Here is a 109,616-nt window from a genome sequence, read left to right on the forward strand (position 1 = left end):
AATTTAATTAAGAGGAGGTTTAACGCTCGGTTTAGGGGAATGGCTCTAGTCGCTTCTTCTTCTTGTCTTGCTTGGTGGGTTCCAGAAGAGGACCGGAGGAACTCTAACATGCGGACCAACGGGACCAAGACATCCGGTGGCTTGGGCTAAGGAACCTGTCCTTGAAACTCTTCACTGCCGCGATGCGTCGAAAATTCTCGTGACCTGTGGGAAGCGAGAGATGATCCGGAAGCCGCGAACGCCAGGACTCGGGGCGCAGAAGAGACCGGAAGCGAAGCGGGCCGAGTGAGGTCGCTCGAGGAGATTGAGACGAGGAGGCCACAGGAGAGATCAGGGATCCTCCGACCCCACGACCACGATATTCTTTCTACACCCTTGTGTATCAGGAGGACGATAGGAAAGATCACAACCGTAGCGAGTAGCGACCCCTCGACACGATACCTAATCGCGATCACGCACCAGTTATCACCCCGCCGCGAGCGCGAGGCGCACCGACCACCGGGGACCTCTTCGAGTTCCCATTTCCTGGATGGTCCTCCTCGAAATGGAGCCACTCGACCAGAGCGCACTGGCGGGGACCGTTGCGAGTAGTTTGAAAGAAACCAGACTCGAATACGACGAACGGGGAGGGAGAAATTTGAAAAACTCGAGGCCCCGAGGAGCGGCCGCCTCGGGCTCGCCTTCCAGCCACTCGTCGCCATCCCCGCCGACTCTCGCGACCGCGAGGCGCTGCACCCTCCAGGACTCATCTCTCCTCGGGACTTTCAGAATGTTCCTCCTAGTTTCGAGCTCTCGAAATCAGAAATTAGTCCCAGTGGGTTATCACGAAATCTTCGGAGAGTCGTTTGGAATAATTCCAGTGAAGTGTTCGGGGCCCGAGGTACCCGGAATTTCGAAAATGGAACTCCAAAGTCGGGGCGAATCTTTTTGGAATATCTTCACCAGGGCGACCTTCGGGGATGGTCCGAGGAGCCTGAAATGGAAAACGTGATGAAAGGGCCCGGAGTAGTTGCTATGAATTTCGAAAAGGAGATTCTCGTTAGACGATGAGATCTTTGGAGGGCTCGGCGCCTCCATCTTGCATCCCTCATGCCGTCGGGACCAATCAGCAGCCTCTCCCTGAAAGAATGAGAGCAATGAAGGGACACTGATGAAAGAAGACATATCGCCACCCTCGTTGAAGGAAAAAAAAAAGAAGAAGAAAAAAAATAATACACCGACTCGCAGACACCCTCGCGCGAGCAGGGCGACACTGAACATTCGCGAACATAGAAACACACACCGTGCGTCGCTAAACGGAACGGCTCGACCTTTTTCTAGACGGATAACGCGTTACTCGTGCCCCGTCTCGCGGGTTTTCACATTTATTTCCCCCTTTGAAACTTTCGAGGAGTTTCCAGGTCGGGTTATCGAAAAAAGCCATGTCCCATGTCTCCATTGTCCGTAGAATTTCGACATTCCGCGAAATCGGCATATCAGGCGGCACTGCGCCCCGGGAATGATTACAGGGATTAAGGCGTATCTTTAGGATCTAGAAAATCAACAGAGGAGATTCTTCATTGTTAAACTCTCGCGATTTCGACCGTTGGGTATCGAGATTTGCAGATTTCGTCTCAATGAGGGGGAGGTTAAATACGATTTGGAGGTTAGGTTCCGTTCTTGGGAGGATCGCGCCTTCGGGTTGTACTACTTTTGATCTTTTCCTTCTCGAAAGTTCTTTGTTTGGGAGAGTTTGTACACGATTTGGAGGTTAGGTTCCTCGTATCTTCGGTTTATATGCCCCGGAGAATTGGGGAGAGATTTTTACATGTTTTATGGAAGATCGTTTATCGGTGAATCCCTGGCGGGAGGGCTTGCGGGGAAACGGTGAAAGTGTACAAAATGCCGGTCTATTCTCGTCGGCCAGTGAAAGAAGTTACATATCTTTCCGCAGATACGCGACCTTGGGGCGCACGCGCTGCCCGAGTATTTCGGTGCCGTGATTCCCCGTGTTAAATTCCGAAATTGAGCGCTCACTTCTTCGGAGCCCCCCCTCGTAAACGTCCGAAATACGCGATTTATTTGCCGAGAACTCGCGAAGGCGCGCCCTGGTCATAGAAAATGGCGATCTATTTTCGCCGGCCAATAGGAGGACGGCTACATATCCTTTCACACGCGTGATCTTGGCGCGCACGCTACCCTGGAATTACTCAGGAAGCGAGTTCTATTCTTCGGCGGTGCTCCGGAAAGAAAAATGGCGGCGCTCGGATATAATCGCTATACGGTCAATACGGTGGAATCGATAGAAGGCGGGAGTCACGCGTGACTCACGCGTGCATATGCGCCCCGAGATAAAGTCCTGCACCCCAGTGATAAACCTACCACGAAAGGGTTAACCACAGTTGAGTCACGAAACAGCGGCTCCGATAATCTGTTCCGACCGATCGACGCCGATTCCTTTCTTTTTTTTTCCCTTCCTCCTTCGCGTTTTTCCCATACATACTTTCCTCCTCGATAATAATTCCGTGCTGAGAATTTCTTCTTACCGACTAGTCCAGATTTCGCGGCTTCTAATTGGTTCGTGACTTGACTCCTAACGAACCAATGGATCGTCACTCTGTATGTGTTCTATGGCGGTACTAGACGTACGAACAGACCCGTTCCGTATTGGATACAGCGGAGAAGATAGATGAGGTCTCGTTAGGGCGGAAATGGCTCCGCAAGTGTTCTATCAGAGCGAGGTTCTATTCCCGATTTAGGTCCATTTCGAGACGAACGACTGCTGAACGATTGTTATAAATATTCTAAAGTGTCTATCACGAACTCGCCTAAGTCTTGTACACCTATTTTGCGCTCCTCGAATCCGTAGCGGTCCTAATTTCGGAGTAGAACCGCTGATTAACATATCACGTCCAGGAAGCGTTTCCACGGCCCTGAGTGCGCCCTCTCGTGTCTTCTCCTAATGTATGGAGTAGGTCCCATTAATGCGGTTCGATTTCCATTTCCGGTATACCGGTGGAACGGTTCCATACCTTGTTTCCTGCATTTTAATCGACACCAACCCCGCGGTACCGCGGAACTGTCCATTGTGAACCGGATCAATTAGGGCATTTCGTGTTATTCCGAAATTGCATTAGGCGAGCTTTCTGCGCGCGGAATTCGAAATGAACGAGATCGCCCTATATTACTAGTTGCAGCACTTATAGCACTGGAATCGGAAAAACGGAACAGTTGGAGTTCCGCTGGACTGGGAGTCCCTCCCGGGGTATTTCCCCTAGATCCAGACAATATCCCTAGCCCGCTCGACCAATCACGGCCTCCCCACATCCGGCAACAGTGGAGGCGCAGTCTAAACGCGCGAAACCATATCCGTGTCGCGAAAATCGCACAAACCGACGACCCGAACGACTCGCATGCACCGAAATGGAGCGCGGCCATTACCGTACGCGTTAACCGCGAAAGAGGTTAAGTGCGAGACGCAGTACACCAGTTTACACGAAAACAGACAAACCCCATTTACAAATACGCGCGAATCGACCACCATCCACTCCTTTTACAAGTCTTTAACCTTTTAACTCGGTAGATAGATGACTTTCTTACGGCGTGGGCCATTCGAAGGCTCTCATTGCTCGGCGCTCGGCCAATCGGCGAGCGCGCGGGCCAAAGTTATTTATTAATTAAAACTAATCGAACGCTCATCGGGACGTCATCCTCATCGTAGTTCGCTCTCATCTCGCCGTCATCTCGACGTCCTTGTTCGAACCGGCGCCATCTTGTCTAAGCTTTGCAGCGTTGCCGAGTGGGCAACTAGTTCCTTCGTGTCGCTGCGGTGCCACGCAATTGGCTCGTTCCGTTGGAACGGTCCAACGGGAACGAACTAATTGCAGGTGTGAGTTTCGAAACTGGAAATGTTGTCCAGGAGGTTTTTTAACGAAAGTGGTGAGCCGGGGAGGGGAGGACATTCGGGAGTAGGGGAAACGCGGAGACATGGGGATCTTTCGAGGGGCCAATGGCGTCACTCAATAGTACAAGGAGTCTAGGGAATTTCCGTTAGGGACACGTTGGCGCAGCGTTGCCAATTTAGGCGTATATGCATATATATACATACATATATTGTTTCTATACGGGAGGAAGTCTCGCGAGACTTTCGGCGGTTCTTCGACGAATTTAACGTATATTTTTGACATTTCGGAAACGCTAGTGAGACCAGTTCACTAGGGATTTTTAACGACTTAGACGAACTTCTTTTTCACTACCGTTACTGGTGGAAAAAGGCGGTCGATTCGACGGATACGCTCTCTCGGTTACGTGAGATGTGAATTAAACATTCTTTTGGCGTATATTCTCATTCTTCACTTTTTCTAAACGAAGATGGTATCGGCTCATCGAACCAATGGAATATTTTGAGAAGTAGAATGTAATATGCCGTATGATTACGTTCCTGGAGTCATTAGCAGACGTAATGCGAAGCTCGTTTACTTTCCAGTAAGGCTCGTTTTCCTATGAACTTGACACGGGAATATGAGCCTTATCGAGACGCGGCTACCTCGGAAAATCTCGCCAACGACATACGTTTCCTCAGCTCTTCTAATTAACCCAGACATTAATCAGCGAGTCCTGGAGAAGCATAAATGGCTAATAAGCTAAACGAACCCGGGTTGAATCCACCGCTTTTCCGTGGTAAAAAGGGAAGAAGAAAATTCACTACAATTAAGAGCCGATTTAGCCATTTCTGGGGCGGTTCATCCCCGAAATAAGCTTATTCTGCGCTAAGGCTCAGATTCCTTTGCCATAGCTCCACAAATATGAGCTTTAGTGGAGAATGGGCCAGGCAGCTTTGGGAATCCCCCTCGAAAGTATATGCGCTTTATAACGTTACTACGTGATATTAAAAACAAAGTTAACTCGCTCTGGGTGAACCTTCCCCGGAAATAGCCGAATCGGCTTCGGGGACGTGTTATAGCCTAGCGAAGAAAAAATCGTAGAAAGTCGTAGTCACGATACTAGGAAATAATGTATAGAAATATTTCGAGTATTAATTTTTTAATAAAGAACGGCGAGTCGCGTTTCTCGATCCTTTCTCCAATTCTCTCTCTCTGTCTCTCTCTGTCTCTCTCGAGTGTACAGTTGAACCTCGCTAAAGGCCACTCGATCGATCGTCGTGAGTAGGAGGAAAAGCTATACAAAGAGAGCAACAACAACGCGAATGAAATTCTATATAAATATATATATATAAATATATAAATAAAAATAAATATATATATATTGTACTGCGAGCTGCGCGATGCGTTCACGATGAACTAGCTGGTTTGTAAATAAACAATTTGACTCTTTGAGTCGGCGGCCTTTGGTGCTTTCTCGACATCCTACGTGATTTTCTTTACTTGAAATACATACGTCTGTATATACATATATATTTTAATATACATATATAATCCGGTTCTCCCTACTTGGCGGGTCATATTCTGCCGAATGTCATTAATCGATCGTTTTTCCAGAATCCTAGGCCATGCAGGGCTGCTGCTCGTACATCAGGCACATCCCGAGGTAGTCTTCCGGGGAACTCCCAGCTTCCTCTCCTGGACCAAAGGCTACTCTAATGCGGAAAGGAGTGGCCGAAGTTTCCACCCGACAGTTCCCGCTCTCCTCGAGCTCATTTCTCGGGCAAAGGGAAGTTCCGCAGTGCTCCATGTCGCAGATCCCAGCTCCGTTATTCCCCGGCTAAGGCCAATAAAACTTGCTCATTTTCCCCGGCCACTTTACGGAGTTTCGTAAAAGGTCTCCCGGGATTAAGGCGATGTGAAAGGCGCCGGGAAATTTAATCGACGCAGGGGAAAAAAGAATTCTACCCAACGCACAACCTGAAACAATCTCCGGCCTCCACCCTTTCCTGTGGAACGCCATTTTGGAAATGTTGGGTCTAAGAGTTTTTACATAGTACGCGTACTTTTTTTTTTTTTTTACAAATTGTTATACCCAGGTCTTGAAAGACTTCGATTTCGGATCTAAGCTCTTTCAAGAGGCGTATCATAAAGATACGTATTGACGACGGCATTTTGGTTCCAGTCTAGGATAAGCAGTGAACGTATTTTTTAACACGTAAAAGTTTCACGGCTGGCAGTCTCGACATTTACGTGGCGAAGTTTTAAATGATTCGGTGCGCCCTAGGAAAGTTGTATAAATTAGTTGACGCCCCTGGGGGAACTTTCACATAGCCTTAAGGGAAATATTTTCCGGATATTTGGGGGATGTACCGTGATGAACTCCTCAAAGTCGCAGGGTATCAGCACCCTGTCCCTGCACCGACTCCCAGAATTCTGTCCCGACTCCATTGGTCCAGTTCCTGATCCCTCGACCTCCATGGAATCGCTCCCTGAAGAGCCCATATTTCTGGAGGGCCCTATCCTGAAGGAATTGGGCGTACATGGGGCGTACGAGATGCTGCACATTCCCTGCTCCTGGCGGACGCAGATTAGGTGGTCCTGGCCTGCGAGATATCTGCCATTCGGTAGATAATTCAAGGTCCTGATGGTTCCTCGGGGCATCTCGAAATACTGCAGGCAACCTGCGGGGGCTCTTTGCTCAAACGGAAGCTGCACGATGCTCATCTCCCACATCCTCGACTGCAAAGTGCTCGGCAGCCGGAAGTCCAAGATGGTCTCCCCCTCCGCAATGTCCATGTAAACTGCAAAATAGCAACATTTATTCGGACCTTTTTTCTAACACTTTCACGCGGAAGGAAAAGAACCTGTCTAAAGGAAGTATCAGTAAAAGGGTACATTTTGCAGAGCCCTGCGGGAGATCCAATACCGACCATGCTGTCCGCTGTTCCATCCGCAGAGCTGGAAGCTGTTGTTTCCGTTTCTTATTTCCATAACATCCTCTGCACACACCCCCGTTCTTCGATCAGGTTGACCCTAAAGTAGAGGAGTAACGATACGTTAGAGCTTTTCTTCTACCCACTCTCCCCCGGCAACAATTAATCCGAATAATAATTTCATATTGTTTTGTGCAGTACTGACGATATTGAAGTGGACGAAGTCGAGCCTGAGTTGGCTGACTGGCTGCTCGATGCCTCTGATGATCACCGAACAGTTCATCGGCCTTTCGATCAGATCAGGAAATCCAGGACTGATGACGTAGGTCAGGTTGTTGATCACCTCGCCTCCGCAACTTGTCGTGACTTCGTGATTCACGTTTCGGAAAAGATAAACGAGATTCACCATCGAGGTGCATTTACGTCCAAGATGTACAGGATGAGTTTAGAATTTACTTTTAATTTCTTTTAACCAGGTTTTAATATTCCCAGTATTTAATTCAGATATCCAGTGGATTTCATATTCCATATAGATTGCGACACTCCGAGTTATCGCTTCCTCTTATAACATTTCCTCTGATTCCAGATGACTTCCTCAATCGGTAATACATCGAGCCGAAGACAGATAAGTTTTACGCCAAGAGACGTACGATTTTCTGACTTATCCATGAGCTTCCTTGGAGCCAACCACGGGAAAAGAGCCGCTAAAGCTCGGTCCCCTTTAAGGACTCGGTCGAAGGGTGGAAGCTGCGAGAGAGGGTGAGTTTCGAGAGGGTAGCTTCGGGGAGGAAAAGGAGAGAAAGAGAGAGAGAGAGAGCGGAAGAGAGAGGGAGAGGAGAGGCTTGTGAATTTTTCACGGAAGCGAGTTGTGTTTCGCGTGCGAGAAGCACGGGCAAACATTCCGCAAGCTCGCCGTTCTGGCTTGAATAGAAGCTGGAACCGAGAGGAGCCTGAATGCCTGAATGGGAACTCGTTATCAGGACTTGAATTCTGAACTGAACCGTGGAAAAGCTCCCCTCCCCTCTCCTGATCGCTTTCGGAGTCAATTACATCCCTGCTTCTGTTCCAGATGGACCCACGGGTCTCCTTCGGTCCCCGAAGAGCAAGAGCAACCCTTAGAACCCGGAAAATCTCGAGTTCGGGGCCGAACCCGAACTCGAGTTCTAGGTAAGACGAAAGAGACTGAGAAACTGCGCAGGAAAGCTCTTTGAGATAATTTCAGGCGACTCATAGTTTCCGAGATATTTGATGGCGAAGTTGACCAATTACGGAGCGGCTCTGGTGACAGGAGGAGGAAGCTACGCGTAAACCTCTCCTGATTGCTTTCGGAGTCAATTACTTCCCTGACTCTGTTCCAGATGGATTCACGTGTCTTCCCGGCCTCCTGGGAGTAGTTGCTGAATCGGAGAATCGAGCACATCGCGAGTTCGTCAGACATCAGCACAAGTTTCGTACGAAACGAAGGGGACCGGAGAATCGAGAGGAAAGCTCTTTGGAGCAAATTTGGGGAACTCATACTTTCCGGGTTATTTAATGGCGAAGTTGACCAATTACTGTGCGGCTCTGCCGGAAAGAAAGGACGGCTAAGCGTAACCCTCACCTGATTGCTTTCGGATTCAATTACATTCCGGCCTCTATTCTAGATGGAACCCGTGTCTTCACTTGTCCCTAGAGAGGCGTTTCGACCCTGAGATCCCAGAATGTCTTCAATTTACTGCCGGACGCGAGCAGAAATTGTATCAGAAATGTAAAACTAAATAAAACAGCCTTTCTGCAAAATTGTACCACTATTAGAAAAAGCACCAGAATATCTTGCGTTTAATATTTAATTATATTTTTCATAATTAAAATAATTTAGTTCTCTTTATTTGAACGCTATTGGATTAAAATTCCTTTTGGGATCGAATTTCATTTTTCTTAGGTGAAATCGAAGGTAAAACTTGTTTTGGAACATCAAGGGACCAATGATTTTCAGCGACGAAGGTGATCAATCTCATAGCGTCAACGGTTGTTAGGGTTCTAGCGTCCTTAGCAACCGTTGCTGCGGTATTGGCGTCCATAGCAACCGCAGTCATACCGTACTTGGAAATTTCTTCGGCCTTACGGGAAAGTTTAAGCCCTTGTAACTTTTTTCTAGGAGATGATACTTTGCCGGAAAGCGAATAAAACTCGGAAGCAACTCTTCCCGTGTAAGCACGATGAGAAAATAAAATTTGGTGCTGCATTGAGAGGGATGAAAAGCTTTTACAGATACGTGATTACACGGCAGAACGGCTGAAAGCTCTTAGCTGATCAAGGAGCCCTATCTACTTATTGCTTCTCGCTCTATTTGATATAATTTGAACATTCGGAAACGAGGGAGCAAGGCAGATTTGTTGGTACGGGGATATGTAGAGGCTCGGAAAGCATTTGCAAACTTGCTATGACTGGTTGTACTTATTACAGCTCTCCTCGGAGCCGAAAGTCAATTAAATAACTGTACTCGGTTGGGCGAGTTATTCCAGTCGGCATCGCAGCGACCTGCTTGTTTGTCGGCTCTCCAAGTCCACGTTAAAATCAATTTACTTAATGGAATTTTTCATCTCATTCCTTCACAAAGATTCGAAATCCTCTCCTCGCCTCGATTTGTTTGAACCTGATTACTGCAGTTCTTACATTTCGTTACCCTCGTACCTTTCGGTTCCTCGGCTCTATTCTCAACAGTATTATCAAATTTCATTATTTACAATTTGATCCATTACGAAATCCCTGGAAGGCATTTAAGTTGGGACAATGCTATCGTTAATTCTTTGTTAAACGAAGTTCCTTTATACTCACAGATGCAGCACACTCCAAATCCAAGCGCACATGACCCATGAGACTTCCCTTGTTGAATTCTGCACTCGTACGTGTTCATGCATAATCCCCTTCGCCTTTTGTCTTCAGAAAGGCATTCCTCTTCGACGGGCACGGGAAAAAAATTCAAAACTACGAACGTTCGTCGAGAGAATTAAGAAGGAAACACGGAGGGGCGTTCGCAAGGAGCATTTCTTCAAATCCATACCGCGAAAAGCGTTAGAAAATACTCGCAAATGAATTTTGATTTCAGTTAGATCATTTTCTCATAAACTTTAACCATCTCTAGTACAAAATCGCTGAAAGTAGATAAATGCGTCGCGGCCCCCGAAAGCGAGGTGACAATTCCTTTTAGCCGATTTTTCGTCACGCTGAGTGGTCGATAAATTGCCTACACTTCGTTTTCTATTTTTTATCGAAATACTAAATGGACCCACGTGGTCCACAGGAGGTAAATGTATCCAAGCATGTTCCCCAGAGTGAAGTGACCCGAGCCGGCATTTTCCGAGCAAGCTCTTCGGTAATTCGTTTAACGGGAAGTGCAATTAAATTTTTGCATCGAGCACCAGTTCTGCCCCCTCGTCCCATCTTGGGTCTCCTATAATTTGGATTTACGGCAGGGTCGATCCTGAATAATTCAAGGTGGCGTACTAGGCCACTGCAATCGCATCCATTAGGAATTAAAAGCTGCCGGAAGTCGGGGAAAGAGTCCGATGATATCAGCAGGTGGATTCGGAACCAACGCAATGAGAGCTACGAGACGGGAAACATACCCTGCGGAAATTCATTAACCGCATTTCCCCACAGGGGCGAAATTAATTCCAAATAAAATAACAACCAGGCGGAACACTCATCTATCGCAATTGACGTTATCTCCAGGAACAATAAAATCAATAAGCACCCAATCATAATTGCCGGACATTTTTCTATTCTTCTGGAGCTGTTCTCCAATTGTCCCATTCCTTTCCCATCAATTCACTTGGTGCCACACTTGGTCGGATTAGCAATCGATTAAGAATCAATTGGTCCATTTTTTCCCAGTTGGTCATCCACTGCCAATTGCGTGTCCGATTTTGAAATCGATTTTCGGAATTAGCGGAAAACGCATCCGATTGCTGATACTCCGCATCAAAAGGTAGATCAGGGATCGGGTTAGGCGACTGGTGCCGATGCCTGGATATTAATCCATTGATACCTGAGTAAAATTAACGCGAGCGGAGATTAGTTGGTGCAATTGGATCAGAGAGCTCACCTCTTCCATCTCGACTGGTATTCCCAAACTCGGAGTGGTCCAGGAGGTTCCCAGCAGGTCCTCGGGACCAGAAACTTAATCCTGGCCATCCTAAGGTAAAGACCACCGGTGTCAGCAGATATAACAGGTAACTCCTTGGAGTCATGGTCGAGGGGGTACTGCGCCGAGGTTGGACGATGGTTTCTTCTTTTCCAGGGACTACTCCATGGTTCAAGGTCCGAGGGGGACCAAGACTGGATCAGGCCCCTTCTCCTGGGCACCATTCTATCATAAAATCTCCCAGATGCCGGGATCCAGAATCAAAAGACTCTTTCTCTTCCTATTTTGATGGAGACTTCATTCTGCATTAAACCTGACATCATCGATTTATTCTGGATCATCCCTGGATCATGGATCAGGAGTTCCAGCCTCTCCTAATCTTTGAAAATAATAGATTCACTGTTACATCTGAATATTATTTTATTTATTTTTACTTCGATACGTCTCTTATTTAATAAATTAATATTGAAATATAGTTAAGGTCTTACGATATTCTTTGGTAAGATTTCTAGGGTCGGGTTTAAGTATGTAACCAGTGGTACTGGATATATGCACGTACGAATTGGATTTGTATGAATTGAAGGTTTGGAGCGGGAATTTCTTGTCGAAGAGCGACAAAAAGGTACCAGCTATTCCGGACCCGTTAGGTGCATCTGCTGAATGTCTGCTTCCGGGAACTTCAATGCGTCGATTCTAAATTGTGATTTGAAAATGGACTATTCTTGGATAAATCGTATTAGAAGTGTTTCTTTTTTTTTTTTCGAACTGTCCTTATAAAGGCAAGATCTTGGTCACGTCGACCTCTGGAGGAATGCGTAATGGCCGGATTATGGGTAACGGTACCTGCTGAGTCTCCACAAGTCGTAGGAGTTGCGTGAATTTCCGTGGATACGAGTCTGGTTTTGTTCTTTTTAGTGTATGTAAATATCCGTTCTGCTATTTGAACGATGGAAGAGATAAAAATTCGTCGAAACACGGCATTGGATCGTCCAAAGTAAAGCTATAAATAGTACTCGATTTTCGAGTGATCATTGTCACGAGTTTCTTCTCCAGAGTGCACAGAAGAATAAAATGATAAATATGAAATATCAGATTAGTAGATTAACGTGGTCTAATTTTTATTCTTTAATAAGCTGGATACTTTTTATGAATCGGTTTTGTAATTTCTTGTAATTTGAATATGGCGCGCATGTGGGCGATCGCGGCACTAGTGATTGGTAGGTATTGCCAGGATGCAAATGGTGATCACCTTCCATGTGCACTTGTATGTTCGTGGTGAAACATTGAATTATTATAATTTCCGATTCCGGCCAATCGCGGCTGCAATGGATCACTGACGGAGTGATTTTTCTGGGGAATCTTGAAAACATTTGAAGATTAATAGCGAAAACTGGGAGCCGGTGCTCGCGCCGTCGCCACGGATATAGAGAGCTTCCGTCCCGGTTGCTAGGTAAGTGGTCATCGTTCATAACCTCTTTTTCGCTTTAGTATTAGGAGGCAGCTTGTGAAAAAGAAGTCGGATTTAGGTACGAATCTTTGGTGAAAGTATGCGATGCGGTTCCAGGACGTTCATGCTTTCAGGGCGCAACATTCGATGCTGGGTTGAACTGTGAGAATATAACCTAATAGAGACTATCCAATGCCTGTCGGCGTGTTTCTGTACTCTGGAATTCTAAGTCTTACTTTCTCACTCTGTATACTATGTGACATTTTACAGTACTCTGCGATACACAACACTCGGACACTTTACGGTGTACTTTACGATGTATTACGTTATAATGCATACATTCATGTGATGTATTCTCGATAAACTACTGTTTACGAGTAACCAAAATTGTTACGCACACATTATAAATATTTACACGGCCAGGAACCAGTGGCATTTATCAGGGGTAATCTTACCTCGATTGTTTTGATTCCATCTATATACTTTAGATATCCTACCTTATTGTAGGTTATTCTAAATTCGTCGATACTGTTATAGATTTCACAAGACTAATCGTGCAACCGAGTATGTGCAAGATATAATTCTCTGCTTTCTTGGTTAGCCTCGAGTAATCCCGAGTAAAATTTCACTAGTGTTTCAAAGTTTCAAGTCACAACACATTCTGGAAGATCGTCGAGTTTCTAAGTTTTTGTGATTTTGGTGTGTGTCCTTTTATTTGGTTTGAATTTCATTTATCGTGGTAAGTAATTAACTGTGGATGCCGTTACTTTAGTAGCTACGAAGGCTAAATGCTCTGTAGCTCTTTTTTACAAGTTTGGGCGTAGATTGCTGTCAAGCTTTGCGACAATCTCAGATTCTCGTGCCTGCAAGGGATATTGTATGTTAACCTAAATTAAACCAGTTGTATATTGAAAATAATATTTGATCCTTGTCATGCTTCTGAGAGCACGGTTGGAACGATGCTCTGCAAGCTCATTAAAATGTTTATCGAAATGATTGCTCCTTTGGAAGTAAGTAAATAAGTGATATTATTTTTCCCGCACATGAATAATTCGAAGCACAAAATTTCACTTATGTTTAGTTAGAAGCAAGTCCAGTTTGCACGTCTAATCGATTTTACTTCCAAGAAGTCTGTACTCGACTACTATTGTTACGTATGAATACATGTAATTACATAATTCTATTACGTTCTTTAGAGATTATATTGTTCTGAACAGAAAGAAAATCTGGTAAGTAGATGGCAAATTGTGGTTTAATTGTACTGTGAGCTCATGCTCACTGAAGGTAGATACAAAAGGGGGATACAGCTATACGAAAGTAAGGGAGTTACAACCTGAGTTATTGTCTCGTCTGATAATATCTCGCTGCTTTCAGGCAGGGTATGGGAGAACGTTCTCTGAAGAATAGAGGGACGAAAACCATGCAGAACTTTGACGATCTCGACATCGAGGGACGCAATCCCTCTCGTATATCCGAAGAGGAACGGGAAAAGGTAACATTTGAATCAGGACTTGAAGGGCTTGAAATTCTGCATAGTTGCTTCGTTGCACACTAAGCTGTCTATTATAGGTCTTATGTTACTTTAAATTCATATCGATTGTATACAAGTACCAATATCAACAAAAAGAGAAGACCATGACTTTTTCGTTGTCTAATTTACAAATGTTCACTCGTTCCTATCTGGTAATTCTTATATTTTTCATCTCACCGTGCCAGTGAGAGATCCAAAAAATTTGACCCAACGTAATCAAAGTTAAAGTTCTGACCGCAGAATCTCGAAAGTGCTAAACGTAACGTTAACTTGAATTATTGTAAAGAAGAACATACTAAAATTTTCTCGATGTTATATTTCGTGGTGTTTAAATCGAACTAAGCATGAAAAAGACTAAGGTAAGATATTTGAAATTGAATTCTTTATTTCATACAAACTTATTCACTCATACTTCTACACTACATTTCACAACTCTGACGAATAGTTCCGTCAACTAAAAACCTAAAAATTCTAAATAACTCTTCCACTTTTCAAAATCTCTTCTCCAGGCTTCGCAGAGTATATCGATTTAAGGGAAATCTATGTGCACCGTATATTCCGAAGAGTGCAGCCATACTCTTAAACTAATACACCACAATCTCTGTAGAAATGTAAAATCTCTCCGAAAGCAGTTAAAACAAGATAAAAACATTTCATCACACTCTATATTTTCCAGGAAGAGCATGACCGGAAGCGCTTGATGCGAAGCAGTGTCACTGCGGAGGATGGAACTCTGAGACCAGTGTACTCCGAGACAGATGACGGAGACATATGGTGCCACATATGCAATGTAGCCCTCTTCGGAGCCCACAAGCTTATCAGTCACAATTCCTGCAACCGTCACAAGATAAAATTAGACGAGTGGCCCTACCCAGTGCTTCTGTGGTCAAAGAGAACCGACAATGTGAAAAAGTCCACTCCGAATACTCAGGGTGGAAGCTTGACCGAGCCCCTGGCTCCAGGGGAGCCTGTGCCCCCAGGTATGGAAGACACCCTGACGAGGACTACAGCGATCCAGGTGAGCCTGGATCGCCATCGAAGCTCGCCTTTGGTCGGCCTCGAGTACCTTCTGGAGCTCGTGGACAACGACTCCTGCGAGCCCAGTTACACTTGCGTGTTGTGCGACAAGAGGGGCGACCCGCGTACCGTGATGGCCCACATAACGAGCTACAACCACCGCATAACGTACCTTAACAGGCACTTTCCCACGATATCGCGCGCTATCACCGAGCTACCGCGCACCGCCAACTACAAGCGCGGGGCCAATGAAATTTCCGTTTTGGTGGCCAAGAAGATCGAAGAACACTTCGGCAGGCTGCAGCCTCAGCTCGTCGACAAGAATCAGTTTGAGAAGAGCAAGATGCAGTACATCAAGCGGGTCTATCAGGACTTCCACTTTAGGTAGGTCGACCTAGTCCAAGTTTAATGCATGCCCTTGGAGCCGCCTCGGCAAACACAGATCCGATGTATCGTCCGAGTATCGGCCAAGCAAAGTGGCGGGCTTTCGCGTAGTCGCGGCCATTACCGCCGAACTATCTCGGTCTGTGTTCGCGGGGTTGCTGGCCTTGGAGAACCAAGATCAAGGTCGCTCGTCGGCGACCTCGGATTTCTGGGGTATCGCAGCGGCCATCGCTTCGAGGCGATGCTGCTGGGACACGCTTTTCCGTTCGTTCGCTCTCTCCTCTCTTACTGTTGCTCTGACCGAGCGGTAATAAACGTGGCTGTTTCCTACGTACAGGGAAACGCCAGAGTTAACGTTTATGGAAGTTTACGATGTGCGATGGGTGACGAACTTTGAAGAGAAGATGGCGGAGTTGAGTGTTGGTGGGAGTGGTGGTGTTGGGATCGCGAAGAAAGGTGAGTATTAGGAGGTTCGGGAGAGGAGGCTGCTCGGTTTTCGAGGTGATCCTTTAAATTCATACGATTGTTCGTTTTGCATTAAGATCTACCCTCTACGGAACCCGAGAAGATCGAAGAGAAACCGAAGAAGGAGGAGAAGAAGGTTGAGAAGACCCCGTTGAAGAAGGTCGACCCCAAGACAGATAACACTAAGCAGTAAGTAATGGGTGATTTACTTGAAAGCCTTCACTTATCTCCCTAAACATCACTTTTAACGGTGAACTCCTTGGGAAAAACTGAAGAAGTTGCATGGCCACTTCCTAGGTGGTACATTTATCTTAGTTCATCCCAAGGATGTCACCCCAGGATCCTATGATTATTTTCGGATCGTACGTATAATCGACGTCTAACAAACGTTTCCTATAACGTTTCACCGAGGACAACTTTTAAGGGCCCAGCCAGGTCCGGTACTGTTTGCATACAAGTTGAATTTTTTCTAGGTTCAAAATCCGCATATTGACCAAGGACAAGCTGAACATCCGCGGTCCGAGTAAGCCGGAGGAGAAGCCGAAGAAGAAGTCCCCAGTCCGACCCTCGGACGACACCAAGTCGTTGTCTTCCCTGTCGAGTATTTCCAGCAGTCCGTCACCCTCGCGCTCTAGATCCCGTTCTCCAGGACGGACGAAAAAGAATAGTTTGGCCGATAAAGGTAGTACTAGCGGTAAATATAAGTACAGGCCTCGGTACTCCAGGGAACTGGAGCGCGACCGGGACCGGGAGCGTGATCGCGAGCGTTCGCGTTCCCTAGAGCCCCTGAAGGAGCGGGACAAGTGGGAGAAGTATCGGGAACAGATTCGCCGAGCTGAGGAGACCCTGGACAGGGCCCTGAAGTTCCACGAGAAGAACCCGGAGAAACATCCGGCGTACCCTGATGAGTGGAAGAAGTTCTGGAACCGGAGGTACAAGGAACTCCAAGCGGAAGGTAAGGACCCCAGCAAGCACGATTACAAGCCCGAGTGGATAGAATTCTGGAACAAGCGGATGCGCGAGATTCACAACGAGCAGCTGAAACAAAGAAAAGAGGAGATCAGGAAGCGGTTGGAGCTGCCCGAAGACAAGCCACCGGAGAAATGGGTGCCTCCTCCTAAGAGGGAAAGGTCCCCGAAGAGGAGGCACGCGGTGGACAGCGACGACGACGTGGAGTACGTCGGGACGAAGATGAAGGTCGAGTATCACGAAAGCAGAGATCGCCACGAAGCGAGGGAGCGGGAGTACCTGTACGCATATTCTCGGGGAAGAGGTGGCACTTATAGAGGGTATTACCCCAGGCCACCTGCGAGACCCCGGTACGCCTTACCGTATCCTACGAAAGAGGACTCTCCGGGTCCTTCGCTCCCGGAGGAGCCTTTTAACGAGGATTTGGAAATCGTGGGTCTCCTGCGACTTCTGACAGCACTGGAGGGCCAGCTAGGGTCTCTGGGTCCTAAAATAGTGTCCCTACTTTCTCGCGCTCTGGCGGCCGAGAAGGTGAAGCCCAATTCTGCCGAAGATCTGTTGTTCGACGAGGAGGTCAACGTTCTGTTCGAGACCGTGAAGGAGAAGCTGAAAGGTCAGCTCTTCGCCGGGATGATCGAGAAGATGGCTATTGTGCCGACGAAGACCGCCATTCAGAATATCGCCCAGCTACTGCACAAGGCGTCCGAGACCAAGAAGAAGCTGGAGGAGGAGAAGAGGAAGCTCAAGGAGATGCTGGAGAAGCCGAAGCCCGTGAGCTATCTGAGCAGGACTCTGTATTCCAGACCTGTAGAGGTACCTCCGGTGAAATCGGAACCCGTTAGCGTTCCTGGCGTGGGTGCCGTCGATAAGGTCGCCATTGCTCAGCAGATCGCCGCCGCGTTGATCGCTCAGGGTAGACCCAACGTCTCCCAGGACGAGCTGGAGACGTTGATCAACGCCGTGGTCGGCATGGCCGAAGCGTCCAAGAACTCGGACAAACCCATCACCACTGCCGATTTTGTCAAGGGCTTATCCCAAGGGAACATCTCGGCGACCCCGACCCCGTCCGCTCCTCCTCCAGCTCCTAAACCTCTCGACAGTGCCGAAGCCCACGCGGCCAGAATGGAGACCCTCTCCGATGTCGATCTGAAGCTTCTCCTGCAGAACTTCAAGGAATTGAGCACCGACGAGCAGCACGGTCTGATCAATTTCTTGAAGAAGCTGGAGGCAACGGATCCTGGCCGCGTGGAGAAGCTGAGGGCTTTCGTAAACCTAGGGACCGGTCCAACCATCTCCAAAAAGGAGAAGTCGCCGTCTCCCGACAAAGGGGACATCATCAGGACCGGCAGGAGCAACTCGCCGTTCTCCACCAGGAAGAGCAACCAGAACCCACCGGACGACGAGCTCAAGTGGAAACCCAAACTCGACATGTTCGCGGAGGACGACGACGAGGAGAAAAAGAAGAAGGAGGAGGAGAAGCCGAAGGCTAAGCTGGACCTCTCCGATGATGACGATGACTACACGTTCGAGGACATCTACAAGGCGGCCGATAAGAACGTTAACGAGAGCGAGAAGGCGAAGAAAAAGTACAAAGGAAGCGCCTCTCCGCAGAGATCCAGGTCTGTCAGGTCTCCAAAATCCTGGTCCAGGTCTAGGTCCAGGTCCAGGTCCATGTCGAGGTCGAGATCGCGGTCCAGGTCTCCTCTGGCTAAGTCTAAGGACCTCGCCAAGAGCACCGACCCCAACGCTATCCTGAACGAGACCAAGCGACTCATAGCGAACATCATGGGCGATCTGCCCAACAAGTACGTCCCCAAGTCGCACATCAATGTCGCGCATCAGGAGGACTCGGAGCCCACGGGACCTCCTGGTTCCACGCCCATCTCAGTCCCAGTTAATTATAGCCAGGGTTATGTTGGGAATCCCTCCGGTTCCCAACAACTGCAAGGTCCTGGACAAATGCCCTTCCCGGGGATGTCCGGCCAGTTCCAGAACTATCCAGGGCCCAACCAACAAGTCTATAATGGTAACCCTAACTATATCAACAACGGGTACAACTATGCTCAAGCTTACGGGAACATGGGGGGCCAACCACAGTACAACCAACCTTCCATGGCCCCGAATCAGTACCCTAACCAACAGATGTATGGAACTCCACAATATGGCGGAGCGCCTCAAGTCACCCCTGGATATCCCCAGCAACAACAGCAATATGCAAACTACTCCCAGCAACGGTTTTACTGATCCTCAACGACTACTGACTAGCTCGACGTAGAGCTGGCAGTGAATCTCGCCGAGATACCAGAAATCTGATGAATCGTTGCTCTTCGTGTCTGACCTCGACGGCAGCCTTCGGTCTCCGTGAGAAAATGGCCTCCGGAGATTAAGCAGATTTTTTCTGTAGCGTTTTCTACTACTCGACCGATGTTATCGGTGTGGACTGTTTTAGTGGCCGTCGGGGTTTAATGATCGCCGTTAGGACGCACTTTGCGATGGATTTTTATTGATAAAACCTGCTGTGAACAAATCCGTCGTCTTGTCCTGTACTATGATCTAGATACGAACAATGCCATTGGTTCCGCGGGTCGAGATGAACCGCTCGGATTCGATTAGAGTTCACACGAATGATCGACGCCAATTATCGTGATGTATCGCATTATATATATTTTTTTTTTCCTTTTTTTTTTCTTCCATTCGACGAGCCCGTTACGATAGGTCGACAAGGCCGGGACGTGTTAATTTAGGAATGGTTATTATCGGTTTGTTCCGTCGCATCTTTTCGGAGGAATGCGAAAACCCGCTTCGAGGGTGGTTTTAATATGTTCGCGTTATCTGGACATTATTAAACGGACACAGGGAGAATACAGGCCCGTTTTATGTGTCCTTGGCGCGAGACTCTAACGATCTTTACCCCGTTTCGTCGCGATGCATTCCGCAGAGAATTCATCCAAGGAAACGGTCGGTACGTTTGAAGCGACACCTGGAAGCTCGCCGAGTTTCGCGTCAGCATAATTTCTAAGTCTTTTTAAACCCCGGATTCTCGAAGCGGCTACTTTTAACGTATTGTACAGACATTCGACGCGGACCCGCCGAGGCGCGGCTCGTCCGCCATTTTGTGAACACGTGCGAGTGATGTAACGGACAAGTCCCTCGTGCATCGGTGTGCAACAATCCTCCCACCTTAAACGGAAACGGACAAGAATATTTACCGAAGCTTTACGAAGCTGCCGAGGATGCTCGGAGCTGACTTCCCGCCACGTGAGTTTAGAAATACCGAAGCTTCTCGCGGCATCCGCTCGCGAATCGGAAATACAAGATGGCGTCGGTAGGCTCACGTGACCGAGTCACCTCGGGACCCGCCTAAACGACATAAGAGAAAGTAAGAGGAAAAGGTCCTGCGGAGTCTTCTGAAGACGGCCGAGGATGTCCCCAGGGTGGGCGCGAGGGAGTATTGCGCGACTCCTTACGCTCGCTATCACTTAATCGTTAAGTAGACCGGTACTCCTACCGAGTATTTGAAATTGCACGTTGACTAGAGTGTTTCCAAGAGAGTTCAGTCTGGTTGTCGCGCGTCCCGACATGTTTATATCTCGCGAACGAGTAGAGGACGCGTCGAGAACCTTCGGGTCGAGGTCACGCGAGCGTAGTTTCAACGTTCCTTGCGATGGACGTTGCGTCATAACAAAGATGGCGCGTGCCGCCCGTGTACATGGTAATAGGTTATGATATACTTTTACAACGGACGCAACGACAGAGGTTGAAACAACGCTCCGGTGGCCCCGGCCTCGCGCGGCACGTATCCGCGCATAGAGCATGCACACAAGTATATAAATAAGAGAAATAAACGCCATGGTAAGAGAAGCACAAGCCTAAAATCGTACAATATTTACAAAAGACTCCGCAAGGTGCGCTGCGTTCGCGTGACTAAATCGGATGCGGCGAGGAAGGCGATCACTTGGGGACCAGACCGCGGGGTTTTGGATAAACCGGTGCCGGGGTTTGTGGAATCTTGGCGACACTCTTAGGCCGAACCTTGGCCGACTGTAAACGAGTTTTCGATCTCAGCCGAACGTTGGAGGCGTCGACGTCGATGTCGCCCTCGTCGCGAAGCGCTTCCTCGAGGACGGCCTGGATGGTCGGGGCGATTTTGGGTCCCTGGTACTCCAAGGTCGTTCTCGGAGGCATGTCGAGCTCTAGATTAAGGATGTTCTCTCCTGCGTAGCGGTACCCACTCCTGGCCATCGCCAAGGCGATCCTGGCGTACTCGGACACCGGTCTCCTGGCTCCAGGAGCCGCCGTCAGTCTCTCCAGGTACTCCAGGCTGGAGGGCTCCGGGTCCTTCATCACCCACTTGTCCTCCTCGTCGTCGAACCGGATCCTCGCGAGGATCTTCTGCTTCTCCTCGTCTGGGATGAAGTTCTCGATGATGAGGTACTTCAGCTTCAGCTCCTTCATCAGCTCGTCCTGCTTCTGCTCGAGGCTTCTGCGCTGCGCGTTGAACTCCTGGGTCGCCTCCTCGACCTCCAGCTTGACCGTCTGCATCCTGGTGAAGATCATCCGGAGTTTCTTGGTCTTCACGTCGACCTCCTGCTGTAGGGTGGTGTAGGTCTCCCGCACCCCCAGAGTGGTCAGCTCTTCGTCTTCCAGCTTCTGCTTCATCACCTCTTCCCGTCTCTTCCGCTCCGCTATCTCTGCCGCTCGTTGTTCAAGGGCACGCTGCTGCTCGTTGGTATGGTCGATGATGTTTTTGCCGCCGTACAGCATCTTGCTCTCCAGGTCCCTTATCCTGTGCACCAGGGTCTCCGTCTCCTGCTTCTCTGCCCGGAGTTGCTCGGCTATCAGCTTCGCATCCGCCTCGGTGACCTTATTGTCCTCTCTGCTGTCCTCCGTCTCCGAGCCCGTGTCGCCGGCTCCGTCTTCGCGCTTCTTCCTGGACTTCTTCTTCTTCTTCGGCACTGTACCCTTCAGGGCCAGCTTCTCCTTCAGGCGGTTGATCTCCTCCTGGTACTGCCTCAGCAGCGCGTCCTTCGGATCCTCGTTGATCCTGGGCTTGTTCTTGATGTCCTTCGCGCGGTTTGCGTACCTCAGGGTCGTCAGGGTCTCGTCGTAGTTGTAACTTGCTGGACCTATGTTCGCTATCATGATGGTCTTAGAGTTACCTCCCAAGGAGTCCTGCAGCAGCCTGGTTAGCTTCGAGTTCCTGTACGGCACGTGGGACGTCTTCGGGTCGACCAGGGCGGAGATCACGTTGCCGAGGACCGAGAGACTTAGGTTGATCTTGCTGGCCTCCTTCAGCCTCTCTCCGGAGGACCCTGTCTTGCTCTGCCTCTCGCTTCCGGCCAGGTCCACCAGGTTCAACCTACCTACGCGAATACCTGCACTGTCGCCGATCGAACCCATCTCTATGGTGATCAGGAATATCGCGTGCGACCGGGAACTGTGCTCATTCATGTTCGTGGCTCCGATGGTGCGGTTCTGGTTGCCGGTATTCATTAAGTGCTGAATCTCTGCTGCACTTTTGCAGACCGAGGTCGAGAGGTCTTTCACGAAGACCCCCGTGTCGGGTTTTTCCTTCAGCTCGAACCTCAGGGTTTGGTCCGGGTGCAATAAGTCCCGAATCTCCTCCTGGTAGATCTCCAGGTAGCTCGCTCGCACCAGGTATTGCATGTTCTCCGTCCTCCCGATGCGGTCGAAGATGTGCTCGAAGGACCTGGGGATGATGCCACGACGTTCTAAGTCGTTCTTGGAACCTTCCATGGTGTAGGTTTTTCCGGTCCCGGTCTGCCCGTAGGCGAAGATTGTCCCGTTGAAGCCATCTAGGACAGACGACACCAGGGGCCTTACTGTTTCCTCGTATATCTCCCCTTGCTTCGCGTTCCAGTCGTACACTGCATCAAATGTGAATTCCTTAAGGTTCTCTCTGGATGGGTCTTCTCGAGGATTGTGGATCTCCACTACGCCTCTCGAAGGATAGACTTCTACGACCTGGGAATAACCTCGAGTCGACTCCTTCGCATCCATTGGTCTGCATCGTACCACTACCTGGACGCACTGTGTCGTTCCGTCCGCTGACATTATCATTCTGGAGTTCCGCTTTTTCAGTTTCACCTGGTAGTCGCTTTTCTCCATCTTTGCTTTTCGTTGGTGGTCTGTTGAGGAGGTATTTAAGTTAACTGGTCTCTTCGGTGTGAAAGATGTTACTGGAACGTATTATATCCCTCCTGAGCCATCTTGGACGTGATTAAAATGTTAATTAACGTCTGTGGTCAGGCGAGGGAAATATAATAAGCTTTGGAGGAGGGTCTGAACTTTTTTCTCCGTCGTAAGGGATTTATTTGGTACTTAGTTTTTTCCTTTAAGACCAAAATCTTTGGTATCTGCAATGATATAAATATGAAATATCGGTTAACAGATAGTTCTTATCAATATTAAAGTATTTGGAGTATGGATTTCAGTTTCTTACAAGTACCTTAATAATGAATCCTAGCGATGAATCCTTACTCTTCGAGAGATGCTTTGAGTATTAATTTGCTTGATACATGGAACATCGTCTATTTCTCAAGAATATAATGCCCTGAAGGTTCATAACTATCCGACGCACAGCTTAAATTTTCAGATTCTTTCAGTATCGGTCCTCCAAAGTGTCCTTGTAAGTCAAAAGGATTTTGACATTTTAAAATTGACATTACAATTGTCATAATACAGAGACATTAACCAGTAAATTATTCGACATCGGCATGACTCACAACATTACAGACTATTGATTCGTTAAGGATGTTAATTTCATTTTTCTTTTCTTTACCTCCAGGGTGTGTCTCGCGACGGGAAGACTATTTTCTAGGATGAATTTTAAACTTCTTCAACGCAGACAAAAAGTTTACTTGGTCTGCATTGCGTCTTCTAACACGCAAGAACAATTTCCACCCTCGTGCCTGGTTACCCTCCACCTAGAGACTATTTGGTATTGATCTATTGTTTGACATCTGACTTTTGCCACCGGCGAGAAATCTCGGACTGTCGCCATCTCTTGGAGAGTAGTTCACACATCTGTCGGTAATTTACCGTCAATTTAGACTTTTATACTCAACCATAGAGTCGGAAAAGTATAGAAACAGTTTTCATAATAACGTGGAAGCCAATTCTCCAAAAACCTTTAGGGAGATTTAACGGTATAAACTGAAGTTCTTAACTTACCTAAAGGACGTTTTACAATTCCTGATAATATTAATTAATGAATGATGTCGTATGCTTATATCAGAGATGAGTTGGGAGATTGCTCACGGGCAGGAGGGCAACCAAACCAGAGGGCAGCACAGGATGCGATCCCACAATCCTGCCCGTGAGCAATCTCCCAACTCATCTCTGCTGTTATATTCTGCTAAAGTAGCATGCTATTGGCTAAGATTTTTTATACCTAGGGTTATGCATAGATGGGCAACGCAGTTACTGAAAATGACCCGCGACTGTTTCCACTTTTCTTAAACTGCAGTGGAATTGGTTATCGCAAATATTCGAACACTGCGTTAAGGGTTACGTTTGAACTTTTGTTAAAACATTGAGAATTCTTCGTTATCGACCGAATCTGACCGAGTCAGAAACCCGTGGCAGTTTTGGAACATTAATGAGGGCATGCAAGTCACTTTTTATGTCCACAAGCTCGTCAGTCTGTGATAGGCGACCTACCTAATTAATTTCCATGCTTCGTCTATGAGACACGGTGTATCACCTTCCTGTGGTATTGATCCAGCATCTTTTTATTTACATTTTCATCACGAGCATCTCATTTTGAATCCTTAATTCTGTAGCTGTAATTTTCATGAAATTTATAAAAACAATTAGGATAATAGAGGAGTGACGTCATTTAAGAAGTAGGTATCAGTGTTTTATGAATTGTATAAGATTGTCGGATGAATGTTACATTTATTTCCTTGGAATTTCTGGCAGCTGGTGGATAACTACATTATGTGTTAATTGAATTTTGAGGTTTTTGGTAAGATCGTTGGATCTTTATATTTCAGGCAAAATGAAATTATGGCTGGTAGCGATTCATATATTCCTGGTGGCAACTAATCTCTGGGTTACGGCTAATTTCCATAACGAGGTGCCTGAGGATAATGAGTTCGCAGAGTTTGAGGATTTCGAGGAAGAGAAGCCCAGTGCGCCAGCGATTGATCGCATGACCGAAGAGTTTCGAGAAGCGGAGAGAAGCGAAGCCTTTGATGAAGACGATGTTATGGTTGAGGATGGAGATGGAGAATTCGATCATTTTCAAGATGAAGAAGAATTCGAGGGACTGGATGCAACTGGTGGAAATGCTGGACCAAAAACAGATGAGCCTTCTACGCTAACTATCACAAAGGTCCCTCTTCATCTACGAGCAAGATGGGATGGTTTCTATTTGGAGATTCTAATGGTTGCCGGATTATTGGTCTACTTCATTAATTACATAGCTGGTCGAACTAAGAACTGCCGTATTGCAGAAGTTTGGCTGGCCGACCATAGGCAGCTTCTGATAGACAACTTTTCCCTTGTCGGAGATACTGGAAGATCCAGCGATGAAAACCCTGAAAATGGTCTGATAAAAGAAAGCGAGTCTCAGTACAGCCTTTACTGCTCCGGTAGAGTTGGTTGTAATTCCTTGCTGGTTGAATTAAAATTAATCAAAAGGCAGGATTTGGTAGCACTGTTGGCGCAACTTGTTCGACCACAAAATGACCAGGCTCATTTAAGAGTTGAATTCGCCAGAGACGAGACTGACACTTTCGTTCTAGCTGTTGCAGCAAAAAGGACTGCTGTGCATATGGTCCGAGACATGGCTGACATTAGCGTCTATTGTCCAGAAAAGAGGCCAGGTGAGAAACTGGGCCTTCCAGCAGGTTTCAATGTAATGTCTGAAATTGCAGAAGTCACTTCGGCTATTCTCGATACCAGAGTTCTCCAAGCCTTTGCTAAATACGCCCCCTACATAGACTACATCCACATCAGTGATCAGTACAGTGGAGCGAAACAACAGGAGTAAGTGTCGTATACAAAGTAAATGAAAGGTTGAGAAGACAAAAATAATGAACAATTATTACTTTATTTTTACAGAGATTCAGGCCAATTGACAATGCCTGAGGTGAAAAGAGTATTATTAGTCGGTCTGAATATAAGTATTAAAGGGCGATTACCAAACCCTGAGAGTCAAGAAAAGATGCGACCTTTACTTCAATTAACTTTCTACCTTGTGGACAAGTTAGGTCGATTTAAATTGTCCAAAGAGGTATGTCCTTACAACTATTTATTTAATACTCCATTAGTTACATGTTTCTCTTTTGATTGTTCTATACAGTATACATTACATTATTTGAATTTGTTAATGTCAACTCAGGGCAAAAGTAAAGCTGAGAAGAATCGCTTGCGAGTCGAAGAAGCTTTTCTGAAGACAACACACGCAGCTCGAGCTGAAGCAGCTGCTCAACGCAGAGAGGAACGCAGGAGAGTAGAGAAAGAAAAAATTCTTCAAGAAGAAGATCCAGATAAGCAAAGGAAATGGGAAGAAAAGGAGCAACGAAGACTTGCCAAAAAACGTGCTCCCAGAATGAAGCAACTCAAAGTCAAAGCGTTGTGACCTCATGAAACTTTACGAACCTTACAAGACTCTGCTTGAACAAACCTCAGACATTCACGCAGCGTCGTTTCAGTTTTTTCAAGGCTCCGTCTTCTAAACGGGAAGACTAATTTCATCAAGAAGAATAATATGAATTTCCTTTCATGGTGGTTGGATGGGATGTAAAGAAGGGAGAGAGTTGCAAATTTCCGTTAAAGTACTCTACCGTACTTCTGATTCTTACTGCCACTTTATACTTCACATGGTCTGCCTTTTCGTTAAATTTTTAAGAGTTATTTATTTTCGTTAATGTCAACAGAAAAGGGAATGGCAAATTGATTTAAAGATGTTGGTCTCGAATTATTTAAACTGAAGAAAAGTGCATGTGCACCTGACAAGGGTTAATTATAATTTATAGAAAGAGTATTTATTGTAATTGAGTGTTTAGAATTTCTACAGAGTTTAAACCTTACGACCAGATACTGACTCATATTTGTTGCAAATAGAAAACACAGGTGCCTACTAGTTCTTTGATTTCTTTTCGATACTAGAAAATCCCCTCAAGGATTCTCAAAACATTCATTGTAAATCTCTCATTGTTTATCACGGTCACAATTTAGTGTAAACTCTCTCGTGTACCAGAATTGTTAGAATGTGATTGGACATTACAGTGGTAGATCAAACGAGGAAGGTACTGTTATAGGTACCAAGTCATGCGCATAACTGATACATCATTGACTGTATATAACAATAAACACACGGATTTTCAATAAGTCGAAATAACAGTGGAATAAAGTAAAGTTGACTAATGGTCAAGGCGGTTCTTTGAAATATTAAGCACCTATTAAAAATCACTATCAACGGTTCTGCGACTTAATGAACGGCAAAACATTTCGAACTACCACATCATTTATGTTACATAATTTTATATTTAGTATTCAGATGTTAATATTTACTTTCGGAATGTTCTCTAGATTGGACTTGTATGTAAGTCCTTGGATAGGATGGATCTTGACTATCTTTTAATATTTGTGAGTTACGTTTAATGACTGTTTTAGGAAATTCAAAGTTGTGATTTGAAATGAAGTCGGCGATGACAATGTTAAGTCCTTCACTGCCGGGAGAATTCTTTTGAATCCATGGAAGAATTGCGTGACGACATGTTTCAGACAAATCCCGATAAAGATTCCCACAAACATGCTTCATGACGAAGAAAGTATCCGGGGTCAAAAGGCACTGGGAGACGAAAGCAGTCTGCGGGGATCTACACCCTAACTTGGTGTCTAAAAAATTCAGCAGATAATCTGCATGGACGGTATCAGGCCACGGTGTTGGCCAAAATCCCGAAGGCCACAAATCTGTATAATCTTTAGCAACTACATGTCTGTAAATGACGAAAACCTGATACTTTTCTAGGGCCAACCATTGGAGCGAGATGTGACTGAAGTTGCCGAAGACAGGGCAGAGTTTTCCCCAAAATAACGTATGTATCTTCTCTATCAGGAACCTATGATGAGCGTCAGAGAAAATATAGAAGTGCTGAAAGTCTAGGATAACCACTTCATTGGGATGAGTTGCCAACCAGTCTGCTACTTCCTGCAAAGGGTCGCTGATCTCCGATCCATAGAGCCCGTGAAGGAAATAGATTCCGTCACTTCCAAGTTTCGTGGCTACACGTAAATCCAAGTATCTACACACAAAAATAAATTATATACCGGATAACTGGATGTATCATTTCGATCCAAGGCGCACTGAAAAATATTTATCTAATACAAGCAAGCATGTAAGCACTACTGACAGAATCAACCAGGGAAAATGTTAATACATTTTTTGTTTTATTCACAAAACGTCTTGCCAAGACATTTTGAATCTTTCACCGTGGCATATTGAAGTACCTGATGCCTCCGTTTAATTGCTGTGTTACGTTGTCGTATTGAGTGATAGACCAATTGAAAATAATTGGCTTTGATATTAAGGAGCAGTAGCGGCCGAGAAATTGGATGGCCATCGATTCGTCTGGCCCTACTTCGTTGTATTTAGCGATTGTGTATGTCATCGTGTCGTGAGAACCTATTACGATTGTAAGAAACATCACAATTAAATTTAAAATCATTCAAGGTTTTCACAGTACTATCACTATTAGATTAAGGTTTCAAACTTACCGGGTATGGCGAGGCAGTTTATGGGGACAGTTTGCAGCCTTGCCGGAAGTCGAGTCATCCAAAATTCAAGATTCTCCGACAGATCGTTTTCTTCTGTTTCAGCCGAACCCTTAAGATCCTCCATTATTTAAAAGAAATGCCACTATTTTCGAAACAACTCCATATATAATTGATAGAAAATGCAAAATGTAATGAATCGCTGAGTCGGTGATTAAATTCTCGACATCAAAGATGGCGTCGAATGGTCGCAAGTCGGAGTCGTCGAATCAGTACGGACTGCCCGGAATTTCTTGTCTTTGTATCGCCATGTCTCATTGTTTCGATCCTACAATGATTTCTCACGACACTTCCCCACCTTTTCTGCTTCGATGAATCCAGTTAAGTGGCAACATAACTTGTAATTATTAATTTCTTCTCGTTTCTCAGGTAGGGAGAACGCACTCTGTCGAGAATAGTTGAACTTTCGATTGAAGCAGCGCGCGGTATATATGACTGCAGAGTGTATTTTGAAACCCGAAACTAAAGATTATGAACCATGTTTGCCAAGAAGAGAAGAGAAGCTTGCGGTTTAACATACAACGAGAAATGGCATTACTCGTGCCAGGTGCAAAAGCGATTTATTTTGATTTTGGCTGGTGAGGTAATTTCTCGTTGAGTAAGACAATCCTAATCGGGAAGCAAACTGATATTCCGATTTTCAAGGAATTTTGTATCGCTCTGTTATCGACATGCATAAACTGTACACAGCTGAGGAATGAAACAAAACATTTAATATACCGATACAACGCGACAAAGCGTTGTTTCCAACTTCAATGAGATTAAAGATATTAAGATAAAAGAACGAGCGATGACTTTGACGATAAAGCTATCGAAAGAATGTATCGACCTGGAAAAAGGCATACAATGGAATTGTGGATAAAGAGTCAACGGGTCTACACTAAGGAGCAATTTTAAATAATTCTACTTATCAGCTGGCAAAGCAGTTCGATTGTATCTACTGCTGATAAGCAAGTACTCGTGCAGATGATTTACGATTAAAGAGTACTCCACGTGAAGTGCTAAATAACATCCGATTGTATCAATTTGAATTTCAGAACAATGGCTTCCATCTTGGGAAGGATTCTATTCCCCCATAGAATGTTCGGAAATGAAGGGGTGAGAAGTGATTCTGATTAAGGAATGGCCACAGAATTGACAGCATGCTCTAAACGATCTCAATAACACATTCGTGGAGCTAAAGTGTCAGGAATGTTGCTTGTTACACCGGGCTTGAATTTCAATTAACCCTCACTCATCGTGTCCGCAAAATGGACGCAATTACTTTGCATTACACCCGTTTAATGAAGCGACCGTAACGTTAATTTCGATGAACCTTCCAACGCAATAGAACAACGGTTTCTGGATTGTGTGCGACAAGGATGCAGATATATTCTGGTCTGCCTCTCTCTAGAAAAAAATTGTCGTACAATGCCGCTCAAATTCAGGCCAGACCGGTATTCCGCTTTCTTATGCACAGGTAACGACTTTCTTGCCAGATACTGTGTAATTCTTATTTATTTATAATATTAGTTACGAAAATACCGGTGCCGGTTTTGCCGGTGTGGACGACAAGTTTTGCATTACACCGACTTTATGGAACTATTGTAACGTGGATTTCCGACCTTCCAACGCGACAGGACATTCAACGAGTAATTATGAAAATATGTCAGTTTTATTAATATATCGGTGTACGAAAAAAAATATTAAGTACGTAATTCACAAGTATTAAGTTAATTGATCCTGGAGAACTTCACATAGAGGTCTTTCTTCGAAGAAATTATGAAGCTCCTGGTGTTCAATTCGTATGGAATCGGAGTCTTCTCCGAAACTTCCACTCGGTAGTTTAATATGATTTGTATCAGGCCTACTTTGGTCTGATACATGGCAAACCGAGAACCTGAAACAAACAATAAATCCTACCTTAGATTATATCATTAAATTCCCAAAGTACGAATTATTATGACGGGACTGCTTTTGTGACCGTGGGGATTTATTCTGAAGTTAATATAAATATTTCCAGGTGAGATAAACAATTACCGATGCAGTTCCTTGGTCCATCCCCGAAAGGCAAGTACGCCATCGGATGTCTCTCAGCTTCCGCTTCTGGGGTGAATCGCTCTGGATTAAATTCTTCCGGCTTAGGAAATATTTCCGGATCCATTTGGAATGCATAATTAGGGATCCAAACTACTTGCTCTTTCGGTATCGTCACGTTTGTACCCGCAAATGTGTATTCGTTAAGAGCCTGCCTAAATAAAAAGGGTATCGGCGGGTACTTCCTCAAAGCTTCTGAAGAAGAAATTCAATATTTCGGCATTTCGAGAAATCTGAATTTCATCCAACCGATCTCGTCAAGATTCCGTCTATACCTTTGAAAACCATGTCGAGGTAGTGCATTTCCTTAACCCCGTCGTACGTTATCGCACCGTTGTCTTTTTGGATCTGCTCCTTTATGCCTGCACGCAATTTGTCCTGGACATTTTGGTTCAGTGCTAATTCATAAAGGACGTGAGTCATGGTCATGGAAGAGGTTTCAAAACCAGCAACGAAGAAAACGAAAGCCTGGGAAGCCAGCAACTCGTCCGTCAGGTCTGGGAATAAAAAATTCCCCTAGTTAAACTTCCTCTTATGCCGGTCCCTTTTTCAAAAATACATTTGCTAATTATAATTTTCATCATCCACTCACTTATGTCCTCGATTTTCTCCGGGTTGTCCCGAAGCTCCATCAGCATATGTAGGAAGTCTTTTCTGATGACATTGTTCTTTTTCCTGTACTCCATCGTCCCAATAATGGAGTTGAGGAAGAAGTCCATTACCTCCGTGCCAAATATGTAATGTCCGAAATTTCCGTAAATCCAAGGGAATGCGTCTCTGAACCAATTTCTTAGAAGATTCGACAATTTCGTGTCGAAGACCTTCCTCCCCATTCTTCTAAACTCGCTTTCGTCGTCCGATAAGGAAGACAAGTTGAGGCCGAAGACGCAGGTTCCGATGACGTCAGTGGTGAACCTAGACGTTATGTCTCTGCAATCTAGGACCGGATCTTTCGCGGTAACCTGGTCCAGATATTTTTGGAAACCGTTTCCACACTCCAGGATCAAATAGAACATCTCCTTCAGTTTTCCAGAAGTGAAAACCGGCGATAACTTCACCCGCAATGGCCGCCATCTTTTGGCCTCCAGAAGGAAGAGATGCTGCCCCAGCGGTTCGGGCTTCTCAAAGATCTTTACGCCTCTGTCGATGAAGTTCGAGAAGTCCTTTATCAGGACATCCTTCACGAGGTCGAGGTCATTTACGATAAGTGCCGGGTTCCTTTGAAGGAACACCCCGATAAATGGTTCCTTTTTGAACTCTTTGTAGAGTTGGTGGATGTAAGTTCCGATGGAGATTTTCGTCAGCAAGACATCCTTCCCGTTGCCAAAGAAGAGGATCGGCTCTGGGCCCTTGACTCCACGTTTTTTCCAAAAATCATACTTGGACATTAAGTAGTAGTAAAGGAGCACCAAAATGGCCGCCACCCCGCAGAGGATCTCCAGAGCGCCCATCTTGAACGTCGTCGCGTAATTGGAGTCGTCTCTGAAAAAGTAAAATTGTGGTTAAAACTCGTATATGGTTGACGTAAACAATATCTTCAAGCGAATGGTATTATTAGGTAAAGTCAAAATTGACCACTATCACGGAATGGTAACCACTAGCAAAACATGTGACATTCTAAGCGTCACTGTTATCATGATGATTATAACAAACCATGTTAATATCAAGGCTGCCACGGCTATAGAGACAACAAAAATAGAGGAGACATTGCTATAGTATGGGTATACGTAAAATTGTCCAGCATTGCCGAAAATATCCTACGAACACGTATGATTAATTTTAAGCCATAATTTAAGTGGTAAAAAACACGCGAAGAAACTTGTCACCATGGATTTGAATCACTGTTTAATTTAGTGCTTTGAGTGAAAGGAACGTCACGGTTGAATTGACGTCATTAGATTCATTGTAAATGGCGATCAGCAGTTTCTACGCAATTCATGAGAAAATCAGAGTCACCAATTACCAGCACGATTTGCACCCACTTTTTAAAATCGTATATTAAATGTAATGACGTTACGCTGAAGTTATCGCCTATTATTATTACGCGTGATTAATTGCGTGGTAGTTAAATAATGTAAAGTGCTTTGTTACAGATCTCGGATGTGACAATGTTCCCAACGGCGCAGTAGGAAGACTACCAGAGTAATTTTTCACAGACTGCACTTCAACACACTCCACGAAGCATGTCGCTATATGTATCCAACAGAATTTGCGCAATAGCAATTTTCAGCAATCAACGTGATATTACTGGCTAACTCAACTCCACCCTGTCGATTCAACAATTATCGACGTAACGTTGTAGTTACACAACGAAACCGCACTTTTAATCAGTACAAGACTAGTAAGTTATATATGACACACATGAACTTTGCCAGACATAAATGCCTTCCCTACGAATATGCCAGTATATAAAGGAAAATCCTCCGCGTCCGTCAGTCATTTATCAAGAAGATATCCACACTGACGCTTATCAATACCGATAAACATTGCCAATTCATTTTAACTGGAAGTGAGGATGATCTCTAGTGATGATTTAGTCATAAAGGAGAATTACATCAAGTATAGAAAAATATTAAAGTTACAAGAACCGTAATTCCGCATAGCGCCCATAATGCAGTTATTAATATCTAATATCAGTTCACCGTTAAAAAAAGAGCCGCCGAGCTATAAATCTGTGTATACTTACTAGAAATGCCTACAAATTATGCTATCTAAATTATTCACTTACACAATACGGTATTGAGGACAAATCTACATTATTTGAGGATTTAAAGTATACCCGACTTATCACACTTTATTCAAATTATTGTACTTAAATACAGTTTATTTTCACATATAGTAAAAAAAGTAAAATGAACTCGTCTGTTTAAAACATGGTAGCTTTATTAATATATCGGAGTATAAAAAATGATAAGTACATAATGAATGAGGGTTAATCCTTAGTTAATCTTAGAGAACTTCACGTAAAGATCGCTCTTCGGAGAGATTACAAAGCTCTTTGTGTTTAATTCGTATGGAATGGGAGTCTTCTCTGAAACCTCCACGCGGTAATTTAATAAAATCTTTATCAAGCCCACTTTGGTCTGATTGACAGCAAAACGAGATCCTGAAACAGATAGTAAATCCTACCTTATATTACATCTCTAAATACTCATTGTGGATTAAATTGCATCATTGAATAACTAATTGGGTTTTAAATTAATTCCCAAAATACGAATAAACATTCAGTGTCATTGTTATGAGGAAACTGTTTCCATAGGACTGCGAATTGGAATTAATTTAAATATTTTCTTGAGAAATGAACAATTACCGATACAGTTCCTCGGTCCGTCCCCGAAAGGCAAGAACGCCATCGGATGTCTCTCAGCTTCCGCTTCCGGTGTGAATCGCTCTGGATCAAATTCTTCCGGCTTAGGAAAAATCTCTGGATCCATTTGGAATGCAAAATTGGGTATCCAAACTAATTGTTTACTCGGTATCGTGAAATTAGTTCCCGCAAACGTATATTCCTCAAGACACTGCCTAAATATGAATGGTACCGGCGGGTACTTCCTCAAGGTCTCTAAAACACAAATTTAATGTTTCCTATTTCAAGCAATCTTAATTCTACTCAATTTCAAAAGTCAAGTTTCTGTCTAGGTGTACCTTTAAAAACCATATCGAGATAATGCATCTCTTTAACCCCTTCGTATGTTAACAGGCCGTCATTTTTTTCCATCTTTTCTTTAATGTCTGCACGCAATTTGTCTTGGATATTTTGATTCTGAGCTAATTCGTAAAGGGCGTGAGTCATGGTCATGGAAGAGGTTTCAAAACCGGCAACGAAGAAAACGAAAGCCTGGGAAGCCAGCAATGAGTCCGTCAGATCTGGAAATAATGAATTCCTGTAATTAAATTTTATCTGACTTATGATCCACTTTGAAGAATACTTTTCATCGTTAATTACTTCAGCTAGCGGATTTCATTGATTGGTTAATCAGACACAATAATGAAAGTCGGCTTACGTATGTCCCCTATTTTTTCAGGATTATCCCGAAGCTCTATCAGCATCTGAAGAAAGTCTTTCCTTACGATATTGTTCTTTTTCCTGTATTCCATGGTCCCAATAATGGAGTTGAGGAAGAAGTTCATGACCTCCATGCTGAATATGTAGTGCCCGAAGTGTCTATAAATCCAAGGAAATGCTTCCCTGAACCAATTTCTCACAAGATTCGGCAATCTCGTGTCGAAGACCTTCCTCCCCATTTTTCGGAAGTCGCTTTCCTCGTCCGATAAGGAGGACAAGTTGAGGCCGAAGACGCAGGTTCCGATGACGTCAGTGGTGAACCTCGACGTCACGTCTCTGCAATCCAGGACAGGATCATTCGCGGTGACATGTTCCAGATATTTTTCCAAGCCGTTTCCGCACTCCAGGATCAAGTAGAACATCTCTTTCAATTTTCCGGAGGTGAAAACTGGGGATAATCTCGCCCGTAATGGCCGCCATCTTTCGGCCTCCAGAAGGAAGAGATGCTGCCCCAATGGTTCCGGTTTTTCATAGAGCTTTACACCTCTGTCGGGGAAATTCGAGAAGTCCTTTATCAAGACGTCTTTCGTGAAGTCGAGGTCATTTACGATAAGGACCGGTTTCTTTTGGAAGAACATTCCGACAAATTGCTCGTTCTTGTACTTCTCACTGAGTTGGCGGACGTAAAGACCGATGGAAATTTTCGTCAACAATACATCCTTCACGTTGCCGAAGAAGGGGATCGGTTTTGGTCCCTTGATTCCACGGGTCTTCCAAAAGTCGAAATTTAAGACCATATAGTAGTAGATGAGCACCAAAATGGCGGCCACTCCGCAAAGAATCTCCAGAGTGCCCATTTTTAAGGTCGTGGCGTCACTGGAGATGACCCTGATAAAGTAAATTTGTTGTTAAAATTTTCATACAATTGATGGAATCAATACTTTAACCTAGAACTAACTTCTGTTTGACGTTGCTTATATAAAAATGTAATACTCTGATATCACCGACAGTGGTCGAGATTGTTTTGAATTAAAACTCAAGAAGGGACCGAGTATATATAGTTTACGGAAGCTTGTTATTGCGGATTTTAATAACAGATGTTTCGAGTGAAATTATTGTCGTATTATATAAGTAATATCAGTGTTATTAAGTTTATTATAAATGATAACAGCTGCTTTAATGCAATTCTTGAGAAACTCGGTGTTATTAATCGTCAACACCGTTTGCACGCACTTTAAATAATGACAAGTAGTTTGTTATAGATCTCGGAAGCGTGAATGTTAACAACGGCGCAGTAGCTGCCAGAATAAATTTTCATTGACTGTGCTGAATCACATTTGACATGCCTCGGAGCATGTCGCTAATAATATCCAGCAGAAATTACGCAATCGCAATTTTCAGTAATCAGTGTAATATTCTCACTGACAAACCTGACTCCACTCAACCGATGGAATAATCTTTGACGAAATAGGCGTTGTAATTTCAAAAAGGGTTTTTAATGAGAGCAAGACTGGCAAGTTACATATGCCATTCTTGTACGTTAACCGATATGAATTATCAATGCTGATAAGTATCATCGATTAAGCACCAGAATGGGAAATGGGGAATATCTGTGATGCTGATTGATTCGTAAAGGAGAGTTGCGTCAAGTTCAAATGATGTAAAAATTACATAAACAGTAATTTTGCTTAATTTATGTATTGCGGTTATAAAAATGCCCCCCAACAAAAAATTAAAAAGAGCGGGCCAACTGTGCTCCGAAATTGGCAAAACTTTAGCCGAATCTCGGCAATCAATGTCATTCCAATCTTGAAATGAGATGAGACTATATACTAGAAATATCGACAAATTATGAAATCTAAATTATTCATTTATACAATACGCCATTGAGGACGCGTCTACATTTTTCGTACAATACCTTTAAATATTATCAATCGCTACAATAGTATGTCACACCTATCACTTTATAATACAAATCATCGTGCTGTAATACAATTTATTTACACATATATTAAAATCACCTAGGAAGAACGTGTCTGTTTAAAAAATCACTGTCACGTCGAGATGGTGAAAATTCTTTCACTAGTTTTTATGGCCTACTATCTGCGATAAGACTAAATAAGGAATTCTCAAATATACATTAATCTTTACAAATCTCAACGCGGAAAATTGCCGACTTCATTTGAGCACACTTTGGACTTCAATGTCACACATTACGTCAATTGGCATTCAAATGTCTAAACATCTTAATTATATCACCGAGCCAGTATGACGATCGTCGTGTCGGGCCTTATATTCTATTTATTCTAAAGCGCATTTCTACCTAATCATATAAATTACAACTAATAACAATAACATCAGTCAATCTTAGATATCTTAAGGTGAATTCCGCTTTTCGGAGCGAGCAGGAAAGCAGCAGGCTCGATTTTGTACGGAATATCTGTCTTTTCTGAAACTTCTACGCGATGGTTCATTAGGATCTTGATGAGGCCCACTTTAGTCTGATAAATGGCGAAACGAGACCCTAGAATTGAATTATAACATCGTTTCACATTACTCTCGTTAAGAGAAATTCAGGAAATTACTCCGCCAACATTATTGAGCCTCAAAATGACGGATTTAGGATCTCTCGAAATATAGAGCGTTATCACGGTGTACAGATAATTCGACCGTACATTAGGAGGCTTGTAACAATTGGCGGAATAGGTGCGCAATCGGGAGATAAAAAAATTACCAATGCAATTCCTCGGCCCATCTCCGAAAGCCAAAAATGCCATCGGGTGTCTCTCGGCAACAGCTTCCGGGGTGAATCTCTCAGGATCGAATACATCCGGCTTGGGATAAATGTCTGGATCTCTCTGGATCGCCAAAGTCGATATCCAGACTTTCTGGTCTTTCGGAATCGAAAAGTCAGTACCCGCGAATGTATACTCGCACTGGGAATTCCGTGTTAGGAATGACACAGGTGGATACATCCGTAAAGTCTCTGTAAGGCAACGTGTCACTTTATACACACAGCTGTACACTTAATTGCGCAACTAAATATGCAACATGTAAGAACCACTTAATGGATTCGTTTAATTTTTCTCTACCATTTAAGCGTGCGTGAGAAAATATGCGACCCACTCTAACACAGGAAACACATTTTCACAGTTTTTTTTTAACTGAAAAATTCTGCAATATCCATTATGCAGATTCTTTCAGGACGAAGCGAGCTCGATAATAATATTTCTCATCGTCTAAAACCGTTTTAGATAATCTGTTTTAAATACTGGCGGAATTGCGCAACATTGTATATGAAACTGACAAGTGGTAAGAGATTGAAAATGTCTGTAATCTTAAATGTTTGCCTTGCGTTATCTGAATGGGGCGATAAAATGCGATCGAGAGCACGAGGAAACTTTTGTTAATATGAATTTACCTTTGAAAACCATATCGAGGTAGGACATTTTTTTGATGCCTTCGTAAGTTAGAACGCCGTCGTTCTTTTTGAGTTCGTCTCTGATTTCCGCCCGCAATCTGTCTTGAATCGTCTGATTCATGGCCAGTTCGTAAAGGGCATTGCTCATGGTCGTTGACGAGGTCTCAAACCCGGCAATAAAGAAAACAAAGACTTGGGCGGTCAACAAAGTGTCAGTCAGCTCTGAAATTGAAAATTGACGTCAGTCCGATTTGCTTATAAATTCCAAGTAGTCAGAAATTGCGCTCAGGAAGAAAAATAAGCGAGAAGGCCGCTCGAAATTGAGCGCTTCTATCGCCATTTTTTCCCCGAGCTTTGGAGCGTCCTTCGAGGTCGAATCATATGAGAAATTTAGCAGGACATCAAAAGTGTCGTATTAATACTTCCATGAAGAATTTTCCGAAATTCGATCCCGAAGTGGCGCCCTGAAGAATATCGAAAAATCCACCCACTGATATCGCCGACTTTTTCGGGGTGCTCCTTAAGCTCCATCAATAAATCTATGAAGTCCTTCCTAACGATGTTATTTTCTTTCCTATACTTCATGGTTTCCGTGACGGAGTTTATGAAAAATGTGGCGACCTTCTTGTTGAATATGAAAGGCCCGATAGTACTGTATAGCCAAGGCAGGCTGTCCCTCATCCTGTTCCTCAGGATCGTCCCCAGGTCGACCATGAAGATCTTCTTTCCCATTATGCGAAATTCGCTGTCCTCCTCGGACATGGAGCTCAGGTTGAGTCCGAAGGCGCAAGTACCGATGACGTCAGTGGTGAACCTGGCGGTCAGATCTCTGCACTCCACGACCTGATTTTTCTCGATCACCTGATCCAGATACTTCTGCAATTCCTCTCCGCATTCCAATACCAGATAGAACATCTCCCTCAGTTTCCCGGAAGTGAAGACCGGCGACAACTTTGTCCTTAAGGGCCGCCATCTTTTGGCTTCCAGGCTGAAGAGATGCGGTGAAAGCGGATCCACGTTCTCGTGGAACCTCAAGCCCCGTTCGGGGAAGATCGAAAAGTTCTTTATCAGGACGTCCTTCACCAAGTCGAGGTCTCTCAGCACCAAGATCGGCGTTTTTCTCAGAAAGATGCCGAAGAATCTTTCGTCCTTGTACTCGTGATAGTACTCTTTAACCATCGTGCCCACGAACTTCTGGGCCAGTATTACCTCCTTCGCGTTGCCAAACAAGATTTTCGGTTTGGGACCTTTAACTCCTCTTTTCTCCCAAAAATCGAACGTACAGGTCAGGTAGTAGTAGAATGCAAGAAAAATGGCGGCCAAGCCGCAGAGCACCTCCACGGGGCCCAAGCTGAGCATCGTGGCGTCACTGACGACCTTCCTAAGAATGCAAGGAAATAGTTTTAAACTTAACGTAACACCTCCCCAATCTTTTGAATTTTACTTCGTTCTACTTTTAAAAATAATTTCGCGATTCGGTCGATAATTAACCCGATACAATCAACTATCGCAGACGAAATTATCAGTCTCCTATACGATGTTCAAATGTTGACCAATGACGCGGCTTCGCAACAATGCGAAATTTTGTTTATGCAGAAAAAATTCGTATGCACTGGAGAATAAGAGCCTAGTTCTCAAATTTGACTTCCGAGCGATTAATGTCTTGAAACAAAAATCAACATCACACGATCAACTATCGCATGCGAAATTAACAGTCTTGTATACGATGTTCAAATGTTGACCGATGACGCGACTATGCAACAATAGGAATTTTTTTAATACAGAAAAAATTCGAATGCACTCGAGAATAAAAGCCTAGTTCTCAAATTTGACTTCCGAGCGAATAATGTCTTGAAACAGAAATTGACACTAGAAGTACCAAGACCAGTCAAAATGACTGGTTTCAAATGGCCCATCGTATACCAAAAAAAATCCGGCGATAGTTCTAGTATTAATGACAAGCGAGGAGTTTTTAATTAAGACGCTTCGATTAAATACGTTGTTTACACTTTTGATGGACGCACTTGTGATATGACGTTAACTGTCGATAAAATAGCTTGTGCTTCCCCAAGTTAGCAGGCTCGAGTCGGACGAGAAACTGAGCTGAGACGCGACCTGCCTCAGAAGCAATATATTTACCCGGATCCCCATCAAACTAACGACTGTCATGATGACTAGCAAGACCAGATTCTACCTCCGCGATACAACCACAACTCTGGCCCCTTCTCCTCCGAACGAGAAACCAGAAAATATTTGCGAGGAGCAGACACTGTATTCGTCGTGTAACGTAGGTGTTTTCTTCGTGTAGAATAGACACGTTGACAATGTTATCGATTAAAGATACACAATGTTGTTCGTCATATTTCCAGTACTGCTAACTCATACCGAGCTTCCATGCTGACATTTTAATCAATTTTTTTTGTCTGTACTTTGTCGGGCAAGATAGCGCAAATCGTATTTCCGGAGTTATCTTGTACCTCTAAAAACCGTCCGAACAGCTCACATCAGATCGTTAAATGTTTAGCCAAATGTTTCCCTGGCTGTTAAAATTTCCTCTGCATGTGTATATTGATCTGGGGGTTTTCATTAACGCGGGATTATTTTACAGGAAAGGAATACAAATATTCGGAAATTTCCAGCGTTAGTCGCAGTCATGGGCAGTTCACCCAGATAACTTCAGTTCGTAAACTAGAATGCAACGGTGAACCTGGAAGGGGAAAGAGTGGTTGAGGTCATCAGTCTTTGTCTGGTATTGGAATTCGTATTCGTAGATAGTTCAGATAATCCATTTTAATCCGATATGTTGTAACTTGTCAACGTCGTTGTTTCCTTAATGTGGTAGATATCTTTTAAGTAACGGCGTGGATGACGCAATGCGTAACGTCCAAATGTTTTTATAAATATTAATTCAGAACATGGTTCTACCGACATAAGTAGGATAAATTTTTGTGTCGTCAGTTCAGTTAATTGTTTCTGAGATGTCTAATGCCGTTAAGCAAAAACTTAATAATAAGCCTGCCTTCATTTTTCTTTAGAGCCTTTGCGTGATTAATTGACTTCCTCGTCAATCCTGGTCAATTATTCGTGACTCGTGGTGCCAGTGCAACTGACGAATAACGACCACGTTGCAATTGCAATTGCTACTAAGCAGTGCACAATAAATTGACCGTCTCGTTTATAAGTCAGAATTGATATTCGGATACGGACAAACGGGCGAACGTCAATGGTAAATAATTATCGGCCAATTTGGCAGGGCAATTGTAGCAGTATTGTTAATCACTTTTAATTCAAACAATTCTTATATAAATATAAAAGTGTGATTCGCAATGCAGTTCGTGATTGTACCACGGAAATTGCAGAACTGGTCGATGCCTTGCAGCAGCGCCTCCGGGACTTTGCGGCCAAACTGGGAAACACTTCGCCAGGCGGAAATCTGTTTTACCATTTGCGCTGACTTATCAATGAATTATAGCGAGGACAAGAGCCGGTTTGAAAGCGCCGTGTAAAGTGCCCATAGCCGAATTCAACTCGTTTTTGAGGTTATAGTTCACCGACTACGTGAAGACCTTGGTTTCTCCTTTTAATCAAAAAGCCACGTGATTCGATACTTTACAGAACGCAATTACCAACCACTCTAACCAAGATTTATTTATCAATTCTTTCTCCCTACATTCACAATAAAATATTAATCTCGTAATTTTAGCATCGCGGTAAGATATTCTTTAAGCACGTAATTAATCGTCTGAGTGGTATCTGCATTGAACGGTACATCCCTTGACGTAACGTAATGAATCAAAATTGATAAGAAATAAATAAAATAAATAAAACAAAGCGTATAATTTCCGTTTGCGATTTACTGCAAACTACCGCGTCGATACCAGAGGGCTACGAACCAGTGCCGGCTTCAGCCGAGTGGTTCGTAAAGTAATCAATCAATATTGATAAGAAATAAATAAAATAAATAATACAAAGAGTATAATTTCTTTAAGCACGTAATTAATCGTCTGAGTGGTATCTGCATTGAACGGTACATCCCTTGACGTAACGTAATGAATCAAAATTGATAAGAAATAAATAAAATAAATAATACAAAGAGTATAATTTCCGTTTGCGATTTATTGCAAACTACCGCGTCGAAACCAGAGGGCTACGAACCGACGTCGACTCCAGGCGAGTGGTGGGGGAACCGGTGCGCTCTGATTGGTGGGCGGGGTCTAAACCTGCGCGCTGATTGGCTGACCGTTGGCGCGACGAGCAGCGAGCTCGGGTCGATGATATAAAGGTGTGCGGGGCGAAACGCGGGCAGTTTGGATTCAGGCCTCGAAGAGGAAGCGTCGTCGAGCCCGGCCCGAGCCCCGCCAGCCGCTGCATCGTATAAACAAAGGGTCGCCATCGAGTCACTGCCGACCTCGAAGTTCTCGAACAGTCTCCGGTGAACGTTACCAAGAAGATACTTTTCCAACATTGTGAAAAATTCATTACTGCCGCTCCCGAAACTCAAGACGTGGCAACATCGACGGACCGTACGGAGCGAGCGGCGTCGTCCGTCTGCACGTGAAATAGGGACATCGCGGATATAAATAACCTCAAACTCGCCGGGCAGCTTTCCCGGTCGGTAATATCCGCTTCTCTCGTCGCTAGAGAGGGAAATCCGCGAAACGAAAAAGTGGATATTAAATAAAGGCGAGACTCGGTACGGCCGAGGAAGCCTTGACCGGCGATTGGGAGAGGTAGAACGAGAGTGTAAGGTGTCGTTTCTCTGGAAAGCGATCCGATTCCAGGATACGGTTCGATTACAGGACCCGTGGGTGACTATGTAAGCACTCCAGGGGGCAGGAAAGGAACTTATTCGAGGGACCTTAAATCCGACCTGCGAAGACCCGAGAGCCCACCGAGGCGAAAGTCTCCCGTGTGTTTGTTGGACGGGCAGCCGGAAACCCGCAAACTGGCTCCGGAAGTGAGGATCAAGCAAATTGGAATGAGGGAGGATCTGTTGTCCATCATACGGCACACGAGCAGCGACCACTTCTCCGAAGGACTCTAGCCCAAGAGGGAGACCGAGTCCGGAAAGAGCTGTGATATAGTCTCCGTACCAACGGGGCACCATATTTGAGGATCGGTGGAGGGCTCATAGCGGCCAGGGTTGCCTTTACTCTGAGTAATTCCTTTGTACGAGGACGCCCGACGGACTACCGACGCCGGAATTAGGCTCAAGGAGGTTCCCTCGTATCTGCAGTCTGTGAAGGTCCTTTGGGGCACTGGATCCTGGTAGGCTCCGACCTTAAGGGCGTCCCGCTCCGGGGTTCCGAGTCCGTGGATCTGGTATGCCCTGGGTGGCAGCCTGTCTGGATCTTCTGGCTGGACCCGTCCTGGGATACTGTCTCGCTGTCCGGAAGCTTGCTCTTCAGACCGGCTTGCTCCAGGAGCCGGCTGTTGTCGCACACCCCGAAAAACCGAAGGAAGTCGTCAAGGCTAAGTGTATCGGCGATATCATGGCCCCTTGCACCGAGGAGAAGCTTCAAGGTCAGTCATCCTTTTGGGAGCTTGGACCAGATCCTCCACCTTTCCTATCCCAGATAGATAGGTTTACTTTGTATGGACTTTATATGAACTTTACATTGACTTCGTATCACGGCTTTGCGTACTTACTGTAATCATCATGCATATGCATATTCACGGACCTCATGTTTTCTCACATATCTTATGATATGTGTAATCTCGTGAGACCTCATTAGGTGGGATATGAATGTAGCTCGAATTTAAACTTACGTATGAGAGCATACATCTTCACCACCCAGTGATATGGTGCAGGATATGATGCCCTATGTCTGAATCAATCGCGTACAGATGATCGGGACTGTCTATCTGGGATTGTCCTCCATTTTCGGGGATATCACTTTGTCACAAACGCAATGTGATATCCCCCGTTACCACGAATCTGGAACCTTAAACCGCCCTAACAGCATGGGGTTTTCCCAGAACACTTCCCAGGTTGTAACCCTATGGGAACGTGGTGTGAACGTTTGGGGTTCGTCTTTTCCAATTGTTCTCGACAAATACCGTTTTGCCATAGTAAAGATTAGCTTAAACCCCCCACCTGCACACTTGGAATAAGGATCAATTGTTAGCACAGGGAAACCATGACTTTCCTCGAGTCAGGTGATAACAGCGCACGATAGTCCTGGGTTGCATTTTTTGTTAACGGTGAAAATCATGAAATTTCTCGCGACATGTATAAAAAAAAAATACCGCATCATACTTGCGGTTTGCAATTTTAGCCGTGTACCGAAAATATTATACAGGTCGAAGAAGGTCGTTTGTGACGTCCGTGCTCAAAAACTTTTGGCTTGGTCGATCGATAACACAAGTAGTCGACGGACCTCTCGAGAGAGCTATTGTTTCAACGACAAAAATTGCATCCTCACCTGCCTAAAGAGATGATATCTTTTGTCAGGGCCCACAATGCGAAAAGTGCTTCGCAGAACTCGGCGATGATCAATTAGCGAGATTACAGTCGATATCGTTCGGCTTATCGGAATTCGTGCGGATTTCTGATAACGCTGGATGCTCGCAAACGGCTTAATGACCTCTTTTTACCTCGATACGTTTATTCATAATGTTAAATATGGAAGAAAAATGTATTTTGTTATCGAGCGACAATGTCGCCAATGCAACTCTCGTGGCTTGGGGGGGACATTCTTGAACGATGTGGATTACTTTATATTACCGGTCAATTACATCGGGAGGGTGATATCGCGAATCAGGAGCCCATCGTCGATCATTCTGTTATGAGTCCTCGGATGAGATTGGTCGAATTATAAACGGTTAGGGTGTTCCTATCGAGTGGTCACTGCCTATCTCAAAGTATTGCGAGATCGCACGTGGATTACGTAGTCATTTCCACTTGATAGCGTTAAGCTCGATGGCCTTGGACTGATCTAGACAAATTCCAGACGGCGAAGTATCAGCTAAGAGTCTTACTGAAACTTATCAAATGATTCGGCCAAACGCCCGTTTTTTATCTACAAGCCAAATGCCACTCTTGGGTGGGATCTAATTAGCTTGAGCAATCGAGCGAAATGTCGTAAAATTTATTTATGAACGCTGGAGTCGCGATAAGAGAGTGGTAGTTCGGTTAGAATGAGAGAAAGGGAAAAAAAAAAGAAAAAAAAAACAGTTTAACCGAGTCGAAGACCCTGCCGGGATTTGAACCCGGTCTCGTTGGAGATATCTTACTTAATGATAACCGTAAGCATAATAAAAACTAATCAATTTATAATGATCGGCTAGTTTATCAGCTGGTTTTTATCCTTATGCTTATGCACCTAAGTGTGTATATTTGGCGCGCAACTCTACCGAAGAGTAAAAGTGGCGAAAGTGTTCTATTCAGTGTCTAATGACTTTTCTCGATAAACCTTGTACACTAAGCAGGAGTAAATTTTCGTTGAAAGTTCTTAATCATAGTTCGTTCGCATGTGGATTTACGTTTAACTCCGCGGAGGAGGAATGCATCTCTACTTTAGTCCGTGGGAAATAAAATCTATTCGTTGGAATGAATGTATATTTCCATTCCGTTTCTTTCGAGTCTCTTCAACGGGGAGTCAAAGAGATCCGCGGAAGCCGAGTTTCGAAAAGTCAGGGACACCGAAGTTAGGCGGTGTGTTTCGGGATTGGTCGGGGTTCTGCACTTTGACCAGTTAACGTTTATTTCTCGTGCAAGGTTATCGTCAGGCGTCAGCTGCCATCTGGCATTTGCGGCGAGTCAAAATGTCGGGAGTGGGCTCGCGATTAGCATACACACGTGCGCGAGGTGGAGTCGTCGCCACTGAGTAAACAAACCTGTCGCAACATCCTCCGGCTCGCATATGTGTCGAGTAATTTTTAGTCAGCTGGTAGTCGTGCCCCCAGCTGAGCCAATCGAATCGCCGAATTCTGTCGGCGTGGCCCACGCTCTTTGGTTCGCATTTAGACCCGCCCGAGTTAGCTCTGCCAAAGTAAATAATAATAAAAAAAAAAAGGAGAGTATAAATAAAAGCCATCAGCGCATCACTCGCTAGTCCATTTTAGCGTTTCCCTCGAAATGTCATTTTTTTTTTTCTAGGGGATATTGCTCGAGCCGTTTTCGGAAATCGTTTTCACAGATTTCTCCGGAACACAATGGACGTCGGGATATCCCAATCCCTTGGTACACAAAGTCTGTTGTCTTTCCCGAGGATCTCTTTGTTAAAGTCTCACATCGGTAGCTCATTAGCCGCGGGTAAACACGTCTTAAGATCTCCAATTCATTTGTACCAGGCAATTAATGCTCTGCTGAGAATACACACGAGCCTCCGCGTTGCAGAGGCGCCATTTTGGCTCCTGTAATTGCGGCACTGTTTATAAATTCATTGAACTCGTCACCCTGCCCCGTGCATGTACATATGCACGTGGATGTATACATCTTATCCAAATATAAGGGAATCTTATGCATACGCGCTTTCTTCATTTCATTAATTATCATTAATTACCGTTATTATCGGGTTCACGATTGCCGCCTTCCTTACGGTCCTCTTTGTTAACGTGGTGTAAACAGAGCACTATTTATCACGTTTAACTCGTATCAAATGTGCAGGAATCAGCTGAAAATATCATATCGAGCCTCCAAGCTGAGCCAATCGGGCTGCAGCGCCGCCATTTTGGTTCATGGTTCTTTTTCTTTTTTTCTTCTTTTAAACACACCAATCGATAATATTCGATGTGCACGGGATATTCAAATGAAGAGTAGCTTCGATCGAGTCGATTCCTTTATTATTCAGTGGTCGTTCGTTTTTAATGCACTGGTTGCAAGGAAAAACGTCCAATTGCCCCGAAATTGGATTAAATTAGCGCCTCGTATTTGAAGGTCACCTCTATGGCGAAAATCTCGCAGTTTAGAGATGACGGTCAAGTGGCAATTGTTTAATATACAAATTGTCAAGCTGTTGGGTCTCTCAAGGATTTTCTTATTAACACGGTGTAATGAGGATTTAACTTTGCCTGACTCTTAACACTCAGTTGTTAGCTGGGAATGCAGCCGAGCCCCCAACTGAGCCAATCAGGCCACATATCACCATTCTAACCTAGAATTCCGATACCGTTTATAAACCCACTAGAAGCTGTGTGCCACGTTTAGATATCGGAGGACCTTGAACAAAATCAGCTTCTCTCGGCGATGTATACACTCTTGATTAAACCCGACATTTCGCTACGGAGCATCTGGGGCCCATTTATTTTACAATTAACATCGAATTGTTAATTTTCTTAATGTCGAAACAAACATTTAGCAGTAAAGGGACTTGATGTCACATCCGAGAGGCAGATTCTTTTTTTTTTCCCCGGTGAAATGAAATTAATAAATAGGTCGCTTTACTGCAAAAACGAGATCAAGTGTGACGTAACATGTTGGTCTGCTTGCGAAGGCAGAAAGTACGGTAATAATTGTTGCTAATTGCGCCTTGCATGTGCTCGTTAACATAAATCAATGATTTCCGAGAACCGTTGGGAAACGTTCCCCTTGTCCCTATAGGTCACCGCCATTTTGAAAATGCAACTTTCAATCGCAATCTCCCAACTCAAGGTGGATTATGAAACCTCAGGGTCGATTGAGCAAGCTTATTATTTATTAGTTTATTTATCAGTGGTTTATCCATCCAATTAATCATTGCCATTTCACTACTGAATTCACTTTACACACGCAATCTGGTTGCTGACACGACTTATTCATTTATTCAACTGCTTAACTTTTTACCCGCCGTTACGTTATAGGTAAACTCGATGTTCGATTCCATGGTTTTCCGCATTTTCTAAGCTGTACCGTCTGCAGTGTCCCACGCAATTTAATTACAGCATTCCCGGGAAGAATTGAGGTACACGAAAGGACTTTGAAACTCCTCGCCGAGGAGGAAATCCCACCTGAGTTTGATTACATGCATTTTAAGGTTTTCCTTTAACTTGATGCTTTGTCACTAAAGCAACGGGCGGATTATTTGTTATCGATGGTCCATCTGAAATTTATATTTACGGGTTTGCTTAGCCTGCTGTTAATAAAGGTCAGTTCTTCGCGCGGCCGCCATTTTGTTTCGATTTGGAGAACGGCGTCCTTCCGGATGACGCGCACCATGGATTGCGTTAATGGCGGCGGTTCCATGAACTATCTCGAGTGGAATTACTTTAATGGAGGTCTAACTTCTTACCGGTTGCAGAGGGTGGGAGATTTTTCAACAGATCACGGGATTTTCACGGGAATAATGGCCGGTTTCCGGCGTGGAGAGTAGTCGGGTCCAGTGCTGCGACTCGAGATCAACTGACTGTGTGCTCGTTCTCGGTTTAACGGCGCTCTTGGTGGTGGCAGAGACTTAATTCCAGGTTCTGATTGGTGGTCTTCGGACCTGCTAACACATCCGTACAGTTACATCAGCGAGAGGCAACACGGCGATCGAGACTTACGAGACAATCCATTTTTTTCTCCCTCTGGTGAGACCATCGCGAACTACGAGGCCTTGAAATCGTCAAATCGTAATTTTTAACGTTATACCTCGGGTTTATTTTTTTTAATCACCGCGGAATATTCGATGAGGCTTATTCGAGGGTCCTATCTACTTTAATAAATTGCCTCTTCGATGCCTTCACCGGGAGAAGTTGAATTTCAAGTTCTGTCGGACCCGTTGAAGAGATCGCGGTGTTGCGTCAGCAATTTCCTATCTCTCTCTCTCATTCTCTTGTTTCCGACACGGCTCGACCGATCCAGGCGAGCCCTCGTCGTATTAACCAAACTCATTCAATATTTTCTGCACCGGAAGGTCGTCGCTAAAAACTCCTTTCACAGATAGCCGTTTCTGCCGGTTTCTCTAACGAATAGGAATCTCGAGGTCCCGGATAAGAATCGTTATTTCGTGCCCAGAGGTCGATCGAATGCAATTCATCGAACGACGTCCGGGGTTATCGTGGAATGTTCGTTTCTTCTGTTACGGTTGATAATTCAATTTCCGCTGGTCGAGGCGTTAGCTTCACTACTGTAAATGTTTCTTTTGTTTTTCAAAATAGGAGAACAATGCCTCATTGATCGTTCTTCCTTTCGATATCGAGAAACGTCCATCGATCACTTTTCATTGACGTTCGCAGAGTCTCGTGTTAGCGAGTTGTTACGCATGAAAGCGAGTCGTCATTTCCGGCGGAATTTCCTTCTTGGAGTTTGGTATTATTTTACCTGGTCGCACGGGAATTAATATCAAAGCTTGTCATTTTCAAAACTGCAGAGTTCTTAATCGTTTCAGACTTTGCAACGTTTATTTGGAGGCTTTAAGGAAGGTTCTGACCCGTGAAATTTCGTGTTTTGTAGAAAATTTAAAAAGACGTATATAAACAAATTTTACAAAAAATGAAATTGCATAGGTGTCAGAACCATCCATATACCCTCCATATTCGCGTTGTAAAGTTTGAAATGATTCGGTACACCCAATTCGGAGAAAGGTTTCATAAACGTGACCTCTTCGACGCCACTTTCACGTCGCCTTAATTTAACCTTCTTCCTTCCGCGCCGCCATCTTGAAATCTTGAAAAATGCTTATCTTCCTCCCTCAGTACTGCTCGTAATTTATTGGACAGTTGGTAAAACCTGTAAAAGAAATTATTCTATACCAAAGGGACTTTAGATCTACTAAGCTGGTAAATAAACAAATAAATAAACGCGCTGCTGTCTTGTACAGTCTAAAAGTATTGTCCTAAAATACACGATTATCTAGCTTGATGTTCCTTTTGGTTCGTGACCACTCGCGAACCAATCTTGGCACCGTCATCTCGTTCCTGTAATATTTCTCGGCCGAAATCCGATAGTTCGCGGAGTCGTATCTTCCTGAAAGTTCATTCGGGGCGATGGGATCAGAGATCAATCACGAGATAGTGGCGACATCGCCGGTGAACTTTGGAACCGTCCTCGAAATTGGAGCCAACGCGTCCCGACGTATAGAGCTCGCGGTTCCCGACGAAAACACGTAATTCTCCTTGAAGGGCCTTCAAAATCTGCATAGATGTTAACGCTATCAAATCCTATACGACAAATAAATGAAAAAACCTTCGATTGTCTCCCGAACGCCTCGCGACTTCCGTCGTAGCAAAAATTCGACATAGATGAATTGTCCAGAATATAGTTCATACGTGCGACTAAATTTTTTTTCCCCTAAATATATTCCTTGTACAATGACTATCGTGCAAATGAAATAGCGCCTTAAGTCCCCACCTACGTGCGAACTTTACTCCCGTGGAAGTCTTTGGCAAGCGTCGCCAATTGTGGAGCCGCCTTTAGGCCAGAGCCAAAATACGACACTAAAGCCAAACCTAAAGGTCATCGGCGGTTTCTAACGAGGTTCAGTTCACTGCAGGCGATCGGATCGCTCGCACATGTCTACCAGGCTTTATTTATAAACGCATAAACGCGCATTTTCGAAGAAATCCTTGTTCCGGATCTAGGTTTAAATCGTCATGTGTGTCATCGGTAAGCGTAGGCTCCTTAGAACGTTTTCTTTTGTGTAACTTTTCGTCATATCTCAAGGCACTTTCAATTTCCCTCCGAGAATGTACATTCTCGATGTTTACATTTCCACAACTGGGAGAAATTTTCTTGCGGAGGCTTAAACCGCCGGTGTAAACCTAATTGTCCTCTTTCCGCATATTAAGGCATCCAAGATGGCGGCTTGTTTTCGACCCATTTGTTCCTTCGATTCTTTTTCCTTAGCAACATTGTGCTAATTTTAAACTTCTTCGTCAGCCTGCAGTACTGTAGCAGTGGCTTAAGTATGTATACATGGAGTACCAAGTGTGCTGCCGAAATCCCTGAATATGCATAGTGGTCATATACAAATCGATGAATATATACGTCGCATTAGGGTAAAGAGATACCCTTTCGCTTTTCCACGCGTTAATGAGTGGGTAGATAACGATAATATGCCTTCGCATCTTTGCTTTCCCCGAAGGATGGAAATCATTATTTTCTTCGATACATTGGGCAACCGCCATATTGGTTTCTCCTCTTATCGCTCGTTATATAAGTATTCCCTAGTAATTCACGTATGCACATGGGCTACGATTATTCGGTATCGCGTGTTATCGGGAAATAAGTGATCGCATGTACTACTTAATGTTTGTCAACAGATATACGTGATTTCCGAACGACTGATGTGTTTTCGGCACGTGGACATTTATGTTGACCGCTGGCAGAAGTTTCCATACTTCGTGACTGGTGAACTGCGATACGGGAAGTGTGACGGAGTTTCGTTCCAGAATGCGTTACGAAACTATTCAACGGCGTTTAAAGGAGTGGGAAACGCTTTCGAAAGCCTCCGATCAGAATTTCTGGCGGCCGAGCCTCCGGATCGATCGGCAATGGCTGGCGTCCCTGCAGTTCGTGACGTCGGATGTTAAATGCAGCATTAAAACCGCTAGAGGAAGATAAAAATAGGGGGGGAAGAAGAAAAAAACAAGACCTCCGTGAACCGTTATTATTTCAACATTTCCCGATTAGGAGACTATTTTGCAATGGCCCAGCTAACTGTTTACCGAAGACGCCAAGGACTCTGATCGATTGGAAGCTCTTCTACTTCCTTAATTTATGTAATTGTGCATGTAACGTAAATCTGCGGATCGATCGGAGTTCGATACCCAGCGAGAGTTACCTTCTCTTAACTCGAAACGAGTTCACCGTTCCGGCTCGATTAATCGAACAATCGCCGTTATCGCCACCGACGAAAATAGCGAGGGTCGCAGTCGGCAGGCGACAGTTACTTGCATTCCTTTTACAATTATCTCGCTCATGATTATCATAATATATTCGAGACACGTTCGGTTAACCACTAGTTGCCTCGTTTTGTGCGACAATTTACGGAAATTTGGGGAAAAATCACCATTTCCAGCGTCATGTGCGGTGGGCTGCAAGAACCAAGATGGCGGCCGCGTTCGAAATTAGCAACGCGATATCGAAACGCCTGAAGAGGCGATTTCTCGCGTTTGTTTAGCTGGCGCTCTGACGACAGCATTTGCTGACACTGATGTAGCCTCTCTTGGTTATCAGTGTTAATGACATTTCGCGAAATTCTCGCGGAATATCGACTGGCTATCGCGGCAATTGTATTTCGTCATCCTGCTTGCGTAGCGAAAATTTCCGCGAAGCCAGCCTCTCATGGACTGATTAATAGATTCGCATGGTGCGGTATTTAATCCCATGTCTTTTATCTTCATCTTTCAGAAGCCACGCAAGAGATGCCGGTGAGAGCACCCGGGCTTACCAAATCGCCCCGGAAGTTCGCCGGGGTGGTCGTCGCGACTTGCGGACTTCCGGCCCGCGGGAAGAGCCAGGTCGCCCAAAGTCTTGCTCGCCGGCTCAACTGGAGCGGTAAATCCTCCAAAGGTGAGCAAAAACCATCATTAATATTATTAATAACGCAAACGCAATAACGCAAAAAGCATTAAACCTAAGCTAGGTCGGCCAGGTGACACGATTCGTTCTTGTGCCTGCGATTATCTACTGATTGCCGATACTTCGCAGGCGCATGCGCGATACCCTCGATGGAATTACGTTTAAATCCAGTCGATATCTGCGATAAGGCGGATTATCAACGGACGATGGATCGTGCAATGGCAGGAGACCGAGCGTTATCGCATCTGCGATGGGAATCGGCTTAAGAAGGTGTAGGGCGGTTGAAGAGGTTAGGTATACGAGCTTATGAACGGACTCGATGTAATTACAATGCCTGACAGATTACCGAGAGTAATTATAATAAACAGTCGGTTACGCAAAAGCATTGACCGAGTGTTATCGCATCTACGCGACTATTGACTCTTAATAGTATCAAGCACTGGACGAGGTTAGGTACACTTGGTACAGCTAGACTCGGTGTAATTGTTACCGCTAACAGATTATCGGATGTAATTGCGACGTACGGGAGATTACGCAATGGGTGGTATCGCACCTGCGCAAATATCGACGTAAGAAAGTATTGAGTAGCAGACGAGAAACGAGAGATACGTTTGGGACGTTTCGACGTGGTGCGTTCCCACGGGACGTTAACGAGGTTAGGTTGCCACGACGGCAGAAATGAGAAACCCTGACTGAACAATTTTAAACGATATCAGCCCGAATCAAGATATAACATCGCTAAATCACAGAGTATATTGTCCATTTCACGGAGCGCCGTCAAATTCTTCCATCTACATTCCTTCTTAGCACTCGTCGCGCCGCCATCTTGATTCCATGCGTGCAGACGCAGAAAATCTCGGTTTAAGATTTAAAGAGTGTCATCCCTTAGCGTTTGTTTCCTGACATGTTGATTCTGAACGTTAGTTTTAATGTCACTCGAAAATATGGTTCACGTCCCGTGGGATGATACCTCGGATAAAGCGTGTAAAGAGCGTTTCAACAATTAGGGTCTGTACACGTGACGCGTTGTTGCGCCATATTGCTTCCACGCGCGTTTTTACGAGCGACATGGCTGTGGCATTGCGTGAACGCGCGGAACGTTCGTAAATGCGGAATGCGAACACGCCCTTAACGGTGGGCATCGCAAATTGGGGTGAGTGACGAACTTTCGTTTCTGTGTTTCAGTGATGAGAGTGAGCGACTACCGGAGGAAGAGGCTGGAGCTTTACGCCTCCCACGAGCTCTTCCGGCCGGACCACGTGGCGAACTCCACCCTGAGGGCCCTTGCTCAAAGGGACGCGATGCACGACTGCGCCTCGTGGCTTGCTTCCGGGAATTCAGTTGCTGTAAGCATAAGATCGGTAAAAAGGGGAGAGAACGGCTGATAAGGTGCCCGAGATGGCCCGTCTTCCCGGGGGGTCCAGGGCCCCAGTTAGCGTTCACGTCCGGTGTCGGAGTCTCGTCCCGAGGAGGTCCACCGAACCCCCGATATATATCGACTTCGCTCCTCTGTCACAAGAAACTAGGAAAAGGGTTACGCCTTGGGTAACCATTTTCCCATTGTTCCCGCTCTAGGACCGGCATGACCCGGTCCGATGATCGGTGAACAAAGTCCCTGTAACGAGTTTCACCAGTTCGGCCCTAAGGGCTCGATTTCCCCTCGACGGCCCCCAAGAAGTCCTGATTCCGGGTTCCCTATCTTCGTGATGTTCTCCTCTGGGACTTCAGTCGGGATGCTCCAGAGCGTCTCTCGAATCCCCGGTGATGATGCCCACTTCTTGGGGCTCGAACTTCTTGACTTCCCAACCGCGACACCTGGAGTGTGTCTTCCTTGAAGGGATTCTCTTTCTCTCTTATCGTTCTTCGTAGATGCTCTCCCGTTATCCGAATGCTCCCGGTGCCGGCCGATCCGTGGCCTTTTTTCTCTGCCGACTGTAGAAACTCGCTCCAGCCCCTTTGGGCAACCCGACCTAAAGGGAACGATTTTCCTTTGAAGATCCTGGACGCCACTCTGGTGACGCGCGAGCAACGCGCCGAGGTCTTCGATTATTTTTCCACCCAGCTCGGGTACCGCGTCCTCTTCATCGAGTGCGTATGCGACGACCACCTCGTCCTCGAGCGCAATTGCCAGGAGATCCTGCGCTTCAGTCCGGATTATGCCAACATGGACCCTGCCCTCGCCGCCGAGGATCTACGCTCCAAGATCGCCCACTACATCAGGGTGTACCAACCCATGGAGGAGGGGAATTATCCGATGATCCGCATGGACACCGCCACTGCGGAAATCAAGGCGCACAAAGTCAGCGGCCATATTGAAAACAGCGTTTTGGGATACATGCCCAGCGTCACCCTTAAGCCCCACACCCTCTACTTCTCTCGGGTAAATCTCCTTCTAATAATTAATATCTCATTGTTACGTAACGCGCGAGTTATATAAAAAATACGGAAGGTTCGCGGTGAGATTTAAAATCTGCTCAGTCAAAAGAAGATACGACGCGTAACGATAAATCTGAGCAAACCGATTTACACGGGTTTAACCGACAGGTGGATTTGGGTTAAGGCGTTACGAAAGTGCCCTGTAAGGAGGCTTCTTCGTGAAACTTTTCTCCGAACTGAGCGCAACGAATCGTTTGAACATCTCCCACGTGAATGTGGACCCATGGAATTTTTTTTTAACTGTTGGGAAGAATTTTAAAAAGTATCTCCTGGGATTCGGGACCTTCTTTAGGGTTCCTACATTCACGTGGTAAAATATTAAACGGATCGGTGAAGATAGTTTTGATCAGTTTCATAAACAAGATTTCTAGGGCGTCACTTTTGTATCGCTTTTACTGTGTGGCTTATGAATCGCTACGATTTATCGGTACGTGCGTAGTTTTGAGAATAATCAATTATTGGGGTCTTCTCGAGACCTTGTTGAGATCAATGGGCCGGTGTCTTGAATTCTAATGGTATCGTTTGTCCGCAGCATGGGGAGAGCGAGTACAACGTCATCGGCAAGGTAGGGGGCGACGCTGTTCTAAGTGCACGTGGAGAACGGTATGCTCAGGCCTTGGCGAATCGCATAAATGCAATGCGAATTCCTGATCTTCGGGTCCTGACCAGTCGTCTGAGGAGGACCATCGCAACTGCTAGAGGCGTCGAAGCTCCCCAGGAACACGTCGCCGCTTTGAACGAGCTCAACGCCGGCGTCTGCGAGGGCTTCACCTACGAAGAGATGCAAGAACATTTTCCTCAGGTTGAACCCTAGAACGTGGATATTAATATTTCTCGATATTAGCTATAGCTTAGCGTTGTCTAACCCTTGCGACATGTACCTTCCGTCGAAATGCTTCTACTGTACGAATACTCGATAACGAGTATTGCGCTATAGTATGGGCCGGTTAGTGATAAAGTTCCTCGCAGTCAGAAAAAGGAAGAGGTTCGACTGAAGGTGTAAATCGTTGCAAAATGGTAGATTTATTAGGCGATAGAGAGAGGGATTTTTTGTTATTTGGTATTGTTGAAGAAAGGCGATGGGGCAGGAGATGGCTAATCTAGGGATGTCGATTTCTAGGAGTTTGCTTGGAGGGACCAGGACAAGCTGCGGTATCGGTACCCCTGGGGAGAGAGCTATTTGGACACTATGCAACGCGTGGAGCCGGTAATTTCGGAACTGCAGCAATCCAACAACATTCTGGTGGTGTCCCACCAGGCTGTTCTGCGGTGCATCATCGGATTCTTCATGGACAAGACCCCGGAAGAGCTGCCCTACATGGAGGTCCCTCTGCACACGATAATCCGCATCACCAGCCAAGGCTTCGATTACAAGCTCGAGTTCATCAAACTGCCGATAGAGTGCGTCAACACTACCAGACTTAAGCCTACCAATTGCACCCCAAGCAGAACCGCCGATGACGCGCTTCTCACAGTGCCAACGCATTATGACATTCCCGACCCGTGGAGGAACCATGGAAATGGTCCCACCCTCGTACAGCAACACTAAAGAGGATTTGATTCTCGGAGGAAGGGAAAAAAACACAGGGAACGGAAACTCACGGGCAGGCGGCAAAAAAGTAGTTTCACGGAGTCTCGCATGCACCCAGGGGGGAAGCTTCTATTTCCGGCGTCGGGATCTCATGGGATTAGCAATTGACAAAACTGCCGGCAACTTTTGTCCACGAGGAAAGGTCCCCCTCCTCTTTTGACTCGCTATTTTTAATTCTCCCAATGATCGCCGCTCTAGAGCTCGGGATTTCGACGTCGGTTGTTTCTCGGCCATCTTGGAGAACGGCCAGCTGGATCGGGCGATCCGACTGTCAATCTATTTTTGCACCGCGCCGGGTTATTGGGTTCTTATGTAAGTAGAATCGGCAATCAATTAGTGAGAAGTCTTGATTGGAAAAAGATCATGCTCTTCGGCCATCTTGGAGAACGACAGAAATTAATGGTGGAATTCGGTCTAGCGCCGCGCGGGATTCTTGGGGTTCTGTAGGCTCGAAATTCAATGTAATCTCTTCCGATTGGCTGTGGAAAAACTTTGAAAAGATGGAAGATAACCACTTTCAGTGGAATTAGAGGCGATGTATTCTCTTTTTGAGGAAAGCACTCTTCCACGTAGCAGCATAGGTGCCCACTGCTAGAGCCCTCTACGGATTTTTCAGTATATGGTACTTATAGGTCTAAGCTCTTAACATGTAACTTAATCTTCGCGTAGAGTAATATCATATTTTCATATGAAGAGCCTAACAGTAGATAATTAGAGCATCCCCTTTTCTCCGGAAACGGTGGATTGAATTTAACCCTAAGTTAGACTTCGTAAGCTCTGGAAGAAGAAGAGGAGATTGCGGTAGTGGTATCTGGATTATAATTCTCATTCTAACTAAACGTCTATGTTACAACTGATATTCAACATTCGACACTCAAAATGATGAATTTTATCCCATGACTCTTCTATGTATTGGGACGTGGCGTTCTGTTTTACCGACCGATTATCGTAATGTCAATGTCAACGCTCAAAAAGAAGGGTGGAAGCCTCTCGTGAGGTCTCGTCTCATTGGTCGAGTGAGAAAATCATTTTGTCCAATTTGGCGCACTTTCATTTTCTCACTCGGACGCCTTTCGTCTGTCCATTGTTCAGTGAAACGAGAACGTGCATTTCCTTCGCCGAACAACTCGTTATTAATTTTACCGATTAGACTTAAGGCTGTTGAATCGCGATAACGTGCATAATAAAACACTAGGCTAGACGCGTCCCAAAGAGTGCAATGGTTGTCTTTTTCTCCCTTTGTCGCCAGGGACGCGTTTGCAGAAATTAGTCGATGGGACTTCCGTTAGGTTAGTTTTAGCGCGGCCATCTTTAGGTCCGTCGCCAAGCACAGAGAAATTGCCACCTGGTCGCATGTATGCACTCGTAGGTTAGGTTACCGCTTACGAGACTTTGTCATTAAGTCATATAGATTGCGCACAGTGTTTGTTCATTTTTTATAATAAGCATGAATAAACGTTTTTTACAGACACGTATCATGCCGATGTGTCGTAGGATTACGCGGATGTGGAGGATTAAATACTATCGTTCAGTTTTTGAGCATCATCTTGGTTGAGCACCGCGTTCGGCTAAAAATGGCGGAATGACGCAACGACTTTAGAATCGATGACCTCGATGCGATCTTTTGACTCGAGCGAGCGAAGAACCGATCGCTCGGTCCCTTTACTTCATCTCGAAAAGTCAAGAGGTAATTCCTAGGTGCTAGGAGGAATATTTATACACCTCGACCGGAGCTCTAAGGTCGCAAATTATGTCTATATCACCGCGAATCGGTCGACAAACAACGCGAAAAATTCTTGGGTCCATCATGCTTGGGTCGACCTCGCATATGTCGAATCGTTCGCATAATTGGCGAATAGTTTGAGGATATCAAGTCAGGTGGCGCTGGGAATAATTGTCTTTCGAATCACTGAAATCCATAGCCATACGATAAAGAGATTAATAACCGTCATTCGGTTTAATTGCACAGGTATAAACGGATATTTCCAGAAATCCAGATCTCTGCAGAAGGAAAAAAAAAAAAGAAACATTTTTATTCCAGCATTTTCGTTATCGCTTCTAAATCTGAAGTACGCATAGAGTTCGTTCAAGTTCGTTTCATTACCTCGTATGATGTTTATTCAAATTTCGCGGTTTTGCGGCACGGGTCACGTGGGTACTGGGCAGTGTTGCCGCGCTTCGAAAGTGGCGGGCCTTTCAAATCGCCAGGGGCGGGCGCGATCTCCTGGCAATAGGTACCGCCTATAAATAACCACCTCTATTAACCTCCCGGGCGAAATGAGACGCGAGAGGTCCCTTCGAATTGTCCGAAACGCAAAACGCGGCCACTGGAGAGCGTAAGGCGCCTCGGGTTGCAACGGCGGTTTCGAGGTTAACTTCTTTATTGTCCGCAGGGTTTAGCTGGGTTTCGTCGACTTAGTGCGCGTCGAGCCATCTCCCGGCGTGGACGCGGCGTGTTTCTAGTAGGGCGAACTCGCGATCGGTGGGCAACCCTTGTCGAGGCGGTGCATGCGCGCAACCCAACCTCGAAATGAACGAGAGCGACCTTCACCTTGCCAAGGCCATGGTCGGCCTCGGGCTCGAAGACGGGCCCAAGAAGACCCCCGTCTCTAGGATGCAAGACAAGCAACAGACCTTCAGGTAATCGTTGCATCCTTGACACTTGACGTCCCGAGAAGAGGGAGCGCTGCGACCGTTTACGCACGTTTACGCCAGGGGCGCTGTCGGCGCTCGATGCATCTTTAAGCGCCGTTTACGCGACGGATAACGTCGTAATGAACATTTTTAAGCCCTACTTATTGGATATTAAAGACTGATAGACGTCTTAGCACGTAGTTAGGGAAATAGAGCGCGGAATTGGGTAGTTTCGCCCCAAAAATAAGGAACTATTAATCCGCGTTAAATTCGGGTCTAATCGTAAAGCCTGCTCTATGGTTCCGCCTTTAACCATTAATTCCTTACAATAGTAGGGAATTCATAGGGAGCGTTTGTGTTAAAGGTTAGGGTTAAGATAAAAATAAACGCGCAAATGCCGCCTATGGATTCCTCGCAATAAACAATTAAGTTAGAGTCAAGACGGAAGCATAAACCAGGCTCCAAAGGGAAGAGATTGATGGGTGCAGATATTACGTTCATATTGAGGTTATTGTGATAGCCGGAAATTTTAATGGGGTTTAATTAGTAAAACGCTTTGGAGCTGGGTTATGAAGATTTAAATGCCACCTACAAATATCGGATTAATTAGTGTTGTGCAGTTGCGTCTAGAAGCTCTTTGATATTGTAGATTTTTTATTCTTTAATCTTTATTGGTCACTTGATTTATAGTTAGTGCGTTTCTTCGTTAATGTCACGGTCGAATGGTTAAGTAGGAAACTGCGAAGGTGGAATACTGGAATACTTGAACTCTGATCAAGTGCGATGGTGGTGTAATGGTCAGCATAGTTGCCTTCCAAGCAGTTGATCCGGGTTCGATTCCCGGCCATCGCACACGATTTTTTTTTCTCGTTGAATTAATTTCCCCCAAATTAGATTTCAGTTCTTTTAAATTGTTTTGCATTAAATTGTACAAATTAGGGTATTTATTAGTATATTTTCCTCGGTCAGGCAGCGGTACCGTTCGATATCTCACTTCCGTGTTCAGTCGGAACACACGTTAAATTGTATAAAAATAAATCGGCGTCAATTTTCTTACCTCTTTAGAAGATGATTACTTAGAGATTACTAACGCGATTAAATAAAAATTTCCAACAAATGTACCAGCGCCGTCGCTTAGAAAGTAAATTCGAGCGAATTGTTCAAGATTCGGGAGATGTGGGCCAAGGCTGGATTTTCTGGGCACTGTTTCGTATACTTGCAACAATGCTCTACTTTCGGACCTATAATTCCTTGACGGTGTGTGCGATATGTGCCAAATGTAGGGCATTCTATTTCATTGAACGTGACCCCGATTATCGGCTTCTCACATGACGCAGAGTACCTCAAAGATATCGACTTATTCGAAATGAAATACCTTAATACAACACTCGAACAATAAAGTAGAAATACAAAGAGAATGCGATAATCAGGTCTTCCAACTTGAATTAATTACCATTTACCATTAGCTTCTTCGCAACGGTCAATTCTTTTTTAAATTGGAATTTTAACTGCCTTTTAGGGTTAATTCGAGTAAGCTGGATTTCGTCGGAAACCTTGAAGGTGGCTTTTATTTTTATGGCTCGCATAAAGTACAATGCGGATCTTGCACGTAACACGAAATTGTGAATCCTAAACGGGGTCAAGACATTCTTGTCAGATATCTTTAATTGTCACGTTCATACGATTGAAAGGGTTGTGTGTTGTCTCTTGAACGCGAAAGACTTTACCTTTCATTTTGACCGTACGATTTATACCTCAGTCACGTTTATTTACAAGTTTTCCAAGCAATCGCGTATGAATATTTTGATTTTTGCACGATATGCAGTTATGAACATTGAGGAACGATATCGGTGCATTCGAGAAGTGACAACTTGTCGAATGGAGCTGACGCTTATCATGTTTAGATTACCTCGTAGTCGTAGACCAGGTTAATAATCTCGTTTTCTTTTTCTTGAAGCAACTTGCGGTCTGACAATGAGATAACCGTCGAGCCGGTGGAGCCGCGAAGGTAAAGCAGTTCTTTATTGAGTGCGTTGTAGCTGGCGCCATCTGCATGTTAGAGGCAGAACTTCTAACCAAAGAACCATGACCGAAATTACGCGGCAATTCGAACATCCGTACCCGTTTCTTTGATATTTTCTTTTTGACTTCCCAATCAGAATACCTTCTGGTTCTACACATTCACATTCTCAACTTTTTATAGTTTCATTGTGATCTTCAGTTTTTATTTTCTAAAACGGTTCGTTAAATTACTTCCAACTGATTTGGACAAAGTTATTCGATTTCGGTTACGGTTGCGATTCTTGCACGTCCTTGTTGACTAAATCACTTGTGTGTAGAATAATAATTCCAATGAATTAGCAGAGATGAGTTGGGACATTGCTCACGGGCAGGATCGTGCGATCGCATCCTGTGCTGCCCTCTGNAGAGTGCCGGAGAGTTGCCGGAGAGTGCCGGAGAGTTGCCAGAGAGTGCCAGAGAGTGCCGGAGAGTGCCGGAGAGTGCCGGAGAGTGCCGCAGAGTGCCGGAGAGTTGCCGGAGAGTGCCGGAGAGTGCTGGAGAGTTGCCACAGAGTGCCGGAGAGTGCCGATGAGTGCCGGAGAGTTGCCGGAGAGTGTCGGAGAGTTGCTATAGAGTGCCGCAGAGTGTTGGAGAGTGCCGGAGAGTGCCGGAGAGTGCCGGCGAGTTGCCGCAGAGTGCCGAAGAGTTGCCGCAGAGTGCCGGCGAGTGCCGGAGAGTGCCTGAGAGTGCCGGAGAGTTGCCGCAGAGTGCCGGAGAGAGCCGGAGAGTGCCGCAGAGTGCCGCAGAGTGCCGGAGAGTGCCGCAGAGTGCCGGAGAGTTGCTGGGGAGCGCCGAAGAGTGCCGGAGAGCACCGGAGAGTTGGCGCAGAGTGTCTGAGAGTGCCGCAGAGTGCCGGAGAGTGCCGCGCTTGGCTGGTTGGGACGCGCGAAGTTTCTAGGAGCGATCGCACTTACACAGATTCGATGCATGAGAGTTCCGTACGCGACACCGACGCGTGCCCCAAAGCTCCGCATCACGTCGACTTCGAGGCTACAATGTACTTAATAGCAGCAGATAAGTAGATAAAGTCAAATGGAGCGTCACGAGTGTTCTTCCCTTACCATACAAAGCGAGCAGTGTCGATAAGCGTAGGTAAGCCACCACCGTCAACTGCCGCATGGTATTACCATCACGAGTACGTGAGCCGTCAACGGCGACTGGTAGATGGTACCGCCATGGCGAGTGCGCGAGCTCCTATCAGAAATTCGTTTCGCCGCCCTTGGGGGCAAACAACGGTGAAAGCTAACGTACGAAACCAGAGGGCAGCACAGGATGCGATTGCACGATCCTGCCCGTGAGCAATCTCCCAACTCATCTCTGCAATTAGACGTCGAAACTCACAGTTATGTTGGTAGTTTACTCGAAACCTAACGCGACTTCGTCGAACCTCTCGTAGTTGCACCACTAGCTTACCTTTTGTCGGTAACACCACTCTCTACAGACTCTAATTTATCTTTCGAGCATCCTGGCGACCGAAATCGCGCGCTTTTCCTCTCGTCTCGTTTTTTTTTTTTATCTTCCTCTGAGTATTAGCACTGATCTACAGATACGTAGAGAACCTAACGAAATCCTGCTTTCTTGCTCTCCGTTACTGCCGTTTGCAATTGTATCTTTCAAGTATCAGAGATGCTCATCTCTGCAAGTATCTTCTCGGTAGTCGGTCGTTAAAACTAGATTAGTACCGTTTTAAGACGAGGAGTCGTGCGATCGTTGCGTAATGCTCGGCGCGCTCGTGTTCCTGTTATTGAAGAGACAAAAGGAGGAGGAGAAAGAGAAAAGATGCCCCGAGTGTCCGATGTAGCTCGTGACTCGGCGGAATTTCTGGAGTACTTGCAGCGGGGGTAAGAAGAAGACGAGAAAAAAAAAAAGGCCCGGAGAAAAGAGAGCCATTGGTCAGATTCGGCAGCTATCGAGTGTACTCGGCCTCGAGATGTAGAGACACACCTTTCACGAATTCCCCAGATTCATGTTTCGTAATTCGCGCCACCGAGGCGCCACTAGTCCCCCACTTCTCCGCGAAATCGGCGTCCTGCTCCTGCAAAGTGCCCGACGTACGAAAAAGGTAAAAAGAACCAGTCAAAATGACTCCATTGAGTTCGCGATTTGGACGCACTTTCAAAATTCGACCCGTGGCTCCTTTTCTAGAACGGAACATTCGGACACGTCCCGTGTAGAAAGGCCGTGCATTTTAATGATCGGTACATTTACACGATGACGATGCAATCAGCCGTACGAGAGTGCGCTTGGTCGAAAATTACGTACAAAATACGAATTTCAATGGTACTAATGCCCTGATAGGTTCTCTCTTTATTGAAATTCCCTCATCATTCGACAGTACGAGTTTCTTGATCTGCTAAAAACGTCAAAAAGTAAATTTCGGCTTACCCTTTACTCAAATCAGGTTTTATTCCATGACGGAAGGAATAATCGTAATTTTGTATGATTCCTTTTTTTTTTACCGATTTTGTGAGGAATTTTAATTCATTGAAGGTCGTCGGCATTTTTCCGATTTCGTGCATGGTCAAGTACCGGTACTGCGGACTTACGGAAAGACGCACGCTCCCGAGTCTCGGATCTCCGCGTGGAGGAAGAGAGAGACGAGATGATGGCACCGGGCGTCGGGGGGAAGGAGATGGAGAATACTTTCTCGAAGCTCGAGATAGGTGGAGAAGGTACACGCACGCACAATGATCGAGATGGCATCGCGGCTCGTTGCGCGAGAGAAAGATGACACGACACACCTGGCGCGCGAGGGGCGAGCCGGCGTGTACTCTACGTGGGGGACATGGCACATATAAACTGGCCGCTAACATAACCTCATCTTGGTCCTCGGCCGGCGCAGTTGGGCCGCGCCTTCAGGATCACGATGTCGTTGTCGCCATCCGGCAGTAGTGGCTTTCATTCCCTCGAAGACCTCTCGGTTTGGTAAGTTGTCCGGCGAAACCACCTCCCGAGGATCTGGGTCGAACCTAACCTAATCTGGCCTAACCTAACTCAACGATGTGATCTACAATCAGCGCGCGACAACCGAAGAACGTTTTCAAATGATACGTTTGCCTGCTGTCCGGTCACAACCTAACGTAACTACCTAACAATCGAACAACCTAACCTCCAAGGAATAAATACCGAAGCCGTCATGCCGCTTCTCTGCGATGCAAAGGAAAGAGACGCGAAGACTATATTTACCATCGAGGGCGTCCTAACCTGTAACTACTTAACAGCGTGTTTCGTGATGAGTGTGTTTGAGGGTCTGTTTTCCTTGCACGCAGGGATGACGGGAAGGATCGAAGAAGAAATGATAACGATAGGTAATCACCTCGAAGGCTAATTTCGAGGGAAGATGCACGCAACCTCGATAATTTCGAACCTTAGAGACGGACTAGAAGTAGCGTAAGAATTTCATGGATTACGCAGAGAGATAAGCTTTTTATGTTTTTTTGGTGGAATTCTTGAGTGAGCTTTGAGAACTACTCAAGTTTTTACACATTTTTCTCCCCGAGGAAATTGCAGTGTGGTGTTGACGTTCCTTATCAATTAGGCTAGGCGGTCACGATCGCCCTGATAACGTGGATCACTTGGCGACATTGGCATTGGTCGTAGTTTTGCGGATTTATCGAGTTGGCTCGGAAAATCGGGAAACAAAAACTAGAAACGTATTGCCGAAAATTGTATTCACGTTAATAGTAAAATAAGGTAAAGCAAAATATATCGATATCATTAGAAGTACTTTGGACAGCAGGTTAATTTAATCCGTATAGAAAATAAATGTGGCTGCAATTACTTGTGACCACAAAATGTAATTTTGAATCGGATTCGGTTAACCGTTTAATTAAACTATGAGTCGTCTTTCCTTCAAGGAAGCAGGCACGTCCGTTTAATTAATTGCTTATTCCTTTAGGGTTAATTATTAATGAATACCCCATTATTGCAGTAACTGCAGCGTCCAGAGATAGAAGGAACTAATTAACTTCCGGGATGCTTCTGATTTAATTATCTTTTTCACTCATCCAGTACAAAGTAATGAATTCCTTATACATTGTACCTTGGACATGAAATGATTGTTCCTATTTTCCACTTATTATTATAAATCCGTAAGGGGAACAGCTTGCATTTTATCGTATTCGTGCCCATGCGTCGCCTCGTGTAATCTAATCGAGCCTTGATATGTAATATATCGACTCTACCGTCGTATGACTTCTCTTCTGAGTAACCGATTCGTAAGAATTGTCCAGAAATTTTCCTTATCTCGAATGAAAGCCGTTATCTTCCCAGACGATAGTGAACGAAAAATTCTCAGACGTGGATTTTCCGGACACGTGGACACTTTAGGGAAAATAAATTACAGTTGTACTTGGCCGATTGCGGTCTCGAATAAATTGATTACGCGATCGGGAACAACAATGCGACTGTGCACACTCGGATTCGATGCAAGACAGCATTGAGCTTTTTTTCTTTGTTATGCGGGTTATCGCACGGGGCTCCCTCTTATCGGGTTGAGGCTTTTTCAACGATACGTTCCGAAGGAGCCGTGATCATCCAAACATGAGTTTTCAGTAGTAATGTTATGCGCGAGAGGCATCTTCTTCAGGACGTCGCTACGCGCGCGGGGCGTCACCATCAGCTCTTCTCTCAGGTATCCATTTTGCCGCCATATTGGAATCAGCGACAATAAAACGTAGAAATAATTGTATCAGCCATAAATCCAATATTAATAACAGTGAATATCACATCAGTGCTAACCTTTCACCGTATTAGCTCTAACAATTAAAATCCATGATAAATATCCTTTCTTCTTCTCTTGTCTTCCGAATGAACTTTCATCTTTCGTTTCGCTCGTTAAATGGCGATAAGGGGGGAAAAAGGCTTTTCTGAATGAGTATGCCAATACTATCGGAATCTGACATGAAATTAGCTTCACGCTCATTTAACTTCGTAATAACGATTTGAAACGGGAATTTATGGCGCAATTGGCAGTATTTACATTTCGCACCAGGGGAGCTCGTATTTATATTACGCCGGTTTCAGAGAACGTTTTAATAATTGCGCGTGAAAGTGCAACAGCAGTGCACCTTACTTGCGGAAGCAGGTATTTTTAGTGTTCATAATTTTGTATAGTTTTCCATATTTTATCAACCATTTTGAACGGGTTTTAATTCTTCGAGGTGTTGGGGACGACCGGTGGGGCTGTTTGTGGAATAACATTTCAATTTGGTTGTTAATTCGATTAAGTGGTCTTTTGGTTATTTAATGTGTTTAGTTTGAAAAAGTAAAATATGTCTACGTTGAAAAAAAAAAAAAAAGAAGTCTCATTGCACTGCCCGGGAATCGAACCCGGGTCGCAAGAATGGGAGTCTTGCATGATACCACTACACCAGCAGTGCTGCTTAGTGAAGGTTGCTTATTACTAAGTTATAACCTCTACCATACTAATATCAAACCCATTAACCATAGTGCATTGAACACGATAACGATATACGCAGCAAGAATTTGAACCCCTAAAAATGACAACCCCTCGAGTCTTTTAGTCAGTGATAAATTTATAAAGTATTATGTATAATTGATGTTTATATACACGAAAAATAATTTGGGGACGTGGTAAAGCAAAAAATTTCCGATTGCAATTTATGTTAAAATAGAAAATAGAAAAAATGCGAACTGCACTGCCCGGGAATCGAACCCGGGTCGCAAGAATGGGAGTCTTGCATGATACCATTACACCAGCAGTGCTATTCGAAGGGGTTGTTTGACTTTCCGAAATATCAGGTGCATTAGACAGATGACGAATATAATAACTGTATATTGTTATTTGTCAACAAACTGAATATTCTCAACCGCTGCGATTTAAAATCCGCTGTTCCTACTTACTACTTATGAATAAACATATTTATTAAATTTAATCGACGTAAGTGAATTTTGAAAGCTCAATCGTGGAACTATAAATATGAAAAAAAAAGTGGATGTCCATTTTTCATGGAAAAAAAAATCGTGTGCGATGGCCGGGAATCGAACCCGGATCAACTGCTTGGAAGGCAACTATGCTGACCATTACACCACCATCGCACGTGTGAGTCTTTCACGATAGAAAGGCATTTCCGAGAAAGTACGGCGGGAAAGTATCGATCTGCACTTGATAATTCGTATATCTTTACGTTTTCCAACTTCAATGAAAAGTATATCGAGAAGTAAGCAAGAGTAGCGAAGGGGAATAGTGTTAAATACATTAATTGAACAGCAATTTGGCCCCACGTCAAGTTGCAGTGAATAAATTACAATATTAATTATATCACGCCATGTTTGCATATTTCACCTCGACGGCTCTTCGCCGCCATCTTTCTTTTTTCCCTGCCCTATTAGGTTGCTGCAATGTCAGCCGGTCGGCGGCCATTATCGGTCAGCGATTATTAAATAACAAAATTGATTACAAAGCATCGTCGCATGTGCAGCCTTCGATGCACTGCGAGGTGATACGAGGCTCTTTTGTATCCCATTACTCGCCATATTTAGTCGTACCAATGCCAAATCGTTGCCGGATTTTCCTGCACCGACGTCCCCCACTGCTCGCCCGGTGGCCGTGATTTCTTTCCGCAGGTTTTCTGACCCTTTTTTTTTTCCGCTCTGGGCGGTTAACATATCCCGTCCCTGAAGACCCGGAGGTTATCTCGGCTCCTCGGCGGGAGAGTTCCATTATCCTCGGGCTTTTTATTCTCACGCCGAGGAAGGTCAGTTAACCTGCTGACTTCCTGCTGACTGTCGGCATCATTTACCATGCAGACTCCGCTGGATACATTTTCGCTCGCATCTTTTTTGCCCTCGTTTTATCGAGCCGACGCAGCGTGAAAGTATTTCATCTCCCAGGCTTCCCTTTCTCGTAGAAAGTACACAGGGTCGACCGGAACTCCCGGTCTACGAACTCATCCACTCAATATCCACGATATCCCGTAGTGCTGAAACTATATTACAGGTTTTTTATCCACCACCGAGGTCTCTCGTCGACTTTCAAAGCGGTATTTTCACCAGGGCTGATTCAATCTGGGGGAATCGAAAAATTCAAGATGGCGGACCCTGAGCCACTCGAAGAGTCCCATGGCCTTCGGATCTCGAGGTTTTTTTACTCGAGGCCTCGTGATTTCGGAATCCCACCGAAGACACGGCCCCCTTTGTAACGCCCTCTAGCTCGTCGCAATAAATTCCAACCGCTTTCATATACGGGTAATTACATTACACGCAACTGGTTTTCAGTTACGCATTACGGAGTGTCCCTATCTCGCGGCGGTTACGTAAAATGCACTGTGAGGTACGCTCTACGTAACCGTGTTTTCCGCCTAAAAATAGGTCGCGCTTGTCCCGTTAGCCCCGCGATCGGGGGCGAAGGAGGGTTTCGAGGTTAAGTCGGCCAGCTGCGACGCCGTGCTCTTACCGCTTTCACCAGGCGGAAGTCTCCGCGAAGTTCGTTTCCCGTCCGAGAACGAGTCGTAGAAGCCACTGATAAGTCCATTCGGTTCTCGCGGACCACTATCGCGAGGCTCGTATCCCCTCTAGGGATGCGCGATAACTCGGCGAGGCGTCCCACCTCGCGACTTTGGTGTCAAATTACGGCTTACGGGGGGCTTTCTTCGTTACTTAGAACCACAGGCAGACTATTTGGACATGAGGGAAAGGTTTACGACTCGATGCGTCGCCGTACGTGCCCACGTCCGTTCACAATTTACATAACAATCCCGACGGAGCCGGCCATGCGCGCCATGTTTCTCTCGGCAAGCGTGCCACCGAAATCGACACTTGTCGGTCGAGTACATAACCTCTCCCCACCGTCTACGTCCTCTTTAGAGCTCCGCTTCGGAAGGACGAAAGGGGAGATCTGGGGAAGAGCTGAGAGCATTCCTACTGGCGCTTATCGTAATGTCGCGATTACCGGCCTCGTGGGTGGGAGGGACGAGAGCCGTCGCGGGAATATCGCCCCGCTCGGTTGCAGTCGGTAAAATCATTCCGAGTGAGGCCGACGCGTTCGCTCGTTGAGCTCCACGCGAGGTCCACGCCGGGCGACGCAAGGCGCGACCGCCGCCATCTTGGTTTCTTCCCGTAAACACGCGACAACCCGGTGCCTCGGCATTTTCCTTCGATCAACGGAAGTCGAGTTCGGCGATCTCTGACCCCCAGGGTCGGATGAACAATGCCACTCGAATTCCGGCCCCGCTGGCGACGACAGCCGTAACAATGCGCCTCGACGGAATAATGGCACCCAGTGTAGAGTGACACCTCGGAAATGGAACACGCGGCCTAAAACTCGAGATAAGATAGATGCTTCACCTGTTTCGCTCTCGAATTATCGGTACATTCTAATGTCGGCACGTTAACGAAGGCTCCTTGCGAAATACCGCAATGACAATGTGACACACGCACAATGTGTGTGGGAGAGAAGTGGACGTCGCAGAGTGTATAACTCGTGGATGTAGTCGAAGTATGTGTATAAATTTTTTTTCCTGCGGGTGGATTGTAATCCTTGGAAACGAGAATGTGTTTGTGTATGGGCAGGGAAATTTTTAAACGAGAGTCCCTTGAGATTTGATATCGGCAAATTCAAACTTTATTATAACAACTTATTTGGACGTCTAGCGAAGGTATCAGTGATAGATGCGACGAGTCTCTAAGAACTCCGTTTATCGAATGCCCCAGTTCCTTGTCCCTTCGAGCTCTGGTCTTTCGTCGCCTCTCAAGGGCTAGGTAATCCTCGCCTTGGGTTGTTTACATCTTCTTAAGACCTGGATGGGGCGACGTGGTCCAGAGGAATAGGAATGCGCCTTCATATGGTAGTATATATGTGCAGGTCTTTTATGGAAAGGGGATTAGAAGTCCGTCATTAAAGTGCGCTTACGTCGGGTGACTTGGAGATGGGGATTTATGGGATGGCTTCGTGTGTGCGGATGGATGTAGGTAGATATAAATGAATGATTTATTGAAAGGGGAAAAAAAAAGAGAGAAAGCGAATATACGTGCGTGGCGAATCCGGAAGTGGGGACCCGGAAGTTTGCGAGCCGTGGTTGCTCTCCTGGTCGTCAGACAGTATGTCACCGCGTCACTTGACTCCTCTCGTGAAAGTAATTGGAGAATTGGTCGCAGTAATCAGAGAAGAGTGCCGGTCTGCAGCGTCATGGTCGGTTAGGGAGATATATGACGATATGTAAAATATGGAACGTGGTGTGGATGTCGTTGAGATTAAAAATGGCGCCGCGCTCGGTGATAAAGGGAATGATTCGTTATAGGTCACGCGTATTGCTTCAGGAGTGTTTTTAGTAGCTTTCAAACGAACGTACGAAGGGATTTACGGGGTTTAGGGGAAAGTGGAAAGTGCACTCGCGGCTGACCGTGTTTTACGCACTCGCGGGGCTCTATTTTCAGCAGTATGTCAGCTGGCAAGCTGACAATACCGACAGTGACTCTGGAATTGTCGTGTCGGTTACTGGACGGTGAAGTGTATACGTAGCTGGATCGGAGCCGCGTAAGAAAGGAATTAAAATGCGGTCAGCCACGGGTGCACTTTCCACTTCCGACCGACTCGGTTCTGCGACGCCACTTCTCAACCGATCTCTGTGCCCAATTTGGACAGGTTAACCGATGATTGAGAGTGTCCTTTGGGGAGGAAAAAAAAAAGGGAAATCATGGTTTTCTCTCGCAAGTTTCGAACTCAACCGAGCGTGTTGAGTAATTAGTGCGGCGCCGGTCATCGTGAACGTCGAGGAGTGTCCGATTTCTAAAGCTACGCGGAGTCCTTTAATGGCGCCGAACTCTCGGAAGGGTCGAAGGACGAAAATGAGGTAAAGGGAAACGCCGAAGCGTCGAAGCGATGGCCGGAAAGCCTCGGAGGCGCAGCTTCGTTGGAGTGCCCAATTGGAGGGCCATCCATGCCCAGGAAGGACCCGATGAAGCCTCGGAAGCACTCAGACGGAAACGCTCTGGTACTTGGCCGTGAGTCTCACGACTTCCCGTATTTTTAGTTCGCCTCTTGGCTCATTGACCAACTTACGCCGACCACCCACTTCTGCTAATTCGAAAACACGTACGCGACTACGAAGATAACTCGGCTTCCTCCACGGAATTTAGCAGGAATTACGGTGTTCCCACCTTAGGATGATATGAAAGGCGCTGAGCAATTTAATCGAGGTCGATAAATTAAAATTCATCTGTACCTTTTTTAGTGGTAACGTCATTTTCAGTACTCAAGTGGTAACATAAGCTGGAGCGTCACGTTACCGACATTTATATTTATGTTGAACTCTTTTACAGTGTATGTTGAGAATCATACGAACTGAAGCGTTCTATACGTTATTTCGGTCAAGTAATGATAAAAAGATCGAAGTCAAACTGTCGAAATCCCGTAAATTCTTGAATGTTTATATTGTAACGGGCCAACGTCGCCATCTGTGACGTTTAGCTGCAACTAAAGTTTTGCTCTAACAACACGTGTCAGCCATTTGAAACGAATCGGTACATTCAATTCGGAGACTACTTTCACCAACGATTTGACTTCTCAGATATATACAGATTGATTCTTTTATATTACCTTAAGTATAGGTACCTTAAAACCTGACTCGGAGAAAATACCTGTATCCTTATCCGGTATAGTCTAGTGGCTAGGATACCTGGCTCTCACCCAGGAGGCTCGGGTTCGATTCCCGGTACCGGAAGAATTTTTTTTCTCTTCAATTTTACAAATCCTACTCCGATACACCTATACACCTAACCTCAATTTCCTATTTTTATCGCAAAATTTATAATTACCATCTTATCGGATCTTCTGCTTGTGCGGAACCATCGGAATGATTAAGGGAAACCGTGCACGTAACGCCGCACGGTCGTTAAGGTTAATGCCGCCGCGTAACGAATTCGTGCGTTGCACTTAATCGTAGCCGAGCCTCTCGTAAAGCCTCTATGATCGGTTTCGTAATTTCCCGGAGCTGGCACGTAGTCACGCGATATCTCGCGCGAAACTCGAGACGCATGGAGACGAATCGATTGCTCAATTTCCCCGTTTGGCGCCGGTGCTGGATCTAGAATTTGAAAACAATCGAAAAGTTTCCTTTCCGCGGCGTGGATTACCTTTCCTGGTCCAAAGGGCACGATCGCCTCCTCATCTCGGTCTTTCCTCATTCTAAAGTCACGTCCTCGCATTCGCAGCACAGTTCACCATAGAACGGTCAGATCGAAACACCATATAAATGTAGTGGAAGCTTCAAGATACTAAAAGTGAGATATAGTATATTTATCAGCATTTAATATAAAATATTTTATAAAATTTATATACCACGTTTGAACAGGAATATTATAAAATTGTAACATTTTCTTTTCTGACAGTCTCGAAATGGTGGTCGAGATGTAACATACGTTTGTCTGGTTTTTATCTCGAGTGTCGTTGGTTTTTGATTCTGGTGCATATTTGTATGAGTGTTTGAGATATGGAAACCTTTTTAATAGCGAGGATGGAAGCTTGTGCTCGAATTGATTACTAGACGGGGACATGCGCGCGCACACACGGGAGGTTAGACGGCGACGCGTCGCGATGTCTGGTGTACCGGCGCCGTGTCGGTTCTCAGTATGATCGCGGATTTTTATCCACCTCGGATCGAGAGGCTAAGTCGTTTCGGGGAGTTCTCATGGAGACGCTTCTTCGGGACGTCAGGGTGGTCAGCAAGGCAGATCTCGAGTCAAGGTATCCGGACTATTGCTCTTTGAACACTCGAAACGGCGAAGGTCGACTTCGAGAGTCGACTGAGGCCATCGACTTTTCGTACCGGTAGACACGGTTGGGATTTTTACTTCAATAACCGACCATAAGGCCGAATCGAGGCTCCGCGTTTACTTAAACCTACAGCGCGACGATTCAAGATGGCGGCCCTCACGGAACTGCACCCCGTTTTAAATATTCTATCACTTTCGATAATCTGCATCGGTTCAAAGATTAATCGCCGATAAGATCGTTTCGTGTTCACTGGGTGAATTTAAAATCGATTTGACCTGCCGGCAACTAATGCGAATTCATTAATCGCGTCGTCAACGCAGACCACGTGATCGAGTCCCGTCTAGACGGAAAAAGTCACGTGCAATCGGCCATGTTTATGCACAACGGTAAGCGGTTATTTTCCCGCCGTGACTGCATAATCCTTTGTAATGTTAAATACCACGCCGTGCCGTACGAAACGTTGAACTTCGGACCGGCCTATCTAATAATGCATGACCATTTGCATGGACGATTATAAAGGCGGTAATTAGTTTTTTAATATCGAGTAAAAGTCCACCTCGGTACGTCGCAAACTGCAGGACGGGTCGTTCAATATTAACAGCTTTAAAAGTTCTGCTCCGAAGGTGAAAGAAATAAACCTGCTTCAGGAACGGGGAAATGGACGCCCATTGGTTAGGACGCTTCGAGGTCTATCTTTATTCAGTTTTCATAAATATTTTAATGGGTACGGCTCATTGTCATATTCATAGACGTATCGCTTAGGTATTCATGGATCGACTAGGGAAACACGCCTGGTACGTCTTCTTTCTTGAGAAAATAAACTCCAGCTCTTCCATTCGAATGAGGACAGAGCCGTGACCATGACCTCCCAGGAGATAGTGCTCGGCTGGTTGCAGTCAGCCCCTGATTCTCGAGAAGGTCGATATCGCCGTTCTTCTTGAAACTTCCCACGTAGAGTCGAAACCAACAATATGTTTTGTTTCCCTCCTCCAGAAGTAACTTTAACGTGCCGACGGGTTGGGAAATTGTTTTCCCTGCCTCTCCAGGTTTCGTGGTAACTCTAAGGAATATCGTTGGAACTTTGACTTTACATTTACGACGTCCAATACACTTCCCATTTCCCTTATACTGTATTCGTCTTCAAGATATCGCAGCAAGTAGGACGACGGAGTTGCAATTACGGAAACGGGACTAGGGGACGCGATAAGAACTATCTTCTCGTTAAATATCGTTCGGCAGCCTTTTAACGGCTGCTTTGCGCAAAGTGATAAATCAGAAATGTGTTTTCCAGAACAGTCCTGTTGTCATTCGATGGTTTGTTGATGTTCTTCCCTCTAGTGACGGAAATAAACGGGAAGGATTGTGCACGAGACATGCGTCTCATCTGTCATGGACGAATGATGTGCTTATCTGGTTCAGTGGCCACAATTCCGTTGTTTTTCTTCGGCCAGACAGCTGTTCGCATCCCTTCTCTGTCCACGCCTAAAGGGAAATTATTTTAAGTATGGACAATTCTCCATAATAAGAATACACCTTAAATTCCCTCTGATTTCAAGCATTAATCAACCACTCTTCACGTCGTACCCTTTGACTCAGAATACGTCTCCGTCTTACTACCGTAACGCCGCATTAAGACATCCGCCTGTAAGAGGTTGACATATCCCCACCCTGTCAAAAATAATATCTTAGATCTATATCCGAGTACTCGAACATTTATCACTTCCATATCAGTACGTATCATTTCATCAATGATACGTACATATGCCTGAATTAGCCTGAATCCGAAATTGAGCCATCTTGATTCGTCCCGTCGTAAACGTATAAAGAAATACGTTTTTCATCAGAAATTTATACCCTTTTTTTCTTTTTTCTTTTTTTTGTTAATTCGGTCAAGCTGAGCCGAGCTCGCCAAGGTCCATTTATAAGACAGGTTAGAACGAGGTTAGATGGAGCCATCGACTGCACTGCGTGCAGATCGTGCAGCGCCCTTTAGCCGCGAGTTAACCTCACTTTCCCGGGCTTACCGACCGAGTTGCCTGGCGAGCCTCCTGCCTCTCCTGCCGCGAGGCTCCGCTCCAAAGGAATTTCTTAATTGGTCTTAGCTGGCTCGAGCCCGAATCGTTCCTCATTCCTCGCCGGACTCCGCGCCGATCCGGTCGTTTCCGTTGGGCCGCACGCTCGTCCGCGCGTAGTCCGCGGCCCGCCGCGAGTGAATCGCGCTCCCGATTCGTTGGTTCCGCTTTCCTGCGGCGTTTCCGCGAGTCGGCGCCTCCCGCCGGCGGGCGAGCCAGCGCGCGCATTGGTCGAACCCCTGGTGATTTTTTGGTGATTTTTCTCTCGCCACGGCAGGCTGGAATCTCGCTCTGTCTCCTCGCCGCAGCGGATCCACCGATCCTTCGGCGCCTCGAGCGACCTTGGACTCTGCCCGCCTGAGGATCGAAAGTCGAGACTTTCGATCTCGATCGATATCTCAATCCCTACGGATACATCGGAAACGTCGAGTCACCTCCGCTGGGACGGACAACTCACTTTATTATTCACGCTATTCACGACTTTCCGCGAGGAATTCGCTGAGACACCCTTACGGGCCCTTTTGTTGACCCGGAATCGCCTGGGCAGGCCGCCATCTTGGAAACGTTAGAACTAGCGAAGATCGCTTTCCATATCGAGCGATGTATCGATCGCTTAGGTTACACCGGAAATATCCAACTGACTCCGCGGAGAAATTCTTATCACTGCAGTTATTCCTTGAATAATATTTTGGTTTAACCCCGCGAAAGGATGTGTATTTGCGTATATTTTATAATTAGATTCTCGCGTTCTTATCGGTGCTTTATTGTTCCAGACTCGTTAGATGGATTTGCGCAATCATCCATTCCCCCTGAGAAATTCTTATCACTGCAGTTATTCTTCGAATAATATTTTGGTTTAATCTCGCGGAAGGGCGTGTACTTGCGTATATTTTATAATTAGATACTCGCGTTCTTATCGGAGGTCTATTGTTCCAGACTGGTTAGATGGATTTACGCAATCCTCCATTCCCAGGGCTGCTTTTTTGCTTCTCGTAATACCTTATTAATGCCGAGTCAGCGTCTTTGATGCACAGCTTTTTGTTTTGCTCCGCGGAAACTATTGGGACGACTGTACTGTTCTGGGATTCCCTTGTAGAAAATTGGAATTCCTCCTGATAGTTGGAAATGTCCTCGTACAGCATTTTGGATAACATCACGTGTAGATCCGTTCAATCTTGATCGAAACTTTGATTTTTATGCTGCGTTGGGAACGCCATTTTATCTGCGCCGCTGCATAAAACCTTCAATGCGTCATTACATGAACACTTGGGCCGAGTGCATAGACAATTCTTGAAGCGAGAACCTCATCTCTATTGATTTCACGCGCGAGGCATTTAAATCGATCTCTCGTGGTATTCCAACAAGTATCTAGAAGCAGAAGCTACTTTTGAATTCAAATTTCCCGCCGCGCTTTGCAACGGTCGAGTCCAGATTCCGAGTTCTTTTAACGGCGATAAGTGCTGTATATACTTACGTGTGTATTAGTCATTTGGCGTGAAATTATACCGAGTTTTGTTGACGATGACACCGGAATGGCGTTTTCCGTTTGGCGAGCGATTCTTGTGGTCTTTTTCGCGATCGCTCGCCATGAAATTCCAGAGTTTTGCCACGTCGACGTTTCCACTCGGCCAACTTCCTCGACTTCTCTCGCTTTTCAGGTCGCTCTCACTTTCGTTCTCCCTCTTTTTCTTCCCCTCTCGCTCCCGGCGTGGTCAGTCGGCGACCTAACCTCACATTCGCACCCCTTCCTCGCATTCTTGCGTACGAGGGGCCGAAGCACATCACGAGTACCCTCCGATGTCGTTATAAAAAAAGACACTTTTTATCAGGAAACTTGGTAGAGTTTCGCGCCAAATACATGCACACTTGCGTATATATGTATGCGTGACGCTGTATATATGCCAAATTTGAGCGTGGCAAATTTCTAGAAATCTTCAATATATACGGGGCAATTGAGAATGCCAAAACGTTCAAATTCCTACATAGTAGCGTAGATAGTTATCGAAGAGTAAATCAAGTGCAAAGGTATCCTTGTTTTTCGCAAATGTGAGGGAGAAAAAATGAAAGAGACCGCCGGAAGAGGTGCAGCTGCAGACTCGGAGGCGTCCCTGAGGCGATCAGTTCGAGTGCTCCGATTTCGTCGGCATTTTCCCTGTATAATCGCCACGAGCCGTAATCGGCGAATGAAATGACTTAACGAGGTTCGCTTCCGGCGTCGACATTGGTTTCTCCCCCCTTCTATTCGCGCACTTTCTTCGGGATATTGTAATGTGCCGGTCGCCGCCATTTTGAATCTGACCCCGTGGACCTGCCATGGACGGTGCGCTTCCGCCTCGGGTCTATTTGAATTTCGAATTTTCCCGCCTGCGGGAGTACTCACAGTTCTCGAGATTTCCAGCCTGCCATTTTCGAGAGATTTTCCTCGGACTTGGGGGGAAGATTTGAATTTTGATTTTGAATATTTTAATTTTCCCGCCAGGGCCGAAGACGTAGTAGCGGCGAAAACGAAGTGCAACGGTCAACGACGCCGCTGTTATCTCGAAAGAGATATCGGCTCCGGTGTCAAAAACGTTCACGTTGCCGAGTTCTACGGAAAAGAGAGGAGAGTTGCTAAATTCGTTACCATTGGGAACTATAAATCTTGCCATGACCGATCAAGTGTCGCCGTTACGGGAGAGCCCGATCAACGGCCATCTTGATTATGACTTGGACGTCCTGGATAATGGCGTCGCCAAAATCCCCCTGGAAAACGGTCCTAAGAACCGCGTCCTCAGGTAGCTACGGTCATCTGCTTTTGCGAAATAATCTGATCATCTTTCAGGGTAGTTTACAACTTGCGATACCCCATGGAAACCGGGGAAAGGCGACCCATTTCCCGAGGAAGTGACGACCATCCTGGGGACGCCATTACTGAAATCGTTTTACGACGGTTCCATATCTTGTAGCGATAATAACTGATCTCATGAAGCCTTCGTTGCTTCTTCGTGTATAAATCAACGTACAAGATTTTGACTCATCCTACGGAAATAAGTTTCTGGCATGAAATGCTGTTTTCAAGGCGATTTTCCTTCTCGGTTCCGGCATATCGAGGAAGCGATCCGATTGAGTCACTTCTTGAAGTCAATGAACAAAACATTATGCTCGTTCGGTGGGTCAATTCATCGATAATTCATGCCGCTCCGACAGAGGCGCACGTGTTCGACTTTCGAGAATCGCATTTTGCAGTGCCCGAGCTTTTATCCAGTCATGTTCCTTCCGTGAATTAAAGCATTAATTAAAGCTCGAGTGCGTCAAGACACGCAACTCTTGCGCATTTTGGAACGCGTCATTCCAAGAGCGTAGACGCTCCTAATAATATCGTTTCGGATTCTCGACCCTAATTTATCAGCTTATTGTTTCACAAAAGCTCTCCCTAATTTATTCCCTCGATCAGGATTTTTCTTTTTTTCTTCTAGATAAAATTGCTTGGCTTTGGTGAATTTATTTTATCAACGCTAATGGGATTCGCTTTTGTCTTTTCAGGAGGACCAGAAGTCTGAACGCTCCCAGTCCCATCCAGCAATTCGGGCCATGCGGACGTATCATGAAAAATTCAGCGATGGTCATGTAAGTATTTGGCTTTCTCGTGAAAATTGTAAAATGCCCACCTGATACTGCATTCCCTGTTTGCCCTCCACTGAAGCATTGTCGTATAAAGGCTCACTTGACCCCGCGCCATTGTTCCGCCTTGTTGCCCTATTTTTTTTTTTTTTCGAAAAACAGACTTCGCTCTACGTTTTGGTAACAATGTGTTTTACTTGAAATGTATAACGTGGATATGAAGGAAAAACACCTTTATTTAACATCGAGGCGTTAAATGATAAAGAAAAATATGAAAAAGAGAACCGCAATAACTTTCTAGGCAACCGAATGTTCTCTTAAAATCCCCAGAGAACTGGAGGTCATTCTGTGGAATGGTTTGGTCGTTGACCTAGGGTTCTACAGGTTTCCCCTGATTCCCTAGGCTCTGGTCATAGGATTATGCGGCAGTTACGTGACTCGTGCGTAATTTCCGCCAATGGGAGCGCGGGTCACGTCGGTTACAACGGAAACACGCGGCCGTCAGTGTCCGTCGCGCACCAATCACGGCCGCGCCGGCGCGCATGCGCGACGGGCTAGATTGTTTAACACTAATAAAGACGCCCGCGGCCGTCAGCCCTCAGTTTTATCGCGACCCCGGACTCGCGAACATGGTGGGAACTGTGAGGTGGGTGCCGACTGATAAAACTAGTGGATTTTTCACGACTTGGATTGTTCCACTTGTGGTATCTTACTTTTTAAACGGACGGCCAATCAGATGGCGAGAGCATTTGTTTTCTTTTTCTGATTATCTATCTCCTATCATTTTACTTTAATCGTCTTAATACGGTATGGAGTATGAAATAGGAAATTCCATGCCTCTACGATCTGACTGGCCGGATAAATATTTCTCAAATCTTAATTGGGAAAAGCACATCCGATGGACCGCAGAAATTATACCCCGAGCACGTTCCCTTAATTTTTGTCGGTTTATTTAATATTTGTACTTGTCTCGTGTTTACGTGGGGAACGGGCGATGGCATGCAAAGCCATCGGACACGAGGCGGTGAATAATTAAGGGTTCTCCATAAGCGGGATCGATGGGCGGTCGATTATAATCCACTTTTGTAAATGGGTCTTGAATGTCGGCTCGAGTAGTTCGTCGCCTCGACCCATATCCATGAAATTCCATCGATCCATGCCGGTCACTCTTTGAACTAGCGACCCCTGTGATAGCACCGGGTCGCCTTCGAAATGCGCCCTTAATAGCGAGAAATATTAATCGCAACCTTAATAAGTACGTAATAAAACGATAAAATTCATAATCTCGTGGATTTTTCTATTACCAATGTATGCGTCGTTGAAAATCGCTACGGAAACCTCTCTTGCAAAATTTTGTACGAGCGGTACTTTTCGAGATGTTCATAGTTAACGTTGGCCAATCATGAGTTGGATCCAAGGGAAAGACGGAATGGATGTGGATAAACATGGGAGAAAATATGTGGACTGTGATATGGAAGGGATTATAAATGATATGCGGAGGTCGTCCAGAATGTGAGAAGATCAGATTGGATGTCTGAATTCGTGAAAAGATACACGTGAAGTATATCACTTTCCGTTGGAGCCGTCGCGTGATTGGTCCACTCTATATCTCGATATCTCATAAACTAGGACTCTGTCAAAATTTTGGTAATGAGTTTTTCGATGTAATTTTTATCGACGATTACGGTGGAGGTGTAAGTTTGAAAGTCTGAGTTACTCATAGTCTTATATCCGTTATGAATTCTTGGCTTTATCAGGACCATCCAGGATCCGGCCTCACAGAGGTTGACGTGGTACAAGCCTCCACTTACAGTTCTGGTGATTAAGAAGGTTCGGGACTCGTCAGTGCTGCCACCATTTGTTCAATTGGTTACATGGCTGATCGAGGTAACTCTATTCCTGTAAAATCTACGTAAGTTAAATATATTTAAGATATTGCATCTCTTACTTGCCGTCTTTCGATATTTTTAGGAGAAAAGAATGGTCGTCTTCGTGGAGGCCTCGGTGTTGGAAGACCCTACGTTGGCACGAGATCTCAGGTTTCGAGGTATTCGCGACAGACTTCAGACATTCAGGGATGGCACTGACGATCTTCAGGTATTAATCAGAATTTAAAAGAATTTATGGCAAAAGGTATTGCACCCAACGAAAGCCTTTTTGGATTTCGTCGCAGCGGATGTGTCGAGCCTTGAAATGAAAAGTTATAGTAAAGAAGAAAATAATTACCGTTTTTCAGGATCGAATCGACTTTATCGTCTGTCTGGGAGGAGATGGGACGCTCCTTTACGCAAGCCTGCTTTTCCAGCAGTCGGTGCCACCCGTGATGGCTTTTCACCTAGGGTCCCTAGGATTCCTGACGCCCTTTGAGTTTGACAATTTCCAGGAACAAGTCACCAATGTCTTGGAGGGTACTAAAATTAATCTCGAACATTTACGACATTTAATCACCCTGCTCTTATCTACATCCAGAGGTCATTGATCATCTCCTTTGAATAACACTAACATCCGTAGCAACTACGGAGAATCTCTTAAAAACACCATGACATATCTCCGAGATATGAGAAAAGAATCTAACAAGAGCGTCATCAACATCTTAACATTTCCAATTCCATTCCCAGGCCGGAGCTTATCAAGCTTACAGAAAAAGGCATTGCTTCTTGACCCATCATCCCCCGACATCATCGAGACGGAAAAGACCCTAGGATCTAGTAACACGATTAATCTCACTACACCCTGCGTTTACGCAAGAAGTCGATGCGAGGAAGAGACGAAGGATGAATTTTGTTGTTTGGAAGACGAGAGTCGGTGTCGCGAGCAGTTTAAAATTCCCCTAGATAGTGGAAAAAGCACCACCCACGTTAAGTTCATTGATGGGCAAGTTGGCGCCGTGGAATTCCCTAGATCCGAAGACCTCTCCGAGGATCCGATCGAGTCTAACGATCCGCTTGGATATAGAGAAGCTCTCAAAATTCAAGCGGCCACCACGAAATCTAGTATGTCCCTAGATTAGAGAACTCTTTCAGTACATTTGTCACACCTTCGACAACTTATGTAGAGCCAGCCTGCGGGGAACCTCGACAGATTAGTCTCATTATGTCTGTGACGACGTTGCACAATACGGTACGACCTCTTAATGGCTACTCAGAGATTGCAGGTGCCGCAATATCCAGGTTGCGCCATTAAGGATCGTCCTCAACTCTGTCTTTCACATCCCGAAGAATTCCCGGCGACCTGTACATTACCTTGGGCGGCATACCGACCGGCTTTCCTCCCACAAATTAATCATCCTCCCGTTTTTTCCTTGACAATTGAGTTTTCGATTAAATTTCTCACTACTACCTGCAACAGTAAATAGTCCACAACTTACCGGTCTTATCTTAACTTTACATTTATACATGCGTTTAATTTATCCATAATGTAATTTCTTACAGGTCACGCAGCCTTAACTCTGAGAAGTCGTCTTCGGTGCATAATTATGCGCAAGGGGGAGGAAGGCCAGCCAACGAAGCCGCCGACGAATTTGCTAGTGCTCAACGAGGTCGTGGTCGACCGAGGCCCATCTCCGTACCTTTCGAACATCGACCTCTTCATCGACGGGAAACACGTAACCAGCGTGCAAGGCGACGGACTGATCGTGAGCACACCTACAGGCTCTACGGCGTATGCAGTTGCAGCTGGAGCTAGCATGATCCATCCTTCGGTGCCCGCGATCATGATCACACCCATCTGTCCTCATTCGTTGTCCTTCAGGCCAATCGTAGTCCCTGCAGGAGTGGAGCTGAAGGTACGGTAGAGTATGGTCTAGGATATAAAAAACTGCGACTCAGTTTTTTAAACACCTTCAACATGGAATTGAAGACGGGTGCTTGTGATACGGTACCTTTAAAAGTACCCCAGGTTCATTTAAATTTCTCTCATGTCAGATCTCGGTCTCGCCGGACAGCAGAAACATCGCGTGGGTGTCCTTTGACGGCAGAAACCGCCAGGAGCTCTTCCATGGGGACAGGTAGACCCTTCTAACGAGAGTTTCAATGATTTCAGATAATGGCCAACAGCAAGGCTCGCAGCACAGCCTATGTCTCTTTCGACGGTCGCAACCAGCAAGAGCTGCGCGTCGGGGATAGGTTTGTCCCGTTCAGTAAAAACCTTTTCTTCTACTGGTATCTTGGACTTCCGAGACATCTGGCGGTCTCCCTCGGTACCTCTCGGCGTGTTTTCCTCTTCTCCTCTCTCTATTTCGCAATTACGTCGGGTTTGAATAACACCTAGAGACGTCAACTGTGCTGGGGACTTGGTTGTGGCTTTTTGACCTTATCTTTCTTGTCTTTCTGATCATGTATTACTGGTATAAAGTTAAATCTAGTCTAACGTTCTGCTTCTTTTCCCAGTCTCAGGGTCACCACGTCGATTTATCCCGTCCCCAGCATCTGCGCAGCCGACCAGATCACCGACTGGTTTGACTCCTTGGCAGAGTGCCTTCACTGGAACGTGCGGAAAAGGCAAAAGCATTTGGACGAATTGAGCGACCTGACCCACTCTTCCAGCAACGACACCCTGGACTCTTTGGACCGCGACAGTTAGGCCGAGGTCAGCGCCAAAGTCGAGAAGTAGCAATCGCAGTGATGTCTAAAAAGGAGCGACCTGCAGCAAGGGTGGAGGGCGAGGCCCTGTTCTCGGCTGCTTCGAGCTTTCCAAGTCTCTCTAGCCTGTTTTGGACTCGAATTTCATTTTCCTTCAGTGGTCCAAAATCGGTGTCCCAGCTTAGACGCCTCTGAGGCATCGGACGAAACGCGCATGGAATTTTTGTCTTGCGTCAAAGTGCGCCTCACTGAACAAGTTCATGTCGAACCTTCAAGGAGTTGCTTTGCGCAGATGGAAGCAGGACGTAGCAAATGGCTGTGCAGACGAAACTGCCCCGACAGGCCTGGCTCTCTAGATAGTCTCTTTGAGTGATCTTCTTGGAACCCTTCCGGCTTAAAATTGGAACTGCCCTCAAGAGCTTACGTCACCGGATGACGTCTTCGAAGAAGTTCCGTGCGTTTCTAGACCTTAACTTTTAATCTGACGGATAAACCGATAGCCTGCTTCCGATCTGTCCTCGAATCTTCTTCTAACCTGCCAACCTTTTGTAGTAAGATTACGACACCGACTGTCTAAAAGCTCTTTCAAAGAGCGATCCTCGAGGACCTTGTCCGCAATTATTACGTAAAATAGTTCTTGTCGAGATATGATAATACGTAACCGACTCTGCATTTTTTTTCTTTTTTTCTTTCTATCGAAAATTCATTGGAGTCTATTCCTGTAATAACGAGCAGAATTATCCGTAAAGATCAACTTCTCGCGAGTCCTGGGGGACATTTTCATTCTTTTTTCTTTGCGGGATCATCTCGCAATAAGCACGGACTTTTGTACTTAGCGATCCTGTCCTCGTCATCGAGACGGACTTTGGCATCGAGCAATGGCGTCCGCTTTTGATAATAATCGTTACCTACGTTTAAGACATACGATGGTGTTCGTTCTAACCGGTAGAGGGACACGCTTATTTATTTAAGATCGTCGCAAAGGTGGGCCAGGGTTCAAAATGCCAGGAGCGGATATCGCGACGGTGAATATCCCTGGATGATTGTTCATGGATTCGGGAATTGAATCGCGTTTTGTATAAGCCTACGGCTGGCGAAGGCCAAAACCGATTTACCGTAGATCTTAGGGACTCACTATTACCACGCTGGATTCATCCCTGACCGGTCTGTTTTATGTACATGTTGAAAAAGACATCCCCACTAATGAATTCTTTTAATAAAGTCATTTTTCTAGAAGAAGGGCTCATCATTCTGGCTGTACCCACGTGTTTATCGTTCGCCAAAGAGTTATGGGGCACGCGAGGTCTGAGAAAAATAGGAGAATGCCGTTTTGTCTAACATTCATCATAACACTTTATTTGATTTTCCAGCCTCTTGCTTATACAGATCGTAACGCATCTCCCGTATACGCCGTCATCCTGCACACTTGCAATCGATAAATAAAGCTACTAAAATAGACTCGTTAGAATCAACTACAAGCCGTCCTGAACGCGGGGCCTTTGTCTCCCTTCCTGCCGGCACTTTAGCCCTTTCGCCGGAATCCCGCCCAAAGTCCCGCCTAAAAAGCGCGCTCGGTATAAATTAAAAAGCTAAAATCCAGTCCTAGATCTGTCCTCGCTATGATTATAAACGTCTCCGCAGGTCTTAAATTGTAGTCCTTTTATTTTCTCTTTAATTATTTATGTACCGTTTAATCCACTTCCGGCGCGTCCACCGGGACGCGCGAGTCATCGCCGAGACGATCGTTCAAGAGATTCAAAATTCGAGCAGTAAAAGCTGATTGGCGCCTATTTTCCAAAACTCCCCGACTCGCTCGTCCCGATGAATGCTCGAAATTAATCGAAGTTCCTCGAAAGTATAGAACCCCTTTTTCTTTTATGCACCCTATCTCTAGCTCTCTGCTTAATTTACCTATATAAACTCTCTACAAACTCTTACGCGTTACTAATAGTTAACAGTAATCTTAATGCGCCGCGTCCCTCGTTTAAATAGAAATTATTGCCAACATTTTGTGTACCGCCTTGTGTACGCCCACCACGGGGTGCCCGAAAAATCGGGGTCGGGTTACCGAATTCGAAATTCCCGCGCGGGAATCCCGGGGACCCGACCGAGGCCTCTGCCGCAACCGGAAGAGGCGCCGGTTGCGAAATGCGCCGCAGGTAAAATTGACATCTCGATGGCAGAACAAGTACTCCTCGTATACCTTAAAGTACCATTCGCATGAGAACGAATTCGCTTTTCCCCCACGCCTCTGGGAATCCCTCACAACCACGTTGCCGTAATACTAACGCTACTGGGAATGATGGCGAGAAAACCTCCAGGTCCAACCCTGGTTTAACCCTCGTTTAGCCTTTTTTTTGCCTCATCGACCGCGCTTTTTCCTTTGCTAACCTTTCGACGAGCCTTTCTCGCTATTCGGGCGATAATTTTGAGGGTGGTAATTGACGGACTACTCGTTAGGTACTAAGAATTAGTGATATGTTCGGCGAGGCGACGCAAACGATCCGCGGCCCTCGCCTCGCGACTTTAGGTTAGGTTTCCGCGCTTATCAGCGCTCCTATCGGGATGATATTCGAATGTCGGACTCGGTGCGATTGAGGCTCCCTTCATTTCCAGTTTCGCCTCGATCGCGCGTCTCTTCGCGACTTTTCCCACCTTTCTTTGAGCTCAATCTTCGCCATCTTTATTCCCAGTTCGCGGTAACGGAACGAACTACTAACGTTTAACGGGAACAAAGTGCACTTCGACTACTTTTCTCCCTCGAGTATGCTGGGAAATTAAAAGGGACTTGTATCTTTCTTTCTCCCCCTTGATCGCACCTTTAAATAAGACTAGAACAACTGTTTTTCACTAGGGTAATGACTTTTGGGTTGATTTGCGCTTTTTTATCTTCCAGCTCTCGCTTACTAGCTAGAGTGTATACGTCTCGATTGTTTACATTTTGATATTGCGAATTATGATCCTTGGTTGCGCGTAAAAACGATCGTTTTGATTATGCGCCTTAAAAGGATGGTAACTCAACGGGTGCGGAAGAGTCCCGCGATGAGGTTATGTTCGCGTGAGGTCGGGGTCTGATCGATGTCTCTGAAATGATAGGACGCTTCGTTCGTTTCATATGTCGCAGGCCGTGCACCTCCGAGTTGGAGGTGTCGTTCGGCGTTGATTAATAAAAAATATAAATAAATAGTCCGAATCTTTAATATTCTTTCATTCACAGCACTTGGAAATTCAAAGCTACTTTCTGGCCGGACCGCGTGATTCCTATTTTAGGCTGCCCGTACGATCGATCGGGCGACGCGACGTGTTTCCGCCATATTTTCAAGATGGCTTCCGCCGTGGTACCCACCTCGCGACTTAATTATCCGTTAATTCATCGCTCCTGCATCTTTTTCGATTCCTTTTTTCGCGAAAACCTGTAGGTAGGTGGCACGAATCGATCTATGTACTCAGATCCTTTCTTCGCGTCCGATGAGAGGAATGAATGTGAACGCGAGTGGAAACTTGAACGTCCACCCTCGCGATTCTACCTGGGTCTATCCGATTGGCTAAGATATTACGTGTTTAACCGCTAGCAACTTCGCGAGAAGTCGATATGACTCGATTTACTAAATTTGGCCGCTTCTAGACTTTTGGTTTTTAGCTTTTCCCCGGCATCTGCCTCGCATTTTCCCGACCCTGTTTGAGCACATCCCCGTAAAAATGACAAGCAATGATCGCGTCAACGGAGCTGCTCGTCATTGTTTCAAAGATCGACTACCTAGGATCGCTTTTCGGAGATCAGGATCTCTCTCGGAAGACCGACTCGAAATTCCTCCCACAGTTAGTGCTCGTCTACTAAAATACCGTCCTTTCCAAGTAAATCGCCTTAAACTCTTAACCAGTCCTAACAAAAACGATTCCATCATCTCAAAAATAAAACCACACGTGATATGGCTTAAAACTGACGAAAGCGTTAATTTTAATTCCTATCACTTTGTCTAAATTTAGTTTAAGATGATCTCCATTCCCAAGACTGTATCACGAGTCGCCCAAACTGTGAAGAAATTTCGAATGGCCTCTTATCATATTCTCCCTAAAACCCGGTCGAAATATTGAATCGTCGTAATCGAGTGTTCGTTCGACCCGAACTTTTAAGATTTGCCTAAAAGGGAAAGATATGACGAATTTAAAGTGGACCCCCCTATTAACACGCTTCCAGGGGTCGACTGCAAACTCGCTTGAAACTTTTCTCGGCGTCGGATCGCTCGATTACGCAATTAATTGAATTACATTTAGACCACGGTTCTCCCTCTTCCGCTGCTAGCCAGGAACTCTGATCTGTCCTGCTTCGGAGTTTGGCCGTCCAGGCGGCGCTACTTGTCGTCTCTGAGGAGGACTTCCTCGGCTTCCTTTCTTCTCGCCTTAGCCTCCTTCTTGGCTCGCTTCTTCTCCTCCTTGGCGAGTTTTTTGGCCTCCTTTTGCCTGGCCTTCTCGGCTTTCTCCTCCTCCTTCTGCCTCGCCTTCTCCGCCTTCTCCCTCTCCTTTTCCTTCTCCTTCTCCTTCTTCGTCTTCTGCACCTCCTGGGCGACCGTCAGGGTCGTCTTCAAGGCTGGTACCGCCTTCTTCGCGGTGGTAGACTTCGAAGACGAGGAGCTCGAGAGACACTCTTTGGTCCCGTTTGATGGTCCCCTGGGACCTGGGGATGTCTCCAGCTGCGTCACGATCTTCTGCGCGCATCTGCAAGGTGAAGATCAGCTGAACTCCCCGTGCAGGGCCAGCGGATGTTCCTCCATCTTGAGCTTATTTTAAGCGATTTCCTCGGATTGATTATCCCTATCACCCTCAGCTGTCCTTACCGTATCCTGGTGGACGCTTTTCCGGCTCGGTAGTCCCGCTGGAACTCCTTAATCGGCGGCAACCTCCGCTCCCGGTTCTCCCTCAGGATATCATCCTCTTCCGAGACATGCTGTATCGGATCCTGATACTCCTGCAACCCGATAAGAAATGTTACACTGATAACAAAAATATTATAATTTTAAAACATGTTTGTTGGAAGTTTTATTCATAGATGGTATACTAATTTCATAAAATATTTTCCAATAAAATGTATAACATATATTATAAGTTTAGTATATATGTGTAATAAATAAAGAAACTCGTAGCACGAGTTTTCTATTGATTGTAAGAATTTTTTTAAATATTATTTAAATTAATTCCTCGGACTCAAGAATGTCGCAACAATGCTTCTCCGCCAGTGCCACCGATACTTGTCATCTCTCGATTAGATTTGTTTAAAAATAAACTTATGTAAACGATCGTAAGATTAAAAGCTCATCTAAGAAATGTACAAACAATGCGTACCAAATGACTTTCGAATATCGAGTTTATAATTTTTCTCCGCAATTTCGCAAAATTACAACACGGTGTTATAAAATTGCAAATTTACTTAGAATTTCATAATATACGTATACTAATTCGCCATTAAGACATCAAATTTATAATTTCACTGCAACCATATGTACTAAAAGTGTATGAACTTTATGAGTTTTTTTTAACAGCGTAACGTCCTAATTTTCCAAGATCTTAAATTAAACGTCCCAATGACCTTCGCCGAGGATCCCTCTTTTTTTAACATCCTCCACCTCGTGGGACAGAACGACGCTTATTACCGTACTTTTATTTTAATTACTGCGTTTCTTTTCTCCTAAGAGGCAGATTTATCTCACCTGAATCCTCATCTTCATGGACTGGGTCTGCGACCGCCTTAAATTCGCGCCGGTAGGTTGCCGAACCCTTGGAGGTTTCCCAAGGGTGGAACTACCGGAACTCGCAGTGGACGAGGACGTCGCCGAGGACACGGAAGACACGCCTGGAACAAAATGAAAATGATATGGCTTAGACATTCAGATTTCAGGATCTCGTTCATTCATTTAGTTTTTATGCGCCCCACCAACCGGATATGGAGGAAGAACCGCTGGCCATGGAGTAGAGCGAAGCCGAGGCCGGAACACTTCCGGTGCTCCATCTTCCCCCTGGACCGGAAACGCCCACAGAGACCCCAGTTCCCATGCTGTATGCCGATGCACTCTGAGGCAGCACCCAGGACTTCCCAGACATGGAATACTGAATCCATGCCCCCAAAAGGCAATTAGTAAATAATTAATTATTAGGTATTATGGCGAAAGTCGTATAGTAAAAAATTGTTATATCAATTTCTTCTAGGGACGTTTTGTCGAGAATTCATGTTGGTAACTTTATTGCTACCACCCAGGACTTCCCAGACATGAAATACTGAACATGCGGAAGGTCATTAATGAACCATTGATTTATTAGGGGTTTCGCGAAAGTCCGGTCGTATATTATTTTCATAGCAATTCTTTCGAGGGATGTTTTGTCAAAAATTCATCTCGCTAATTTTATTCCAAGTAGGGTAGATTGTTGGAAAAGTTTCCTCGAGGTCTCTTACGTCTCTGGGGATCAGGGTCTGTTTCAGCCGTAGGATCTTCGCTCTGCAGATTACGCAGCGTAGCGGGAGGAGCCGCTGCGACACCGCCATTTGTATAGTCTTGACAAAACATCGTCTGGAAATAACAACCACGATGATTGATCGGCTCCAAAAACGGTTTCGGGCGAGAAAGGAGAATCCACCAGGGCGGAAACTCACCTGCAAACGACGCGGTGCCCACAGGGCGCCGTCTGCATCGTGGCTCTGGCATTTACGCAGATGACGCACTGGAACAAGAAAAAAATTAACCATTAAGTTTCTTTACGGAGAGGACCTACTGAGCCTTTCAAAGAGGGAGGAATAAAATGAAGGAAAGGGTTAAATAAATGCTTTTAGCCGTTTGAAAAGTGTTTCCCAGGTATAGTACAACAAACATTGCCATGCTGAATCTATTTATTTGGCTCTTCAAGGTGAGGAACCCTACAGAGACATGTAATAATATATTTATTGCTGTTCGTCTACGGCCTCTTCTGGGAGTTCCTCGGCTGGCTCTTCTCCCCCTGGAAAGGAAATATTTAATGGATGAAACGATATTAGAGTCTACCAGTGACTTCTGGGTAATCATTTTAATTAGGGGTTGGGGCTTTACGAAGAAAAATGATTGACAGTCGTACCACTTGGAGGAGTAGTTGAAGTATCATTTCTGCATCTCCCACGCCAGTTTCCTCGATGACGTCGCCAGCCGACATTTTGCATTCGACGTGCAGACTGACTAAACTTTGCGACTCCACCAGTTCCTCCGGAGTTAATGGACTCTTCAGGGTATTCCGGAGCTTCCGGGCCAATCGAGTCCTCAGGACATCTAAATCGCCTTCGACCTCCGCGTTGAAGTCCCCCAGGACCTTTTAATCCTTCAAATGACTCCGACCCTTCGACGTTTCCAGGAACTTGAAATCCCTCGGAACCAGAAGGGTGTCCAAACATCCCAGGACGTCCAGGGTCTTGAGGACTTCTAGGATTCCTAGGACTTCCAGGTCCTCCAGGACCTGGAGGACCTTTAGGGCTTGGAGGACCTTCGAATCCTTTAGGACCCCCAGGACCCCCAGGACCTCTAGGACCTCCTGAACCTCCAGAACGACCACGTCCTCCTTCGGGTATCTCTTCGTTTTCACTCACCAAATCATTGCCAAACTGCAAAGACGATTATACTTCATTTCCCCCTTAATGATAGATTTATTTCCTTATCAGGCATTTATCAACACTTACCACTGCACAAGTAACAACCAAGACGAGGATGAGACATATCGAGCGACGCTTCATTCTCTCTCGAGAGGCGCACAAAAACTGAGCCACGGTTTGAAAAAATCGCGGAATATAATGCACCTGCAATTACGGATACTCCATGCGGTGATAATAATCAAGAAAAATAGATTTAAATGTTATTTGATTGACCAACGTGACAGGATGTTCGCAAGACCCGGTGACGCATTTCGTTATCGCATCGGTAATCTCGCTTGCAAGAACAAAGTTATCAGTGTGGCTCCCCCTCGAGTTCTTTTTTTTTTTTCCCCTAAGTATTATTGTCCAATGCAGATCGATACATTTAATCGATACATGACACCGGCAATTACGGGGGTCCCGCGCACTTCCGATGTCCTTTGACGATAATTTAATAATTAATTATCGACTATCAGAGTCGTGAACTTTTATCACACGTTTAATTTCCCCCACGGACTGGACAAGTTGACCAATTTTTCGTTTCGAGATCTGAGAAAATTGGGAAATATCGCGGGGCGGTAATTCGAAGTTGAACTTGGCAATTATAGGAAATTCTCGAATTCTGGAATTCTCGAAACTCGATTAATCAGCCCTCCGAGGGACGCGGCGTGTCACCCGCAGTGCCGACTGTGTCTCTTACAGGAAAGCGGCCATTATGGAAGTTCCGAGCGCCGAGTGCAAATTAGAATATTAATGGGATATCGACGAGGTAATAATGGCGCCCGGGATCAGCCGACGTCAAGAATCGACACCGGCGTCGCGGCGGCGAGCTTCGGACTCGCGTAATCCGTTTTAGCAGCCCATTGGACAGACAAGCCAGCCGGAAATTACGACATTTCCAGCCGAGAGGCGATTTTCGAAACGGACGCGAATCAGCGCCATATTGTAACGCGGCCGACGTTGGAGTTCCTGCGGATCGCAAAAATTACTTGAAAAAACAGGGAAAATCACGAAAATTTCGGAACATCGCGAAAATCGATAAATCGCGATCCCTAGGAATCACTCATTCGTTCGGAATTAGACTCGGAAGGTTTCACTACCTCCTCTCTGGTAGAGAAAAATATTTTTCTGCCGTAGGAGGTCCTCTGCCATGACTAAATTACGTCCTTATTCCTGCGACTCGAGTGGAGGCGTAATTTCCCTAGGACGATTTCCTCTTGTCCGGAAAGGTCAGGCGGGCTCGATTATAGGATATTCCGCGAAATCTCTGCTATTGACCCAGACTATTTTTTTTCTTTTTTATATCCGGCAAAATAATCCAGAACTTGCCGGAAAATGTCACCCTAGGTTAGGACGCGTAAGAGTGCTCTTGGGAATTTTTGGGTAATTTCATATGCTCCTCGTAAACAAAAGATACACAAAAATCGGCGCAATTGCGCCGGAAAATTGTCTATTCCGCCTTTGCACCGTAATAACTGAAGAGTTGAATGGAAGAAAAAAAAATAAACGTTTCCTGCAATCCGTAGTTGCGATTAGTACCTCGCGCAGATAACGCGCTAATTCCAGTGCTGCAATTGTTCCGATGACACTCTTCATTGTTGACAGAGTGCCAGCTGGCAGAGACTCAACTGCTTCTTAAGTGCGCAAGAGATATGTTATTGTATACCCGCAACAACATTTCGGCTCGATCGTGCTGGAAGGATTAGAGTAAATATTCCAAAATGTACGGGATTATTTTCATTTATCAGGTTTTCCAGGGAAACGTCGAGAAAGCCGACTTTTCTGGCGCGCAAGAGGCGGAGAAGAAGCAGAAAATTGTCAAAGAAACTAATTTTAGAAGTTCCTGTAATACTCGAGTCCGGGGTTGTAATCTGAAATCGTTGGATTTAATTTTGTTAGCGGCACTTTTCTGCGGTACTCACCTCGTCCTCTTGGGAGGAGGCCATTTCCGGTTCGTTCTCCTCCAGTTTCGTCAGCAGCTTGTCCTGAAAAGATGAAAGAAAAGGCGTCGTTAGCATCCATCTTGTCCCCAGATCCCTAGATCTTGTAACGAAGTATTCAAATCCCCAAAGTTACGTAATCCCCAGTTCTCATAAATGAAACATTCATGGCATTGTATCCGGGTTTCAACACCCCCGCGAATACTTCTTCGTCGCCGGCCGCCATCTTGAACTCCTCCGAACTCCGCTATTTCAATTCTCGTTGAAAATCAAAATTCCACTTGGCTCGCGCGTCGCAAAACAAACGAATCGATTTTCCCTCAAACAGAATTTCTCTCTTTGTGCTTGGAAAATTTCAATACAGTCGCTTATCAAAAGAGAGACTGCTAAATGAAGGAAAAATGTGATTCGAAGGAAGTTCTTCGTCCCGAGGACTCGAGGAGGGCGGAAGTTGGTCAGCACAGTTTCGTCCGAAACTGAGCCGATTTCTTTGTATTTATTTAGACCCTTTCTCTTGGCATGCCCTGCCAAATTGTGCGCCGGTATCTGGGTCACGGTGGTTTCCAGATATTAGAGAGATGATGCGCAAAATATCCCCACCGCGGGATCGCCGACAATGAAGCTGCGCCATTTTAGCATCGCCACTGGTGCATCCTGTTCCCCCCTTCTTCCGGACTTCCCGACAAAACCTTCTCGCTTTTCATTATTCCACAATTTTGAGTACCTCAGCGCCAGTAAAAGCCTACATTCTTATCACAGAGTGCACTAAATAATCCCGAATAAAGCTCACTTCCTCTCCTTCCTAATTATTCTTCCTTCTTTACCAAGTTCGGCTACTTAAAGGTCGAAACTAATTGAACAAAAAAAGAAAGTCTCCCGCACTTCCCGACTAAACCTTCTGGATTTTCATCATTCCACGATTTTGAGTACCTCCGCGCCAGTAAAAGCCTACATCCTTATCACGGAATACAACCTTCTTATCAAATTCGGCTATTTAACAGTCGGCACTAATTGAATACGACAGAACGTATAAACTCGAGCTTCCGGAAAACTGTCGCAAAATTCCAGATATTCACGACTGAGAGACCTTTCCGGGAGCTTGATTATTAAAAAATAAAAAAAATAAGCGCGTTCGACGACTTTCGATCCGCCATTAGGCAAATAATCGTTCTCGAGGGTCATGAAAGCGGTAATGGCGCGAGCGTGGCGTTGTTTCGGCTTATTGCACCTTTCCTTCCGCTTTTTTCGTTTGTTCTCGCAACAAGTCCTTTTATGTAGCAATCGTGCGGCTTCGAGCAGAACGCGAGCCGGGAAAATTAATTGGGGAGGCTCGATCGAGAAACAGTGGCGTTTCCAGAGCTCGGGACAAAAAAAAATGCAGAAATGCGAGAAAAAAGAAAGCGCGAGGAATGAAGGAAGAAAGGAAGCCGGCTCTCTCGAATTAAGCTCGTCTCGATCGAAATAGTTAACAGAGGCTCTTCTGCATCGAGGCGAAAGCGATGGAGATTCGAGCTTAATTAACCGAGTACTTCCGCATTTATTCCATTTTTCATCTCTTTCTATTAGGGACTTTAAGGGTATTCCCGATAATCGGTATCATCTGAGAAGAAGCCCAAATAAAAAATTTAACTCTGAACCTGCTTAATCTAGACCTCTTGAGCATATTTCAGTCTTCATGTCTTACTTTCGATTTTTTATCCCCTACTTAATATGAATTAAATCCTCCTTTAGGCTTACAAGCAAAGGAAATGAAAATATCTGTCATTTTTAAGGTGATGTAAAAGTGACGGCAGAGTTCTCGTTAATGAAACTTTTCTCCAAACTGGGTGTACCAAATCGGTTTCAAATTTACAATACAAACATGGAGGGTATAAGGAAGGTCCTGAAACTCATGAAATTTCATATGTCAATTTTTTAAAAATCTGTTGACAGATATTTTTTAAATTTGTTATAAAAAAATGAAATTTCATAAATGAGTGACTCTTTAGATACCTTTAAGGCCTTAGTATATAAGTTACCTCGCCTTAAAATATCTCAAAATTGATTTGAGGCCACAGCTCCTAGGTAGGATGAAAATCTTGAAATGGGGATTTCGAAGGGTCGTTAAGTCGCGTTTTTCCCACTTTCTCCCCACCTTCTAAAGCATTTCGTAAAGGCTGGAGCCAAGGCCGAATTTCCCAGCGACTAACTTCACAGTGGGGGCGGTCTGCGCGAAAACGAGCTCGCTTGAACAAGCGAAATCCGAGTGGAAGTAAAAAGACCAGTCGTTACGTAGAAACGTCATGCTTCAGACATTCCATAGGTACAAAGTGTTCCGCAAGGATCTGTTCTTCTCAGTTTAGTTCGGATCTTCGATCGGACTTAGAAAGAGCCTCTGGGTCTCGGCCAGTCGGTGAAAGGCGAGCGCGAAAATGATACCAGCTCTTCTGGCCTCTTATCTCTGCCGCCTCTTCGTCATCGACAGAGGTGAGACACTTCCGGTGACAGGAAAAGTGGAGTGACGTCTAACCAGCTTTGGGGAAAATGACAAAAAAAGGGAAAAATGAAAGAAAATAAGCGACTAAAATAATAAATAAATAAATAGGAACTAAATAACTTCCGACCTGAGTGCAGTTTCTAATATTTACGAAAATAAATCGGGGCTCGTCAAACGTCAACGATCAGCTGTTGTGAAAATTCAAGGGATCGCGGATAAGTGAGATCGTCCGCGTGTATCTAGAATGAAAGTTCAGAAAGCCACGAGGAATTTTAAATAAAATGTTGTTCGTGGATTAATAATTGTATCCTTCGAGCGTGAAGACAGTGCAATGCCCGGGATGTATTCCTTTCCACCTGGAGGAAAGTTGGCGCGAAAGTGTGGCGAGATAAGTCCCCACAAGAGAAGAAAAAACATGAGAGGGAAGTGAGCAACAATGTCTTTCGGCAATCGTCTACACATGGATATTAAGCATGGTCATTAGAGACGCCGTCTAATTATTTCTAATTATAAAGGCAACCGGTTTGAAGTTTCCAAAAATAGCCTAGGTTATGTCTACACGTGATATAAGCAAATAATGAGTTTAATCGAGACACAAACATCTGTGATTAGAGTGATACATATAATTATACTGAATAAGCGTGGGATCGGAGACTCGAGTGAGTAAAAGTTATCCCCACGATGCACGGCCAGTACGTTCATATAAATGAAAGTGGGCCCAAGCTTCCGGAGAAATTATCCCTCTCGCTTTCCTCCGATAAAATGTTTTACCGTTAATATCGAGGAAGGCCCAGAAGGTGGAAAGCGGCGAAGCTAGATAGAGGGAGTACAACAAACGGTCTATGGAATTTCTATCCTAGGATCGGCAGTAAACCGTTTGCGCAATCAGCTGTTCGAGTAGCGCGTCGCGCCAAGTGTGAATGACGTGACGCAAGGAGCACCTTTACTCCAATTAGCTACTTGCTAAACAATTCCGCCTTTTTACACGGTTAAGTCCGAACCCTTAGCCCAGAAAGGAAAAAAAAAAGAAAGAAACGACCGATATGATCGCCTTGGCCGCCATTGTTGAGCTTGCAGTAGCATGTTTCATCAAGGTCACGTTCCAACGAATGACAGCTTCCTTGAATATGTTAAAGAACTAATTTTTTAGCTAAATAGTTTGCCAATATACAGAGTTTGTTCGGCAATAGGGGAGGCTTGTTAATGCAGAAGATTCTAACAAATACTGACATAAACAATGAGCATGAATGGAACTGCGTTCGGCGACGGGTGGAATGGCGAAAAGTTCTACGTGGTATTGTTAAGCTAATAATTGATTAACTCTCTGTCGAAAGGTGAAAGCCCGGTGCACATATCGGCCTTCCCCGCCGGGACTTGCGCTCTTTGTTGCCCCATCGACCTGGACCGTGACATCGAGTACCAACTGTACACCAGGTACCAACCTCTAAATGCGAAATCCCTACACTCGGTATGATTAATTAACTAGGGGTTAAGGGGGTGTTTTCATTCTGAGACAACAAATGGTCGCCTCGAAAGATAAGTCGAGCCTTAAGCATGCGTGGTAATTCGATTGTTGTGTTGCACTTCCGGTCACTCTCGGAAATTAAGACGGAATCCAGTGGTGCCAACCATGCTGCGAATCAACGACACCGCGAGTCTTCAGGGTGGCAACTTCGACAACAGGAGCCCCACCGTCCTCTACATACACGGGTACAGTGAAAGTGCTCCAGGTCGCAGTGCTGGCACCGTCAGAGACGGTACGGGTCCCTAGAAAATGTTCCCAAGATGATGAGTACCAACCGGAAAAAAGATAAAAATACAAGACCGAGAACGAGATCAAGAACTATAAGAGCAAGACTATCCTAGTCTTGGTATTACGTTTACACATTAAGTAGCAAAATCGATCTTGGTCTTGCATTTGATCGGGTTAAATTCCCCTAGATCCTGCGATGCACCTTCCATTGGGTCCTCTTCCTGAAATTGCCCCACTGAAGGGAGCCCTCGAGACGGTGAAGTATCCGGAATTTCTTCTCGTTTCAGCTTATCTTGCCCGTGGGGACTATAACGTTATCCTGGTCGACTGGGGGAAGTTGGCAACCCTACCGTGGTACATCACCGCGGTTGGCAATACCCGAGTCGTGGGCCCCCACGTGGCTCGTATGGTCAGGTGGCTGGAAGCCCAAGGCGCCGTCACTATGGCAAGACTTCACGTGATTGGCTTCAGCCTCGGTGCCGAGGCAGCCGGATTCATGGGGAAAGCTTTAGCTCCTCGCCAAGTAGGACTTTAGTTCATAAAACCGTTTTATACCTCCGTCCTAACCCCAACATAACCCTAACTCGATCGCTCGCAGTGAAGAATTCCTGGTCCTTTCAGCTTTCCTTATCCTAACTCCAACCTTAGTCGTAATCCTACAAAGTTTCCGACTTTGAACTTAACTTATCCCGAGATTTTAAGGAAAAGCGCCCGAAGATTATTCCACGAGTAGGAATTACACCTGGAGCATAAACCAGGCTTAAGGTGATGTGAAAGTGGCGTCGAAGAGGTCTCGGTTATGAAACTCTTCTCCGAACTGGGTGTACCGAATCGTTTCAAACTTGATAATGTAAATACAGAGGGTACAATTAAGGTCCTGACACCCATAAAAATTCAGTTTAACAAAAATTTATTTATTGATATTTTCAAAATCTTTTATTAGACGTGAAATTTCATCAGTGTCAGGACCTTCCTTATAGTCTCCATATTCACGTAGTAAAGTTTCAAACGATTCGATAAAGCTTAGTTCAGAGAAAAGTTTCATGGACTATGGAGCTTTCGGATGCCACTTTCACATCCCCTTAAGGAATATTGTAGATTTATTTCTCCAGGCAGAGGTGGATAAGTTTGAAGCGAGGATTTTCGTTTCCTCAGGTTGGCAGAGTGACGGGACTAGACGCTGCTTACCCTTTGTACATGAACACTGGGGCGGAGGGCCACCTTACCAGCACGGATGCAGCTTTTGTGGACGTGATCCACACAGATGGAGGGGTATTTGGTTTTCCGAGTCCCCTGGGACATGCGGACTTCTACCCGAACGGTGGGCGTCCTTTGCAACCGGGCTGCGCCATGGCCAGTCTGATCACCAACACGGTGACCAGACTCGTCAATCAGTACAGTGAGTCGCTCATCTACCTCTCCTGTATAATCAATGAAAGGACGCGATCGGGGTTTGATTAAACCGTCGGACTTCCAGTTTTGTGTGGGCACAACCGAGCCTGGCGCTTTTACGCGGAGTCGGTGACCAATCCCACCGGCTTCTCCGCCAGCCGGTGTCAAAGATGGCAGCCGGGCATCAGCTCGAACTGCACATGGACGCCTGACGCCCTTATGGGATTCGGAATTAACCCGGCAACCAGGGGGATGTATTACCTCAGAACCAACGCTCAATCTCCCTTCGCGAGGGGCTCCATGGGCTACAACACCAGGAAATGACCGCCCTTGAACTCTCGAGGTGGATGAACCAGACCTCCAAGATGGCGGCAGACAAGGTGGAAGGGAAGATCTCTGCATTCTCCTTAAGCGAGCCGGAGTTCGTGAAACCGAGGCCGAGAAAGCCACCAGACTGCTCAGATTGGAAAGTAAAACCGGGCAAACCCTGTTTGAATTATGGCGTCGAAGTATTCCACTTTTTGCCGCGATCGCCGATCGAGTTGTTAATCACCTCACGCGGTGAACAATGTGACTTGGAAAAGAGGTGATCTTGTTTTCAAATACAAAACCGTCAGTCAACAGTTCTGGGAAATGTCAAATCGCCCGTTTCCCGCTCCCAGTTTCCATTTGTTTTTCGCAAATCCATTTATCCCCTTTCCACGGAAATTCGTTCGCGCGTCCCGCCGTCGAGTTTTCCCGGCGCTGCGAGAAATTGAAAACTGATTTTCCGACCTGGCGATTCCGGAGGGCGTATCTTATATTTCGATTTTTACCGGAAGCACGACGAGAACGCTTTTGTGGAAGCGATTAAGCGGAAGAGGTTAAAGACGCATTCACGGCGGGGAGAGTAATTCGGTGCGTGCGTCACGCACTGCTGTCTACCTTACCGGCGGAGCGGCCATTGCGATTAACAGACCTGATAACGGATTACCTCGAGGAAAGGGACTCCCCGGTCACGAGACCCAACGGAATACTATTCGGCTTGGGGTCAAAGATCCCATTGAGACGGAAATAGAAGTTCAGGTTGGCGCTTTTATGCAAATGGGGAGCCTCTTAAGACAAAACGGCGGCCATTGGTCGCTGGTAATTTCCCGGGGTTGCGCTAAATTACGGGGCAAGGCCCGCCAGGAACTTGGCCCTGCGTGCACCGTCTAGGTTCTCATTGTTTCGGTTCGTAAAACACGGAAGCTAAGGACGAAAAAGCGAGAGAAACCCGACGTTTATTGCGGGGGACGTTGCCACGAAGCTAGGGAGTCGAACGTCGAGCGGGAAATGGGTCTCGGTCATGAAACCAAAACTGCGCAGCCATTTGCGATGTATTTCCATTCCGGCAATTTCTTTTTTTCCCCCCCCCCGAAATGCATAAATCTCGAGGATGCACCTTCAGGGTCTCCTCGAGATGGATTTTTGCCGAGAGAAATATTCCTCCTCGATGGGAATTAATCCCTTGAAAATACGCTCGGTTCCTTCCGCGCGGGTGCTTCCTAACCTCAAAAGCGGGACGAGACGATTCTTCGGCCATTGTCTGGTGTTTCAGGAAAAATGTGGAATGGCCAATTGTCGATAGCGGAATAAGCCCGGCTCCGTTATGGCTTTTGTATCGCGGTAGCTTTATATCTGTACAGCTGGTGCACATAGTTGGGGCTGGCATAATGGAAACTCCTTGTTTTTCTATCCACTTTTGAGTTCCTGGCTGAAACTCCACTTGCAATGACTTGTGCGAAGCTTCTCTCGTCTCGTTTCTCGGCCAACAAAGGGAACAATGTCCTACCTACCGACTGCGACTTCCGCGAGCTCTCTAGGGACATTTTTCTCATCGACGTGGAGCGATTGGGGAGTCCCACGTATGGGAAGTACCCATCTATTTCTAATCACCCTAGTTAATGTACTAGTAACGAATATCGATTAGTAATTCTAAGGGAAATTATCTCGATTAGAAGCCGGTGAGACTTAGACGAGTGTTATCGAAGATGGCGGAATTCTGGAATAAAGGAAAACCGACCGAAATAGGGGACTCCTAGGGGAAAACGTGGGAGTAGGCGAAAGAATCTCCCGTCCGGGGGATTTTTCCGCTTTACGGTTCCTTCTCCGCTCGCTCGGCCGGACGAAGGAAAAGAAAATGAAAGGCAGAGAGTGGTTTCTCATTTAATTATCGCGTTCCCGTTTCGCGGTTTCGTCCCGAGGGCAGGCGGCACGAGGGCGCCTTTTCAGAGAAATTCCCCAGCAGCCGCAAGGCTAGTTCGCAAAGAGCCCATTAATTAGCTCTAACCTATTGGAAACGCTCATTGACCGCCTGGCGGATACGAGTGACGCGAAAAAGATCGAGGGCTCTTCCAGATCTCTCGAGTTGAACGCCATTGGCTTGTCTGGCGGTCAATAAACCCCGCATATCCGCGGGAAAAAATTGCCCCGGAGAGGTTAGGTCAGCCGATAACAATCGTCTGCGGGCTCTTCCGTTGCACGCGGGCTTATAGATGATTCTGCGCTCTGAAAGCGACGCTCGCACGAAGGTTTCGATCTTACTCGCTCCATTACTCGCCTGGTTCGGCTATTTTTAACCGTCTCCCCCTTAAGAGTAACTTGCACCGAAGAGGAAAAGAAAAAAGTGCAAAAAGCGAGTGACTCGCACCGTTTCACGAAATTTCAGGTTATCCTCCACAGAGTAGTTCCGCAAAGCATCGCCCGCCATCTTGTTTTCCCGATAGGCCGATGTACTGCAAACGTAATTTGGATCGTTAAGGCCGAATCGGTGGACCGCGTCGAAATGGGGAGGCGGCTTGAAATCCGATTGAAAAAAAAAAAAAATCCCACGGGTAATTGAAAAACCGGATCATTAAGCCGTGAGTGCTCTTCGGGCTGATTGAACTATTTGAACGAAGTCGCGAAGTGCAGAGGCGACCCTCGTGTGGTTCGCCGAAGAACATTGCTATGTCGGGCGCATTGCAGGCTCGGTGATTCCCCGGGCCAGCAGGAGCGATTAGTGGGCTCGACATTACGTGAATGAGAATCGACCCGTCCCGTTCCCGTCATTTACACGAGGCCCTGTAAACGACCCCGCTCTTTCTCTCCGCCCGAGAATAGCTCGCACATTTTTTTTTCTTTCCCCCCGCGGCGACGAAAGCTCGCCACCTACTAAAATTAATTTCCCCATGGCGCAATAGCGCGACAGTATCCCGGGGATTTATCGCCGCTGATAAACCAGGCTTCCTGACGAAGGTCATCGGCACGGCTCGTGTATAAATAACCCGAACTACGGGCGAGAAAGTACGACCTGGAAGTTGAGCCGTCGACGCCGACCTCTGATTGGCCGAGCGCGCGGACCAATCAGAACGCGCCACCGTGAGCTGCATCACTAAAAGTCCCTAGGATGGGTTTCTTGCAAAATAAACAGAATGCGATCGGTTTATAGATATTTATCGGTTTACATGGTTCGATCACGTGTTTTGGCGGGAATAAAAAAATAACGCGGGATTAAAGGCAGGGGGAAAGGCATCCGGATTACCGTATTAACTCGTTAACGACACTCGTGGCCGAAGTGATGCCGGTTCGAGAACGGAAAGGGGCTTGAATGCACGTGTGACGTCACGTGATTATTTCCCCGTTGTAAACGCGGCTGAGTGAGCCTCGTGTCCCAGTGACGCCTCGGGCTCAGCCCTCATTAACGCGTCTCGCAAATGACGCGATCCTCCGTCACGTCTGCCATTTTTTCCCTGCCCCTTTCGCCGAGAGCCTTTCGAGAACTTGTCGCCATTCAGTGAATGAGCAGTGTCAGCGATATCGGCGAAGAAAGTCGAGAGAGAAAAAAGTGTCGTGTATATCGGCGCCACTCGAGGGCGACTCGCGCACCGCCTGGCGGCGAACGACGGAGGCTCCTTCGGCGAGTCCTTGAGCCGAGCGTTCGTCTATGAGAGATAAGTTGAAGGAGCGTTTACACGGAAGAGTTAAGAGACGCTCGTTGGCGAAAGTTACTAGAAAAATTGGGAATAACGTACGGTGCGACTCCTGATACCCGCCACGTTGGTAATTCCCGTTCCAGGGTGACAAATAATTCACGAAAACCGCGGCGGGTTTTCATCACGTGGGCGTTTGTCGTGGAAAAACCCGCGTGAAGACGCAGAAATGCGGGGAAACCCAAGACAAAGGGATGCTGATGGGAACGTGTATCGGTGTAGGGAGCATAGCGTGGGATTGGACCCTCATCTCGGCGAGTCGCGTAGTTAGCGGCCGAGAATACGAGCCAACGACAAGGCCGCTTTTCACACGTGCCTTCGCACTTTGTGAACCTCATTTGCAAGCCGGAGCCGCTCTTTTGCCATTTTCGCTACCTCGTCTTGCTGCTCGCTGCCTGATGAGAATACCGTCTCTGAATAATCGCGCTTTTTGTTCCCGCCCTACGGCTCCCGTTTCCCGATGCAGTGTTCGAGGCTCGCCCACGGCCGCCATATTTGGACGTCTCGATTTCCCATTGGTCGACGTTAATAACGCGAACTTGTCCAAATCGAAGGTGCTATAAACTGCGTTCTATGTCGTATTCCGCGATGCGTTAACGGCTCGTCGTAAATTATTTCTACGACGGAATTTTATATTTCCGAGATAGCAGCTCGAACGCTAAGCTTAAACAAATGCAGCCAGTACATTAAGTGCATTAAACGGCATTATATGTCCCATTGTGCGATGCGTTAACGGCTCGTCGTATGTTATTTCTACGACGGAATTTTATATTTCCGTGATAGCAGCTCGAACGCTAAGCTTAAATAAATGCAGCTAATACCAGGGCGGATAGTTGACAGCTTTTATGAGGCCATCAAAGCCCGCGTTTCCATCGTCCCGGCATACGGTGCCACCATAAAGTATGCTAATGCACCTAGAGCGTTCACTCGGTAGCCCGGGGTGATCTACCCTCCGACTTCCGAGACTCTCTTGGGAAGACCCGAGGCAGTTCCTTCGACGGTGTGTAACATAGACGGCCGACTCGACTCGGGAAAGCGGTCGGCTGAAGTTACTTCGTCGGCTTCCCGCGACATCCAACAACGCTTCGGGGATGATGTTAAGAGATTAGGAGGCGCGGAACGAATCTGCCCCGAGAAGCCCCTTTGCCCGGAAGTGCCTTTGACGGGGCTTAACGTAGATTGCGTTTACATCGGTAAATTCCGTACCAACGACCAACCAAAATGCTCCACCTAAATTTTTGGTAAAAATCCTACACAGTGGTGGATTCCAAAAATTGGGCCTTTGACTTTGTAAAAAAAGCAAACCTTAAATTTCACACCGCCACGATTAAGATCGCACGACGTAACCTCTTTTCAGTCTACGTGTAAACACTTGAGGGTGGAGATATACGTTACATTCAGCACTCTTAAATTTTCTCACTTTAGGGAAATTTGATGTGCAACATTCGCCAACGTCACGGAGATCGTCAAGAGAGGAAAGTTGGAGCAGCTTCGAGTTTGTAGTCTGGGCGATTCTGTAGGCCGGTGGCGCCCTCGGCCCGCGGGACTCCGAAACTCCGGGCGCGAACCGCGGAGTAACTCACAGACGAGGTAGACGGAGAAAGAAGTGCCGGGTAGAGTTCGAAAATTCTCGATAACATTAAATTGGAGAAGGTAACTGTGAAACATACCGTAAGTTACCGGGACCACTGAGAATTTAAGAGAACGTTAATTTTGTTATTTATACTTTAGGTTTCTTCATTTAAATAACTTTTTTTTTTCAATCAACTTCAAAGTTCAAGCTAAAGAGTAATAATTACTATTAGAAAATATTGATTATAGGGTCGTATTTACCTCCAGCTAAAAATATTCACGTATGTTCAACTTCACGGAAAATTCCATGCGATTTGTTTCAAACGAACTGATATTTCATTCTGCGACGAAGCGAATGGGAGGTTTTGATTGGCTACGGAGAACGTACAACGGAAATTCCCCTCTACGTTGTTTCTCTATAGCTAATCGAAACCTCTCGTTCGCTCTGTTGAAAAATTCAAATTCTCATAATTTCTCGATGAAAAAGGCTTTGGAGAAATGACCGATAAGTTACCGGGAATTTCTCTTCGTTTCTGACGTAACTTACTGGATTTAGAACTCTAGTGCCGGGGGAGAAGGAAAAGCTGTAAGAGTACCAAGGGGACGCAAGAGGGGGAGCTGCAGGCGTTCGCGAGGAATTCTCTCGCCGAGCGAGCCGTGAGGATCCCGAGCCACGGAAAATCAACGTTCCTCCAAGGGGCGGCTAAACAAAAGGCCCGAACAAAAGACCGACCGACGTGTGTGCTCTGGTCGCGCACTTACACACCGCGCGTCCTTCAGCTCGCCTGCGGAGGAATGGAGGCCCAAAGAATTGCGCCAGGCGCGAAAAATTACTTTCGAACCCGGGAGGCTCGTCCAAGAGGAAAGGAGGAAAGGAAGAGCCCAAGCGAGCGCGAAAGATCGACGCCAAGTGGTAACCTAACCTCTTCACCCTTCTAACAGATCAAGATAGATCGAGCGGTATAGCTAAGCCCTCGGATACCTCACGCGATAGTAATAAGCGTAATAAGGACCGGCCGATAAAACTGCAGAAAATTCAAGATGGCGTCCTCCAGCTGCGATGACGACTACCGTCGAGCTAACCGAAGAGGCTCATGTACCGAGGAACTCTCAACGAGACTTCTGACGGCTAAAATGTGCGACTAAAACGGCCCGACCGCTTGATTAAGTGGAATAATTGAATCGAGGAGCGAGGAATTGCATGGACTGAATCCCAGGCTTAAGAAGAGAGAAAAAAAAGAATCCCGGCTTTTCTGGCCCATTGATTTCTCCGAGCGCGTTAAGCACCACGACGAGGCGAGTCTAGGGCTTCGTGTGTCGGAGAAGTGTATGCGGTTACACGTAATAGCATTATCCGTCTAACACCCCACAGTCTGGGGTCATCGGCCAGACAACCGCAAATGCATTATTTAACCTGTGGAGGGTGAGCAACCCTCGTAATCGTTTGGGGTACAAGACCTTCCCATCCATCGCTGCCCATCAGATCTGGACCGTTCGGACTTGTCCAGAACTCTTGGCTCAGTGGTGGACCTCGTTCCTCTGCTCCAGTTCCAATAAGTGCAGTTAAGCTGCGCTTCCTGGGTTCTGGAAGATGGAGTCTCGGGTATCAAACCGGACCACCGATCAACTTGCAGCGACAAAGCACCGCAGCAAGGAAGAGAGCTCTTTCTGGGTGTCATCTTCTTCGAAGGACATTGTACGTAGCCGTTGCCTCTCGTGACTCGAGCTCGTGCAAGAAGAGGATTTTCGTGAGCCGACAGCCCGACGGGGCCCGGCTTTTCTACGCAAATGTCGGCTCACTTGAAACTCCGAGAGATCACGACACCCCATTGGACGAGAGAGGGTCGATATCTCGGGGATTATTCCGAAAACCTTGGCTGGTGGTTCCCGGCGGAATGTTGTGAGACCTTCCGAGATGCCGGGAACCCTCGTTCCTTGACACACAAGATGGCGATCCGATCTTAACGCGGTGTTGGCGTGTCCCTTATCGCAAGTCCCGAGTACCGGGTTCATGTCGCTCTTGCCTGGAATGGCTTGACCAGCTCTGGCGCTTGTCGATACACACCACACCATCAAGGTTGAGGTTGCAGGACAAGGTCTTCAGGGCCCTCAAGGACCCGCAATTACTGCAGTCCAGACCAGCTCTTCGTCCCTTTTCGTCGGATCTCTAGCGTGTCCAAAATGTCTGGGTCCTAAACGACCGTGCTTCGCTAGCTGGCCAAATCGGGTGTAAAGGAGATTACGTGGCCCAATTCCATTACTGGATGAACACGAAGCTGGATGAAGCTGGATGAGTGGACTGCTCATATCCTGGGATCGCTGGGATTAAAAATCCCACCGACAAGGATCCCGCTCCATCATCCACTTCTGCAGCTTCTGGCGCAAAATGGTACCTTCTTCTGGGTCGACTGATGAAATTAGATCGTTCGATTTGTTTTACTTATCGCCCCACTTGGAAGTAATGTACCTCTACCGAAGAGATACGCAGGATGTCGGGTCTCCTCGTCCGATGTTCTGCTCCTAGTTCTCCCAGATGAAGATGGAGCTAGGTCTCCCGTTAAATAATGACGGCGATAAGTCAGGGGGGAGACGGGGATTAAATGGCCGGTGAATTCCCGCCCTCGTGCTATCGAGAGATGAGAGAGAGGGGAATCCCGGAACGAGACGACATTCGACCCGCCAGGGGGGATACATACATTTTCTTGGCGCTGATCCTAGGTCAAGAACTTTTTGCGGCCTCCAACCGTGACAAATGTCTGGCCACCCTCTGCTGGCACCTACCCCTAAACACCAAGAGATGACTTCCCCTGCTGAAGACCTGGGAGTACCAGAAATTCCTTAATAATTTAGCAGTTTAGGCCAGTTATTTAGAAATCCCTGCTCTTTCGGGTGGGCGGGATTCAAAGATGAGTCGAAGGGGGAATCTGCCTTCGTCCCAAGACAACTTGAAACAGTTTGGACCAAGTTAGTCCGAGCATGCCTGGTTTGGGAGGACAGATCAATACACATTCAGAGTTTGGCGCCAGAGGTCAGCAATTACAGTGGAAGGGAGAAGACACCCTCTAATCTCGCCCCTGTTCGCAGAGAATGGATGCCCTGCTTTTCAATTTCCCTGAAAAATATCTGAGTGCCGAGTTGTCGGTAAATTCTCAACGCTCTTAAGGTAAAATGAGACAATTTGCAGAGGGGAGGAAAACGAAGTGAAATAAAACGAAGGAATGAATTAATGAGACGAAACGGAACGGAAGAGTCCGTCGGAGTCCATTCTGGTATTGTTAGGCCAAATAAGGAATGCACGAGCAAAGCGACATTATTAAGAGCGGAAGACACTTAATAACTCCGGATGATGTATACAGAGACAAGCTGCTCCACCCTTTGGAAGAGGATACAGAGACTTTCCGGTGAACGATGATCGCGTTACCCTCGGGTAATTGAACCTCTCTGTAGTCCTCTCTGTCCCTCTGCCTCTCTCTCCAAGAGCCTCCTATCCGTTTATCCTCTATTCCGTTCATCCCCTTCACACTTCCGACACTGCCATCAAACCCTCTAGATACATTGCCACTCCCACAGTGCCTGCTCTTCCACGATCTGACAAATGCTACTTTGACGGCGCCGTACACGCGAAAAGCATCCTTCAATCACCCGGGTTATCGGTTGATTTCCCACTTCTTTCGTCACCAAGATGCTTACTTGGTTTTCAACACGAACCAAACTAGTGTCATTTGAAAGCTTGTATAATTGTCTGTAAATAAGACCATTATGAGGATTTCAATAACCACAGTAGTTTCCAAGATATGGCGGTTTGTTTCTTCAAGGTTACGGACCCAGCCGCCGGTTCAAGTAAAGATACACTCCACGTGCGAAACGTACATGACGTGGAATTCAGCCGAAAGTCACACTTATATTTAATTTCCGGGTTATTCCTGCGGTTCAGTGGTGCCTTATTTTTTTACTGGCAATTTCACGTTTCCTCAAATATATCGCTGTCATAAAAACTGCCTCCGCGACGTACAGTTACGAAATAATTAATGTCTAAATGGAGAGCGAACGGATGCGGGGAGCTCTTAAGGCACATCGTCACCACCGGAATCTGCGCTCTTATACGATCTGATAAATGCTGCTTTGACGGAGGGCTTGTTAAAAGCCCTCTTCAATTAACCTACGAAAACGAGCTTTTATGTATACTTTTTAGCCTCTTCCGTCGAGTACGCAACGAGTAGTCTGCTGTTCCTGAGATGGCCCGATACGGCTCGTCAGTGGAACACCTCGCTGGATGGTTCGGACGTGTTTTCGAAATAAACAGAGCACCAACATCCCTCCACGGGTGATATTAAAAATTACGCCACATCTTCCCCATCAACTTTCCGCCCACCTGAATAGTTCATCTCTAAACTCTTATCGCCCAGGACGCGTATATTCCGAGTTATGAACTTTTTTAAAACGGCGCCACCAGCGGTTCCTGCACACCTCTGTCTTCTAATAAACGTCGCCTTGATAGCAATCATCGCGTTAAAAGCGCCTTTCAGCTTATGCGAGAAAATGAGCTTTTACGCACAGGGTAAACCCGCTTTTTATCCGACCCCTTTCAGGTGATTATTTTCGCCGAGGTGGAAATTTCATACGACCTGATAACAGATAAGGAATAAATATTCGGCCTCAAGATTTTCTGGGGAAGGTGCTGCAGTTCCCTTTTCTAAACCTACTTTTTATTCAACCCCTTTTGGGCGATTTTTCGCAGAGGTAGGAATTTCGTAGAAATTGATAACAGATCATACATTTTCAGTCTCATGATTTTGTGGCAAAGGTGCTGGAGCTCCCTTTCCGTGACCCTTTTTTGAACCTTCTTTTTCCTCAACACCTTTCCGGGCGATTTTTCGCAGAGGTGGGAATTTCGTAGAAATTGAAAAAGATAATAAATTTTCACTCTCATGATTTTGTAACGAAGGTGCTGCAGCTCCCTTTCCGTGACCCTCTTTTTTTAAACCCTACTTTTGATTCAACCCTTTCTGCCGATTTTTCGCAGAGGCAGGAATTTCGTATAAATTGATAACAGATAATAAATTTCCACTCACGATTTTATGATGAAGGTGTTACAGCTCCCTTTCCGTGACCCTCTTTTTTAAACCCTACTTTTGATTCAACCCTTTCTGCCGATTTTTCGCAGAGGCAGGAATTTCGTATAAACTGATAGCAGATAATAAATATCCACTCACGATTTTGTGATGAAGGTGTTGCAGCTCCCTTTCCGTGACCCTTCTCCGAGAGAGCTCGCGCTGCTCCCGCCTATACTGGCTGTACTTGTAGAAGAGGTACATCCCAGGAAGAGCAAGGACCACCAGGGGCTTCATCAGGCCAGCCCGACCTCCATTGGCTCTCCCTCTCGGCTCCGCAGGTTCATCCAGATCCTCCAAGCGAGCTGCAGCTTCTGCCACAGCGGGCTCTGCAGCACCTGCAGCCGGCATCTCCCCACGTCTGGAAGAAGAACCACGCGTCAATTAATTTAATATAAATTTTCGCGATACACAAAACTCCAGAAGACCATTATTACAACTGCCACCCCCTCAAGATTTTATGAAAAAACCTGTACAGGACATTACGAATCTCACGAGTGACGTTTATGCCCTATTAATTAACGGCGCATCGGGCAATAATTGCGACGCGCGACAATGC

At 45.8% G+C, this 109,616-nt stretch overlaps 11 protein-coding genes and 5 non-coding genes across 36 annotated transcripts; 6 read left to right on the forward strand and 10 right to left on the reverse strand.

Moving 5' to 3' along the window:
- Positions 1–5,481: 5,481 nt before the first annotated feature.
- On the reverse strand, positions 5,482–11,223 carry LOC105696178. The gene is made up of 7 exons (XM_012418423.1): positions 11,219–11,223; positions 11,016–11,116; positions 9,614–9,763; positions 7,002–7,162; positions 6,794–6,896; positions 6,234–6,664; positions 5,482–5,700 (listed from the first exon to the last, which is right to left on the reverse strand). Exons 1-7 carry the CDS (start codon positions 11,221–11,223, stop codon positions 5,482–5,484), a joined length of 1,170 nt encoding a protein of 389 aa, XP_012273846.1.
- A 1,049-nt stretch (positions 11,224–12,272) lies between these two features.
- Positions 12,273–20,596, forward strand: LOC105696322 (uncharacterized protein CG7065). Of its 5 annotated transcripts, none has more exons than XM_012418715.2 (6): positions 12,273–12,372; positions 12,504–13,861; positions 14,577–15,301; positions 15,639–15,757; positions 15,844–15,955; positions 16,240–18,979. In XM_012418715.2, the coding sequence occupies exons 2-6, from the start codon at positions 13,751–13,753 to the stop codon at positions 18,977–18,979; spliced, it is 3,807 nt and encodes a 1,268-aa protein (XP_012274138.1). In that variant the 5' UTR covers positions 12,273–12,372; positions 12,504–13,750. The 5 variants fall into 5 exon arrangements, with proteins under 5 accessions (XP_012274138.1, XP_012274140.1, XP_012274141.1 ...); XM_012418717.2 differs by having other exon boundaries at positions 12,287–12,372; positions 13,744–13,861; XM_023433192.1 differs by lacking the exon at positions 12,273–12,372 and having other exon boundaries at positions 12,393–13,108; positions 13,744–13,861.
- Positions 20,597–20,659: 63 nt separating this feature from the next.
- On the reverse strand, positions 20,660–23,708 carry LOC105696323 (kinesin-like protein KIF3B). The gene is made up of 3 exons (XM_012418719.1): positions 23,538–23,708; positions 23,205–23,381; positions 20,660–23,112 (listed from the first exon to the last, which is right to left on the reverse strand). Exon 3 carries the CDS (start codon positions 22,862–22,864, stop codon positions 20,687–20,689), a length of 2,178 nt encoding a protein of 725 aa, XP_012274142.1. The 5' UTR covers positions 22,865–23,112; positions 23,205–23,381; positions 23,538–23,708; the 3' UTR covers positions 20,660–20,686.
- A 615-nt stretch (positions 23,709–24,323) lies between these two features.
- On the forward strand, positions 24,324–27,133 carry LOC105696212 (coiled-coil domain-containing protein 47). Of its 2 annotated transcripts, none has more exons than XM_012418465.1 (4): positions 24,324–24,603; positions 24,754–25,750; positions 25,826–25,997; positions 26,106–27,133. In XM_012418465.1, exons 2-4 carry the CDS (start codon positions 24,759–24,761, stop codon positions 26,343–26,345), a joined length of 1,404 nt encoding a protein of 467 aa, XP_012273888.1. In that variant the 5' UTR covers positions 24,324–24,603; positions 24,754–24,758; the 3' UTR covers positions 26,346–27,133. The 2 variants fall into 2 exon arrangements, with proteins under 2 accessions (XP_012273888.1, XP_012273887.1); XM_012418464.1 differs by having other exon boundaries at positions 24,324–24,470.
- On the reverse strand, positions 26,730–28,637 carry LOC105696214 (PI-PLC X domain-containing protein 2). Of its 2 annotated transcripts, none has more exons than XM_012418478.1 (3): positions 28,487–28,637; positions 28,220–28,394; positions 26,730–28,014 (listed from the first exon to the last, which is right to left on the reverse strand). In XM_012418478.1, exons 1-3 carry the CDS (start codon positions 28,608–28,610, stop codon positions 27,270–27,272), a joined length of 1,044 nt encoding a protein of 347 aa, XP_012273901.1. In that variant the 5' UTR covers positions 28,611–28,637; the 3' UTR covers positions 26,730–27,269. The 2 variants fall into 2 exon arrangements, with proteins under 2 accessions (XP_012273901.1, XP_012273900.1); XM_012418477.1 differs by having other exon boundaries at positions 28,202–28,394.
- A 1,385-nt stretch (positions 28,638–30,022) lies between these two features.
- On the reverse strand, positions 30,023–32,971 carry LOC105696211 (probable cytochrome P450 6a13). Of its 4 annotated transcripts, none has more exons than XM_012418462.2 (5): positions 32,758–32,971; positions 31,212–32,101; positions 30,895–31,116; positions 30,563–30,814; positions 30,023–30,422 (listed from the first exon to the last, which is right to left on the reverse strand). In XM_012418462.2, the coding sequence occupies exons 2-5, from the start codon at positions 32,068–32,070 to the stop codon at positions 30,256–30,258; spliced, it is 1,500 nt and encodes a 499-aa protein (XP_012273885.1). In that variant the 5' UTR covers positions 32,071–32,101; positions 32,758–32,971; the 3' UTR covers positions 30,023–30,255. The 4 variants fall into 4 exon arrangements, with proteins under 4 accessions (XP_012273885.1, XP_012273882.1, XP_012273883.1 ...); XM_012418459.2 differs by having other exon boundaries at positions 32,711–32,971; XM_012418460.2 differs by having other exon boundaries at positions 32,583–32,971.
- A 509-nt stretch (positions 32,972–33,480) lies between these two features.
- Positions 33,481–40,230, reverse strand: LOC105696179. The gene is made up of 9 exons (XM_023433180.1): positions 40,071–40,230; positions 38,538–39,427; positions 38,047–38,268; positions 37,360–37,611; positions 36,986–37,149; positions 34,624–35,533; positions 34,265–34,486; positions 33,930–34,181; positions 33,481–33,725 (listed from the first exon to the last, which is right to left on the reverse strand). The coding sequence occupies exons 2-9, from the start codon at positions 39,403–39,405 to the stop codon at positions 33,559–33,561; spliced, it is 3,057 nt and encodes a 1,018-aa protein (XP_023288948.1). The 5' UTR covers positions 39,406–39,427; positions 40,071–40,230; the 3' UTR covers positions 33,481–33,558.
- Positions 40,231–43,370: 3,140 nt separating this feature from the next.
- LOC105696210 (6-phosphofructo-2-kinase/fructose-2,6-bisphosphatase) lies at positions 43,371–57,973 on the forward strand. 2 transcript variants are annotated; one of them, XM_012418457.2, is made up of 6 exons: positions 43,371–43,569; positions 52,301–52,462; positions 53,657–53,817; positions 54,468–54,851; positions 55,440–55,709; positions 56,028–57,973. In XM_012418457.2, the coding sequence occupies exons 1-6, from the start codon at positions 43,371–43,373 to the stop codon at positions 56,454–56,456; spliced, it is 1,605 nt and encodes a 534-aa protein (XP_012273880.1). In that variant the 3' UTR covers positions 56,457–57,973. The 2 variants fall into 2 exon arrangements, with proteins under 2 accessions (XP_012273880.1, XP_012273881.1); XM_012418458.2 differs by lacking the exon at positions 43,371–43,569 and adding an exon at positions 50,406–50,554.
- Positions 57,974–58,916: 943 nt separating this feature from the next.
- On the forward strand, positions 58,917–84,412 carry LOC105696213 (NAD kinase). 11 transcript variants are annotated; one of them, XM_012418469.2, is made up of 9 exons: positions 69,160–70,000; positions 70,798–71,156; positions 78,522–78,605; positions 80,357–80,486; positions 80,571–80,696; positions 80,836–81,007; positions 82,031–82,383; positions 82,523–82,605; positions 82,988–83,180. In XM_012418469.2, the coding sequence occupies exons 2-9, from the start codon at positions 71,035–71,037 to the stop codon at positions 83,178–83,180; spliced, it is 1,263 nt and encodes a 420-aa protein (XP_012273892.1). In that variant the 5' UTR covers positions 69,160–70,000; positions 70,798–71,034. The 11 variants fall into 11 exon arrangements, with proteins under 11 accessions (XP_012273893.1, XP_012273896.1, XP_012273895.1 ...); XM_012418468.2 differs by having other exon boundaries at positions 69,160–69,651; XM_012418470.2 differs by lacking the exons at positions 69,160–70,000; positions 70,798–71,156 and adding an exon at positions 58,917–59,138 and having other exon boundaries at positions 82,988–84,412.
- Trnag-ucc lies at positions 59,913–59,984 on the forward strand. The gene has a single exon. It is a non-coding gene; the product is annotated as a tRNA-Gly (tRNA).
- On the reverse strand, positions 66,504–66,574 carry Trnag-ccc. Its single transcript has one exon. It is a non-coding gene; the product is annotated as a tRNA-Gly (tRNA).
- Trnag-ccc lies at positions 66,850–66,920 on the reverse strand. Its single transcript has one exon. It is a non-coding gene; the product is annotated as a tRNA-Gly (tRNA).
- On the reverse strand, positions 67,182–67,253 carry Trnag-ucc. Its single transcript has one exon. It is a non-coding gene; the product is annotated as a tRNA-Gly (tRNA).
- Trnae-cuc lies at positions 71,804–71,875 on the forward strand. The gene has a single exon. It is a non-coding gene; the product is annotated as a tRNA-Glu (tRNA).
- A 95-nt stretch (positions 84,413–84,507) lies between the features above and the next one.
- Positions 84,508–109,408, reverse strand: LOC105696180 (chromatin assembly factor 1 subunit A). Its single transcript, XM_023433187.1, has 8 exons — positions 109,160–109,408; positions 92,744–92,806; positions 89,823–89,890; positions 89,625–89,739; positions 89,113–89,281; positions 88,885–89,027; positions 88,015–88,145; positions 84,508–87,895 (listed from the first exon to the last, which is right to left on the reverse strand). Exons 1-8 carry the CDS (start codon positions 109,406–109,408, stop codon positions 87,532–87,534), a joined length of 1,302 nt encoding a protein of 433 aa, XP_023288955.1. The 3' UTR covers positions 84,508–87,531.
- On the reverse strand, positions 90,025–90,942 carry LOC105696215 (collagen alpha-2(I) chain). Its single transcript, XM_012418479.2, has 3 exons — positions 90,870–90,942; positions 90,278–90,794; positions 90,025–90,163 (listed from the first exon to the last, which is right to left on the reverse strand). The coding sequence occupies exons 1-3, from the start codon at positions 90,921–90,923 to the stop codon at positions 90,108–90,110; spliced, it is 627 nt and encodes a 208-aa protein (XP_012273902.1). The 5' UTR covers positions 90,924–90,942; the 3' UTR covers positions 90,025–90,107.
- Positions 109,409–109,616: the final 208 nt, after the last annotated feature.

Source organism: Orussus abietinus, unplaced genomic scaffold, assembly GCF_000612105.2.
Source record: "Orussus abietinus isolate OABI.00-Male unplaced genomic scaffold, Oabi_2.0 scaffold37, whole genome shotgun sequence".
NCBI lineage: Eukaryota > Metazoa > Arthropoda > Insecta > Hymenoptera > Orussidae > Orussus > Orussus abietinus.

What these genes read in the sequence shown, in the direction of transcription:
- LOC105696178 (XM_012418423.1), bottom strand. An exon ending in ATGGAACAGCGGACAGCATG is followed by an intron (nt 6,665 to 6,793) that starts GTCGGTATTGGA and finishes GCTATTTTGCAG; the next exon opens with TTTACATGGACATTGCGGAG. An exon ending in ACTTTGAGGAGTTCATCACG is followed by an intron (nt 5,701 to 6,233) that starts GTACATCCCCCA and finishes TATTGGCCTTAG; the next exon opens with CCGGGGAATAACGGAGCTGG.
- LOC105696322 (XM_012418715.2), top strand. Translation starts at nt 13,751, where the DNA reads ATGGGAGAACGTTCTCTGAAGAATAGAGGGACGAAAACCATGCAGAAC. An exon ending in CCGAAGAGGAACGGGAAAAG is followed by an intron (nt 13,862 to 14,576) that starts GTAACATTTGAA and finishes TATATTTTCCAG; the next exon opens with GAAGAGCATGACCGGAAGCG. An exon ending in TATCAGGACTTCCACTTTAG is followed by an intron (nt 15,302 to 15,638) that starts GTAGGTCGACCT and finishes TCCTACGTACAG; the next exon opens with GGAAACGCCAGAGTTAACGT.
- LOC105696323 (XM_012418719.1), bottom strand. Translation starts at nt 22,864, where the DNA reads ATGGAGAAAAGCGACTACCAGGTGAAACTGAAAAAGCGGAACTCCAGA.
- LOC105696212 (XM_012418464.1), top strand. Translation starts at nt 24,443, where the DNA reads ATGAGACACGGTGTATCACCTTCCTGTG. An exon ending in CGGTGTATCACCTTCCTGTG is followed by an intron (nt 24,471 to 24,753) that starts GTATTGATCCAG and finishes TTTATATTTCAG; the next exon opens with GCAAAATGAAATTATGGCTG. An exon ending in AGTGGAGCGAAACAACAGGA is followed by an intron (nt 25,751 to 25,825) that starts GTAAGTGTCGTA and finishes TTATTTTTACAG; the next exon opens with AGATTCAGGCCAATTGACAA.
- LOC105696214 (XM_012418477.1), bottom strand. Translation starts at nt 28,610, where the DNA reads ATGGAGGATCTTAAGGGTTCGGCTGAAACAGAAGAAAACGATCTGTCG. An exon ending in AAACTGCCTCGCCATACCCG is followed by an intron (nt 28,395 to 28,486) that starts GTAAGTTTGAAA and finishes CAATCGTAATAG; the next exon opens with GTTCTCACGACACGATGACA. An exon ending in AGGTACTTCAATATGCCACG is followed by an intron (nt 28,015 to 28,201) that starts GTGAAAGATTCA and finishes TTTTGTGTGTAG; the next exon opens with ATACTTGGATTTACGTGTAG.
- LOC105696211 (XM_012418462.2), bottom strand. Translation starts at nt 32,070, where the DNA reads ATGGGCGCTCTGGAGATCCTCTGCGGGGTGGCGGCCATTTTGGTGCTC. An exon ending in GGAGAAAATCGAGGACATAA is followed by an intron (nt 31,117 to 31,211) that starts GTGAGTGGATGA and finishes TTTTATTCCCAG; the next exon opens with ACCTGACGGACGAGTTGCTG. An exon ending in TGGACCAAGGAACTGCATCG is followed by an intron (nt 30,423 to 30,562) that starts GTAATTGTTTAT and finishes TGTTTGTTTCAG; the next exon opens with GTTCTCGGTTTGCCATGTAT.
- LOC105696179 (XM_023433180.1), bottom strand. Translation starts at nt 39,405, where the DNA reads ATGCTCAGCTTGGGCCCCGTGGAGGTGCTCTGCGGCTTGGCCGCCATT. An exon ending in CGAAAAAGTCGGCGATATCA is followed by an intron (nt 38,269 to 38,537) that starts GTGGGTGGATTT and finishes TTTCAATTTCAG; the next exon opens with AGCTGACTGACACTTTGTTG. An exon ending in TGGGCCGAGGAATTGCATTG is followed by an intron (nt 37,150 to 37,359) that starts GTAATTTTTTTA and finishes ATTCAATTCTAG; the next exon opens with GGTCTCGTTTCGCCATTTAT.
- LOC105696210 (XM_012418457.2), top strand. Translation starts at nt 43,371, where the DNA reads ATGCCCTGGGTGGCAGCCTGTCTGGATCTTCTGGCTGGACCCGTCCTG. An exon ending in GAGCGGTAAATCCTCCAAAG is followed by an intron (nt 52,463 to 53,656) that starts GTGAGCAAAAAC and finishes TCTGTGTTTCAG; the next exon opens with TGATGAGAGTGAGCGACTAC. An exon ending in CTTCCGGGAATTCAGTTGCT is followed by an intron (nt 53,818 to 54,467) that starts GTAAGCATAAGA and finishes TTTCCTTTGAAG; the next exon opens with ATCCTGGACGCCACTCTGGT.
- LOC105696213 (XM_012418467.2), top strand. Translation starts at nt 77,646, where the DNA reads ATGACCGATCAAGTGTCGCCGTTACGGGAGAGCCCGATCAACGGCCAT. An exon ending in CCTAAGAACCGCGTCCTCAG is followed by an intron (nt 77,774 to 78,521) that starts GTAGCTACGGTC and finishes TTGTCTTTTCAG; the next exon opens with GAGGACCAGAAGTCTGAACG. An exon ending in ATGGCACTGACGATCTTCAG is followed by an intron (nt 80,697 to 80,835) that starts GTATTAATCAGA and finishes ACCGTTTTTCAG; the next exon opens with GATCGAATCGACTTTATCGT.
- LOC105696215 (XM_012418479.2), bottom strand. Translation starts at nt 90,923, where the DNA reads ATGAAGCGTCGCTCGATATGTCTCATCCTCGTCTTGGTTGTTACTTGT. An exon ending in TGGTTGTTACTTGTGCAGTG is followed by an intron (nt 90,795 to 90,869) that starts GTAAGTGTTGAT and finishes TCGTCTTTGCAG; the next exon opens with TTTGGCAATGATTTGGTGAG. An exon ending in TTCAACTACTCCTCCAAGTG is followed by an intron (nt 90,164 to 90,277) that starts GTACGACTGTCA and finishes TTTCCTTTCCAG; the next exon opens with GGGGAGAAGAGCCAGCCGAG.
- LOC105696180 (XM_023433187.1), bottom strand. Translation starts at nt 109,408, where the DNA reads ATGCCGGCTGCAGGTGCTGCAGAGCCCGCTGTGGCAGAAGCTGCAGCT. An exon ending in AGACCCTGATCCCCAGAGAC is followed by an intron (nt 89,282 to 89,624) that starts GTAAGAGACCTC and finishes GCATGGATTCAG; the next exon opens with TATTCCATGTCTGGGAAGTC. An exon ending in CCATGAAGATGAGGATTCAG is followed by an intron (nt 88,146 to 88,884) that starts GTGAGATAAATC and finishes ATCGGGTTGCAG; the next exon opens with GAGTATCAGGATCCGATACA.